At 39.6% G+C, this 105,591-nt stretch overlaps 1 protein-coding gene across 2 annotated transcripts; it reads right to left on the bottom strand.

Moving 5' to 3' along the window:
- Positions 1-16,034: 16,034 nt before the first annotated feature.
- On the bottom strand, positions 16,035-79,406 carry NFATC3 (nuclear factor of activated T cells 3). 2 transcript variants are annotated; one of them, XM_014880778.2, is made up of 11 exons: positions 79,118-79,406; positions 62,876-63,995; positions 54,960-55,122; positions 42,986-43,185; positions 42,168-42,340; positions 41,261-41,401; positions 40,045-40,100; positions 39,280-39,406; positions 36,465-37,511; positions 27,757-27,858; positions 16,035-19,477 (listed from the first exon to the last, which is right to left on the bottom strand). In XM_014880778.2, the coding sequence occupies exons 1-11, from the start codon at positions 79,215-79,217 to the stop codon at positions 19,353-19,355; spliced, it is 3,354 nt and encodes a 1,117-aa protein (XP_014736264.1). In that variant the 5' UTR covers positions 79,218-79,406; the 3' UTR covers positions 16,035-19,352. The 2 variants fall into 2 exon arrangements, with proteins under 2 accessions (XP_014736264.1, XP_014736265.1); XM_014880779.2 differs by lacking the exon at positions 27,757-27,858.
- Between the last annotated feature and the right edge of the window lie 26,185 nt (positions 79,407-105,591).

The raw sequence follows: 105,591 nt of genomic DNA, 5'->3' as shown, positions 1-105,591 counted from the left end.
ACCCAAAATGCTACATTTAAATCAAGATAGAGCCAGTCAGCGTTTTTGTAGTGAAAATGGAGAAAGAGAAGGAAATCATATCGAGATGAGAAGGTCTGTTTCTCTCTAGTCAGACACACCTCATGCCAGATACCATTTCATCATCAAAACCTCCCAAATTAAGTTTCAGCACAATCAGGTGGGACTGGAGGGAAAGATTTTTTTGTTATTTTTAAGCGGGAGTGTCTGCACTAATTTGTTTCCAATATTTGTCTTGGTAAAGTCTACCAATAATCTTACTTTTAAAGTAATTTGAATAGTATAAAGGATTGCACAATGGTAATTAACATTCTCATTGTGCCTTGGAGGAAAATTTGGTAGCTGTGTAGTCCATTTATCACACACAGCCAGCCACGGTCCAGCTGCTTCACGGCTTTGCAGGCTGTTGAAACATTCTCATTTTTCCTCTTATAAAACCCGTATGGAACTTGTGGTTTTCTGCTTCCTTGGCAAGGTGAGGAATGGAGAACCTCAGTCACAGCAGTGATTTGGATGTAAACACTCCCCTACTCGTTGAACACCTTGGTGCCTTAGTTGGCAATGAGCAGAGTTCTGCTTTGGAGAGCAGTCCCACACCACATCACAAACTGCAAACGGGCCCTGCCCTGTGCTCAGTCTGTACCTGCCTATCAGCCACTGATGGTTCATTCCCTGCTTGGCATGAGATGGTGAAAACCAGTTCTAGAAAATGAACTTGGGGCTGTTTCAGGCTGTGTGGTTTGTGTGTGAAACCCATGTGAGACATGGGACCAGTGTATAGTTTTTAGCAGGTGTCTCTCTTTACTCTTTCACCAAAGAAGAACTGAAGTTTGGTAAAGAACTCTGATTTGACTTTTATTGTTGTTAAAGAATGGGTCCTCACACTCGGCAACAAAATTCGATTCTCAAAAAGGAGCTTGTTCTGTGCTTGCACTCAGCAAACTCCTTCACCTGCATTTGTGTTGCCATGTTGTGTAAGTGAGGAACAGAATTTTCCATTGGTTGTGTTTCTTCTCCTGGTTTCACATTTCTGACAGTGCTGGTTTGAGATGATCCATTTAGTCATTTCTGCTCCCATTCGCTTGAGACTGATAGTTTTACCTAGAGATGATTTCTATGTATGCCCATCCATGGGATGTTCCTGCCCAGTTTAGAGAGAAGATAGCTTATTCTTATTATTTTTGTTGGAGATGAGACTGAAGAAACAGCCGTTCTCTATTTCAGTAGTTGCAGCTGTGCATCCAGATCAGGTGTTTCTTCTTGGGATTTCTTTATTTGCAGAGCAGACTTGCCCAAGATGGGCTGTAAATTTGCTTGTTTATGTGAATTAAGGTATTCCCAACAAATATTTTATTAGTGAAATTCAATTCCTCATTTTTTTTAAAGAATAAAAGCTTTTAAAAGCTTTTCAGCACCTTCATTTTTGAAATAGTATTTGTTTTGTTTCAGTCAGTTAAAATGAACTGCTGCTGACGGCTGCCAGCTTAACCTCCTGAGTCCTGTCTTAAGTAGAACTGTATTTGACAAAATCTGTTCTATTTGGAGTCTATTACAAAAAATATCCTCTAAAAGCTGATTGCATCTAAGGAAAACTTGAAATATTCTAAACCAGAAAATTCCTGACCTGCCAAGGTTTGCTTGTAGTCAATTTAAAATGTTACCTTTTTAGATCTACTTCATTTTATAAAGTTTTTTAAAAAGAAAATCCAAACTAAACTAGAGACCTGATTTTTTCCCCCTCTTTTTTCTTTTTATGTAGTCAGGTGAGGGCTACTGTATTATTTAGCTGGATATGCAGCTGAAATGCAAATATTCAAATTAAGATGACAACATGCTAATTCAGATTGCTAATTTCTTTTATTGTTATTATAATCGTTTTACTTTAAATATATGATTGTTTTAAACAGCCATTGTTTGTTGCTTTCTGTGTGCTTGCTGATAATTTATAGTTGAGTTTAAATAAAATGCCTTCCCTTCTGTAAACATTACTAAGGTGCTGCTCTAATTTTGCCGATTTAATGTAGCTGTGTCATTGAGAGAATGTCTTTAGCTGCCAGTAGATGTCCCCTCTCCATCGGGCTTCGCAAGGAAGAGACGAAACAGCAGCTCTGGAGCCGGAGCTCCCTGTCTGCAGCTGCAGCTTCAGTGCCCGGGAATACTCTGCTATCTGTTAGCCTTCAAATCGACGTCATTTTGCTGTCCAGAAAACTGTTGACTTAACTTGGTTTTGCTGTTTTTATATTTTTTCTGTTTTGTTTTGTTTTGTTTTTGTTGTTGTTGTTTTTGTTTGTTTGTTTTTTTATTTTTTTTTTGTTTTTTGGGGTTTTTTGGTTTTTGTTTTTTTTTTTATGTTGTTTTGTTTTGGGTGGGGTTTTTTGTTTTGTTTTGTTTTTTTCCCCAAATTTTGCCTTGTTTTTCTATTCTGAATGTTTTCTACGAGTTCACTGATATTCGATACGGTTGCTTTGAAACGTACAGACTGATTTCAAATTGTGAAAATCACAGTTGCACCTGAATGCCTTTAGTCGAAAAAAAAATTTAAAAACTGCTCTACGAAAAGAAATCCATAAAATGTTTGCTAGAAATCCAGTGCCAATGACTGGACAAAAGGAGCGCTCTAAGTGTCACCCCAATGTAAACTCAGTGTGTTAGACCGAAAACGAAAGGAAAATGCCCCGTGAGTGTCGTGGCTCCCGCTGCCCCTGTGCTTTTTTTGTCGGAGCAGCCCCGGTGCGGGCAGGGCTCCTCCCTGGAGGTGCTGCCGTTCTTTTCTGTCTGCTGGGGCTGCTAAACTGCTGCTGGCAGAGAGCCAGTTTGTTCTTCTTGTTGGTTTTAATCCTCGTCTCTCGGGGCATTTCCTTTGGTTGTGTTAACGCCATAAACTTTGGGAATTCTCCTTGTGGAGGATCCCGTGAGATGCTCAGAGTAGTGTGCAGATCATATAGGAAGAAGGGTAAAAATGGAGAGAGATTTTTAATGTTCAAAATTAGATCTTGAGCTCCAGCACTTTTTACATTTTGGACTGCCTAATTTTTTCAAGAGAATTTGAGAAGGGGGGGCCGTGTGGGGGGTTGCATATCAATAGTTCCACTATTTAGGAAAAGGAACAAACTCTCACCCACAGCCTTTAACCCTCAGACACGGGAGCTGTCTTTGTAAATTTCTGTTGCTTTGAACTCTGGGGACTTTAAACAGGGCCTTCTACTTCTCCTAGACCTTCTAGGACATTCTTCTCTTGTTGAGCAATAAGTGAAAATAAAAACATGTTATATTTCATTTGGGAAAGCAGCTTTTACAATAGACCTAATGAAGGTGCAGTTGTTCTGGTTTATACCAATGTCCTGTACTGGTCCCTACCTTCCAGCTTGGCTGTTACAACATTGTAACTTCTGAGAAGTTTGTGTTGTTGTTGCTATTTGGTTTTAATCATTCCTTGTTATCAGCACTTTATCTTCTGCTTGCTGGAAGTAGAAGAAAAGTTAATGTGCTACTGCCATGGATCACTGTGTGTGTATATCCCCTTCTAAAATAACTTGAGATGTTTGAATTTCATGCCAAGGTAACTTTTAAATTTTGTATTCATGTGCAAAAATATTAAAAATCTTTACTCTGGGTGCGTTTGAAATAATAATACTTGGAAGTATACAGGATCAAAATGAAGGAAATGTTGTTATATTTCTTCTTACTGCTATCCACAAGAATAGGTGAGAGGTGGAAGGAAAAAACAGCATAACTGAGGAGAGGAAAAATGATGTATTTTGGGGAGAAGGAGTCTTACTGGAATTTTCTGTGAGAAGCTCCAAAAAACTGATGGTGGTTTGTTGGAAAAATCTCGGTTATGTACAATAGAATAGCATTAGAATTTCACTGTCTTTGCTGCATTGAATAAAAGCTTTTGAGTTTTAAGAGTAACATCTTTTCCAGCTGTTTTCTGAACAAATTCAGTTTTGGGGATCTCTCTGGGACTGCTTTCAGTAGGGATGGAAGGCACAGAGGGTTCTGCTGTGGTGGAACTGCGTGGTGCAAAGGCTGGCAAGGGACAGGTCCTTCCTCCTCTCTGATCAGGTTAAAGTGAGGAAAGGACACTCTGAGCCTTATCTGGAGTGTAACATTTGTCACTATGACGTAGTCCAAGGAATTCTTAGTTAAACATGCCTTGAAAATGTGGGACTCATTCCCATTAGATTAGGCCTGCCTTTCTTTGGTTTGATGCAATGCAGTCCTTGAGCAATTGTGAACTTTGCTGTGAAAATCCACACAAGCTACACTTGTGGAATAAAAATTGTAGTAATAGCATTAAATTAAAATTTCCCTGAAAAGATCAGGCTTTTTTTTTTTTTTTTTTTTGGTTTTGTGATGGGGTAGGTTGGTTATTTTGTTTTGGTTTTGTTTTTTTGAAAACCAATGCAAAAACTTAGAAGAGCAATCAATTTTGCTTAGTTTTTACTGACAAGAAATCTATGCCTTGGAATATAAACTGTCAGATTGCTTACAATGCTGTGTATTTTGTGTGTGTGGTATTTACCTTTTAAATTGTTCTAAAATGTTTTATCAAAAGTCAGGTACATCATATTCCTGATGGGATGTGGAGCAGAGGTTGGATGATGATCTGCAGGCCATAAGGTGATATATCCTAGAGTTAGAGCTGGAGTAACACTGAAACCCTGGTAGTGCTCACAGCAGTAATTGACCATTTCTCTTGCTGGTGAGGAGGAGAAGGCTTCTAAGGATGGCAGGTTCCATATTTTCAATGGAATTTGGCTTCTGCTTGTCTCTAAAATCAATCTTTTTGATCAGCTAGAAGATACTGGTGACTGATAACAGCATGTTAGTGATTTTATTTAAAGTGACCTTATCTTACCTTGTAAAAAGTAAGCCCCCAGAAAAGAAAGGAATCCAAATTTTCAGGTTATGGAGACTGTTCTGGAGATGATTTGGAGAAGAAGGAAAATTGTAAGGCCTAGACACTGATGATCCATCCCAGAGAGTGTGTTGACAACAGGGGAGACTGTTAAGGCAATATTTTGGGTTTGTGGGTCGTTTGGGTGTTTTTTTCTGTTCTGTTCCCTGGCAGCAGGTTCCACCAGTGGTTTCCTTTCAGATGCACTGCCCCGTGCTGCTGCCGTGTGGGCTCACTGCTGGAGCAGCCTGGACACCTTCCAGGCTGGATATTGCAGCTTCCAGAGGTTTGCAGTGGCTGCTGGGATGGTTTAGGAGATGGGATGGCTTTCGGAGCTGTTTGAACAGGAAAAGCAGGTTGCAGATGTGCTGAGGAGGCAGCATCAGCCCACACTGCCAGCGGGCTGGGATGAGCAGTGGCACAGGACAGCACTGCTGGCAGGCTGCTCTGGGGGTGACTCTGGGAAGCCACAAACATAGAAACCAGTCACAGTGCGTTGTAAATTGAACTAAAGCAGCCCTGAGCTGCTTTAGCAGCAGGTCCAGAAGCACTGGAAGCACAGGCTCAGTGAGTGCAGCTCCATCAGGCAGGAATGCAGCTCCCAGCACAGCTCTGCTCATGTTGCTGGTCTCATGAACTGAAGTCACAACTGATTATAAGTTATAGACTCTAGAGTTTTTTGAGACATTTAGGATAAACCAAAGTGGGGGAAAGGAGCTGGATACAATTGCAATTTGTTCATTGCCTGTCATTGAGCATAAGTGAAGGTTTAGCTTCTAGATGCAGAATAGGAAATGAGATTTGAAATCAGAAGGAAGAGCCAAGGAACAGTTTTTGTTATGCCAGCACCTCAGTTTTCATCCCTTGAAACAAGACTTAGTAAGGGGGAACTTGCAATGTTTGTGTGGATGTCACTGTAAAAAATACATAACTTTGAGGAATAATTATGGAGCTAGTAATGAAGAAGACAAGCCTGGCTCTTGGAGCCCTTGAATTTGTAACTTTGGCATTTGAGTCAGAAATCCTTCAGAAGAGCTATTACAGAATTAGAGTAACTTTTTAATTCAATTTAGCAAGCACATAATCTCCCTTCAGAAATTCTTCTCATTCCTATGTATTGTTGATTTCAGAAATAGTAAGTTTCATATTTGCTTCAGATATAAAATTTGTGGAATATACAGGGAAAAAATGGTTGCTCTTTAACAGACTATGCCACTGAAAATTGAACTCTGCAAACTCTTTGTGTAAGAGGACTTGCATTTTTTCCTGAATGCTCAAAACCACTGCCATCCCCACCCCCACTTGAATGGTTTTCTCTATTGTTCAGTGTACCCAGGAAAAATAAGATTCTGTGGTTTATAATTCATTTTTATTTTTTACCCACATAAACCATAGGGTGTTTTTTTTTAATTTTCGTATTGAAAACACTCTATCATGTGTTCCCCAAATCAACAGTGGAACAGTGAAACCCAAGAGATGAGTGTTTCAGTACCTTTCATTCTGAGTACCTTTGGAAGGTGCAGTGCTTTGCAGATCTCTGTTCAGATGGTGCTGTGAGAGCAGCTGTGCAGAATGGTAACTGCTGTGACAATCCCCTCACTGGGAGGTGCTGAGAGGATCCCAGTCACCCTCTCTTCTCTCCTAAATGGGTTCTGCTGTTGTGCTTTAGGAATTACATAAAGGCACTTCGTGCTTGCTGCCCTCCAATCACTCCAAACCTGATAGATGTTTTTCAGGGATGGCAAACAAAACCTAAGATCTCAACCTCACTTCTCACCAATGGTGAGGTTTGTAAATAACCATCACAAATATGGCAAACAACCCAAATTAGTACCTGTCACTGTAGTGGCTCTGTAGTGCCAAAAGCAGTAAAGCATGGCAGGCTTGTTTTGGGGTTTTTAGATATGAAAATGGCAATTTATAGTAAGGATGACATCATAATACAAGTGTGAAAGGAAAGCTTTTGTCCTGCCTTGTGATGCTCATGAGCAGCTGCTTCCAGAACACCTCTGTGGCATGGCCTAGGCTGTGTTCCACGTTCAAGGGTCTTGCAGTGGTCTGGTTTTTGTGTATTCATTCCCTGCTCAGACCATGCCCTGCTCAGTAGGGCGGGCACTGTGCAAGCTCTGCACTGGGGGTATCTGCTGTGGGGCTCCCCTGAACCTCTCACTGCCTGGCCTGCACACACAGCCTGGTCACAGAGCAACAGCCCAGGTTTGCTCTGATATGCCCCAAGTATAGATTTTGTTTGTGGAATGAGCTCATCTGGTTTTGGTCACATTTGAATACATTTGAAGCATGACGTTAATATTTAGTCTAAAATTATCTTTGTTTTCGACATAGTATCTCAACAGTGAATAAGATCAGCAACTTGTGACTTTTTTTTAATTCACCCCCTCCCCCCCAAAAATTGTTCAGACTTTCACTCTGAGGCACAAAGAAAGTCGGTTTTTTAAAATAATTTTTTGTGAACACAGTAAATGCAGTTCACTTTAGACCAATAATCAAACCACATATACAGGCTTTTGTCTCAACTCTATTAAAGATAATGTTCTCTTGATAATGCTTCATGATGGGAAAGCATTCCTCTCAAAAAATGCCTTTGCATTTATCTTACTGCAGCATTCCCTGAAAGATTGCTAATGCGGAGCTTTATAAATAATCCTTTCTGCACTGCTGTAAAAGTAATTTAATGGACATTTCTGGGAGGACAGGCCGGTGGGAAGGTATTTATGGGAAGTATCAAGGGGTGTCTGACAGAGTGAGGTGGCTGGCTTGGTTTTAGCGGGGCTGTGAGCAGAGGCTGTGCTGTGCGGGGTGAGCACACTGTGTGCTCCTGTCCCAGCCCACCCAGCCTGTTCTGAGAACAGCTCGGCTCTGCAGCCCTGTAAACATTGCTCCAGCTGTGTGAAGCCACTGCAGTGACTGCAGTAGTTGCTGGAAGGCCAGCCAAGGCCAGCCTTAATTATGCTGACAAAAAAGAGAAAATAATTTAAAATGTTCCCAACACAGAGCAAACAACAAAGATTTCCTCTTAACCCTGCTATAGCAGGAACACCTTTTCTCTGAAGGACACGTTTTTTATTTCCAAAATAGCTCTTCTGCCTGAAAGCCTTCACTGAATCATCAGTCCTACCTGGCCGTGCCTTTGAATCCAGCCTCTTTTGTCAGGTTTCTTCTTCCTCACAAAGGAGATTTTTCTGTGCAAAATTCTGCACAACCTTTTAGAAAATGAGTCTATAGAGGGTTGATTTGCTTTGATTCTTCTCACTTAATTTTTTTGAGACACCCAGTGTGGGATACCAGGAATCTGTTCTGTAAGAATTAATGCTGCCTTTCTTAAATACACCTTCATGTGTCCTTTTCTTTAGTTTTGCATCTATTTTGTGGAAACCTCCAGTTGTGCAGTACTGGCTTTCAGGTAGTACCTTTAGTGGCAGGGGCAGATGGAAGACTTCCAGGGCAGTTGTGCATGGCTGGTGTTGGAAGCAATTGTTCTGTGTGGTTTGGATGCTCCTCTACTGCTGTCAAAACAAGAAAGGGACATCAGATTAATTGTTTATATATAAATTATTCATTACTTTTAAATTAATAAAACTAGAAGCCTGTGTTAAAAATTTCTAGAGTTCATCAAGCACCATCTGTTAGCTAAGTGAACGTGATGGGGCATAAATAAGGCATTAGGTGGACCCAAGTATCTTTTCATAACAGCAGAATTTTGGAGCTGGGTAAGAGGACTTTAAATATGAAATAATAGGAACAGAATGGAGTGAGACAACACTCTCTAACCAAGAGCAAGAGGCATTGCTGCCACTGCAGATGTGAGTTGCAGATAAGAAAAGCCCCTGAACAGCTCTGTCCTGCCCTCCCCACGTTTTCTTCCTCTGGGAGTACAGGGAGGGCTGGGGGCTGGGTGTGAGTGCACCACCCAAACCCATCTGATCTTTACTGGGAGCTGGTCCTTCTCTTCTCCCAAGTGGAATCTGATATGGACTCATTAGGTCCATTAAGACCACGAAGGGCAAAGAACCAATGCAGCTTAAAGTTCCTTTGGTTTGGGGCCGACTTTAGATGGTGAATTTTTCTGGGAGTAGGGAGGGAAATTGCTGATAAAACTGTGAACTGTTGAAAGTTTGAGTTCCGGGAAAGATCAGTGAGGACCAGCTCATGATCAATATGTTTGCAAAGACTGGGACTAAAAGGTGCACTTTGTAACCAATAAGACTCTAAAATGCTTTCTATATGTGACCTGAAATGTCAACCAAAACGTATACGGAGTTCTGGGAACTGGAGATCACAGTACTTAACAGAGATTTTATGTTATCTCTGTGAGACATAGTGGAAAATAACTCGGAATTCAAATGATAATTGCTTAAGAAAACATTTACCCTAGTAGCCTGCACAAACCCAGGTAATTTCAAAATACCTAGTTGAAACTCACCTTTATTTCAGCCAGCCATGATATTTCTTAAATCCTGTATTTTTATTATAAATATTAAATACTTGCTGCGTTCCAGCTGAATGGAAGCTGTCTTCTTGGTGACTAACGATTTTTTTTTTGCATTTATTTGAAGTATCTCATGATACAGAGGGACTTAAAATTATAGCACAAATAGTCTGTGATACAGCGATACTGAATTATTAGTACATCCTAAGACATCCTAAGACATCCGTGTATTTTACCAAAGGTTCTTCAGTGCTGTTCTGCCCCGTGTGAGCCTTGCAGCTTTAGTATATTTTCAAAACCTGAATGCCCAGCAGGGAGCCTCCAGTATGGCCAAGAGCTACTAGAGATGATTTGTGCTTCTCTGACACATGTGCTGTAACTCTTCCTGGAGCTGTGCCTTTCGAATGGGGAACCTGCTCAGTTGGTATTTCAATTGAGTGGAAGAAGAAGTCCTGGGTGTCTGGATCACTTGCTAAAATGTCCTGAGGTCTCAGTTTTTACATTCACCATGTGTGAGGATAAGAAATGCCTTGCAGTTCCCCAGATTACTTTAACTAGCATGAGTTGAGTGATTTAGATTGTTAATCTGTGTTTAATCATAATGCTCAGAGCAATCAAGGTAGTTGTTGTTTTGTTTTTAAAGAAAGACATAGGAGTAGAAATAAACAACCAGTCCCTTGTTAGTCTAGTTGCATTTATCCTGTGTGAGAAAGCTCTCTCTTTGTGCAGTCATCAGCTTTAGTCTTTCCCCTTCTGATAACCTTACTAAAGGGTTTAGCCTTTGTGTCTTGCACATTTTTGGTGGGGTGTCTTTAGCTTTTACAGCCATTATTCCCTTTCAAGTCTTCCAGAAGATTTATCCAGGTTTAATCTCACCTGATACCCTCTTTCTTCCAGATCCTACTCTTTTCTGGAGTAGGAGAGTTGGGCCATCCTTTTGGTTACAATAAAGGCTGTTTCCCTTCCATATGTATGGAAATGTTTCCAGCCATGAAGCATCAGTTCCTTTACTAAATTGCTTAGGTGTTTTGCCTCAATGAGGTGTGGAATTCTCTCCCTTCCACAGATGCTGCCCCTTGCTGTTCCACCCAGGCCCGGTGTCAGTCTGTGGTTCCATTCCCTTCCTGCTGGCTCGAGACAGAGACCAGGCACTACCGAGCACCACTCACAGGGAGCAGATTCCCAGCCTTTTCTCCTTCATGGGCTTCCCAGCATTTTCTTGTTCTAGAAGCAAATCTCCCCTGATCTCATCTGTGGTCAGCCCTGGGATGAAGAATTAGCAGTGCTACCAGAAATTCAGGCCTTGCTTTTCAGTCGGATTAATTGTATCTGGGTTAGCTGTCGGGCATTTGTCCCTTCTGGCTGTGAGGCAGCTGTGTCATGAACTGGAGGCAGAAGCTGCAGGGACTTCTCTGGAGCTGGGTACAGGGGACACTGCAGAGGCTGTGACCCTCCTGATGAGCCCTGGCTGGTTCAGTGCAGGCAAAACTGTTTCCCCCAGTGACCTTTCTGCATGTGAGATTTCATCTCCTATTGCTGCTTGCTTATGTTTGTTTTGCCGGAGTCCTACTGAGAGTAAAGTGACTCATAATATACAAACGGAGAGAAATAATTCAAACGGCATGTGATCTTAAACCTCCTTTTCAGCTGCAAATAGAAAGCTGAAGATGGTTTGCCATTAACTTCTTGCTTTAAGCCGAATGTCTGTGCCTTTGGGGAGCTCACAAAGTCTAACCTGGATTCAGGTGTGTGTTTTGTGAGCACTCACACACTTTTTGCCAGAAAAAGAGACCCCAGAGAACCATCCTTTGCCAGCTTTCTTCTTACCCTGACTTTTCCTGGGGGCAATTAGAACTGCATAGGATCTCTACGTGAATTAAATTTTATAACACCCCTGGCCCCATCCCCAAGCTGCAATTTGCCTTCTTAAAAAAAACCAAGTAATCCCCAAAACAAGTCCTTTTGCTGTTAAGCGCAGGATCCTCAGTCACACAGGTATCTATGTGACTGAGAGAGTGCCAGTAACACTGAGTGAAGGTTTGACACTTATTTAAATAAATTTGAGAGCTTGGGGGACATTTCTGAACAACTGAGCTCCTTGAATGTCATTAATGTGGCTTCTTTTTTATTAACTCCACCCCTGAGGCTATTTTATGTTGCATGGAGCCAGTGCTGATTCTGCTTGCTGGGCCCATCTGCAGCACATCTCTACTGCCTGCAAAATGGCCTTCAGTGAAGCCACCTGAGTGTATTTTGAATGGAAGAAACACCAGCTAGCTTGAAAGTTATCTTACAAGCTGAGAGTAAAGACAATATTTAATTGCTTTCTAAATTTTTTCTACTTTGATTATGAACGACTGAGTTGCTGTTTAAATATAATAATATTTAATGTCACTCCAGAATTGTTTAATTTTTAGGTCATGTCCTTCCAACCAAACAGGAAATTTTTTTTTGTCGTAACTGATAGAATTCCATTTTATTCATCTGGTCCAGATGGTGTTTGACCTGTAAAGAGTTCATGTGCTGTTGGAAAAAACATTGAGCTTAGTGTAATATATGAAAATGATACAAATATATGAAAATGATACAAAAGTAATAAAAGCAGAGTCTCTGGGCGGGGGGGAGGGCGTCTGGACAGGAGGGAAGAAATGGCACAGAAAAACGGGACAATAATTTGCATTAGAACATGGCCTGCTTAGCCAGTGATATGTTTAACTGCTGCTTATCTAAAAGATGATTTTTGCAGCTTTACTGCTATCTAAAAAGTATATCTAAGGAGAACTTAGTGAGAGATTTTCCTGCTTTCTGCTATGAAGTAGTTGAGGTCAGCCTTTTGTGGGAGTGGAAGTCTGTAATTGGAGACAGACTGCTCAGTAACCAAAATATTTTCTCTTTTTTCTTTTTCTCCTTTTCTCTGTCTTTTGTATGTTTTGTATTCCTCTTTCTAGCTAAGGAAACCTTAGTCTCCAGTGTCATTTTAGCAGCTGGATTAGTTCCAAAGGGTTTAGGCTGGGGCAAGCAGCATTTGAGTCTCTGAGCGAACTCTGCTGACAGCCACAAAATGTATGGCTGTGCCTCTCCAAGCCACGATGTCATTCAGCCTGGGATTTGGCCAGTGTTAGATTGCTTGTTATCCTCCATTGTTTGTGCAACTTTTCCATTATAACTTCTGTCAGTGGTGAGGTCAGATGGCAATGATGACATTCTTGGCATAGCTTCTTTTTTCATATCCTTAGAAAAAATAATCCCATAGTAGCACTTAATTCAGTTTCAGTATTGCCTTATTTGTCCTATTGGCTTGATGGCTTATACTTCTCCTCCAGCTACTGTGACTACAGCCAGGCAAATGTCACAGGGTGATATTTGCTGTTACTTGAATAAAATTATCCTTGACCTCTCATATTTGCTTTCTGTTGAAGATTTTATGAGCAAATTTTTATTCCTGGTAAGGGAAGAAATGGTGGGAATATGTAAATGCAGAAATGCATGTACTGGCAAAGCAGTGTGTGCTGATCAGTGCAGCTGGAGACAGAAACAACTGCAGCAGGAACTGATCACACAGCACCCACCTGAGCAGGAGCTGCTGTGACAGGCAGGTGTGAGGATTAATGTCCTATGAGCAACCTTTCCACATGGAGACCCTGCCTAGAAAACACACAGGGTAAAGTTGAACCAATGGCAGTTAAACTGGAAATCTGCAGATCTGCTGTCAGCTGCAGCTGTTTCTGACCTTTAAATGTTGTCACACCTTTATTATGATGCAATTCTTAAAACGGCAAACCTTGAAAGTAAACCTTAATTCATTAAATCATAGAAAACCAGTGCTTTGGACAGGCTGTGCAGCAGCTCTGGAGGCACTTGTTCAAATGATGGAAGACTGGAAAAATCTGTTCTTGCATCATACTTAGAGAATTTCCTACTTGAAAACAGTGACATACTGACTGCTAAAAGTTTGTCTTGTCCATTTCCAACACATTGCAAGAACGACTTGGCTGGATACACCAGGGAGTTCCTGGGATATTTACAAATAGATCCTCTTACTGCTGTGAGAAAAAAAATATGATGCATGTAGGACAACCCTCAGCTATTCTGTGCTCTGTGTTTGTTGCAGTGGTGTTGCCACCTTGCAGAGAAGAATCCATCACACCTTTTGTACCAAGCTGAAGTAAATTTAGGAAGGCAGCCCTGACCTTTCATGCCTTGTCCTAAAAAATGCTCTGTGCCAACCCAAATCCTTGATGTTGGTGTTACAGCCAGAACCTCAGGTATGTGGAGAAGTTTGGCTTAGGAACTTCTGTCTTTGATTCCAGAATCTGCAGTCGTTAATGTGTGGAGGTGTTTATTGAGAGATGTTGCAGTTGTTAATATGTAGGGTGGTTATTGGTTTATATAATTGCCTGTTTTCTAGAAAGTCTTTGCCTTCCCAACCTTCAGGATTTTCAGCACTCTGCTTCCTTGTCTTTCCTGCTTTTATTACAAGAAGGACCTTTCTAAATCATCAGTCATTTATCATTCCACTGTCACAAGAACTTGGAGGAGTAGTTGTTCCCTTTTTCCTCCAGCTTACTTCATATGATACCACTGATTATCCAGCACTGCATTCCCAAGCAATATTTTCATATCGAGTCCTCTTTAGGTGCATCACTTTCCTCTGATCAAAAATTAAAGGAAAGAACAAGCACACACTACAAACATTCTTCCAGATCTTGCCAGCAGGTGTCACAGCAATGACAGGAAGGAAGAGAGAAGTATTTTTTTTTTCAGTTCCTTGTAATAAAAAACACCTATGAAATGAAAACTTTATATTTGCAGAAACAACATGTATAGCCTGACTTTTCTAGTGGATCAATCTCTTCAAAAGCAAGACCCATGGAGCATCCATGTCTTTGCAAAGCAAGTATTCTTTTTCTATTTTTTCTGTATCACAGTCTGTTTTTTTTCCTTCTGTTTTCTTTTGTATGCAGCAGATGTTAACAAGGGTAACAGTAGGTTATTGTAAAATAATTTCTTAGAGGATCTTTGCAAATGACAATGCTTTGTGTGTTAAGAATTATTGATTGATAAAAATTATCCTTTTAGCAGGCAGAATAAAGTTCACTGTTAACTTCCTTTACCAGAGAAGCCTGTATGCAAATCTATGCATGAATTTAAATATATGGAAAATCCTTTTTTCTTTTCCATGGCCTTTTACACACCTTAATACTTCACTCACTACAGCAGTGGCTAGTTCCTGAATACTATAATTGTAAATTAACTGAAGCCAAGGGGCAAAGAAAAAAGGTGGGGAGAAAACAGCTCAGTCCTCACCTTATTCAGTGCAGTGGAGCACATGGCGGACTCAGAGCATACAGTGGTATTTTGAGTTAGGCAGGGAGAGAGAGGTTCAGAAACAAGCAGCAGAAGACAGCAAAAGTAACGCTGTGGAACATTGTAAGGAAATAGTGGATACAATATGAGAATTAAAAGGTCTTGACTTCTGCCAGCATTTCCTTGGGGTTTGGGTCCTAAATGAACAAACTTCTGGTTACTCTTCTAAAGGAACTGACTTTAACAGGACACTCCTCTCTGATTACCTGAAATACCAAACCAGTGTTTTGCAGGGTAGAAGTGACGTTTTCACCCCGCCTGGAATAAAGCAACAAGAGCAGTGCGTGTGTCAGTGCCGAGCTTTACCCGCCCTGGCGTGACTGCAGATCCTGTCCTGTCCCACCCATCATCCCGAGCGAAGCAGCGTCCGGCCCATTTGCATCTGTAAGCCTTGAATTGACGGCAAAGGAGACGCAGTCAATGGCTTATTGCTGGTGTCGGTGTGTGCTAATTATACCCTGGCTAATCACCCTACAGAACATGTGAACAGCTTTCAAACTGCCGGGGCTATTTTTACTAAACCTCGGCTATATTTACCGCGCATTCGGTTGGTGGCACTTGAGCATCCCCTTTCTGGTGTATTTATAGCTGAAGTAACGGGCCGGGACACGCGCTCCGAGGGAGGCTGATCCCAGCCCGGCCGGGATCCCTGCGCTCCTGCTCCCGGCCAGGTGAGCATGGGCAGCCAAAGGCCGGAGCTTTGGAAGGGTCCCACAGGTCACTGGGATTCCAGGGGTAAGGAAAGGGCCCAGTAAGAAACTGCAAGGGAGATAAAAACCCGTTCAGTAGTACCAAGATCGCATTGCAAGGCCTAACTTTGCCTTCAGGGACTTCGCTCAGTACTGCTTGATCAGCCAGGATTTGGCAAATAATTTTAAACTTTGTGGGAATTGCACATTTATTTCAGAAACAGTTTAACTACATCTTGCCTATGACAATATCTGGAAATAATTGTTTATGATAAAAACTTGCTTGAATAATTATTTCTGGAAAAATATTTCAAAATAATCTTGTGAATTGAAACAATGGCACTTGCAAATGGGGAAGCAGCAGTATTGTGCAGACTGATACTCTGCCAGCACTGCTGATCACTTCTTAAGCAGCTGGAGGGTCACTGGTGCTGGCTCTAATCTGAGCCCCAAACTCTCTATCAGATTGTTCAAAGTCACCACTCTTCCAGGGGTTATATCCGATGTCCCTCACTTCCTCTGTCCCAGCCTGGCACAGCTGGTTACCACTGCATCACAAACGGGGTTTCTTCCCACTGTGTCTGGTTCTGCATTTTAAATAAATGACAATGCATTTGCATTATTTTTATTTATTTGAACACTATGATTTAAGAGCCTAAATGCAAGTTTTTCCCTTTATTTCTGCAAGTAGCACTGCAATCATAACTTACAAAAATGTTTAAAATACAAAATGTACATGAAATTACAATACAAGGCTCTGTAAACATCTAGAACTTAATCTTTTATTGTCCCACATTTTTAAATATAAAACTTCAATTTGAACGATTTCCAAACCTCAAGGAATGACATCCATTATGAGTATCAAAAATAGAGTTTCAAAGCTTTGTATCAGAACAAAACTGCTTTTTCATTCTTTGGTTTAAAAAGGGTGGCAGTTCCCCTGATAACAGGTAAGTTTTACTACAGAAATTCAGATTGCTAGTTTATGGTAATTTCAGAACTCACCCCTCTCCCCCTGGATTAATATGCTACCCCCTTTATTTTTTTTTCCTAAACATTGATCTTTGACCTCATCATTAAGGCTTTCCTTCAGGATAATCTAAGTTATTAAAAGTTTTTGGAAAAGTACTCAGGGAGAAGACAGGACTTAAGGACAAGGAAGTGGATGCCAACAAAATATTAACAGTTGCCGGGTTCTGTTGTTTAATTAAATTTGCATAGTCCAATAGAGATCGTGTGCTTTTTATACCACTAAAATTATACAAGATTAACAGTCTTTATCTACGTTATCACACAAGCTAAAATAAAATTAAGACCCTTGTATTGAAGCTTTTACAAGGCAAATACAAAACTGCTTTAGTATCCAAAGCTATATTTTTTTTTTAAATTTCATTTTTAAATAGGAAAGCATTTCTATGTCTACAGGCATCAAGGTATTTAAAGGCATCATAAAATTTAGTGCATAGCAACTCCGGATTGTTTGGGCTCCTATATTTTAGGTACAGTGTGAATTCCAGCTACTCGGAGAACTTGCAAGGAGAGTCTGTACCAGCAGGATAAAGGAGCATAAATCCCATACAGTATGAAAAGCTTTTCAGTCAGAATTCTCCTACAAACAATGGTTAATGCAAAAGACCCAATACATGAACGAAACCTGGAACATGCCTTGCCACCAGCACACACTCTGAGACAATTACATGGTTTACAGCATTGTGTGGTTTGGTTTGTTTTGAAGGTGTTAAAAACATAAGTAGATGCATTTCTGAGCATACGAGTTCTTTGTAGGATCTTCAACGTACACAAGTAGAGGACAGAGTAAAGCACCATTGCTGAGGGACAATTACAATATCACACTTTTCAGATTCCAGCCCTGCCAATTATTTCCTGCAAATGTCAAGATTTGCACCACTGAACAGTACATTCACAAAAAGGATGCTTAAGATTCCCAGCAGGTACATAGTGGCCTTGCATTAAGTTGTTTGAAATAATTATGAAACATCAGGTAAGTAGCCTCAGGCTGCACTCTTAACAGGAAGTACATGATAAAACTACAGTTTTACCCATGTAATATATGGTCTTTAAAAGTTCATGATTCAGCTATTACAGAGATGCATTTACAGCTACTGCAATGGTATTGCTTGGGCACTGACTTCCCTCCACGTGTAAGGTTCTGCCTGCAAAAGGCTCAGTGGAAATTTTCCACAACTATTTACCAAAATGCAACATCAGCAGAAGCTGTGTTCACTCTCCCAGGTGTTATAACTCAGCCCTGCTCTCCACTGTCACACCCTTTCATTCATGTGAAGTCTACAAAGGGCAGGTGCTCCCCATGTGCTAAACTGCTACAGTGGCCACACTTGTCTGAACTGGATCCAATGCAAATATACTTTCCAATTTTCCAATTCTTTGTGTTAATTCACTCTTAATTTTCGTTAGATTATCATGGCTCACCCAAATGAGCAACTAGTAGGAACACCTTGGATGCTCTGAGTTGCATGTACTGCTGACCTTCCTTTCCATGACTGGTGTACCCTGTGTGTTCCATGGAGGGAAGCTCTGTAAACGAGGGATTCCTGGGGGAGGGAAATGTGTGTGGCCTTCACAGTGTATAACTGGAAAGGCCAGAGATTTTTACATAATGACCTAAACAGATTGTTTTAAATTCATCAGTTTATGGGGATAAGGGAGACTCATGCTCACAGCACAGAGTTTTGCTGCTGCTGTGATGAATCTTGAGTATTTCTTTGGTAGCTCCTGCTTCACACCTTTAAAATTAAACACGGACACAGCATGCTGCCTAACCACTAATTCACAGTAAATTACTTTTTAGCAAACTGACATTTACAAACAGCCTGAATTTAAGAATTGTAACAACTGTCATCTCCTTAGGACTTCCAAGTGGCATGGTCGGGCATACAGCATATAGAAGATACAGATGTGATCAAATGATTTATTGCATTGAAAACTTGAATGCCACTGAATTGGTGATCTCAAAACCATATTCTGCAGGGTTAATGGGAACATTCAGATCCTCAGCAAACATTAAATTTTCTCCTGTATCTAACATGGCTTTGATGTTGCTGTTCTTTAATCTAAAATGCTACTGCTCAAACCTGATTACAAATGTAACTTTCTAAGAAAAAAGCTATTTCAAGAAGGAGCTTGTGCTAATAAAGATCAGGAAGATTATCCACAAAGTTATAAAAGTTAAATTTTGGAATGTAATTTCTATCCCAACACTTTCATGATGGAATGGTCTTTTTGCAGCCTATCAAGTAACATCTTCAGTTTATAAACAAGTGCAGATCTATATTTGGCTTTGCTTCCTATGAATCTAAGAAAGAAAACACTACAATATTCATATACACAATGGCTTCCGTGGCATTGGCTTCAGATGACAGGTATGATTTGCCACTGGAAGGTCTTATTAAGAAAAAAATTAAACAACAGAAGCTTTAAAGGCTTTCCAAAATGACCAAAAGGTGTTACAAATCATCAGTTACAAACTATACTACCTCTAAGGGCAAGCAGCACACTGAAGATGTGCATTAAATCTTCCATGTTCAGGACTGTGAATATTATAAGAGCAAACTAACATCTCCACACATCTGAAGCACTTAAAATAAAAAAGTATTCTATTTAAATGCAAAAAGCAAAGCTTGTTTGTAACTTTAAAACAGTTAAAATATCTGGTGTAGATTCTGTGTGTCCATTTTAAGAAGTCTCTTTACAGCATCTGAGGAACTATAATTAAAATGCTCTGTCTCTACATCAAAAATGTAACCCACTAAAAGGGCTTTGCAAGGATCCACTGTTCCAGTTCATAAAGGCCACAGAGTTGGAAGCACAGTAAGTCTAAAGAGGAAGAGGATGAAGAAATATTCAGAGAAACTGTGAACTTTTCATGGACGTTGAGTTGTTAGCTTATCCGTTACTGGATTCCATCAGATATTCTCGTCTCCAGAGATCCAGGACACGTACGGGCAGGCTGGCTGGCCACTGTTGTTCCATGTGACACCGAGATCTGGGACATATCTCTTCCTATGATCTCATTCACTATAAAAAAAGAAGAAATATTACAAAGTTTTTATGCTTTCCAAAAGGCAGAACTCATCAGTATAACCATTTAAAAAAGAAATCATTTCAGTGCTAAGCCTTGACGCTGTTACGTAACAGGAGATGAATGAGGAGTCTGGTTCAGCACCAGTTAAGCAAGGGGGTAAAAAGTCCTGTCATAATCCACGCTGGAGACTCCCTAAGCCCCTTGAAGAAAAGAAGCACATGAGTATTCATGACACATAGGTAACTGAAAGGCCAGCACAAGTCAGGTTTATCGAGATTTCCCCAAAGAACTGCTGTTCAAGAGTGTGACAAGCACAACAAATATCTCTAACAACTCCTGGCTCTTTCAGGCTACTTACAGAACTTCCTCAGAACTTGGATTCAGGCTAATAGAATATTCTTTTTAACCACTACATATCTATTAATTGGGCCAGTTTTCTGAATACTTATATTTCTGAAACCACAGTAACTAAATATTACCAGTCAATTTCTCTACAGTGAAGATTTAGGTTGGACTAACATGCAGGCCAGTTTGTGTATCCATGTGTGTCAACTTCAGCAAAGTTTAATCATTGTATTATTTAAAAGTGAGGGACACCTCCTTGAATGTGACAAAAATAACCTAGGTTATTAAGAAATTACAATCTTGGAGTCTTACTCTAAATTCTATGTAATTTATTGCAGGACAATTGAGGTTGGAAGATGATAAAAATTATAATTTTAAAGACTAAGTGTAAAAACAGTGATATAAATGTCTATTTTACAAAAATTGACCTTGGTAATGTTATCAAAGAAAACTGAGTAACATTGTACATGGACGTGAAAAACATCACACTAAATAATGAAAAATTTTACAAAAATATTGGACTATAACCATGATCTATATTATTTCACTGTTAGAGGCAATGAGTCCTGTTGATTCCCATTACTGAATGGGCAGTAGGTTATAATATCTCTTGCTCAGCAAGACTTCGAATGACTGAATTATAGAGGCTTTTCCTTAATCATTAGAATGACTTTGCTTGTACCTTCTATAAACAGGTATTGAATGGATCTTTTTGTTGACTAAGGACCATTTTAATGTTTCGAAGGTTTTGTTCTGCTAACAAGCTGCTTCTATTGAATATCCTATCAGATTTGGAACCCAGGCTTTTGCTACTTTGTTCTCCATCAGGTAACTTTACAGAACAGTGTTGATGCACTTCACCACCTTTCTTAAAGCTTCCTTAATTTTTCATAGCAGGATTTAGTTTCCTACCAACCACTACTGTCTGGTAGAAGCATAACAAAATCAATCTACAGGTGGTGTAAATTGCTCTCTGTGTTTATAACACTGAACAGCCTGAGCATTGCCCTTCATGGCAGCAGGATCATAAGTGGTTCTGAAAGAAAATGTACTAATACTGTGAGTAGGCTGTAGCACAGAAAATCCAACTCTGAAAAGAGGTTGTGTCTATATTCTTTAAAGTCGCTCGAGAAAGTGTTAAAACCACCTCCTGCCACAGGCCTGTGTGCAATGGAGGAGGTGTTTGTTATCCACAGGTCCATCACTGCAATGGTTTTCTCCTCAGCAGTGGAAGGACACTTGTTTTACACATGGTATTGAAGCCAAAGGTTCTAACAGGTCACACACGCTATGGAAAAGCCAATTCCCTCAAGCATTACAAGATTTGCAATTTATCTGGCTTCAAAAAAACCTGTCATTCAATGAATTTAACTGCACTACAATATGAAATTGTGTGACTGCAGGTAGGGCACTTCCTCAAGTATTTTTATTAGGCCAACACAATGCATAAGTAAACAACTGCTAAAAAAACCCACAACCTTTTTTTAAAAAAAAACAAATTATAGATGATCATTCATAAGAACTGTGGTCCACCAGCTTCTGTCAGGGCATTCATAACAGTATTAGCCTGCTTTAAGGAACTCCAACAGCTCTCACCTACTTAACAGTAGCTTTGTGCCAATCGAGTGCCCGAGCTGTTCAGTACTGCTAAAACTTTCATGAGTGCTACAATAAAAACATTAAAAATAATGTTTTGAAGTTCAGTATTTCAAAATTATTAGTTACTTCCCTGAAGTTTTGATGGCTGATTTGTATCTGTACTAGCACCATCAGCACAAACTGGTCTGTCCTGCAATGTTTTGTGGTTCCCACAGGCAGAGGTGTTTAACTGAACAGCACGTAGCCACTGGCACCGCATTCTCCTTAAAACACATTACACTGAAGACAATAGCTGGCCACAGGGCGTTTAACTGGCCAAACTTCTGCAGAAGTCATTATGTAGAATATTAAAGCTACAGGTTAGCTTGTGTTGCTTTGTTCTAAATGATCACTGATTTGTTTATATGAAGTTGTTTTGTAGTTCAGTGGGTTTTTTTTGCAATACTTTTTAGCATGTGGTGAATACAGATTTATCTGGTTTACATGGATTTCCATTAGAGATATCTACTATTTCTTAAGCAAATGTAGGACCATGTCTTCATTCCAACAGAGAATTGTAGTGGAGAAATCTTAACTTGTCCCAGTGACTTTGCAAGAATTGCTAGTTTATAAAACCAACCAGTATTCAAGTGTGCTTTTTTCAAAATAAGTATGTAAATCAATGCTCTGCCAGGGCACCTTGCAGGCCTCAAGAAAAGGCCAAAATGCTTTTCCTGCTGTGTCTGGCCAAAGCGTTTTTCCACAGACTTTGGCCTCCCAACTAAAATCTCTTCCTATTTTTATAATGCCCATTTCAGCTGTCTGGAACTCTGTACCCAACAAATGGGCTGGGAGGGAGGCCCTGCAGACTCCAGAAGACTCTCCATTGATTAGCTGAGGGTAAAAATAAAGGCTTCAAAGAAAGCAGAACTTGCAGAAAGCAGCACCTCAGATCAGTCTCTAATCTTTCATGGCACACATAATAATCATATAATACCAACATTATCAGAACTTGTCTTTCTCATGAGGAATGGTATAAATTAAAGCAGTTTAAAATGTAAGTCATGTAGTCAGTAAGAAGAGATAAAACCCTGCACAAAAATGTACAAGGCTGAAGATGAAATCATGCAGCATTTTCCTTTTTGTATTAAAGACTAAAAGAGAAATCCAAAGGTCAGTATTTGAATGCATGACATGTCACCTTCCTCCAATGAGGGGCAAGCACACAACATGTAGTAGTCTGTGATTAAAACTGAAAACTTAATTCATGCACATAAATACAGGTTTTCTACAATACTGTCTAGCAAAACTCAAATTCTTCAGGTGACAAACTGGGAGACGAACGAATTTCAACAATTCTGAGAAAGGACAAGCTCAGGCTCTATTGCTAATGCTTTACAAATAAAATAAAATTTCTTTACTTTTAATAAACCACTTTGTCCCACCTCTCCTAGTTTTGACTATGGGCTGCAGGGGCTGCTCTATCCTAAAAATATAGCTAGAAATGTTACATACTCCCTTTTGCTTAACCTTAAGAGCCCCATCCCCTTAGCAACTGGACACTGGGAAAGCAGCATGCATGGCTTTGTTAAGCCTCCTTGTCTTGATATCATTTCCTTTCTTCAGCACAAGTTTGCAGGGGAAGGCTGCAGAGCTTGTTTGGGATTCAGCAATACAGATCTCCAGGATGGTTTTCATGTTCTCTGTGCTCTGTCTGCTAGGTTCATGTGTGTTTTGTGGTTCACGCTTTCGCTGCCTCTTTGGAGAGAATCAGACTTAGAAGAACAGTTGTGCAAGTAGAACCTTGACTTTTCAGTCCACTGCCCTCTCCAGTTAAATCCCTGCCTGTTTGGTACCTGTGGTGCCAGGTGTTGACTGCTGATCCCATAGCCTGGATCTCTATTGACTCCTCAAGTCAGGAGAAATCAGAAATGTCTTACACACTAAATCATTAGAAAGGCCTTGCTAATATTTAGTAATCATTTATTACCGACTGATACCTAAAATCATTCTGGATGATCAGTGTCAACTGAGTGGATGATATAAAAAATGTTACAAAGTGTTTTCTGTGCTAACAGTCCAGGTCACTAATCCTGAAATAATGACTGAAGCAGACAAAAAGAGAGAAGGGTGCACAAACTACAATACCAGAATGATAACTGCACTTGGAAAACTTGTCAGATGTGGCACAGATCAAAATGTGATACAGTGGGTTTTTAAAATCTTTTTCTCTTTTTTAATATTGGGCCGTGAAATGGAAATTATTTTAACAACTTTTCTCTGCCTATATAATTGACCTCTTTGGCAGTTTTCCCAAACTTCAGAATTTCAGCTGTTACTTTATGTGCAATAGTTTCACCTTTTCCTCCCTTAGTATTTATCTAGAATGTAAGCTGGCTGGCAAATTTACACTAACAGTTAAAAATAGATTGTGCAGAACAGAAGTTAAGTTGGTGGGGAGAAAATCTGCTACAGACAGATTAGATTGGCCTGGTCAATACTGGTGATACTGTAATATTGCATTGCAAAGCTTTTCCCTCTCTGCTGCCTTGAAGAAGCAGCAACATACTGCATTGACAAAGCACCAGGTATGAGATAGAGGCTCCAGCCTACAAAAATAAAAATCACAAAATATGAAGCAGCATCCTAATATCAATATGGGTAAAACAGAGTAGAAGTAGCTCTTACTTTTGGATCTGCTGTAAAATAAGAGCAACCACTTACTGTGTTTTACTGGGTTCTTCCCATGGTTTTCATTTCCCATTGTGCTGTTTCCAGTCCCTGCTGACTGCACAAGAGGCAGCAGCTGCAGCACCCAGGCTTCCCCTGCCCCTGAGGCCCTGGGCTTTGCCTCTGGCCACTGAAGGCTTGCACTGGACAGCCTGACAGCCAAACTGCTCAGGATGAGCTCTCCACACTTTGCAATTTGCAATCCAGAGTTTAAAGACCTAAAGTTAGGTTGAACAGCTCAGCCATTTGTGCAGTGAGTGACACCCAGAGCTATGGGTGCTGATCTTAGCAGCTGTTCCAGCTTTGACCAACCCCTCCAGAGAAACTCCCACCTACACAAAGTGATCCAAGCTCACTGATTTGAACAGAACAAAGCTCTTGAGTTATGAAGCATGACATCAGCAGGAAAGCTGGTGCTTCTAATAATAAATTCCTGAATGTTTTTGGATAAATTAAAACCCCATCAACTATGAATTTAAAATAACAGGTTATCTTAAGGTGTTTGAAGTTCTAATATCAAAAGCAAAGGCATTATCTTTTTTAATCAAATGCCAAGCAAAAACTAACATGCTTCTGAATTTCTCTGCATTTAATTTTCCCTGTCTGTGTGCTAAAATACAAATATTTTGTACTGGAGCACAAAGGAAAACAGAAGTATATCTAAGTGTATATATTTTATATAACAATATAAGAAAAAGAAATTCCCGAACCTACAGGCCTTTCAGGGAATAATGCAAGTAACCTCTTTTTCCTTGCAGGAAGCCACTAATCTACTTTCTACAGGACAAGCAAATCTCTTTATTGGCAGTTACCAAGCATTTCAGATTTATCTGAGTCAAAAATACTGCCTGGAAACCTCTGTGAAGAACTTCAGAGAAACCAGTTCAGATTACAGACCATTAGGGCTGCAATGGGCAAGAGCAGAGATGTGTGCAAAATACAACAATGCAAAATACAACACCCCAGGGTGTTCCACCACCCTCCAAAATGTGTTTTCCCAGGGAACATTTTCTTATTTTCTGCTGTTCTCTAGACACTCCTAGCATTTATTTACCCTTTTAAGACTACTTTTAACATTACTGAGCAAGTTTTCACAGAACTGTCCATTTTAAATTCAAGACAGCTTTAAATGAGAATAGTTAACACTGTATTGATAAGTGCAGGTTTTATTCTTTCCTTTACTCTAATTCCCATTTTTTCTCTAACTGCCTGGTTTTCTGTAACCACAAGATCTTCCTGTAGAGGTTTCTAGACAGTTTTTGGTTTTCACCCTTCTGAACAGCTGAGCAGCAGCAGTGTCACATTTACTTAGGCTCTACATCAGGTTCTACATTACAGTTGATAATTAACTGTTGTTTACTCTTCCAGAGCTGCTGTCTGACATGTCATCTACTTGAGAATGATTGTCACTGTTCTGAAACCCTTTTACTGACACCTTACCTTGGGACAGGTCCTGCAACATGTCTCTTTTTCAGAGGACTCTGGGCATGAGAATCTCTAGTTCCTCAACTGTCAACATCACTACACAAAACCTTCTAAGACCACTCATCTCACTTTAACTGAATAACTGATTTGTCATCTGTTGGTCACATTTCCCATTTAACTTCATAACTTTTATGTTCTTTTCTGATTTCTGCATGTAGAAGCAGCTTGTAGTCTCTCTCACAGCAGAGTAATTGCACACTTGATATGAACCTTCATAAAAAGTCTGCAGACTGCTTGCAACTATTTGATCCTTTTGACCACCTATTGTATCTTCATAAGCTTGATTGTTTTTTACAGTTTGTCTTCTCGAGTTTGTCACAGCCTGTGATGCTGAAACTGCTACAAAACAAGATTTAACTTTTCCAAGAAGTTTTTGTGCATTCCTTTCAATCCAATAAAGAGATATTTCCTCATGTGGGTTCTCCTCATGTTTTGGTACTCCCTGAAGCAGTCATCTCACTTACCCCTTCTATAAAGGATGACTCAAATATTCCATTAGTTACTTCCTGCCTTTGATCAGATGCTCTCATCTCCTGCAGCACACTACGGTCACAGTTGCTCTCCTCTTCAGCAGTATAATTTAGAAGCCATGCTCTTCCTAATTTAAGCCTAAAAGTTGGCTCTGTAAGAATTCTGTACTGGCAGTGGATACAGTTAACTTGTCTGATTTGACACTGAGCATTCTTCAAGGTACAAAACCATCCTACTTTCCTCTGTAATCCTATCTCTTATATTAATCCCACACTACATTATGCCAAATACATAAAACACTCATTATTTTAATTTTAAAAAATGCCATGTTTCTCGATTGCATTTGTCAAATGCTAACACTTGTGTATAAATGTGTTTCTCTCTGGGTCTGGGTTTCTGTTTGTGTGCCTTTTTTTAAAAGGGACCTGTCAGCGTGCATTTCACAGGCCTAAATTTGGGGGCTGCCACCCTATGTGTTATTTTTCAGTTGGGCACACTGGTGTTTGAGGGTTATTTTATTATTAGCCTGAATATCCATTTTTCAAGAACTGCTGCTCTTCAGCAATTATTCTGAACTGCACAGGATATAGTGCAGAACACTGAAATAATTAAAGTTATAACTTGTATTTTACTAATTGATTTGCTGTTTCAAGACATAGAAATGTCAGCTTGGTGTACAGTTCCTTCTCTGGCTTTGCCACTCCAAACAGGAGCTACTTACCTTACTAATTGTTATTATTTTGATAGGTAAGGAAAGCAGAATTAAGTTTCTTGAAAGCTGGCAAAAGACCAGTGTGGTTTATTTCAGTTTCACAAGCAAACTTAGGATCGGTCTACACAGTAATTGTGTAAAGGTTTTATGAAGAGCTTGGTTATTTTACTGTTACCAAAGCCATTGTACATTAAAGTTATTAACCTTTTAAAATCTATGAAGAAAGTAGAACGTGTTGAAAGTGTTTATAATATATTTGTATACATATATATATAGAAAAAAAAGTCAGTATAGTTCTTCAGCATTTTAAGCATGTTTGTATTAAAGTGAAAACCACTAAAGTCTAAACACAAACAAGACCAATATACCATGCAACAGCTTCTAATATCATTAGTATTCAGAAGAGTCATAGTGCATAATTATCTTGCTTATATGTGAAATAAAGAAGCTGAAATAATAAATCCAGACATTCTTACCCCAATTATAGTGCACATTCAACTCCAAATCTGGTTATGAGCCTGTATTCCTAATAATCTGACTATGGTGCACGCCTCTGTACTCCCTCTATTTAAACTGACATTGCTTCATCTTTTTGAAAAAGGGAAACATTTCAAATTTCTAAGTTAACTGATCTGGCCACTCTTCTACCTTGCCCATATCTGGCTTAAGATTTTCATAGCCTCTTCTGCTGTTTTACTAGATCCTACAGCACTCAGGAAGTTCTGTGGCAGCTCTGTATACTTTGAGTGGAGGTTTTTACTGAATGACTGTACACCTGTGTCACAAATGCTGAATTTCCAACTATTTCAGAATACACAGGTGTCCAGTTATAGCAATACTTCAGTACTACACAGTGCTTTTCACTTGCAGCTCTTAAAACTCTTATAACACTTTCCCCCTTCCTTCGTGCTCCAATTTCAAACATTGAAGCATTTCAGTAAGCAGACTCACCCTCTAGATTTTCCACATAGGAGTTGGACATGAGTGCTGAATGTTGAGTCCATTTCTCTGTTGAACCTGATGGCTGGTATTCCAGGTCAGAGATAAAACTGTCTGTGTCAGAGAAGAAGACAGACATAACTACTGACTGGACTAAACCAAGAAGTTACAGTTCACTCAACCAGGAAGTGATTTTCATTTTTCTTTTAATAGCACTAAATTTAAACACCCCGTTTCATTCACAAACACTGCGTATGTGACATAGGTAACTATTTATAAGTTATCAGAGTGCCTATTAAAAACAGTATCACTTATCTTGTATATTTACTTGCAGAGTTACTTTTCATCTAGCAGCTAGAGCCATAAAGGTAATGATTAATATTTTGGATGTCTGCCTAGCTGTATCATCATGAATTTATACTACTTAAATTTGATTTTAATACTTGTGATTAGAACATTCTTCCTCCAGCTTTTTTCAATTTGCTTTACTTACTGTGGTCAGTACTTATTGTACTTACTTTACTTATTGTGGCCCTTGACAGCAACTCCAGGGTAGGCAGAAGAGTAGTAGTTAGTAAATAAAACTTTTGGTGCCATCTTCCCTGTCCCCCAAGCACAGGGAGCTGAGGCTGCTCTCAGCTGCTGGCTCCCCTTTGCTGTCCCACTGCACAGCCTGCCCCAGGCTCTGCAGCCTCAGTGACAGAACACCACGTGTTATCTCGGCACAGGGGGCTCCCTCAGACCTGGCCCACCTGAGAAACCGTGCAGGTAGTGCAGAGCTGCCTTTCATGGAACTGCTTTTTGTAGAGGAAAAATCAATGTCAAATAGTGTATTCATTATTTTAACCAGCAAGTCTGTGTTTATTCAGTTGTGATTAGTGGCTATGCAGAGCTTACAACAGGGTTGGATTCGGGTTTTTTTCCTGCCCAAGACAGAGTTGCAAGTTTAGTCAACTAGGCTTTAATACAATTAACAAAATTACTCTGGACTCTGGCTAATTTGTGCCTTCTGGATAGAGGCACACACTTGTTTTGCCAGCACGGTTTCTAAGCCCTGCTTAGGGATGACTCCTGGGAGAACAAAGGAATCTACTCTTACTTCCTTCTGAAATTCAAGCAGCTCAAATTACCTCTTTGGGTGACTTCTTATGCTTAATTGTTCAAAGTGTAAAGTTACATGTGTTTAAATGGGAAGTGGAAAGCATTATCTGGGTTTCAATGAAAACGTCCGCTGCCATTGTGAAGGAAAGGAGTACATTAAGGACAAATTCTTGTCAAGTAATAGCAGATAAGACAAGATTATTTTCCCCCATCATTTATGGTAAAAACAACAAGAAAGTGATATTTAAAAAAAAAATCTAATGAATCCAGGGAGATGAGCAGGAAATTGCACCGTGATGAAACAAATTAACTTTACCAACAACCCTCTTTAGAAAGGTGAAGCTTTCAAAAGAGCAGACAACAAACACTGACAAAAAGCCTCCAGAGAGAACAGTGGAGTTCATTAGCTCAAAAAGCAACAGCCTCTGCACCATAAAGACAACACAGCTTATACAGTAAGGATTATATGTCACTCTAGCAGGGAAATACGTTTCTGAGCAATTTTTCTAATTAGTTTTATACTTAGCAAGATCCTGAAGTTTTTATGTGCACTACCAAAGCTGCTGACAGTGGTGAGTGTTTGCTTTTATCAATCCCTGACAAACTGTGCCATGCACAGCACACACAGCATCTCCAGCCAGCACCTTCTGGAACAGAGCATGCACTGCCTTCGGGCACACACTGCTTCTTGCTGGGGAAACGTGGGACATAAAGCAACAGCCTTTTCAACTGTGTGATACAGCACCAAGATTTTGTTCTACACACACACATTAGACAGAACCTGAGGTACCAGAAAAATATACATTAAAAATACCTTTATACTTTGTAATATCCTAAACATTTGAGAAAGCGTTTTACTACCCTAAGCTCTACTAAAATGCATTCTGTAACCAAAGAATATAAAGCCAAAATGAAACTAGGAAGTTGAACCAAAAATCAAAACAGAAAATGACACCTGGTAGATCTGTTTAACTGATCAAAAATTCATACTTTTTTGAACGACCTCATTGTCCTGACTCAGTCTTTAAGTAGAGAAAGGTTAAGAAAAGCTTTAAACCCTCAATTACCAGCACCTGGTTTGGGTCAAAGCAGGAAGTCAACTTAAAATTAGAGTTCTGTTATGGATATAGGCAGAGCTCCTGGAGCCATCCCATTTGGTTTTCAGGATCTCTTCCTACAGAAGTCAATTAATTTCCTGTTTTCGTAGTACTATCTGATTAAAAGTTTAGCCTGTGTGTCCTTTACTGCTGCTGAACTGTAGCAGGATGTGTGGGCTGTGGGATATAACCTAGAAGATGTTTTAACTGGTTTTAGAGAAGTAAATCTCCCAAAATATTCTAGAATGCATGATTTTCTGCAGTGCTGCTTCAGCAAGTAGCAAAGAGTGGAGTTATTTTAATATGCTTCGCAAAAAGATGTTTGATACAAATTGTGCGTTTTAGAGGACAGGTGAGTGACTTGCTCTCCTGACAGAGGTAACAAGGATCAGCAAACCTCAAGGAAAATTATGGACAGACTGCAGCACACATTTCCTGGGATATACACCTTCTGTCAGCTCCAGACAGAACTCTACCAACTGAATTTATGTGAAGAATCTCTGCAATTATGTCACATTGCTTAGTGCAGTATATTTAGCCTGGTTTTGACTCCACATGACCAGCAAGTGTCAACTTTCCCTAACAAAAAAGAAGCTGCCAGGCTCTAATTAACCCTCAGTTGTCTGTGCTGGAGCAGCCAGCTGAGACCAAACCATTCACACGTCAGGCCATGGCTGCTGTGGCAAACTACCACACATGTGGTGGGCTGCCATGCAAGTCACCAATACAAGCCACAGGCCAGGCTTGCTTTTAGTAATTTCAGGTTTAATGCCAACTCCACTAAGCAGTACTACTTTTTTTTTTTTTTTTCAATTAACTGTATGGAATGTTGGACTATAGTTTTCCTGTGCACATTATGTTTATAGCTGTACAGAAAAACTAAATGTGCCTGTAGAATCACAGCACCAGCTCTGCAATTATCTGCTACAGTAACAAATACCCTGCTCATGGCTTGGCTATGCTGTCACACTGCATTTCTGTATCCCGATGAAACCAACTCATTGCAGTCATGTTTCTCTTTTCTCTCACACAAGAGAGCCGAGCCTGACACAGAATTCAGTACAAGCCTTGGCTCTAGAGGACACGTGGGCCATGTGGTGGAAAGTGGTGCTGGAGGGTCTGTGTGGATTTTTTCCAGGGTCACAAGGTGCACTGAGCTCCTTCCAGTTCTGCTGGCAATTGCCAGCAGCCACATCTTGGTGCAGAAGTGCCACCTCCACTGATGGAAGAAGTCTCTAACCTCTTGTAATTCCTGAATGGGAATATTTTTGAAGTGGTGAGGCAGCTGAGTTTACTTTGCATTAGTTATGAGATGTTCTGTAGCTCTCACAGGGAGAGCTGGCCACAGGCACCCGAGGATTTAGCTGACATTTTTACACATTAGAAATCTGTAACTGGTGTTCTCAATGGATGCTTCGCTGTGAGTGAATCCCCTAAAAGATACGGTCAAAGCACCTTTGAACTGCTGACAACCCCTAATGCAAAACATTTCACCTTTGCTCACTGCTCCACCCTTCAGCTTTTAAATTACTGTTTGGTCTGGATCTTTCTTTTGTTCATAACACATTTCTCAAAGTCGATTTCTATTCTCTTTCAATACGTTTTAGGTTCTGCCTTATCACCTTAACATCTCACTGCAGGACTGCTTTTTACTGCTGTCTCATAGTGCATGACCATACAGATTTAATAATCAGAATGCTAAGAAAGAAGGAGTTTGAACACAACTTTACTAAACAGTTTATACTGGAATAGTTTTCAGAATGCCTTTGAGTGCAGGATTGTTCTGGAGTTCCAGGCACAGTGTAGGTTAGAGTCCTTGGCTGTGCTGGGCACACTGCAAGGTGCAATATTTCACTCTGTACTCAGTAGACAATAAAAACACCTTGGATTTGAGATGTACCTCTCAAGTTCGAGCTGCTTTCCTCCACACTACACCAAACTCCAACATTCAGAACTTTCTGTGCTTCTGCAGACCTCCAATGGCAGGACACTGCCTTAATTAACATCGATCTGTTAATGAGCAAGCTTTAAAGTAGACAGAAATACGAAGTATAGTCCTTCTCCAATATTTTCCTATTACTCACCACTTTGATTCTCTAGAAATTAAGCTGAAGCTACAGCAAAAAAAAAGCTGCCTGCAAAGATGTACAAGTCTTCTAGCCAGGATCAGAATATGAGCTTCTGAGCAAGAGAACTTATCAGCTAAAGAGTTATCACAGAACTATTAAAATGAATGAATGCTAATGGCTTAGAGTTCTACATGGAATATAGAGGAGCCTTATTGCTTTATATACACAAAGTGCTTAGGGGATTTCTAGTTATGATTTATAGTAAATGCACACACTGGATTTTCTAATCTCCAGCTTTATGTAATGGAGATGCAATGAGTAACAAAATGTAGGAGGATTAGAAGAAGGTTATCCTGGTTTGCTGAACACAGCCAAACAATACCTTAAAAATGGTTAAATACAGGTGTACATGTTAGAAATCTCATCACTGTAGAAAGCCATGAAATCCAAGGTAAACTTCCACCTAAACTGCAAACCACATGAGATTAAATTTGAGATCAACAGTTTTGGAAGTTTTAAACCTAAAACTTGACAGTGGGAATAGGTAAACCATTACATTAGGAGTATTTTTAAAAACAGAGGGGGTGGAAATTAATTTGGCCTCATCATATAACCAGACTGAGTCTAACTTCGAGTAACTTTTCTTTCAAGTGCAAAAGAAACTTCATTAGCTGGGTGTGCAGCAGAGCCCAGTATGGATGATGGATATGGGAAAGGCCAGAAATGACCAGCTGCCTGTTTCCAGTCGCTTCAGCTGCCTTGTTTACATCTATTTGCAGCCCTAAACATTCCATTGTCTATCCAGGGAAATGTTAACCTGAGGTGCTGGCCAGAGGGCTGACTTGCTGAAAGATGTGAAGGGGAAAAAAGGTACAACACACTGGGGGATAGAAAAAGTAGAGGGGACAAATAGAAGTGCACAAAGCTGCTTTTACTTAGTTCCAGCCCAGATGTTTCTGAGCTTCTGCAGCCTGACTACTGCAAAAACCAAAGCAAAAAAGAGAACTTCTTCAGAATACCTTTGAAGTAGTAGCATACAATAAGTACTTTGAAGATGTGTTATGTTTCAAATATATTTTATAATGTAATTTGAATTTTGTATCTATGTGACTTCATGCCTTTTGATCCCTTGTTACAAGTGAACTAGAAGGTGCTCCCTGTAGGATTCAAGGACTGAAAGAGGGGAAACAAAAACATAAAAGCAAAAAATAAAAGGTGGAGATTAGAAAAGTCTAAGGATATCAACAAGGTCCTCCTGAAAAACAAGACAATGAAGAGTCACCCAAAGTTCAGTATGGGGTGGAAAAAGGAAAGAAGCATCCTTTGAGCAGACACATGGGCAGGATCTGCCTTCCCATCGTGCAACCTGTCTTCAACCACAGTCTGAACAGAGCCCAGGTAAAGGGCAAAGGAATGCAACAGCATTTTAAAAGATTCTCCATCTAGTCACTGGCAAACACCTTGGACTCTGCAGGGAAGCTGCAAATGTGTTACACAGTCCAGGAGATGCTGGGTCAGGACTAATTCAGATGCTCTTGGCTTGAGCACTGATGGATGAAGTAGTTTGCAGTTCTCTGTTATGTATTTGGAAGGGGTTTTAGTGTGTTTTTAAGAAAAGACCTCAATGTTGGCTGAAGAGGCAGTAAGTCACTTCTAGGGCTCTTACTTAAATGAACTTATGTAACTATTATCCACACTGCCACATCTGGAGGTGGGGGTTTCCCAGTTTTGTGGGGTTTTTTTGTTGGGATTTTGTTTTTTATAATTTTAAATCAGATTCTGTCAAGCTACACAGTTATTCTGGAATTAACTTTATCATGGGATAGCACTTCCATACTACACTGAAATTTTGTAAAATATTTCTTGAAATATTTTATTTTCATGGCAAAGAAATAGATACTATTTTAATTTTGAAACAGCGTACATTACTTAAAAGGAGGAAGATAATTTACAGTCTCAGAGTTTTTTGTTTATTTTAAGACTACTGATTTAAATATTTAAGGCCGGTAATCCAGACATGATTTAAAGAATTTTCAACTGGCTTTGCCTTAGTGTTTTATTTTGAGAGGTTTATTTGCCTTAATTGGTAACCCTCAAAAACCTATTTTCCAACTAAGTAGAGCTTTCAGGTTTGATGTATTAGCTCAGAGAACATATTGTATCAACACTCATTTTATGTATGTAATTATGTTTGGATTTTTTTCTGTAATTGTTATAACGTTATTGTAGAATACTCTATTTGCTATTTGTGCCTGGCTCTATTTGTACAGAAACGAAAATTGAATTATACATGAAAAAGACATTTTAGAATTATTTTTTAAACCAGAGTAATACATTAGATAAATTATTGAAAAAACTATTCATGTGTAAACATGAGGGGGTTTTTTTCCCCTTAAAGCTGATTAAGCAGAGGAAGTATTCACTCACACTGAGAGAACTGAGCAGCTTTGCTTCTTGTCACTGTGCCCTTCCAGACTTTTGGAACAGCAGGTTTCATGCTTGACATCTGATTTGTATTTGCACACGGAAATGCAAACAAGGCCCAAACCCACCCCCAGGAAATCACCACACGGCAGCAACATGGAAGGGAAAGGCAGGAATCTGCTCACAAACTCACTGCTGCTGCCAAGGGCAAGTTCAGCATTTAAATCCATGGTCAATTTTCCATATATGAAGTATGTTTAATCAGCAGTTATCAGAACTTCTTTAATTTTCTACAACAATAATTTAAAAAAAGAAGTTAATTACACCGTGGCCATTTGACTCCCACATTCATTGTACTCTAAACCATCAGCAAGTGGCCACGCTTTCAGTGGGGCTCCAACAGCTTCTGGCTGCTGTGATTCCATGGCTTTGTCAGCATAGGAACAAGGGAGTACTTTCAGTGCTAAGCAAAGGGAATAATATTGAAAAGCAACAAATAGCTGTGACATAGAGAAAAAATTTTCTTTATACTGTGCATACTGCCAGGATGGTCATAAGTGCTAAACACTTCTGCTTACTTTGTGAACAGTCTAACTACAGTATTTAGTTATATCTGATTTGTTTGTACATCTTTTTTTTGTGGGTGTGGAGAGAAGAAGGATGAGAGAAAAGCAGATTCTAACCTGACACTTCCTGAAACATTGGATTTCTTTCTTGCTCCTCTATATAGAAGAATAAAATACTGGTTTTTTGCTGCATGCTGTTTCATAAAGCTTTGCTTTTCTCCCCTCAGCAGGTCCTTGACAGAATCAGTCTCTTCCTTCCTTTCTAAATAAACTTAAGTTGATTGATAAACAGTGTTTCTAAAAAGAGAGCTTTGTTTAATTAAGGTGGCCATTGAACTGAAAGCTCAACTAGATTGGTTTCTCTTGTTTTCTTCCTACTATGCCATGTCCTTAAATGCATTTCTGACTAAGTTTTATTACTACTGTCTGGATGTAACAATAGCAAGGCTCCATTTATGCAAGGATCTGGGACTGACACAATACTTAACAGATGGCCTACACTTAAGTCTGTATTCTACTGGTGATGCAATTAAGTAATTACCAGGGATGGTTAAAAAAACCCCAAACCACAACATTTAAGGCTACTTTAGAAAAGAGACACTGGCATGATTCCCTTCATCAAAGCAAACAGATTTTACACAACTTTTAAGGCCAGGCCTTCTGTTCTTCCAGTCTTTTATTAACAAGACATTTCCTTTAAATTGCTTTGCATCTACACCTCAAATAATCTGATGTTTAGGATCTGATATTTTTCTTTTTTCACTTGGTTGGAAAATATTATAACTATTTAATTAATAACTAAATTTAAAAATTGTCCAAATATTTACAATATACTCCTTTATAGTCTGGCTTTTAGCATTATAATGTCCTTGTTCTGCTTATGTTAAACAAGTGAACTTCTGAAAAAGGTAGCCAGAGTGGAGAAAGCAAACAGCCACTGTGAGCAGAGGTGCTGAATGATGACAGGTATCCACAGAATGTCTGTGAGGAGATCAAGACAGTGCCAAAATGCATGTGATAGATTATCAAAACACCAGCCTGCCCTTCAAAACTGGGACAACTCCAAGAAACAAGACTCTAAACTACATCTATGCAACTTAGATATCATATAATGGTTTTCACTGAAACATGTCAATGAGACAATCAGAAAATACTCCAAATTACTTTCTTGAATACAAGGTGTCAATGTGCAAGAGTTGATCCTCAAGCCTTGTTTTAGGCCAAGACCAAAATCTATGGGCAAATCAGACTAAACTGCTTGAATTGGGTAACTACAAATTCACAGCCAATATAATTAGTTTTAAACAAGTTGTTGCTTTGAACACAAAAATATGACTCCATTCTGATGATATAAATTTCCTTCTGTGAAGAGCAGTGTGTTCTAAACAAAACAACCCTCCCACACCCACTTTGTAGTTTATTGTCCATTATGACCCCAGTATTGCAATATTATATCCACTTACCATCATCTAGTGTGATGTCTTGTAGTCCTATGGTTTGAAAATTCAGTTCGCGGTCTTCAGGCTCTGGTTTGATGTGAACAGCTGCCCCCTCGGGCGCAAAGGGAGATGAGTCACACACGGGGTGGGGCCCCAGGGGTGACACCGTGCCCAGGGCTGCCAGCGCGGGGCTGGCGGCCTGCGGCGAGTGCTGCCCCGAGCGGCTCCCGGGCGGCGGCGACGGGGCGGGTCCTGAGCTCGGAGATTGGTAAGGCAGAGGCTGGAGCTGGGGGGAAGAGGGGCCGGACAGCGGCGAGTGGCCCAGAGGGTGGGAAGCGGTCGGGGACGGGGAAGAAGCAGACGCTGGGTTTGGAGAATGGTACGGGACCTGCTGCAGCTGGGGAGAAGCCTGGCCGAGGGAGCGGCTCATGGCAGGGGCGATGGAGCCCTGCCCGGTGCCCGGGCAGTGGTATCCCAGCGAGGGCAGGTGAGCAGATGACTGTCCCGAATGAGCTGCATGTGCCAGCGGGTGTCCTGCTGGACTTGATGCTGACACAGAACCTGGATTTGAAGAATGGAACTGCACTGGTGGTAGAGCTTGGCAGCTGAGATTTATCAAATGAGGTACAGCCGTGTCTTGTGGAAATGAAATCGCATCAAATCCTTGGCTGGAGGCAGAGTTCATAGGAAGACCAGGCTGTCCATTGTACACATCGTTAGACTGCATAGGCTGGTAAGAAGGCCTCACAGGAGGGGCTGATGTTACCTGAAAAGACTGAACCACAGCAGGAGGCAAAACATGACACTCTTCACTTGGGCTGAGGTTTCTACCCTGCATATGTGGCAGGTGTGGCACTGCCGAGGTCACCATGGCCGTGTAGGGTGGCTGAACGGGACACACGAGGCTCCTGGGTGATGTAGACAGCAAATTGTCATGGGGGTGCCCTTGCTCTGGTGAAGGCAGCTGGGTTCGCATCGAGTGCAGGCCCTGGACACTGCCTGCGTGTGGCAGGGCCAAGGACGGAACAGCAGACAGATCCACCTCATCTCTGTGCTCTTGCTTCATTATAACTAGAAAAAGTAAAACAGTTTTACAACTCCAGCCCATCTGTACCCTGTGACAAATACACACCAACTGCTGTTTAACAACCACAATAGCATTGTTAGTGTCATTGCTTCCCTTCTGCTCTGCTTTAACCTTCTTTCTACATCTGCAAAGCCAGAACAACTCTCCCAGAAGGTATCTAGGGACAAGTATCTCCCCTTCCAGCACACCTTCCTATGTAATGTAGGTTTTTAAAGACATTTGCAACCCAGCCAGACAAAGTCCAGCTCATCTAAAGTATTTTCTTGTCACTAGAGGAGGGGAGCTGCTGCTGGGCTCCACTGAAAATCGGCAGATGTGAGTTCAGTATCATGCACTAGGAAATGGTGAAGGAAATTTTAGCAGGCTTCAGGCTTTCCTTCACCTCTGATCACAAGGACAGCTGAACTTTGGCATCACCTACACTAGTTTGAGTAATGCACCGTGTTTTAATTACAGCAGCTCTTTAAGCACATTCCCCAGTCAGTGATGGCAACAACTGTTCTTATAAGAGTTACAAACTGACACACTTTCAGTTACAGGTTTATTTTTTTTAACCTACTGGTAGGCTCACAACAAGATCCTGATCTTAAGTACTAGTAGAAAAATGCTAACGCTTAAATGCTCATTTACTACCTTATAAAATACTAAATATTACTAAATATTACAGTCAAGTGAACTGTAATACTTACAGAGTATTTTAAGTGCTTGTGTAATAACAGCTGCACTTACTATTCAGCTTGCTTCTTATTTAAGTAGTAACTGTCATTATTTCGTTCCACCATTTAAATAATTTAAATGGAGATATTTCAAACAAAAATATAGATGTGTAACTATCTTAGGAGCTGATATTCCTGAAAAACAGTTGACAAATACCACAGAAATCTGATAACACAGTTAATGTGTACTTGGCGTACCAGACACCCCAGTAACACTGCCTAAATTTAAAAAGTAGGTAATTTTAGAGCACAACAAGTGAGCAGAGCTTATTTTAAATTGTGTTAACTAATGGAAGTTGGCTTTGTCAGCGTATACAGAAGTTTTAAGAAGTTTATATTAATATCCTTATCCGACTTTAAAGACTCCTTCAGATATCTGACTTGGAGTGCTCCGAGCAGCACAAAGGGTCCCCACCATCACTGGTACCTCGGGAATTCTGCCTGCTCTGAAATGAAGCAAGGGGCAGCAAGGGAGCAGGCACTGCACATCTGCTCTAAGCTCATCCTCACACCGAGTGGGAGGGCACAGGCTGTTTTACTACATCTGCAGTTAACATGTCCTGGTTTCACTTCTGGCTAAGTTACAAGCTGATTTGTCTCAGTTAGCTGCAATGTGTCCAGAGTGGGGGAAAAAATAATTTGACCTTCCTTCTATCTAAACCTGGTTACTCTTTTGGTATTTGAGAATGGGAAAAAATGCACAAATCTTCTATGATATCACTATCCACTGTGAGGTCATCACCAGGCTTATTTAAAGAGCACCTTCTGAGTTTCATCATCATTCTCAAAGAAAAGTAGAATGCAAAAATTATTGTGTAGAAACTGTAATGAGGAAATAACTGGCTGCAGTCACAGTACTGGAGCTTATTACTCTATATTTCAGCTTTTTAATTAGACAAGCTTTAGTAACTGTTTTACAAACAGTTCAAAGGTAATCCTATATACTTGTCAAAAGGACAAGACTGTCTGAAGAACTTTTGAATGTCCACTTTAAAAAAGAAAATAAAATGCCACTTTTGTATTTTTCATTTGATACCTGGTGTGTAAGTAAAACGTTGAGATTGGCTTTTTTTCCTCTTGCCATTGCAGAGATAAAACTGCACCTGAACTGCAGCTGTGATGGTTTTGTTATGGTATGGAGGAACTTCAAGTATGATGTTTGCCTACAGGAAAGTTGAAATAAAAAAAGTTTTATATATTAAATGCAAATGAAACTATTAACTACAGAAAAACAAACACTTATGGTAAAACTAAAGCACCCTAATATTTTGAAATTGACAAACTTCAGGTTTATGCACATTACATAGTAAAACAGTACTATAAGCAAACTTTGATTTGGAGAATTTTATCTTCTTTTAAACACAAGTGCTCTGAAGATAATGCTTTAATTAAATTGACATATCATTTAAAGGATGCTTTGCTTATCTGCCAGAGCACAAAAAAACCTTCTAGCAGTTAAAGAATTGTATTTTGGATCATGAAGCTTTTAAAAAAATTTGAATGCACTGGAAGTAATTTGTCATGTTAGCAAAATGATCTTAAGTTTCTGCTTTTTGATTTTCGAGTTCTTTTTTCATTGCTTTCACAATAAGCATGCTATTTCCAGTTCCTTCAAAGCATCCTCTTAATGGCTACTTTATAGTGTTAAGACAATTTAGGAGTCTCCAATTGTCTGTCTGAATAAGCCAGTGATCTACTTACTTTAATAAATGAAGTCTAAATTTCAGAACAACAATGAAAATGTCTATTTTCACATTAAAAAAAAAAAAAGCTTTCGCAAGTAAGAAAAATTGTTTCTCACCCCTTGACACTTTTCCCTAATTATTTTCCCTTCTACCTCCCACTGAGGTCGTCCATCTGTTGAGAGAAATTAACAAATAATTCAAGCAAAAAGCATTTTCTTAACACTTTAATAATTAATCTTAAAAATATTTAAATACTTAATATAAAACTGGATTTATTTTCAGTCATAAAGAGGCACAAAATTAAACTGACAGACACACACTCTAAACAAAGCACAGAGATGCTTTAGGAGTTTCAGCACTGCAGCTATTGTGGCTGCACTGTGCAGGATCTGCACTGGACCCCAGCGTGCCCATCCCACACAGGCAGCCTGAGCTGCACAGGAGGCTCTGAGTGCTGGCAGCTACAGAAGGATCCTCCTCGTGCTCCTGAAACGTTTCTGAAGGGTGGTTAAACCGCTGCTGCCACTTGTGCCTATTCAAACAACTGCTGATGCCTTGCAGGCTGAGTCAGCAGCAGAGATAACCCAGGGCACCCCTCCCTGCCCGGCCCCAGGGTCACCGTGCCCTGCCCGAGCCCACAGAGCCCGCGGGTCAAGGTGCAAGGGGGAATCACCTGGGCAGCCTCCCTGTGCTCTGACCTGCCCCAACCCACACCTTGAACAGAGCCCTCGGGTGTTACAGGTAACCAGGGAGCCACTGCAGCAGCTCTGCTTCTTCCAAAGGTGTTCAGCTTGTGTGGCAAAACACACCATTACATAACACATTGTATTTGCTAATAAAAATAACACCACTCTTATTTACGTTTTCCTGAAAGTTCAAATCAAACACTTAAGTCACCAAAATGATAATTTAAGATGTCCAGATTTAATGTTTGTTTTCTAACTAGCACTTATTTTATTAGCTAAGGAGTCAGTTCCTATGCATTGATTAAATTAGATGCAACATGGCATCAGTGCCAAACAGTACATTTAAATTAGATCCCATTTTCACTTTTTCATTTTTATATAATAAGAAGGAGCAAATACACAGTATGATCTGCCAACAGCATCTTTCAAACAGACACATTCCAAGTTAGTTACCCTCTAACTGTCTTCTTGAATCAGAAGTACTACTTCATTAATAACTGTCTACCAGCACACAGATCAGTGCCCAAAGGAACTTTCCAATTACTACTCAAGACTTTTTTATTTTGCTTTTAAACATCCTTATTTCTTAAAATCAAGCTCAGGTACTGAGCGTGGTTTGAAAAAAACCCAGCAAGACAGTATTTACCTTGTCCTTTTTCAAAAAATATAATTTTGGATTCTGGAAGAAAATTGGATCCTGTCACCACCATTTCATGGCCTCCATTTACTGAGCAGCTGTTGATGCTGTACTTCTCAATCTGAGGAAGTTCTTGTGCAGATCGCTGAGCTTTAGAAATATTAAGGGAATAATTATTATTCACAGTTTTAATCATAATGACATTTATTTTATGATTCCAACTTGAAGAATCAGACATGAAAAATAAAATTACCATCTGTTTACATATACAAATCATATTTGTGTATGATTTATCTTTGTTTTTAAAATTATTTTAAACTTACGTAATTACAGAAAAGAAATACCAAGAAGACATGAATGCCAACAGTCTCTACTGTTACAGCAAATTCAATTTTTAGTTTAGTAGTACTGGATTAAAAATTACTTTAGTAGTTTCTAGACAAAATGAATTCTAGGGGAAATTCAAATTAAGGCCATGCCTTGATTCCTCAGTGCCAGTATTTAACAAATCAACTCTCCAGGAGTTCAGCAGTTCACTAGATAATACTGTATAGGGAAAGCCATGGTACAGACTCTTGTCAATGAAATGGTATCAGCTTTCGAATGAATATTTTCACTGAGATGTATCAGCTGCCTCTGCTCATACACAGGCACTACTGAAGCTGCTGTGTGACTACACTGAAGTTAAAGCCCAAACCCTTGTTTTTCCTCTAAACCTTCAAGCTGCCACTTGGCAAGTACCATCTTTACTTAAAGATGGATTAACTTTTGGTAATTGAGCTCTTTACACACAATGCTTTTCGCACAATTGTTATATATAATTCTGGCAATAAATATTGTCAGAATGACACTACTACGGACACATGCAGAAGCCATGAGTATTAAAGATACGTGAAAAAAGTTAGAGCAATCTTACAGCATTCAACAGGTATGGAAGCAGTCTGCAGAGATAACACTTTTCCACTGGGCTGTGGGATGTGAACACGGAACACAAGGCGCACTCTGGTGTTCTTTCTTCCAATATCTGTCTCTCCTTTCCGGAGCTCTATGTCTGAATTGCGCAGTTTCAAAATACCAGCACAATCAATACTGGAGATAGGAGAGGATGGACAGATGGATCACAAGAGAAATGGAAGAAAATCAATCAAACTACTGCTAAAGTTCACTCTGTAAGCCTTCTGTTTGTTCAAGAAGGAAGCTGCTCTATTTTCCCCCGGATTATGGTATTTTAAGGGTTATTTTAAATGTCTGCAATTAGAAGAACGCTTAGTGTGGAAACAGCAGCAAGTACTGGTGAAGCATTTTGTCTTGTAAATGTCCAGCTGCTGCTTTTTCAAACCTTTAAAAGATTACTTGTTATTGCACATTGTTTAAACTCCAAAGTGAGTTATTTAACATAGTAAATGTAATTTACAAGGAGCAAGAGACCAGTATTTAGTTCTGGCTTAGGAGGGACTAGAGAATGTCAAAGTGTACCCATCAAATCCCAGCTGCAATTCCACACAGAGGTCCATTATTCATATGAGACATAACCTCAATCATGTAACACATTTGTATGAGACCTTCCCTGCCCCTCTGCTCCTTTACTTCTGACTGTTCTCACACTGGCTCGCTTTAAGAGATGTTTCTTCATCATGACCCACATTTTACAAGATTTTTCTTTCACCTTTACACAAACGAAGAAAATAAAAACTACACACAGCAACCGAATGGCTAACTCATGGTGTGATGTACCTGGCTGACATGTTATTTTCAGGAAGAAGTGGGATTTCCAGCACTTTGGTGCTGGCAATGATGATCTCCTGGCTGGCAGTGGCCACGGTCTTGCCGGTGATGCGGTGCACCTGGTAGAAGGCGTGGGGCCGCAGGTAGCGATCGTCGGCCGTGCCAATGAACATCTGCAGGTTCACCGGCTTCTCGCTGTAGCCCAGCAGCTGAGGGAAGAGCACCAGGTTAGGGGACTGCCACTGCATCTGTGTGTGCACACTGCAAACACACCACGAGCCCAAAGAGTTAAGAGTCAGTAGTACTTCATCACAAACTTCTACAAACTCTTCAGCAAGCAGAAAACTGAGTACAGGTATCTGTCACCAAACAGAAGGACTGGCAACAATTACTGGGACAAACGAATATCAAAATACCATTATTACTTTTGAATCTCTGAAAGAAAATTTTTCTTTCTACAGAATTTTTAAATCAAAGCTATGCAGTGCTATAGGTCTGTGTCTGGTACTGTTTTTAATTACCAATTACCACTTTTACTAAGATGCACCTAGATCCTAGAAATAAAAAAAAAATTTAGCTTTTCTCCTATGAAATGGAACAGCAACTTTACTAAACTTAAGAAGTTTTTGTGAATGAAAATGTATCAAGTTAGGACTTGATACATTGATTCTGGCGCAATACTGAAACAGTAGACAAAAAAAATTAAACAGAATCTAGAAGAAAAAGCCCATTTTATGATAGTACACGGGTAATATGTTAAGGAACCAAATGTAAACAACAGTAACACCAGTTTCCTTTAACTCCTGTTACTATAAATCTGAAAACCTACAGAATATTTCTCACAAATCCATTTTCCTTCACCTTCCTGCAATCGGCAGATTGATGCAGGCTGCAAGTTACATAATTGCTAAACTGCACTGGAGCAGATTTACGTTTCATTGACTTTGACATCAACTTGTGTTCAAACGGGAGGGAGGGCCAGACAGTCATTCTTTAAACGTGGTTTTGTCATGTCAATATTTTTGTCTCTAGGGAGAGTTATTTGGTCACACAACAATATTATCCAAGCTCTTTACAGAACTAACACTTAAAAACCAAACAAAACATGTCAATTTAACCTACTTAGAAGAGTAATTTAAGCCAGTAGTCAGCGGCACAAAAGCCCAAACCACACCCCCACCCAGCAGTCAGAAGCCCCACTGCTGGTGCATCACTCCTGGCAGGCAGTTTTATGGACCAAATGAACACTTGGTTTCTATATTCAAGTGGCAGCACCGACCAGGCCTATCACCTTTATTACAGCTTTCTCTGTCAAGAATAGAAATTTAGGTTCCAACAGAAGCCTGTAAAGTCTTTGTTTTGTCAAATATGTTATCCCTAGAGTTCTCAATATAGAAAGAGCTAAATCCAGCTAAATAACACCCAAACCAAACTATCCCTTCAGCCACTGAGTGGAAATAGTCTGGATTGTCACAGTTGCTTCCTATGTAAATTAATGTGATTAGCATTTAGAAAGGTTACAGTAAAGAACCTCCTGTGAGAGTCAATGTACTGAGAGTTTCTCTCCCTTCACTGCCAGAAGTCATCTACAAACTACAGGAACATCAGGACCACAAGGAACATTCCTCCTAGTGTTGCAATCACAGTGGAGCATAGGTACTGTTACATTAATTAAATATATACACATGCTCAAGTTCCTTTTTATGCTTGATGGAGGACTCCAGTGTCTTTCCAAAAGTTTTTGGTTTTTTTATTAAATACCAAATGAATATTTGTTTTTTTTATTAGTCTGAAATATTTTAGGAGTTTAAAGAAAATTAGGACATGTATTAGTTTAGCATTACAGCAGCCATCTTGTCACAAGTTCTCAACACTGTAACTCCACCATCCATTTTCCTCAGAGTTAAAATTAAATCTTAATACAATGGAATCCAGCCTAAATGTGACGTTAGTTAAATGTGTTCACTCTAATACTGGGAATTATAAAAATTACAAGCCAGACCTATTCAAAAATTTGACTGACTTCCAAATGCGGTCACTGTGACAAAGCTAATTTCCAATTAAGGCTAATCTTCCCCATGCTGAACAATGGACATGTACACAGCAGTTCTAGAGATACTGGTGATACCAGAGATAAGGAAGGGTGGGGGATACTTGTAAAATGAAGCTGGTCTGTCTACAGTGCATGAAGACCATCTTCTACAGAAGCCTACACAGAGCAGGAGCTCAGTTTAGGAAAGTAAAACATCCCTCATGCCAGCAGTCACACTGGTAGTGCCCAGCAGACTCTGTGGCCATATACACTGGCAAGGTAGCAGAGACTTAAAAATATATATTTGGTATTACAGGCAATTTATTGCTTTTATTCAAGGTTAAGTAAAAAGAGAACCACCCCCCAACCCCTTCCCAAGTAAAGGTATCAATATAACCAATGTGTACAATACCCATGGCAATAAAGCAAGCCAGGGAGTGGGGAAAGAAAGAAAGAATACCCTCCATGTCCTCCAGCCCAGAGTGTAATTCAAGGCCTGACTGAACCAACGGGGCCTCATCAAAGGGAACATCCCAGCCTTAAGCAAGCAGTGGACAGGCTGCAGTGTCCCCGTGCTCCCAAGAGCCACAGCCACAAGCCAGTAAGCTCAACAGGCATGCTAATGAGACAGCCTGATGTGCTAGTGAAACTCAGGCAGCTGGAGAGATTGTGGATAGAAGAAAAACAACTTTTATTAGACAAATCTGTACTTTAGAATTAACCTTTCCTCCTTAAATCTTGTGTAATAAGCGAGCTGGCAACTCCAGGCTGACTTACCATTATTGATGCAATACCTACCTTGTGAATAATGAAAGAGACTTACAACCCCAAATCAAGTTCAAATCAGGAAAAATTACTTATTTAGGCATTTAAAATGTATTCCTTTTTAAATACAGTTTTGCTCTCATTCAAAAAAATATTGATTGTTCTTAATTGCATTGACAGCAAGGTGACACTTTCTTACCATCTTGACTACTTAATGCACAATTCTGTATGTTGAACAGCCCAAACATTTAAAAGAGTAAAAAACCCTCAACGTGCTAATTGTTTTTCAACTAAAATAAGTACTTAATTAACTTGAGAGAAAAAATATTATATTTTGTTGAAATACATAATGAAGCCATAGTACCTTTAGTTCACCTTAGTAAAGAATACACACAATAAGAACACAGTGTCTTTTCACAGATCATAGGTATTTCAATAAACAGCATTTTACAACCTACTGGCAAGTGCTGCAGAATCAGCACCATGAAGATGCATTACGGTAAGGCACCACAGTATCAGTGTGCTCAAGATTCAGTCATGGGTCACTTAGAGAGGAACAGTAACCTGAACTACTGGTTGAACTCTAGGAAGGCTTTCAGGTACACCTTCCAGCCCTTATTCCATTAACGTGCAGTGTTAGAGCTGCTCACCACAAACAAAAGTTTGCTAATTTTACTTTAAAGATATAGCACTTTCCCAGGAGCAGCAAACAGTGTGCTGCAGACAAGCAGTAAGTTACTGCACTGTGTCACTAGTGACCTCTAGAAACCCTCCTCTGTAACAGAATCCTGACACACCACCCACTGCTCTGCTAGGAAACTCAGCCAAGTTGTTTTTGTGTTTCTATATCGTTTCCATAGCAAAGGTCAGTGCCTGCGTAAGTTAAACTAAAGCTGGAAGGCTAAAGACTGAAGGTCACTACAGGATAAGCCACAAGGGCTGCACGCCAAAGCAGCTCCAGCCGTATTACTACAGTGCACACAGGAAACCCCTGCATGGCACTGCGACTTCAGAGCTTTCACCAGGCAACTACAAAGGCAGGCACTTAATGAGAGTTTTAGATCACCAAGAAGTTGTATTTTGTGCAACAAAAACACTCCTATGTTCTTAATGCACACATGGAAAATCCTTTAAAAACATGTCACACTACAGACTATACGGATTCATTTTATCACTGAAGACAGCACTATTTAAACTTGGAATTTTGTGGCAGTGGGGAGAACCTTTCCTTGCTGAGGAAAATAAAAAGGTCACATTAATTAAGATGCATCAACCTGGAAAAAATAAATTAGCATTCTTCCAGATTTCACGCAGATTATATTTGGGGCATAGATAGCTCACAAATCATTGGTTCCGTGCTCTGATCTAAAGAAAACTTCGCAACTTGAAAAGCTTGTGAGAAGACTCTTTTTAGTCTCTAATACTTAAAATTTTTACCTCCTCATCCCACCTCTATTTTTTTTTTAATGAAGAAGGTTCTGTCCACGTTTTCTATTTACTGTTGCAGTCATTCCAATCACACAACAAGACACACAACAAAGCTTTGGAAAAAAATTATCTGACAGGAAATACACACTTCACGGTAACCAGGTACTTACAGACATCATTAGTATACTTGGAAATAGTCTTGGCTTTTGAGCCAAAGTATCCAAAACCCCAAATAGCTAATAGGGTCACTGAATCCAGAAATAATGTCATAATTCCATACACCTATACTTTCAGACTTGGAATTTAAGAGAAAACATGGAACTGGGGGTGTGTGTATGGGTTGCTGGTGATAGGGGAAAGATAATTTCACCAGTTAGGTTTTATGCTCAGCTATCAAGTAATACTAGGATACCAACAATATTCAGATGGTTTCAAAACCTATTTGATAGTATTTTTAAAACATTTTTCCTACAAAACTTTCCAGCATTTATTAGGAAATTGCCAGGCTTAATCAAACTTTCATTGGGGCTTAATAGTAATGTTTTATCTTTTATATGCCTTGTTTTTGCTTGCTAATTGAAGATGATTTCAGTGCTCCTTTGCCTTTGTGCAATTAATTCACTGCTTATGGCATTACTGGATTGATGAAGTAGGCTGATTAGAAAGAAAGCTTTTACATTCAAATAGGCCTCCCTAAAAATAGGGCATAGTCTTGAAATACAAGGCAAGTTTGGCATAAGCAAGTCCCTGAAGTTAACAATCCATCTTCATCAAATGCACCAGTATCGATACAAAAATCCTCAGTTCAAATGTGAAGAACGGGAAAGGAACCTCATCTGTGTAAAGAGCCACAGGCACTTAGCAAGCATTTACTTCAGATGGAGATTTCTAAGGCTTTTCAACACCTTGATATGAAAAGCAGGTTGGAAATAGTGATTTCCCCCTTGATAGATTCACAGCAGCTGGATGGATTTCAGTGACTTCTCTATTCCTTAGAACACCCCCCAGAGTGACACGGTAAGGAGGGCAAAAGAAAAGAATTCAGGCCCGTTGTAGAGGGTGAAAAGAAAGCTGTTCTCTTGAATCAGGTACTTATCCTTTTACTCTGGAAGACTGAGCAAAATATAGTTCACTATGAAACCTAAACAATCCTAAAGGAAAAGTACCTTTACTGCTACAATTTCTTTTAAAAACTTGATTTAAAGAAAAAACCTCTCAGAAGTTTTACCCTCTGAAAAAAGGGAGATACAACCCACAAGCCTGGAATCCTTTGGACAGCGGTATCAGAGAGGCAACAGTGCATGGCTTTGAGCAACTGAACTTTTTTCTACAGATATTTCTCCACAAGAATTTCCCTTTTGAGTGGTGTGCAGTGACTTTCCTAAAGAACTGTGAGGATTGCTGGGTTTAAAAGCTGAAGGGCTCTCTGCCAAGCAAGCAGCACATCTATCAACCATGACTTGGGATGACAAGGATCCAAGGGCATGAAGATGAACCTAATTTAAAACAAAAGACACCAGGACTAACACCAGTGATACAATTTATTGTGAATTTATCGACAGCTGCGTTTTGAAAAACTTGAAGCAAACCATGGGCATGAAATGAAGAAAGTGGAGTTCATGGAAGCTACTTGAAGTCCAACTGACCACAGTCATCCCTTGCAGAGGTGCAGTGAGTGTGGACCTATAATCTCCAATGGACTACTTTAACGAGACTGCAGAAACTGACGGAAGGAAACTCCATTCAGATCTCTCATGCAATATCCCAACCACTGGCTCAGAAAGTCTTAACAGCACATTGGAATTTTTTTTATAATTTCGCTATGATTCTGCAGAGGTTATAATGTTACAAGAAGTTAAATGTCTGATTTTAAAGTTCAGTATGTTGAACCCTTGCTGAAGTGCAGTACTATTTTCTATCACTTGATTATCTGGTGCATCTTTCCATCAAGGAAAAGCATATAAATCAGAAAAGTATCTTCCTTTGTCTTTTGTTAAATAATCTTATAGAGTAGACTGACTTGAAGACTTTAAACTAGTACAGACCTTTGCAATTGTGAAAAAAAAATAGTGACAGATATAAGGAACAAACGGCAATGAACTATTAGAAAGGGGCATAAGTCCAATTAAAAACATTTTAAAGGTCGTCACAAGAACAAACAGATCCCACAAAGAACTAAGGCAAAAGAGTAATGGCAAATATCAGCTCATTATTGGTCATGGTACCATGTGTTTACACGTGTACAGAAATTCTTCAAGGTTTAAAAGTTTGGATTTCTATTTCTAAAATCTCACACTTTTACACACTCACTGCATGCAGACAGGATTGAAAGTGCTTTAAATACTGACTTCAGGAATTTTTTGAGGTGTTTTAGTCCTGTCTCATTTTACACTATGCAAAAAAGGATATAATTTAATAGCTAAAATAGTATTAGGGTAACACACAGTGCAGAATTGCCAGTCCCATTTAACCAGCCATCAAACCATCCATCTGCACTTGGCTCTACCACACTCTTGTAAAAAAAGGTGCTATTTCTGAAATACCAACCAACTCCAGATGCTAATTATGCTATGGAGAGTTTTTGGACAAGCACTGCTGGGATAGGAAAGGTTATTCTCACATAATCTGTGGAAAAAAAAATTTAGTAAACCTAGGATACAAAAAGCAGATGACTGTTTTTATTGGTTTTCACCAATTACTGTATTTTCTAGAGTGAGCAGATGCACCACATTTGCTATCTGTTTCTGAGATTCTGAAGCAGAAGATTCCTAAATCAAACTGTTCTTGAAAGATACATAGTTTTAGATCTCATCCAAAGGTCGATTTTTTTTGCCAGGACAGCCCATTACACAGTTCACACAGGCTGAGATGTACCTTCTGCCTTTTAAATTTATTGGCAGGTTGCTGTTACCAATCAACAGTAGGCAACTAGAGCTGGCATACAGCCTGCCTTCTGGTGATGGACAACCAGGAAAAAATTCAAGACAAAAATGAAAATTAGAGAGGGAAAGGCAGGAAGAATGGGAAGGGTTGCAAAACACAGAAAAAGTGTGCTGTTTATTGGACATAGAGAAAGGGGAGAATTCCAGTATTATACCTGATATTCAAGTAGTTACATGCTTTGGCCACAGAGAACAGCTGGGAAAAGGTGACAGCCACAGAATTACAGGCCAGGAAACATACACTCATTTAGACAACCGTTTGTTCATTTATTTTTATCAGATCATCTGACATTGCCTGGATAGACCCTCTCTTGTTGGTTGCAGTTTCTTCCATCAGGACTCAAGCAGAGTTTGACAGGCTTTTGAGAACACATTCCTGTCTCAGAACTTTCAAAGCAGTTCAAAGTGAGTTTACTTTTGCTCAATTAGTTTACTTCTTTCTTCCACTGCAGAGCTTGTCATGACTTCAAGCTCTGCAATCACTTTAAACAGAACTGACACTGAGTCCTTCTTTTACAGGTCTCCATGAAACCTCACACAGAAGACAACTCTCTGCTTGAGTAGTGAGTAGCAGTGTGTAGCTATTTAATGAAACTGGCTTTTATTTAAAATCGCTTTGATTTTTAACCACACATCAGCTGCAGAGCTGCTGAGTTGTCCATATGGATTACATGATGCATCCCCTCCTCTGTTACTGTGAATCAGGAAATTTTGCTTGTGGCAGAGGAACAGAATGACTATCCTTAAACCCTTTGCAGTATAAGAAAAAGACACTTCTGGTCCAGGCAAATTCTGAACAGCTACCACCACTCCAAATCTACCTTGCATACACAGGGTGTAAGTGGATTCTGTACAGTGTCTGTTGCAGAACCAACTGCTCCATCACAGTTCATACCTACAGTGCCTCCAACAGTGGCCAATGCCCCAGGACAGGCACTCCTCACACACAGAATGGTGCTAAGGAGTAGCTGTGAGCCCACAGTCCCTGAGCACATCACTCTGTATTGTTCCAAGATGGGCCAGCATGGACATCACCTTCTTCCCTAGCAACAGGACAAAAGATAAAAGGAAATACTACTTCTTGTGCACAACACAGCCTTTATAATTTACTACCAGAAGATGTCATTAGATTTAAAATACTTGAGCTCAGAAAATAGCAGAAAATTACATAAGTAGCAGGAACACAATATATAAAACAAGTTTTCTTTTTAAAATAAGCAAAGTTCATTTTAGATCAGAAAACTAAGATACTCAAGTAAAAAAACCCAAACTATCCCAGAGAGATTCTTATCAGGTGCCCACCTGCTCTAAAAGGCTTTTCTGTTTTTGATCCTAAGCATTATCCAAGTGAGGTCTCATGAAGAACTCTACCATTTCAGATAGAAGTAAAAGCTCATTTTAGCAAATTGTAAGTGCTAACATTGTTTTATGTACAATTGGACCCATGGGAAGGGTGGAAATTCAAGCAATGATGACTGTTCATTTAGAGTTGGATAAAATGTGACAGCTACTTGTTTAAAAGGCTCCATGGGTGGGTGAATTGCAGACTAACCTATGAATTAGAATGGTAAAAATAGGGAATGCTCAGAGGCTGTCTCCCGGCAATGCACTACAAAATTTCCACATCATTTAGATGACAAAAGCTCAACATGCCACCTTTCTCCTTTCAAACCATTTTGCTATATTATTTATTCCTTCCCTGTGAAAACTGTCAGCATTATCATGTGGATTTCCTACAAAGGTAAAAGAAATTGTACCAGATGAAAAGGATTAGCTGGAACTACTCCCAAGAAAGCAGAGCTTAAAATGAAAGGTATCTGCTACTTAGAACGTCTGCATTAAAAAAAGCTAAAAACAAGGGAACATCATTATAGAATTAGCTTTCTTAAAGTTAAGAGATATACAAAGCAAAGCATGATGCTCCACTTATTTAATTTCCTCCCATTTGGAAATAAGCTGATTAAATGTACTCACAACAGATGATGCCAAATTTGTCAGAAGCTTAGTGTCCTAGCAACAGGTGTGGTACAGTATTAGTAATAGATTAATGACATGCACTAATACATTAAAGGCTTGAAGCCATGTACTATCTTAAAAGTCTTTATTTTAAATAATACATGAAATGCACATGCAGAACAACAGAGGCTTCACAGTTTGGAAATTAAATACTCCAGCTTTCTATAAAGCAATGTTCAAAAGCAAAACAAGTTGTGTAAGAAACAAAAGCACAGAGGCCTTCAGGCACTCAAAGATGTGGCAGTTGGACTTGACAACCACTGCAGGTCTATTCCAATTAAAAGATTCTATTCTACTTACCCAGCTCCTTTCTCATCTCTGACACTAGTAAACATACAGTTATTTTACACAGGAAAATGCTGAGTACTTCACTGCCATGACCATACACATGAGGTGACTGCTCTAAAGCTAAGAGCAGCAAAAAGAAAAGTCAGAAAGAAGTAGTAATGCATATTGTGACATGGATTTCTGGAATAAGCTTCCAGAAGTACTGGAAAACATTTCAGTATGAAAGTAAAGTAATATTTGCCTGCTTACAGATATTTACTATTACCTTTTTCAAACTTGGTCCTTCCTATGCTGCTTTTCCCAGCAGTAAGTAAAAGTAAATACAAATCAATGCTTTGTTTCATAACAACTTCCTATCTCCTCTCAAACACAGCAATTAATTTCCAATCTAGCTGGAAGAGACCAAACTGCAAAGCTGAATATTAATTTGCATTCATTTTAATTTAGAGAGGCATAGTACAATGCATGTGTTGAAGTATGAGAATGTCAGGCATAAATGCCATCCTCATTTTTAAGACAGCATTCTCATATAGCAAGGTGTTTCACAATTTCAATGCAAATAAATAGCTTTTAAAATCATTGGTGTAAGTCACCTACTACAGATCTGTTTCTTCCAACCTGCATTACTGCAGTTAGAAGCATCCAGTACTGCAGCTTAGAAGCATCTAGCTCTATAGGTGAAAGAAAGCCTACATATTTGTCAAATCTTACAAATATCAGCATAAATTCCCTTAATGCAAATATTAGTGCAAAACATAAGCACTCAGAGAAAAAATTACACTATATTGAATGCAGTTCAGGAAAGATTTTATCAGCTAAAATCTCTCAGGTTTCTGGCCTCATTAATGACGTGTTACATTCCACTGCAAGCACCTTGGCATGTGGAAGTTGTGTCTACTTGTCCTCCACTGACTAAAGCAACACAATACTCCACATGAAGGAACGTGTCTTGCCAGCTTTCCCATTCCAGCCTAGCCCAGGCATCCTCAGCTTTCTCTAGTTTGCAGCATACATTCCCTAAGAAGCACCTGACCCTTGCCTCTACTGTGATAAGAAACCTTGTAGGTCTGACAAAAGGAGAGAGTTGCAGCTGCTTAGGCCGCAGTATTGTCAGAAGAAAAACACCCGATCAACTTTGCAGGGAACATGGAAGCTGGATGTAGAGCTCAGCTCAAGAATAGAAATGGAAAACCAGGGAAAGACATTCAAGAAAGAAGATGGGATGCAGATAACCAACTCGTTTTAGAGGGAGAGAAAGGAACAATACAAAGTCTCTAAGAGGAAAAAAGATGTAATGAAAAAGTTCAAGGTAAGTTAACAGAGAAGAAACAGTTTGATAAACAGCCCAAAGAATATGATTAGGAGTCAGGTTGATGGAAGAAATTCATCAGATGAAGAGCCTGGAAAACAGAGGTTAGACAAATTAAGACCAGCAGCTCATCCAAGACACTTAAATTCTGCCAGTGTATCTTCATCTATATAGATTAAACATAAGGATGTAAATACAGAGTGTGACAAAATTCACTTGCCAAAGAGGAGGAATAAGCTATAAGGAGGAAAAGTGATAACATGTTTATACTACAGTAAGAGTAGGAAAAAGAATGGGGACTGCTTATGCCAATTCTATCAGCACTTTGCATCTGGTCTCCAATAGTAATAAGTTACTTTCAAGTACTGGAAGAGGATAAATATATAAAGTATATTTTTAATGTATAGACTGTAGCAAAAGATTTAAGACTGAAACAGTGACTGTAATTTTATTGGAAAATAACATGAAATATCCTGGATTTGGAGGAAAAGACAAAACCTACTGTAACCTTCATGTAATCAGATTTTTCTCCCCTCTTTGTTTCAAAAAGATTTTGTAACTGTTGTCTGATTTGACTTAAAAACAAGACATTCAATTTTGTCTTAACCTGGTTTGGAACTAAGATAAAGACCATTCAACAATACTGAGGTAAGTAAAGAGACACTGCTTTCACCTAAGGATGTGGCAAACATAAACCAAAGCATCTTAAGAAGCCCCCCAGTTTCTCAGCACCATTTGCCCCATGTTCAGTGAATGCGGGTTCCCTTCTAAGCTGTGTGAGTCAGCTGACACCATGGATATTAAAGGAGATATTAGTGACTATCCCTAACCAACCCAGAAGTCTTCCCAGCACAGAGCAAGATATTTGTGTACACACTTGAACACTCCAAGCCAGAGAGAAGTACATCACATCTCATGCACACAGTTATTCCAACAAGACCAAACCCACATATCCTTCTCTTCAAAGAGAATACAATGTCAAAGCCAAGTCTAATTTACCAGGAACTTACACCCATTTCTGAGCTTAACAATAATTGGTTTTATTGGTCAGTGTTTTCAAAGCAGTTATCATTACATTTAAGGGAGAAAATCTTGCCCAGGAAAGGCTGTAAGCCTCACAAAAGGTAACAATTCACAGCATTGTAAATACCAATAACTGTAGTTAAAAAATTACTTTCTATTCAAGAAAGCCAGACTTCCTACCTTTACTACAGGGTGTCCTCCAGTAGATGCTTTTACTGCTCCTCTGCTTCCTTCTGTTTCATAGTGAGCTCTGTGATGAGTTTTAGGCTGGACTTCAATTTTCAGTTCACACTGCCCATAATGGCTTGGTAAAGGCCAGTCAAGAGGTGGCAATGAAGATGTGCTGCAATCAAAATAAGGACACTGCTTACATGAACTGTGCCATCTGGCCACAGCACAAAGCCTTCACTGTAAAATACAGACAGTGATGTCACTTCCCTAACAAATGACAACCAAATAAGAATAACTATCAGCCTAAAATTGTTATGTGAAAATTCCACAGTTTTGCTGGTACATTAAAATCTTCAACTACAATGGAATTTCTTATTTCCAACACCTGAGCAAAAGAAAGGTATTCTATGACCCCCAGCCACACACTACCAGTGCTACTCCATAATGCCCTTAAATTCACTTTTTAACCTTAAGTATATCAGCAAGAAAATTCAAATGTGGTTGAGGGAACAGTCTAAACTCAACCTGCCAGTCGTTAAGTTTTAACTCTGCATTATTTTCCAGCTTACTGTTTTTGCTTTCCTTTGGCAAGCACTGCATTTTGTTAACTATTGTTAAAATGAACACTGTGTGATCACCCAAAGTTTTAAAGACTACGTGTTCTATATAAGCATAAAGACTTACTGCAACAAAGACACCCGAAGGTGTGTTCAGCTTGTCCACCGACACACCCTCACACACAGTAGCAAAGTCACTCCAGGGAAGAACAAAATACAGTAATAGAAATAACATGAAAGAACTTCAAACTGATGTTTGCATACCTACCCTTTTACCTGCATAGATTTATAGACTTAAGATTCTAATAAGATGAACAGTCAGATTCAAGCCAGTAATTATCTGGTATAGTAAATTAAATTATGAACATTTAAAAGTGAACATTTATAGCATTGTTTATCAAACGAAAACATTTGCAATAGAAATAACCTTCTTTTAAAATAGTTTTAAAATAAATTTTAAAATAAATATCTTACTCTGACCAACAAGGAAAGCAAATTAGGTTTTAAAGTGATGGACAAATACAGGTTTGCATCATCTGGGAAAGCTCAGTTTCATTTCTTTCCACTTTACAGGAAGTTTGGTAAAACCCCACCACCAATCAATGCAAATATACACAAACATGAATAGTCACAGATCCATGACAGATAAATGTTTCCTTTTGGGGAGTTTAGCTAAGACATGTAAAAACATATCCACAGTTGGGAAAGAAGAAAAATGTTTGGAAAAAAAGAAAGAAATCTCTGTCTTTAGGAAGTATCTGGAAGGACTTGGGCTCAGCCTGCAGCACCACAGATCTACCTTTTACCACAGAAAGTCTGTCATTAAGAAAGGGAAAGAGGGAGAAGAACACAGCACGGCTTGCTGGCCTCCTCTGAGGAGAACAACCTCCAAGCTGCTGGTCTGCTGTTTCATGGACACCTGTGCTGTGCACTTCAGGAGAGAGCTGGCATTAAAACATAAACCTTCTCTCCTGAAGCACCTTTTTGGGAGCAATGAGAGGAAGAATGTGAATATTTCCCTTTCTTCTCGCTGAAAGGCAGAAACAAATCATCTCCAGAAGCATTCAATGCACAGCAGAGAGGCTTCTTCCCCCCCCATAAGGAGGTCTGATGACTGCTCCTCCCACAGCAACAGCATTTACTGGGTAGGAAATTATGGTGATGCCAACAGTAAAGGAGGGAAGTGTCAGGAATGCAGTATAAGCCCAGTCCTTTCAGGTACTCACCACAGGCCAAGATGTACTCCCTAAATGCTACTACTGACTACCAACTACATCTTGCCATTCACTATTATAGCTACTGAGGGAGAAGGATTCAAGTCTTCAGTCTGGAAACGAAAGAAAAACATCAGGATTAGAAGATACTAAAAAGGGGTAAAAAGAAGTGTTGCATGTGAGAATTTTTTAATACTGTTTCCGAAAATCTTTCTATCCCCCACATAACCAAATTTCTGTGTCAAAATAGTTGGTATACACTGAATAGATACAGTATCTGAGAGAACCCTGTTAATGCACCACAGGCTATACACCAACTATTGGGAAGTATTACCGAAAGTTACATGATAAATTCAGTCAAGAAAAAAGTATTTGTTGCTCATGACCACTCTCCATACAGTGTCTCAGAGACATTTACTCCTCCTGCAATTAACTAACAAATAACGTGGCACAAGTTGTACCAGACGCAAATTATCATGTGAAAAAATATTTGGCATACTAGAACAAACACGGAGACAAAATAACCAAGTCTCAAGATTCTGTCATTCTTTGAAAATAAGTAGAAAATAACACGAGAGAGCAAGGAAATGAATGCAGTGTGCACGTGCAGATGCCTAAAACGTTAAAAGATTGCAAAGCTTCCAAAACACAGATTCCCCAGTAAATGACACAGCTTTTGAGGCTGTACTGCATCAAACAGATGTTTTCTAGATGTAGCTGGTCTGACAGTTACAGCTGCTTCCCCTTTTGATGTCGGATATCCAAACTGTTGTTTCTCTCTGAACATTTTTCTTGCTGTCTCTATCTCTGAACTTCTCAGCAGAAGTGGATTCTTTAAAGGTTTTAGAATACTCTGTCATGCACCATTCTGCCCTGTAGGGGTATCAGTTTTACGGTTTTTTGCTTCCATGTCATCCTTAGACATTTTTGAGACAAATACTATACAGATATACATTGAACTGAATCAGTGATGCAGCTTTGGTTCATTTTGAAATGTAAATTTTTAAATCCTATTAATTTACCCAGCTGTCTGTATACCTTCAAGCAGAACTAAGGGGTGGGAAGCAGAATGGAACTTCCTAACCAGCACTGTCACCTTCTTAAAGTCACATGAATCCCCAAAATTGCACATTAAATAACTTTAAAAGCCCAACAGAATACAGTCTACAAACTCTCGGCATTTTGTTGTTTCTTTTTATTCTATATAGAATCTAATATCAAATGAGAAAACCAAGTCAGCCTTACGGGTGCAAGAAGTAACAAATTTGTATGTTTTGAATACTTTTTGATATGAAGCAATGCTATTTTGTACCAGATGCTGAATATGGGAAAGGTCTGAAGTTGCATTTATATTTCTGTATGAAAATGTTCCTACCTCTCTGTGGCCACTAATTCTAGTAGCAATTTTTCAAAGACACCCCCCACAGTACCTCCAGATAGTTGTGAAAGTTCTTGTTTCCTTCATTGGTCAAGATTCCCAGATCTCCCAGAGAGATACTTTTATTAAATTTTCAGCTGCAGCAGAAATATTTTTCCACTTACAGCTCCTCCCAACATTTCGAAAGGGAAAAAGACATACAATGGCTATTCCACATTTTTTCCTCTTCCCATTTTGCAGAGATGAACCCACGGTGTATTCTGTGACAAGCCAATGTTGCAAGACAGCAACCCCCTGAGAATCTCAAATCATAACTATGATCCAATATTATGGTTTTCAAGAACTTTTGTAGAGCCAAAATACTCCTGTGGCTGCTCTTCACTGCCTAGAACAAAGCCATATTCTCCCTGGTGGAAAAATCCTGAAATTAAGAAGTTTTGGGGCCATTCCAGCTGCCACAGTGGCCTATCAATAGACTTTATTAATACTACTTACATTCAAAGTACCGCAATTCTGCTCCTAGCAGAGCCACACTCACAAGTGGTGTCAGAGTACTGTGAACTGCACATAGAAATCTCTGTTCCATCATCCCAGAACAAAGCACAGAGATGAATAACAGGTACAGCACAAAGATCCTGTATTAAACACTACCTGAATTTCCCTGGATTTATTAATGGTGTGTAAACATGACAGTGATAGCCTCGCTTATTAAAAACCTAAAAGGTTCAAAGTTCCTTTGCTTGTCTCACTTAAGAGAGTCCTTATCTTCAAAGTCAGCAATTTGCAAACATTTTCATTTAAAAGTTTTGCTACTAGAATAGCTGGTGTTATTTCTATTTATCAGAATAAGGTGATAAATACTTGGCAGACTAACCTTGTCTATAGAAATCTTTCAATGTGAGTGGAGTTCTGAAGATAAAGACTGAAGGCCCAATATAGTTATGGTAAAAATAGGACATAATTCTGTTACTCTCTATTCTTTAGACTTCCAAGAGAAGGATTCAGACAAGAGAAATAGCTTTCCCAAATATTCCATTATCTACCACTTTATTTAAACTAATTTATTCCTGAACAAATTAATTACATTGTCAGCCATCCTGGTTTTCAGCAGTAAAATACTCTCAAGTTGCCAAGACATATTCACCATTGAAAAGATTTCTGAGCTGTAAATACATCTGTCAAAGCCTGTTTCTTCGTCACCACTGGAACCAAGAAAATATTTGATGTCCCATCACCTCTCAGTGTCATAGATTAAATTCATGACACAATAATCTGAAGACCAACACCAATATATGTGTAATTTTTAAATCTATGTGTAAGTTGCTATGAATTCCATGAGGGAAGTAAAACAAACTATGGTTTATTTCAAGACTTTTGACCATTGATGAATATTGCCTGGTTGAAGCAAAACAAGAGTGCCATTTATTGCCATCAAATATTGTGGGGCTAAAGAAAGAAAGAAAAAGTGAACGACTCATTAGGTTTACTACCCCACAAAGTGCCCGACTGCTTGAGACACAAATTAGATTCTCAAGATCCACTTTACCAAACCTAAAGTTTACTGTTCCACTAATCAATCATGTTAAAATTTTAAGTTTAAAGCAAAAGATAAATCATGGCAGTTCTGTTAGTTTTGCTTTTAGGCTTGGTTTCATTGCATCATCAGTGACCATTCTTCTAACAAACAGCCTCATGTTCCCTGCACCAGTGCTGGCCATGTCTGTGATGGTCCTTAACTCCATAAGACCATAACCAAGGTTATCACCAGCAAGGCTGCTGATCTTTTATGAATTGTACTTGTAAAGTGAAGTCCACATCAAAGGTATTCTACTATATCACCTTCTCATTACAGACTTCTATGTTATCTCTTGACTGTTTTTATTCTTCTTGTTCAAGTAAAAAAGTATTGTAGAACAGATTCTCTGGTTTTTTTTGCACTTTCTAGAACTGTTACAACTTAAACTCCAACAGTAAATGTGCAAGAAAGTAATAAAATGAGTGCATTTGTGGAATGTTGGGGTAAAATGCAAATGGAGAGGTTGGATGTACTATCATTGCATTAAGACCCCAAAAACAAAGGGGTTTTTAGATGGAGGGGAAGGAAAACATGAGATATAGATAAAACTATGTCTTATCCATCACCCTGTGGGGAGGCTGGGGGTGAAAGAAACAGGTATCTTAAATAGTAACAAGAGTAACCATTAATAAATAAAATTACCAAGTTCATTGCTGAATACTCTGTAAAATGACCAACTGAATCTGCCATCATACCTGGTGAATGACATCATCAACAGACACCTCCTGTACTATTCCCTCTGCAGAAGCTGCTCCCCAGTTCTTTCATTTGCAGGTAGGAATTGCAGTGGTCCTGGCCAGGCCCTTGCCTACACTTATCTTTGACAAGGGAGCAGAAATGGGACTCAGGGTATGGAATACACAGACATTTTTCACATGCCATGACTGGCAGATTATGGGTTTCTGTGAGCAAATAACAAGCTGTCATCTAACAAAACAGTTTAGGTGGCACGTGAAATATGACTAATATGTTTAAAAGCATCTTATACATTTTTAGATTTTGTTCAGCATTGCATACTTACTGAAAACAGAAGAATGAAGGAAAACATGGTCAGGGCTTGACAGATTAAGTAGATAACAGATTTACAAAACTTTAGAGAGCATTCAAAGCAGACGGTGCTACCTACACATTTCACACCACAGAACATGTGAGACAAGTTACCCTCCCCTTCTACCAGGGGTCAGTTATTGCAGGTGGGTATGCACCTCATCTGTTTGGAATCAGTATTCTTCCTTACTTCATGCACTACTTTGTGCTTGACAATACAATGAAGACATTAAAAAGTCTACTTTTACTGTATCTTGTAATTTATACTACAACTAATCCAATTGTACACACAATATGGAATAAATGCACAAATAGTGACTATATAATTCTTTATGAGAACTAATATGCTCACTTTTGGTCACCATCATCAACTATTAAGAAACAGTGGATCTTCCTGCATTTCAGTTTCATTCACAAAATTAGTTACTCTGGTTTACAAGAATGAAGATTACAAAATATTTTATGGCAGAATGGAATTTTTTACCTACTGAAGATGCACCCTGCCATAGCCCCTTGTGGAACAGCCTACAAGTGCTAAGTAATTCAACATTGCACTGAGGATACAGCTTCCAGTGCAGCCATTTCCACTAATTCAATAGTCACCTGACATTTTTGGCAGCAAAAGTACCCAGCTTAATAGATTTATGTAGTTTCCTTGTGTATAGGTGTAGTCTTCATTGTCTTCTGTCTGTTTGCCCATCTTATATTTATAGAAATTCTTCAGTTCCAGCTTCTAAATAAAGTCTGACATTTAAAAAAATATTTTTACTTTTTAATGAAAACACTATAATTTCTTTTTATTCAGTTGTACTCAGTTCTGTGCAGTACAAGAGCAAACAGGCATGAGCTGTGTTTTAAACCACTTTGTTCATCCCACAGAAGAACCACAGATCCACATCCCATGCCTGTATGTTCATGACCTCTAACCCTACAGTAGTGCTCACCTTTTATGAACAATGTTAGCCTGAAAACTAACAAAAATGACAAGTTGGGATTGCTTAGTATCCTACATAAATATAATACAATCCCAAAATACACAATTAAGTTAAAACAGTCATCATTGTTTTAGTTTGAATGAAAAGATTCTAGCAACAGATTGAACACCTATTACTGACAGATGGCAATGGAATTAAAAAAACCCCAGACTTGAGGACAGTTAACTTATCTGTTAACACAGTAGTTTCAGACCTGGTAGAACAGATTTTTCCAGTCAGCAGTTTTGTGTCTTTACTGTTACATTTTACATCCATATACAGTCAGGTGGAAGAACATTTAAGGAGAAGAAAAAAAAAAGCACTTCAATTTACTAAAATCAGTACAATTCTGTGGAGAGAAATTAAAATCTGTGGTTATGAAATCAGGCAAAAATACAACCAAATGGTTGAATAAGTATTGTTTAAATATATTTAGCTCTTAGCAAAGCCAAGCTAGGTGACAACTTCTGAACAATTTATACAAGCTCTATAACTTGAAGGATCACAGAACTGATCCATCTAAAAAGTAACAGACTGGAAAGGAGGGAGACTTTTTCCCTCAATTGAACCAGTTCCCTCTTCTGAGTCTCCACAAATCAACCTGCTAGTACATGACAGGACTGCAAAAGGAAAAGACTTATTTAATTCTATCATGGATGGTGGAAATAGCTTGGAACTACAGTCCAGACATCCATTCTTGCTGGATGATTTTCAACAGGGCATACAAATTTTTTTTCTTTATTCTATTTCTAGAATTATGAGCCCAAAGAAGCAAATAGACACAAAAGCAAATAAACTCCCCAACTCTTTTGTGAGCTCCCAGTTTTATAAAATCATGTAAGTCAGGTTTCCCTGGCTGTATTAAAATGTCAAGTGCTCAGATTAGATAGAACTGCAAAGCATGTACAAAATCCACAGACAATTCAGCTGGCTCTGTGCATATACACAAACTTTACTTAAATAACACTAATCCTATTTACAATGCATCTACTGTATTTTTAAAAGATGAAGGGTATTTGGTATCTCAACTTGTTTTTTCATAATTATAACATCTATCTGCTTTCAAAAATTTTTCTTTAAGTCGTCTTAATGCATCACTGAAATACAAAGACATTTTTATGTCTATTTAAGATGCACAGGAGGGGATAAAACAGGAAGGAGTTACTTTTAATCACTTACCGGAATATAGGAGTGTGACCAGGCTTCGGTTTGTTCCAAGTAAAGTGCGAAGGAACAGAAAGAAATTGGTCTCCAGGCAAGTCTTTTTTCAAAGTATGCTGAGATCCAGAGCAATCATCTACTGCAGTTTCAACAGATGATGGCAAGTTACCTTGCTCTTCAGGACAGATATCTATTTTTCCAGATAAAGTGGCAGTCTGATCCTCTGAGGTCTTCCTGGTTTTTAGAGGAATATCAGTCTCTGTACAACACTGAAACGGTGAAAGGCCAGAGTTAAGGCCTTGTACATTATGAATGGAAGTGTTTAGCCACGTGTCTTCTGTTACACTTCCTCTGGGAGAATGGCCAGGTGATGGAGTTGGAGAATGGTGAGGAGACAGAGAACCAGCATAGCAAATCTCAGCACTGGAGTGTCGGCGTTTCCCACAGGGGGATGTAGGTCTTGATGAGGGCCTTGATGTTGGTCTAGGGCTCAGCCAATTTTCATCTGTAATACTAGTTCTAGGAGAATGACAGGGAGACTGTCTAGGTGACAAGGCATGCCCAAATCCATAAGGCTGCTGCCACGATTCATCACTGGGACCTCTTGGAGAACCACCAGGTGATGCCAAGGGAGAGCCAAGGGTAAATCGAGCAGCTGCTTCATTTAGCTCTGAGTCTACATCATCATAAACATGGGAAATGGATTCACAAGAGGAAGCATCTGAAAACCAACTCCTGGACGAAATGCTGCTGGCAGGGCTCGGACTAAGGGATGATTCCCTATACGATGGCTCAAGAGGAAGATAGAGATGGTCCCGGGAAGGCCTTTCCATATATTCATTTTCTGTGCCATTTGTGTGTAATTCATCTTCGTTGGCCTCAATCCCCTGGTGACAGTTGGGTGAAATCGATGTGATTTGAATGCTGGGGCACTCGAAGGGTTTGGGTCCACCTAGTGGACTGTACTTGGATTCTGGTACCTCACAAGTGCCTTCATAGTTCTTGTGACTCTGAAATCTTGTAGGAGAGGAATGAGACTGCAGTCCATGGCGAGGAATACAAATTGGCTGATTGACAGAGGATGATGGCTGGTCTACATTAAAGATGTATATGGATGCACAGTCATCTGACTCAAGATCTGAAAACAAAATTTAAAAAGATAAAAAAAGAAGTAAGAGTCAGAATGCAATACTTGGATAAATGCCATAAACAAAATCCTTTGCTTCCCAGATATGGACTGTTAACAACATCCTAGACATTTCCCATTACACTAGTTACACAAAATAAAGCCAGTTCTTAATTTTATATTTTCCCCAGTCTATTTTACAACTAAATATGACTACAGTATGGTTTTCTATTATAAATCCTGTTTACAATCAGATTTCACAATTTATACACATCTTCAATCATTGAAAATATAACACAAACAGAAAAGTAGGAAGGAAGGATCTAAGCTTGAACACTCAATTCAAACTTCATCTACATTGTAACAGTATTCCACTTTTAATTAAACATTTTTAATTAAAAAATCATTAGAAGTTCATCATTTTGACATAAATAGGACTAGGGTACTTTCTGCAAGCCCAGTCCATACTTACAAGCACGAGAAGATCACGTATATAATACTGATCTACTTTGACTATAGAAAGCATCTTACAGCGACTCAAACTTGAATGAAGATTATGAACTACTAAAACCTTTCAACCAAAGGAAGCCTAACAAGGAATGTTATTAGAGATACTATGAAGAATTCTATTCCTAAGATATATTTTTTGTAGGGTAGAAAACTCTCAAGTGTCTATGCTAAAGAGCATTTCTCTATGCAGTCGCACGAAGTTTGAGCACAAGTTGTTCAGCAAAATAAGGCAAAACAAAATATTCTCAGATCTCACTAACTTATCCAAAACACAGGAAATATTCCAAAGAAAAACAAGCAATTGAGAGGGAGTACAAGTCCCGTTAAGAAAATCAGCAACTTTGTCTCACAGAACCGAAGTAGATTTTCTTGCCTCATTTCTCAATATTGAATTAACTACCAATATGAGACATTTGTCTGAAATCAAAGTAGAAAACACAACTTTTTTTCATATTTTGTATCCACTGTGATTCTACTCTTGTTTCTTTCCACTTGTAAATAGCGTCTTCACTCTTTAATTTTCCATAAATCCAGGCTAGATGACATTAATTGCATCTTTAGTATTAGCTCTTTTTAAAAAATTATTTTTATCCTGAGTACCCAGCAGACTATTAATATTTGTTTTAAAATAAATGTAGTTTCTCTCAACATCAGTTAAAATATCCAGACAGGAAGCTATGTATTTTAGACCTTTTCATGATGAAAAAATTAGTTTGTTAATGAAGTCAGTCTGTTATCAGCTTAAAATTAACTAAAACAGAAACAAACCATCAGCTTCTCAGAGACAGGGAAGCATTTTCAAATTAAGAGAAAGCATTTTGTTACCAAGGAATGGACTACATTCCTCAGACTTCATAAAAAAAACAAAAAAAGAAAAGGCTGAAGGTTCATTAACAGGGAACAATTCTATAAGAAATATATTAAAGGAGGTATACATTCCATTTAAGGAGTATGATAGTAATATCATAAACACTGTATGATTTTATATATATTATGGTTATGTATGACAGTTATCTGTATTATATATCATTAGCTACTATTATATGTGTTAAGAGCACAGAAAATCAGCACAAGTTGATTTCTAAGTATGCACACACTGAGGATCAGGATTCTCAGGAAGGACTATTGCATGTACTACACACAATTAACACAAGCTCACTATGTTGAGCACTCCCAAAACTGCATTTCCCTGTCCTTTCACTAGGGTAACAAACATTTTTTTCACTATTAATCAAAGCATAGATCAAGGGAAGAAAAAGGCAATCCTAATAAGGGCTATTATCCAGCTTATCAAAACTTAGAAATAAAACAGTTATAGCTACAGAACTTTTTAAATGTAATAACAATGTTTTAGAAAAACAGCAGTTGGAAGTCTCCAAGCCCTGTGTATAACCATTTACTGTCCCTAATGGTTTTAGGGAACAGTAGCAGCACACTGTTTGCACTAAATCTCTCACCACTGCAAAGAGCCTTATTCCTCTTGCACCAATAATCAAGAAATCTTAAAATATTTAAGACAATTTCTCTACTTTCAGTGCACAGAGATTTACAAAAAGCTGACGTTCATTCAGAATTTAATTTTCACAAGACTGAGGTGGAGAGATCAGACGAGCACGGAATTACCAAGAGCAGCTGGGAAGAACAGGGGAAGAGATGGAGCAGACAAGAGACAGAACTTTCCTGACTCAGGCTTCTTTGGTTCTCTCCTGAGTTTGGCACTGTGATGTCCTGTTACCCCTCCCCAGCTGCACACACAAAAAACAGGAAGCTAGAAACCTAATGAATATCCAATCCCAAAAGCATGCTTAACAGTGTGAACACAACACAGTTTGAAGTCTAAATCACCCAAATAATTTTCAGACACAACTGATAAACATGTAGATTTCTTTCAGTTTGCACACACAACTCCCCCTTACAGTTCATGTGTTAAAATAACTTGTTAGCTGCTCACAAAAAAGGACAACACTAAGACCTTCACAAATCGTGTCATTAATTCTACCAGGTTATTTACCAAGAATTATTTTTGTCCTAATAAAGACTGCAGAGAATCTAGTCTAGAAAAGCCCTCCAACCTATCTTAAGGAATTAGTAAACATACAAACAAATACAACTTGGGGGAAAAAAAGAATGAAAAAAACTTAGGTGATAACCTTTAAAAGAGAAAGCAGTGAAAATAGCACAAACAAATCCAACACAGGGCTTCAAGAAGCAGAGGGTAAACAAACAAAGGGAAGTCTCACAATAAATAAGTGTAAGGAAAAAAGAGTTATGGAGAAACCCAAGAGAAAAAAAATGGTGTTATGGAAATCTGGTTACTTAGTAGAACTGTTATATTCAAACAATCCTATTGGGGGAGGAAAGACAATAAAGAAGTTGGCCAAGCCAGGAGACCTCCACTGACCATAAAATACACGAAAGCACTCAAGACACAGAAACTAGGGCAGACTATGAAGGTAGAGCACAAAAACTGCCACAAGCACATGAGGGCAAGAAGCTAGACAAGACAGACAGCAAAATACACAGACCAAGAGAAATAGTGCCATTCACATCAAAAACCCTTCATGCCACTGAAAAGGCAGGTGTGCTAAATGCTTTTGCTTTAGTAAGGACAACAGTTAATAAACTGTTAATAAATATAACAGCAATACAGAGTAAAGAAAAGTGGACTAAATAAAAGGTTAAATATTACTGAAGAATTATGGGCCGATAAGTTCAACTTCAGTTTTAGAAGTAGTATTAATAGTTTATTTGTTCCAGAAAGCATTTTAAAGGAGACAAAGAAACAGAACAAGTCACTGTTTCCTAAGAACAAACCACGTCAAACGAATTTTCTTTTACAATCAAAGGAGATCTTCTGGACAAATGGCATAGAAAGAAACGTAGCTTTGTCTTTACTTACTAAGATTTTTAACACTGCCAAGCACCGAGAAGCCATGAGCCTTCAGAAATTTACTGAAGCCTTCTTCCCCACCCTGCTGAGATCAGGTTCACTACTGAGGGATCACAAAAATGAGCAGATGCTCTATATTCACAGTGTATCAGCTAAATAAAGCTGCAGACTTTCACTGCAATCTTACATCAGGCGTCTGTGTCATCCACTGTCAATGAGAACCAGAAGGTTGCTCATTTTAAATGTACATTTGCTACTGTCTGGAAACAGCCTCGTGTACAGAAGCTCCTGTTCAGTATTAAAACAATGCTGGCTCATCCCTTACTAAGCTGCTAACCACACTTCAACATAAGCTGTCTAACTGGGGAATATAATTAAATAATATCCAGAACAACTGCTCCTAAAGTACATTTTGCTTGCTACTTGCTGTATACATCAGAATGCACATTTAGGAGTAGCAATGCTTGCCCACCAGTTGTTCACTCCCCAGTGATGTACTGGCACATGCACATGTGCAGCTGTGCACTCAGCCAGATTTCTCTAGAGAAGGAAGGTCAATTACTATCAAATGTCTGAACACAAGCCTTGTGCCAGAATTACCCAAGCTGTTTTATTATTCTAAGTTTACAAGCCCATAAACAAACATTTTTAGACAATAGGAGTTGTTATAAGGTAAGAAGAAAGTGCAACATGACCTAGGTCTTATAAAACTACTACTGTGAAAACAGGATCAGTAATCAAGTCCTTTAAATAGCATGAGGAAAGACCTGAACATTGACACAGACATCATGTGTGTTCTCAGGCAAGTCTGTCTCACTTACAGGCTTTAAAAAGAATGACCAACTCTTCTGTTTTCCATTTCTGTTATGACAGTTACCATTATCTCTTTCTGAATACAATGGTTACAAAAATATTTGTAAAACAGGATAAAAAGCATATGTGGCTGTTTTTATATTTCATTATTCTTCAGATTTGCACAAGTTTATATATTTCTTTGGATTAAAGACAAGTTTTAATCTTCACAGGGAACACAAAATAGCCAATAATCACAAGTTTTTCTTTTGAGCACTTCAAAACACGATTGATCAGAGTTCTTCTTGGTACACTATTGCACTAAAGCTTTATAATTGGATATTTAACTCCAGTTTTCCATTACAAGCTATCGGTTCTCCAGAAACACTTCCTACAGGCTTAAACAACAACTTAAAAAACCCCACAACCCCAAACTGAAACATAGCAATGTATTCGTTTATAAGGAGTACAACTGACTAGCAAACCAAATATGGTACTGAAAAGGAATAAATTGTGAAAAAAAATTAAGGTAGCAGGGTGGAGTAGGGGGAAACATCCTTCTAGACCAAAGTTAGCAATGTGTGGGGCAGTACTGCAAGTTTAAGTTTTCAGAAAAAGGATGATTTTACAACACTCATTTTTAAGAAGCAGTTCACTCTCTTCGATGGTTTTGTGCTGTTTCATGGTCATATCAGATTATGCAAAAAAGGATAAAAATAGGTTTTTACTTTTGTCAATCATGTATGCCAGAGGCTGTTTTGTCATGCCCATGACAATTTCACTCATTTTCTTTTGCTAAGCAAGAATACTGGAAATGTAGAAGAAAAATAATCTTCTCAACAATGGGAGCTCATCAATGAGTCTTTTCCAAATTGTAGTATGGAAAGGAACTCATTATACTTGGTAGAAATATGGAAGAATAAAGAAGCTGCACTAGTTTAAGCAGTTTAAGCAGGAGAATAATCCAGCATATCAAATGTTTACAACTGACGCTGACTAAAATAAGAACATACTGGCTCTTGGGGTGTAACTACACTAAGGTTTTTTCAGCAGCAACCACCCTCCCACACACCTTCACACACAAAGGGGGAGGGGAAATGAGAAGAGAGGTTCTTTTAACACAGATGATTTTGGCAATCATATTTACAGTGCACTAACACCTGTATATACACAACTGACAGAATGGCAAGCTTTAGGACATGGGGGGAAACAAGCAACCAGTACAAGAACTGCAGGTGTTCACTGGTGCTCGCTATCAAATAAAAACGTAACATGCAACTAAATAAACTCTTAGGCCACAGCCTGAGACACATTTAAACCAGAACTGTTGTCTTAGTGTGCATCCAGCTTCACACTGAAGTAATTACATTAAATTTCAAATAGGGAAAGAACAGCTTTGAGACAGATTGATAAAATGGTATGTACAAGGCAGGTAAAGAATTCAACTTGTAACTGTAAGATTCAACAAGAATTAGTCATTTTAAGTTCAGTTAGAAAACAGAAAATAACAACCGGAAGTGCTAAACAGTGTTTCTACCTGTGCCTTCTCCAGCTCTCCTGCTATTTCTGATTGATATGAAGCATGTCTTTAAATGGTAACTTTATAAAGCCTTTGGTTCAGTATTTAAGGATGATTCATTTAAAAAATGGTTTAAAAAAAGTCTGCTTCTTGCTTTAAAAGCCTCCAAGCTTTCTGGGCTCCTCTTTGGTTCCATTTTTTCATCTGTGGCTGTATCATTCAAGAAGACATGATATTTCACTGCCTAATAACCTTGTAGACAAAACAGAAGCTGCTGCACTGCAGTTTGACGAAGCTTCATTTGTCATTCACTGTCAGTTCAAAAGCCATCTTAACATGACCCAGTAGTTCAGAGATCCTAGTGTACAGCCTTTTGGAAACAGCACAGTACATGGGCACAGCAGGCACTGTCACACGAATATGAGCAGCCTTTGGACACTGCTGTTCTGAAGATGAACTATCTTATTCTATACAATCAGGGGTTAGAGTCTGCAAAAGGACTGCAGCCCTGCAACCCCAGAGCATTTCAGATGTGTAGATGTGGGATCTGAGAAGCCTGACCACTCCAATCTGGTGTGCTGTGCCTGACTCACCGAAAGTAGACTGAGTATAAAGGTAAGATTAGGCAAATACCGAGTGAAGGGAACAAGGGAATTAATCATGTGCTGTAATTGCCACATGTAATTGGCCTAGATTCTTGGTATCGTGGGCCAATCTACCACGCACAACTCTTCCTTTGTGGGGGCAAAACCAACAGACTCCATAAAAAGGCTCTCCAGTTATTCAAACAGCATGAACTGAAATCCTCACCTAATTCACACAACTTCTACACGGATGCCTTTACCACCAACTTCTGACACGACCTCGCTCACAGCAACCTGCTGCTCTATACAGACACTGCCGGTTCACTGCTCCAGCCCCAAAGCAAGCACTGAGCAGAAGGCAAATTTCCAAGATCAGAAGCTGTTAAGTAGGGCCATATCAAAGAAAACAGATACAAGTGTGCAAGAAAATGTGTATTTTAGCTACAGGAGAGTGACACAGACCAGAGTCTTTGTGAAACCTGGCAGAAAAGGAGAGCAGTAAGCCAAGGCAAGATGTCCAAGTGGGGAGCAATTATACACTGGGGGGGAGACTGAAATGGAGGCATCTCCTTTCTGATTATCAAACAGAGCATGGCACAGAGATTGAGAACTGGTATTGATAATATCTGAACAAACTCGTTTGGGAACTCTTCACACCTCGGCCAAATTACACTGTACTTCTGCAGCTGGCCTGCATGACAGAGGGCAAACCATTCCACAGCAGGCAGTCCTACTTCAAACCATTAATTCTTACAGCTTTTCACCAATATTTTATAATGCAGCTTAAATATGGACTTCAGGCACATTAAACTCAAAGGCTGTGAACATCAAAGAACTATAATGAGCCACACTGACAATCTGAAACTGCCTTGTTTTCCCATCTGCTCACATGAATGCAGAATCAGAAACACCTTGAATTCACTTTGCTAGCTTGATACAATAGAAGGCAGAAACACAAATCAGCCAAATAAAAAAGAGGAGGCTCAAACTGAGCACAAATACAATTTTTTTTCAGCAATATTCAGAATGACACCCCAAAATACAGAGATGGTAATATTAGGATGCCTCATGACTGTGCCACGTGTAACTTTGCATCTCTTCTAGAGTCCTAAATAGCTTGTGTTTATTCCAGCAGGAGTGGAGGTGTCACCACATACATACACATCAGCCTAACTAACCTCCTGCCCCCAACACAAAAAGTTTGGCAATTTGAAGGACAGCAGCATTGCTCTCAAAAGACCAAACTTTACAAATTGCACTGATGAAATATATAGACTTACATAATTTAAAGAAGCTATGCAAAATACAAAATGTTGAGAGATTTTCTTAGCATTTCCTTATGGTCTTGTTGTTTGAGTACAGTTATCCCAAATTACTGAAATCTCATCTTCACGTCCTTGACTTAGGGAACGACTTCTAGAAAGCATCTAAAGATACACGAGTAGCTACACATCACTGCAGATATTATTATAGGCCATTATGCAGCCATCAAAGCAATGAATCATTGTCACTAACAGTTAATAAATGCAACATTACTGAATTAGCAGTTTGTCATTCTGTTACACTTTCATTTTGGCTATGAAGATACAGAGGGCTACTCTGTAAAACAGCTTTAGTTAAAACATGACAGTTTCTGCCCTGGCCCAACTATAATCAGTCACGATTTCATTCCCTCTCTAGCACAGAGCAAATACTGCTTCTCTGAAAGTACGTGTAAGTCATCCTTCCATTTTTACAAAACCATTAAAAAAATTAAAATATGGGATTAAAAAGCCATTTCTCACAGCATTTGTTTCCAAAAAAGCAACATTAGCAGCCACTCAATCAAGAATAATCTATTTAACCCTCTCCACCAACCTGCTAAGAAAATCCCAAAAAATACCAGAAATATTCAACTCCATTCAAGAATGTTTTCTATATTAAAAATATTTCTCATTTTTACAAGTGATGTCTAATCTTCAAAGCGCAGCCCGAGATGCCATTTTCAAGCATGTAATTCCTATTAATTGAAATAATATATTACATTTCCAGTACTAATAAATTAGCTGTAAGTACTTGCTCATGTTTTTACCTATAAACATCCTTCATGCAAGCTCAAATGATGGTTTTGTTTCTGCATTTAAAAAACCCATCAAAATCACCACGTAACACCAAATCAAACCACAGAGAGTTCTATTTTCATGACTTTACTGCTGAAAGATCATGGGTTTGCAGTCAGATCCTCAGAAAGTTCATTCTTCTCTCCTTCCACCAGACCTGCAGTGCTTCAGAATCAAATTTATCTTCCTTGAATGACTTTGAACAGTTCTACGACTTTTTAATGTTCCCTTTTGCCAGTACTTCACAAGAACACTCACAGATGGGTGTCCTAAAGGTAGAAGAGAATGCTGGCTTCTTCATAAGCTTGCTCCTGCCTTGCAGTTTGACTTAGCCTTACTGATCATTTCACTCATCTTAAATTCCTCTGTCATTTGAACCCACATGGCATGCCTGGACAAATGCAAGGACTTGGATGTTGTTTTACTGGCTGGGCTCACTGCCAAGTCTGCTCCACGTACTTCCCTGGCCCACTAGGGCAGCTTGAGGCAACAACTCCCGTATTTACGTTATTGCTGTGAACAGCCAAACTGCTGCTTACTATTGACCCAGGCCCCATCTACTCACATTTATTCTCTCACTCACAGCAACATTACTGAGCTGGCTACACTTCAGGTGGCATCTGACAAACTGCTTCCAGTTGGACAACACAGACCAAAGGAATGGGACTGTCATGTTTTAAGCAGAGGGCTACTTCTTACTTTGATAAAGAGCAAGTTTATTTCTAATTTTGAGAAATATGTAAGACAAAAGCACTAGCCCAAATGCTTTTGTACCCTCACCATCTCCCACATCCCAAATCTCAGGATTTGTTTTCATTTACACTCTGTCCACAATTCAGTTGGGAGGAAAGGGGACAGAGTGATGTGCAACTATGAATTAATGAACAAAGTAAGTGACATTTTGTCAAACTGGGGGCCTTTTTCAAATCTCTGCAATACATAGTGACTCACTACCTAGTGACTCCCTATGCATTTTGTAATGATCAAAGAAACATATTGCCAAACCAGAAAAAGTATTAAATTAAATTAGCTGCAACTACAACTGCTTTTCAACACCACACAAAAGATTTTGGCATTTTTTTCTGAACAGTCTCATCCTGGTCAAGCTTCATTCAAATAGGCAAGATTTCATTTATCCAGAACACTGTGAAAAATCAAAACATACTCAAACATGTCAGCTTGCCAGGATTACCATCTTAATCTCTTAATTGCCAGGCAATTCTTGACTCCACTGATACCACTTTAGTACTCATTCTCCTTTAGTTCTTCCTCAGTATTTCTCTAAGCTATCTTGAAGTCACAAGACCCTCTGTTTTTGGTCAGATGCAGCTGTTTGGTTTTCCCTCCTCCCCCCTATCAGCAGATTATATAACCACAGCCTATATGACTGATTTGCATTGTGTCCCTGTGTGTCAATCTTTTACATGCAGATACCAGCATCCACTAGCTTGTAAAATAAAGTGATAGCAGCTCAATTTCCTGCAAGTGGTGGTTTATCACAGTATATTTAATACTCAGTTATCTAACAAATAAACAAATATTTCTGTTAGAAAGCGTCATTTATATATAAGAGAGGAAAAAAAATAAATGGATTCAAGTAACTTTTCTATTCATTCCTTTGTTAAAGTTGCACCAGCTGATCCTATTCTTAACCCACACGAGCACTCTTTTGTATAGCAAATGTTAACAGACCAGCAGACAGCTGTATTTATATGGATGGCTCATATTATACATATTAACCACAGTTACCATCTTGTGCAAAGACTTTCTCTCCTACCCATTTATATACACAACCAAATCTAAACAGAATCAAAATATTTTTAAAAATAATAAAACTTCAAGTGAACCATACAGTTGTGCAAGGTAGCCTGGTAAAAAGACTTCAAAAGATGTCTCACAAGCTCCTCTTACTCAGCTAAGGAAAGCAAACTTTGCAACAGTTCTGGACCAACTCTTTTGAACACAAAAACAAACTTCACCAAGAGCACTCCTCAATCAACTCACACCTCAAGTTCACAGCTACTGCCAGCATCCAGCCCTTATTTTCCACTCAACCTAATTATAAGACTAGTCTCTCTTTTCTATCACAACTTGACTTTCTTAAGATTATTTACCTTAATCATGACCTTGAGGAAAAGAACAAAAAGTTCAACCACGCTACAAAGTCTTGTCAACAGCTTCGGCTGTCTTCTACTGAACCAACAATCCCTGACAGCAATACCAGCCATGAACACACATTTGGGAAGGGTAAAAGGATCCTTTACATATTAATGATGAAAGCAAAGCTACAAAGACCAGCATTGCGGTGGTGTTTCAGTACAAATCAGTTGTTTTAAGACTTCCACGACATACCTAAGTGAAATAACACACACATAGTGCCAGTTTTCACTACAAGAGAACTCTGCCTAGCTGAGGGAAAATCCAGCACCCATCATCACTTCGGAGCACTTGGTATGTGGGGAGGAGACAACTGCAGAGCAGCCCAAGCAGCTCGTGGAAGCCTCACAGAGAAAGGTCTGACACAAAAACCTTCAAAAGAAAAGATCAGGTATTACTCTGCCAGTCACTATAGCAAAATGTGTACTTCAGTCATGGTATCCAGTAACCTAGCAGCTCTAAGCTAAAGGGAAAAAAATCTCAGAGGAGAACAGGAGCAGAAGTTTGCAAATCAATGAAAGAGCCGAATCCAGACATAGTGTCCTAGGCTGTAGCTCACAAAGATGTTTTGAACTATCACTAAATTCATCACAGAACTGGGATTTTTTTTATACTTTCCAGAAGAAAAATAAGAGATATTGTAAGATTAATTTGTAACAGGAATACTAAACAGTATTACCTCACCAAATGTTAAGTCACAGGAAATATGAAGAGCTTGTTTCATGGTTTCCAAGAAAATAAAATAAATACTATGAACCTGAAGTCCAAGGAGGGTAGTCTGATCAGTTCTTTTAAAACCCTCATATTGTGGGAAAGCAAATAAACAAAATTAACCAGGGAAGATTACTTACAAGGAAATATTAATTTCTCCTTCTCTACTTCAAAACCCAAGAACAAAAGGTGGAAGTTGGGGTGAAACTCACATATTACTGTTGCACTGGGTAACAAAACATTAGCCCCTCTTTAGCTCTTAGAATACTTAATCAGAAATAACAGGATCATTTCAGACAGGATGCTGAGTAGCAGCATCAATAACTCATCTGTAATTCATCTTCTGAAAAAAAACACTCTAATTTTAAGTTAGTCCTGATTTCACATACCAGTAAGAAATAGTTTTGCATGACACAGAGATCCCAAGATCCCGAATTCCCAGTTTAGTACAATATACTCCAAGTACAGTTTTTACCTTGTAAAAAATGATCCTTTAAAAGAGAAGATGAATCCCCAAATTAAAACTTCAGAAAATATCACAGGAACTCGTATTTGCTTCTGTTTTAAGAAGTCTGGCATTTAAAAAGCATAACGTGTCCTCAGCAGTGTGGAAAACTCAATGCAGTTTAATTGCTTAATAAATTCTAGACAAATTTCCCAAAATTATACTGAATAGTATTGCAAAATTGGTGGTGGTGAAGGGAATCGGGGCATCATTACAAAAGCATTCAAGCTAATTCAATTACTCAAGTGTCACATATTACATGCCAGAGGTCTCTTCATCAAGAAGACCAAACCAGGTGGCACATCAAACACTGTCACTGGCAGTTGCATGCCAGTCTCTTTTAGCAGACTGTGGAGGACCTGAACACACTGTAATGCACATGCTGACTTAGACATTTCAAATGCAGCTGATAAACGTGGCATGATGCAATCGGATGCTACTGCAGCTACCCAAAATTTTGCAACAAAGAGCACACTAAAGAGATTTGGTTCACTTCAGAGTGATCTACAGCATTACCTTTGGGCACTGGAGGCTTGAATTGCTTGGCCATAAAAAGATGAAGCTCATTAGTACCTAGAACTGTACCAAATACTTTTAGTGCCTAACACTACAAAACCAAAGTGACAATTGCTTTGTTCTTTGGGAAAAGGACACTGAACAATCAGAGAAACAGAAGGCAAGAGTTTACAGAAGGTGTTCAATACCTAACATCCACTTGAAAGCAGCTGAAGCGCTTTTGAGAATCTTTAATTTAGCCATTACCTGAGGAAGTTTTTACCTCCACTCAAAAACGACCAGAAATGGGCTACCCCTTTAATTTCAATCCAAGGATGCTGCAAAGATTGTAATATTACACCAGGGATTTCAAGCATCTTCACACCATCTTTCATGCATTCTCCTCTGCAGCAAGAATTACAACTTTCAGATCAAGCAAATAAGCACTAATGCAGAACAGAGGTCTCAAGTCCTGCCACTTAGCACAAAATTATGAATGTTAGTCCTGCAATCACTGAAATTGCTCTATGTAATAACTAAAGATCCCAGCTGATTTAATTTCTCTTACTGTTCGTTTAATATCATAAAAAAGGTAATCTACTGCCTGGCACTAGCACTTTCTTAGTAGTTCAGATATCAAAAGTATTTAAAAGAAATGAAAGAAAAACTCACTTTTCCTTGCTTTTGATTACAAATACAGTTAAATACAGACATGTAACTGTATATACTTATATGTCTACATCTATAAAAGAATAAAATCCTCACAACGCTAGAGTAGTCTCAGTATAAAAGACACAATTAACATACATTTCCATGCTACTTGCACAATAACTTAGTATCAGACACTTCTTTCATCAGACACTTTCATCTCAAACTTCTAGAGACAAAGCATGAAGGATCGGAATGTGTTTTAAGGTGTTCTCCGTGATCATGGAAAACATCATAATTTTAGTATTATTTATTTCAAATTAAGCAACTTTCCCTGTGACCTGCATGTTTTATTATTAGCATACATTTGAAAAAAAAATACCTTTATGCTTAGTTTGCAGCACAATGGACACCACCATTGAAGGAAGTGATACGGGATTATGAAACAGATGCTTCAAGGAGCTCTAAGAACTTTTTTTTTATTCATCTAATGAATTTAGAAGAGAGGCAAAGGAAAAATAGATTTCCAATATGGGACCTCTCATATGAATTCTAGTTCTTCATATGTGCAAAATACATGGGCAGAATTAACAGATGAGCTCTGGCAATACTTTAACAGAATACATGAAGGCAGAGTCCTAGTCTAACCCTTTTCCCCTGAAGGCCACATCTGTGCACAGCAGGCGAGATCATCTCCAGAATTCTACAAAATAGCAAAATTATTGAGTTTCAGATGGAGGATTTCTTACTGAGAGCTACAGCAAACAAACTAGTTCATGGTCCAAATACCACATTTTAAAATTTGACAAAAGAATAGTTTTGACTTATCAAGCATGGAAAATTCTCTGTATTCAGACTAACATCTGAAACTGCTTCTAACAGAATGCTACCCAAATACAAATATCATAACAGTGAGTTGATACCACACTGGTATTTCCAGTTTGCTGAAAAACTTGTTCTCTCATTCTCATCTATCATCGACAAAGGAACATAGTTTAGACAGCCAGTTTTATGTCAAAATAACAGAAATGGGGGTGTCAAAATTATTTTTGTTATTTGCTCACATGTTTTCCATTGTTTTCAGACGGTACTGTAATGCATTTATCTCTTGCAGAATTCAGGTCCCCTTCACAAAACATACCATCTGCTATTGCACTGAGATGGAAAACAAGAAAGTCTTCCCTTATCTGAATGAATGTGAAAGTTAAATCTGAGCATCGAAAAAGTTATGGATTTTCTAAGAAGTTAATCCTGAGTGCTTGCACACAGACTGTATCAAACAAATTTTTTTCTAATTAACTTAGGCAGACAACCGAGTCAGAGAACTAAACAACATGGCTGCATCATTTAGCCTGGATACAGTCGTGTTTCAGAGCTATCTTATCATCTAACACTAAGACATAAGACAGCCCATTACCAATTAAAACTTATTTCAAGTAGGTTAGAAAAGAAAGCACGCAGCCATCAAACTCTGGTACAGCTAAACAAGGCACAGCTGGTCCTTATTGATTCTTCACACCACAATTCACAGTGAGCACTTTGTTTTCTGCAGTTTCAAGAAATACGGGCATTTTAAAACAGGATTTTCAAAACAGGAATTTTATAAAACAAAGTAAAATGGAAGCACTCTGGGATATATGCGTACATCTGTACACACGGACCCCAAGAGCCACCACATCTCGACACGCGATGTTCGCCCATCCACACGTACACAAAGTCTGCAGAACACACTGGAGTAACTGGGATGTTCTATGTACGGGGAACACTTCGGTTCAAACTTTTCATCGCAAGTGCCCGAACACCGCTCTGGTCCGGCCCCGTTAACACTTTGCTGCTCTCTGCTCTGTCTCTCACCGGCCCCATCGCGCTCCCCGGGCTCGGGGGGCGTGGGGCCACCAGATCCAACCCGGGGCCTTTTCCCCGCCGGAGCCACCGCGCCCGGGGCGGCTCCTCCCGCACGAGGCGAGCTCTTGCGTTTCTTTTCCCAAAGAAAGTTGTTACGGCGAGGAGAGGCCCGGCCGATCGCCCCTGAGCCCCCGCGTCCCGCGGGAGGAACGGGAGCGGCGCCGGGAAGCGGCCGCGGCCTGAGGGACGGACGGACGGCGCCGCTCCCCCCGAGCTGCCGCCTCCCGCAGCGGCGGGGCCGGCGCAGCCCCCGCTGCCCTCCCCGCCTCGTTCGGAGAAAAACAGGAACCCGACCGACCCTCCCGGCCCCGGGGCGCACCTGCGGGCCCCAGCGGCGGCCCGGGGCCGGGCTGCCCGTCCTCGCCGAAGATCAGCCTGAAGTCGAACTCGTCGGTGGCGCCGCAGTTTGCCGTAGTCATGGGTTTGGCCGGCGAGGCGCAACGAGACCCCGTCGCCCCTCAGGGCCGCGCCGGGTCCGGCCGGGCTGCGCTCGCCCCTCAGGGCCGCCGCATAACACCGGGCGGCGGAGGGGCCGGAGGGGGGGCGGCGGCGCGAGCGGCGGCTGCGGCCCCAGCGCAAGCTCCGGTGCCCGGGCGCTTCTGTCACTCGGGGGGGGCGGGCGCCTACTCCGGGCTGAGCCTGGACCCGCCCCCGCGCCGCGCCCCGGGCAGCGCCCCCCGCCCCGGCCCGCCCCGCCGGGCCCTCCCACCGTCCGTCCGTCCGTCCCTCCCGCGGTGACGTCACGGCACCGACAGCGCCCCGTCACCTCCGACCGCGCCACCGAGGAACTGAGAGAGACACCGCCTCGCCCCGGGCCGCGGGGCCTGCCGGGAGTTGTAGTCGGCGGTCGGCGTCCAATCAGACGCAGCCAGCGGCTCGCGGGGGGCGGGGCCGCTCGCGGGGCGCGGTGCCACGTGTCGGCCCCGCCGCCGCCGAGCAGCGCCCGCCCCGCTCCGTGCGGAGCCCGAGCCCGAGCCCGAGCCCAGTCCGAGCCCGAGCCCCAGCCCGAGCCCGAGCCCAGCCCGAGCCCAGCCCGCTCCGGGAGCCCTCCTGCGAAGCGCAGACGGCCCCGCGCCAGAGCAAAGGGGCAGAATTCCCTTTTGGCGTGCGCAGCGTTACTTTCTAAAACACCGCATGTAAATAGATGGTGCTCTTGGCACCAACTAATGACTCGAATAATTAGGTAGGATGGCGTAAGCTCAGGAATGTCGCTTGGGTAACAAATGCTGGCTCCAAGACTCAAAGCTGTTAGCTCCTTGCCTTCCGGCTCAGTGGGAACAGTGGCAATCAAGCAAATAGAACCACAGAATATTGAGCTGGAAGGATCCCCCAGCTCCTGGGCCTGCACGGGACACCCCCAATCCCACCATGTGCCTGAGAACCTGCCCAAGCACTCCTTGAGCTCTGGCAGGTTTGGTGCTGTGAGCGCTTCCTTCGGGAGCCTGTTGCAGTGCCCAGCCACCCTGGCTTGCACTGTGACACTTCCTCATGCGCTTCACTTTCTGGTCACCACAGCTGCTGCACCGAGGTTCTGGAACTCTGGGGAATTCTCCTCCGAAACCAATTCCATAAAGAATTTTAAAGCATGGAATAGTGTCTTCCCAGTCTTGCATTTTGTGAGATCTGCATCTAGAAGTTTTTAACTATAAGGAAACTAATTAAAATATTCCTTAGCAATGTGTGTCATCAATGAAGGGAGCCCAGTAGTCAGCAGGAACTTCAGGATGCTCTGCCTGCATGATAATATACCATAATCTATAGTTTTGCCTTGCACTAAGGTGGAAAGACAAAAAGAAGGGCAAAATAAAATATAGAATTTAAGTTGTTCTTACAGCATGAGCTGTTCCCTGCAGGAGATGGCAGCATAGAAACTGTAACTGTCCTGATGTGTCTGGAATTTGCACTCTAAAAAATCATAGAGCAACTTGAGGTGAGCTTAATACTTGAGTCCTGTGTCCAGTTCTGGGTCCCTCAATTCAAGAAAGACATTGAGGTGCTGGAGCATGTGCAGAGAATGGCAACAGAACAGGTGAAGGGTCTGGAGCACAGGTCCTGTGAGGAGTGGCTGAGGGAGCTGCGGGTGTTTAGCCTGGAGAGCAGCAGGCTCAGGGGAGACTTTATCCCTTTTCCACAACTCCCAGAAAGGAGGGTGTAGCCAGGTGGGGGTTTCAGCAACAGGATGAGAGGACAAGGTCTCCAGCTATGGCAGGAGAGGTTCAGATTGGACATCAGGAAGAATTTCTTCACAGAAAGGGTTGTCAGATATTGGAAGGGGCTGCTCAGGGAGATGGAAGAGTCACTATTCCTGGAGGTGTCCAAAGAATGACTGGACATGGTGCTCAGTGCTCTGGTCAGGATGACAAGGTGGTGATCAGTCAAAGGTTGGACTCAATCATCTTGGAGGTCTTTTCCAACCTAAATGATTCTGTGATTCTATTCTATGGTTCTGACTTAATGAAATAGTCACTGTGTGCTGTAGAATTAGTAAAATATTACATATAATTTAATAATAATCTATTTTAGATTTTAGGTTTGTGCTGAAACTTGGGCATTGATGGGATTTAAACTACTACTCACAAATAGTCAACTTTGCCTATAGACAGTTATGTAATATTCACAGTTTAATTTGTCATGGGATATGAAACATATTAACCAGAATTATCATTGCTATCTCTAAGGTTTCATTACTCAGTTGAAAAATCAGCTGAACTAGTCAGTGTGTTGTGACTCCATGGCCATCTGGAGATTAATATTGTTTGATTCTAAAATAATTCCAATCGTTTCTACGCACAGTGTCTTTCCATGTTTGTTGCTGTTTAGACAGATCCAAACAGGCATGTCATAATCCCAGGCATGCATTTGTACCTGGATGTGCTCGTTAGAGCATATGAAAGAAGGTGAGGAAAGAAGGTTCACGTGAAGAGGAATTAGCTACAGTGAATAATCCTCAGTCCAGAGGCTCTTAACAGAGTGCAGTGACTTCTCTGCGAATTCTCTCTCTGTGCACTTCTGAGGAAGGTAATCAGTAATCTGTGCTGAAGAAGGGAAGCCTAAATGAAAAGCTACTTTGTGACATTACGATTCTAGTGGAAACAGAATGCATAATATTAAAAAATACTTTGCAGAACTTGGGACAGCAGGAGTTTGCCCAAGTTTGCCCAAAATGGGAAGTTGCTTCTAGTGCAAAAGCAGCCATATGTTTTTTACTTATCTTGTAAAGCACTGTCCTTGCCATTATCACTTCCCACACACCACTAGCTATTTCTTTACTGAAAATACATGAGCAGCTACAGCTACAGTTCTTACAACATTTAAACCAAAGATTCATGCTCTTCACGTTAGGGTTGACAATTCCCTCTCCTGAAGAAAGACTGAACCTTTATAAGGAGCTCACACCCAGTTGGCCTGTAGCCTCTTTTTATCTCTAAATCCAAGGTCACGTAGCAAGACAAGCTGGAAAAGTATGTGTAATTGGATTAACTGTGGTTAAGAAAAACCCTCATACATTCTTGAATGAAAACAGATCTACGATGAACGAGTCAGTAAAATACACTATACATAAAATGACTTTTAACAGCTAATTTTTGTCTGAAAGCGTTTGGGTAATCTTGCTTTTCAAAGCAGCTGAATTAGACTTTGTCTTATTGTTAAATAATTATTGTGTCAGATTACAGCAAATGGAGCAACCACAGCAGTTTCCTGTTCTGTTATACCAGTAGATTATTCATTATGCATGTCCCTGGTGAAAAATACAATCAAACTTGTTCTCTTCATAAGGGGGATTTGAACACAAGTATTTGATCCATGTTCTTTGATAAGATGTTCAGAGTATATTTCTAGTGAATATGCTAAATTAAAGATTTTCATATTAATGACTTGTTCATTTTCCTTAACTATAAAATTAATCTTGTCTCCTCTTTTTTTTGTCTCCACTATTCATTCAGAAAGCTATGATATAAGCAGGACATTAGGTATTGCTTTTAGTCTTACCTACTGCTGTCAACTGAAAAAGAAAATGGCCTATATTCCTAAAATAAACAGAGTAATTGGTTATAACATGGTCACCTAGCTAACAAGGCAAGAATTTAGAGAATATGTAAAAGGTGGTATTGTAAGTTATTTACAGTAAACTTTATAAAGCTTTTTACTTCAAAAGCAGATATCTGTCTTTGACTTCAGTACTTCCATTGCAAATATCATCCTCCTATCTTGTCTTCACCATAGCTTTCATTTTGCTGACTCTGTTGTACTGCACCAAAAAGCACATCCTTTCTGCGTTTGCAACTGTAAAGAGAAATACACCTTCAAACCTCTTCTACACAGCTAAAGAGTAATTGGGGTGTGACTAGGAGTGAGTTGGTAAAACAACTGACATGAGTGAGCTCACATCAATTTCCAGGGAATTATGTCAACCTCTGTGCTTGAGGTCCAGGGCATGGATGGCTGATTTGGCTTTTGTTGGCTACTGAAAAATGAAACGGTGGCAGTAACAAGGGCAACTTTATTTCACTTGTGGTTTTGTGAGGAGAAGCTTCTTTTATTTATTCATTTATTTAATATGCATAGGTGGTTTCTGTCCTTGTTGCTTCTAGGCTGTGTTATTGCATCCAGATGGGGATACACCTTGATCTGGTCAGGAGCTGGAGTTATTGCATGTGACTTGAGAAGGAAGGAACGTGCTTCCTGTGGTATTTGAATCCTTTCCAAACTGCGGCTATTTTTTAGGCGTGTTGTGACTTTCGGCTCCAAAAACCTGAGGGCTACATTGTGCTGTGTTTTATTTTCCACACATCATCCGATGCTGGATAGCCAGGAATTCTGGATCTGCAGCCACATCCCAGATCTGTATTTGTGTTGGAGTAATAGGGATTCCTCCCCCCTTCCTATGGGCAGCAAATCAAAGCCAGCTGTGCAATTGTAGCCAGAATAGGCTTTGGAAGACGCATGGTCAGGCATTCGTTCTGCATGATTCAATCAACCAAACAGCCTCGAATTAGGAATATAACACAGAAGGTTGCATTTCATGTGCTTGATCTCATTCCCATTTGTGGTTGAATCTGGACCTGTTTAAAAGCCACACACACCAGCGTGGCATAGAAAGGGCAGATGAGAAAGCACAGAGAAAGAGTCCTGGATTGAGCAGATAGTGTTCCTTGGCTGCAGCAATGGTTATGCCTTTTACAGCTGCTATTGAAGAAAGCATGAGTACAACAAGGGGCATTTTTTGATCAATGGGTATACTTAATACTCTTAAACTCATTTGCAAATGGCATACAAACAAAATTATCACAGCCTTCATGTCTCTTACAGCTAACAAGGCACGTCCATTGTTTAAGCAAGCAGAATGGTGTTCTGCAGGAGAAAGATAATATTTCAGTATTGAGCCTGTGTTGAAGAAGGTTAAATTCAGCAGTCATATAGGAAAGAGGCTTGCATTCTGCACACAAGGTCATAGGTTATTTATATTTAATATGTGACATCTGGCATTTTAAATAATTTCCTTGGCTAATTACCAGTGCCTGGGTGAAATATGAAACTTCTGCCATTGGGGAATTAAAAGCAAAACAAAAACAAAAGTAGATTGCATAGCATTGGAAAGTTTCCTAGCAAAATTAGGAGTTTTGCTAATTCAGGCATTAGAATACACAGTAGCAAAACATAGAGTACAAGACAGTAATTTGACTGAACTTTGATAAATTTTCAGTGAAAATCTACAGTCATCCTTTTAAGTTTTCCAATGTCATGATGTAGTCACACCACTCCTATCTAGATCTTGAGCTTGGTGTTTGATCAATGGGGCATTTGTAATAGCAAGATTACAAAGTTAAAAAAAAAAGGATTGCCTACATGGTGTGTGTTGACAAAAACATACCCACATAAAAACTTAATGAGATCACAGTCTCATGTAACTGTTTTACAGTTTTCCCCAAGAAATTTCATCACTCTCCTAAACCTACTGGAGTCATATTAAATGCATTTTAATATATTTCTCTTCAATATACTTTTACATTAAACAATCATTGCTTTGCTTTATTGTTTGTTTAACATGCCACGTAAAGCAGACATTACTTCATAAAGTTTGCTGCTGCTTTATATTTCTCGAGTTTTACAGACCAGGTTGCAATCCTCCCATTTGGAGGTTACCATCACACATGTTGAAAAGACTAGAGGGTCTAGAAATCTGGCACTGAACTGCATGGCTCTCCTCACAGACTTTATCTTCATAGTATTTTGCTCTCAGGTCATCGAGTGAAAGCAAAGTAAAACGATCAGCTACATTATTACTGATACCAGTATATAAGGACACTCCCAGCACAAGTACTTGTTTCTGAAATGATTGCTTTTACAGATACCTTAGAGTCTTATTACAAAGCCTAAAGTGGTTTGTGAGTGAAATCAGATGACAACCGAGATTGCTACCAGAACAAGAACAAACTCCTTTAATGCACAGTGATGTTTGCGTAAGATAAATATTTGTGGAAACTCAAATGAGGTTTCATAAAAGCTCTTAGCCTTGAAAAAGAAACTAAGATGGCATTTTACTTACTTTCCCATATTTTAAATTTCATTTTCAACTGTTCACTAGCCAGCAGACTGTCCTCTTGTACAGTACTGGGATCTAGAAAATACGGGCTCTGTTCCAAGCTTCCCCTTTCGTGCAGTCTAATTTTCAGACTTCAGAGGGGCACAAGTAACTTGCTATTTATATAGGCACAAACCATTGCCTTAGTTTCTCTCTAAGGTGAGGGTAATATGACTTCTGTTCCTCTTTTCACTTAGATTGCAAATGCATCTGTGTAAGGACTCTCAAGTCTGAAATATTTCTTATACACTCCATTTGAACATTTAAGCAGCCTGGCCAGATGATTTGGGCTGGTATTTCTCTTTGTACTGGACAAGGAGAAGCATCACACAACTGTTGTAGCAAAATGGAACCTGAGTCTCTGAGCCTTTAGCTATTGTATCCAAGGATCTATAAAAACTATGGTCCTTCTGTGGAGTGGTTCTGTTTTGTTCAAGTGTAATGCACATGCAGTTGAAGGTGCAATGTTTTTTTCTGTATTTCATATATGCACTTGAAATAATTTGATCAGCTTAGGTATCATCACAATCTCATGTGCTTAAGTCATCCCTCCTTATATAATCTAAGAAATGATACACAGACTTTGCTTATCCATAAATTGATGTTTCTTCATCAGCATTTTAATTATCTTCAGGGGTAGAAAAAGAGTATTTCTCCTCATTACAGCTTTGCACCATAATTCAGAAGAACTAGAATAGATGTATTACTAAACTTTTCTTGATGTGCCTATTCCCAGGTTTCCATAGGAAGCCTAATGGGCTCACTCTGGAGCGAGCAGGACTGTCAGCCTTGTGCAAACCACTCTCGTGTCCTTGACTCGGATCAGGCTAAGCCAACATGAAACAATAGGTTCCAGTGGTGCGGAAAACTTTAAAGGCTCCCTGGCAGTTTGGATCTGGGACTTCCACCTTTCCTCTGTGGATCCCTTGTGCAGTCCTTAGAGCACATAGGCTCACACCCCTTGCTTAGCCTGTGCCTAATGAGCTTTCTGACTCAATGTCTTAATTTGGACACAACAGGTTTCAGCTGAGAGGTGAATGTGAACACGACTGCCGTACCACAGCTGTTGCAGGTGCTTATGTGTCTTTTTTGCTGTAATCCACCCCAGTCTAAAGTCAAACAGGCCGGCCAGGTGGTTTACGTTTATTTTTGCCTTTGCATTGGAGTAGAGGCGGTGGTTTTCATTAGCTGCTCTTGCCTCTCCATTTTTTAGTTGATTGAGTTTCCGCCTGGCTTGATGTCCAGATTGCAGCATGTAAGAGGGTTGATTCTTCTTTGACAGAGCAAGGGCTGGGAGCTTTAACGATTCAATTTGGTCACAGAATCAATCCTCATTACAGTCAGTCATCTGATATGCTGCCTGGTCCTGATCCTTATCATTCTATTCCTAACCCCTTCCCAAGAATAGGCTTAGCTGCATCCTCTAGCTCCTTATATATTGGCAGAGTGGATTGGGATAAAGGTGCTGCTGTTTATTAAAAATTTATGGAAAGTAGAAGAGACAAAACACAGAAAGGAATAACTGATTAAATACTATCTCAATATTTTTCCTAGCTGGAGAATGAGCTATTCAATTAATAAAGTGATCCCAGTCAGCTCTGGAAGAATATTACTCAGTAAAGGTTCACCCATTAAAATTAATTTAGTTTTGCTGTATTTGCAGTTCCTATATATTTATTCATCAGATATGTGTAAAAAGAATGGTTTGGCTGGTAATTTATATTGAACAAAACAACAGAGTTTAAATGAATGCTCGCATAAAATGGATTTTTAACATGTATTCAAACTAGAACTCTTATTGCAAGGGTTCAATCATGTCACTTAATCATTGAGCAAAAACAAATCATGTGATCAGTCCTTTTGCTTTCATTATCAAAAAGGCCACAGATGCCTGAATATGCACAAATCATCTGTCTACAAATACAAAATAAAATGTTTGACCTGCTGCTTAGTCCTTTGGAGACCAGGGTCTGGTGCTCCCATATGTTAAGAAGAAATGCCACCAATAAGTACAAGTATTATCCAATTAAGAAAACCAGTAAGCGAAAAGGCTAAACTTGTTAAATTCAACATAATGATATTAATCGACTGGTAAATAATTCTGTGAGGACTCTACCAAATTTAAATATATTACCTTCCCATTAAAAAATGGAATTTGTCTAAAACAATTCTATAATCCATGGCATTAAGAGTGATTCATGTTAAAATACAGAATACATCCATTCTAAAACATGATACATACTTTGGAGTGCTCAAAATATTTTTTCTCGTGTATTTCATTGCATAATGTTTTTTTGAGGTATTATAATTGTTTGACTTTGACAGACTCAAAATATGATTACCTCTACAAAATGTCATGTGCCTTTATCATTTAAAATGTTGGCTAGTTAACATTTAAAGCGTTCAAGGCTGCACTGCCTCCTGGGAAAAACAATTAACTATTCAGTTTTATTTTTATTCAGTCTGACTTTTTTTAGAAAGCATTTTTTGACACTGAGGTTCACAATCTGTTGATTAATTAGAAAGCAGACAACAATTGCAAAATGTAGCATTAGAAAATTGCAAGCGTTCAGACTACTCTCTAATTTTGTCATTTATTTCTGGTTTCTGTGATTGTTAGGCTAAAATACCACAATAGTAGTTACACCCAGGTAGTAACATCTGAGAGGCAAAAAATATAAGATAATGGAAACTGGTCACCTCCATGATGATGTGAAAAATACAGACAGGGAGGTGCTAGTAAGTAGTTTTATGGCAATTTTTTCTTTAACTTAATAAACCTTTTTGTTGAACTAAATATACTTAGATAAGAAAAAGCCTCTGGAATCTGCTACTTAGCTTTCCATTTGAATTAAAACATACACATCTCCAGTTTTGCAAAACTAAAAAAAAAGAAGAAACAATCAATCAGCCATGGAGTGGTTTCAGCCGGGCAGGGACTCAGCAGGACTGCATGTACCCACAATCACTATAATGCATGACTTTTTTAGCATGTAGTAGCATTAAGCTGTCCTGAAGGCTCAGCAAAAAAATGCTGAAGAGAACAACAGCTGCCCTTCTTGGTGCTCTCCTGCAGCAGACTCTAATCCTCTGGGTTTATACAGTTGTTCAAGAAACATTAAAAGGAAAAGCCTTCTAAAGCACCAGAGGCACCAAATGGGACATTGCTTGCTCCAAGTTTTATCTGTATTAAGAAAAAGTTGTATTTTATGCTTTAATATTTTTAACAGTAGCACCTTCCAAAACCAGTCAATGTATTAAAGATCCATATCACAGAATGCAGTTTTGTATTTATTATCACAAAGGGAGGGGTGTGTCTGCTACAGTATGACCATAAACTGAAAATGAATCTTTTCCAGTCAAGACAGTACATGAAAGTTATTCGTCTAAGCAGCTTCCAAAGTTGTAAACCCAGTTCAACTGGCTACCAGGCTCTGACTGTGCTTGGCTCAAAACAATTGGTACAGACCAGTGAATTAGACAAAAGATCAAACTAAAAATAGTTTCAACATTAGTATTTATATATCTTCAGAGTATTAAAAATAGTCTTACTGGATTTCTTGGACTTTTTCTCATTGGGGATTCCCTAACAAATAATATTGAGGCTGTAATAAAATTGATGGTAAGAGTTTAAAATTAAGCTTTAAAATTAGTGTAGAAAACATTTGTAAGCCAAGAAATGTTAGAGCAGAACTTGAAAGAAATCCAAACTTTTCAAGGCATAGAACTGCACATAGGATATCCAAGCAATGTTAACTCTTTCCTACATTAGTCCTTCAGTTGGAAAATCAATTTGATCTACTTTTTAATATGCTTTTAATCTGAGATTACAATCTCTTCTTACAGTAAATGATGTCAAGCTTTTGGTATTAATGTATTTCTGGTGTCAATAACTTTGCGAAATATCTAAAACTCTTCTGTTAATTAATGGTAACGTCAGTTGTCTGTGTGAGGCTTCATGTTAGGAAATAGTAGCTATATGTGGTTTATATTGCTAAGGGAATCACAAATAAGAGGTCCTAAAAGGAAAGGAATGGTTGCCAGTAAACTGTACAAGACCAAAGGTTAAGTAACTCTCAGAACATGGGGTTATGGGTTGAAGTAGTTAAAGGGAAAATATCCCAGAAATACATTTCAGAAAATAAACTAATTAACCCATAATATCACCAGAATGACAGGTATTTAAACAAAGGAGAAAGGGTGGATATAATTCCTTTTTTGGGAAATCTACTTCAATATTTATAACTTAACCGGCCCAAATATGACTCAAAATTAAAAATTAAATTAGAATTATGTAGGATTTAAATTCCTTTGTGCTTAATATCCTTGCATTTCTAAGTAATGGCTCAATTGCTCAAGAAAAACAGTATTCTGGAAGGAAAGGTTTTATACTTTTTCTGCTTCCATTCAGGGTGTATTTCTCTAACACCTTAAGCCAACCTAATTTACAGTTGCCCTAGCCTGGCCCTCCACCCTGGCCTGGCTGCTGGGTGATTTGTGCTGATGTGAGCACTGCACACTAAGGCAGCTCAGGGACCTCCGCCAGTGAAAGGCTCGTGCTCCAAAGAAAACAACTTTTTGTCTCGGTTCCCTGAACTGGCTCATTATCCAGTAGCGTGAGTGGCACAAGGGAGGGAGCTCAGCCAGCTCAGCTTCAGCCTCGTTGGACAGGAGCTCCTGGAGAAGCCCGGGGACCCTCAGGTTCCGTGGTTAGCCACCCTCGGGGAGCCCCAGCGCCCGCAGGCTAAAGAGTCACACGAACTATAATTAGCTTTAGGCAGGTAGTGAATTAAACAGATGAAACTTCACCAAACCCGATACTTCCAACATGGGAACAGTAACATCTTTCAGCAGAAAAGTCACGAATGGCCCAGCATGATTTGTTATAAGCGGTTTGGTAGAACCAGCACAGGAAAGGTGCAGTGGGATCGCTGCTCCAGCTGGACGTTTCCCTGTGTGCAAAGGGGGGCTCCACACACTTTCTTCCCTATGACCCCCTTGTATGAGAACTGCCCAAACTCACTAAACCGGATGGAAATGTCTCACTCACTTTTGCTGTGTTAATTTTCTGCCTGGGGCAGAACAAGGTGGGAATGGAGTAATTTTCTTTTGGAAGCAGGTTTTTCAGCTCACCTCAGCTCAGCCTGTGGCTGTTCCCTCTCGGGCTGGGGACTCATGTCCTGGTGGGTGCTCGGGGAAGGGGTGACCTCCCCCAGCTCGCTCAGTGACACTCCCTTGCAGTCACAATTTAAATAAGCCACACTACCCACACAGCTTGAACTGCAGATCTTTCTCTGGGAAAATCAGGATGGAACCTGCATCTCAGTCATAACTTTATCACCTTAGTTTTCTTCGCCAACAGCCCACCTGCCTATGCCTCAGAGCCAATCCTCTGAGGTATTCGATGGGTGTGTACCAGAGTTCTCTCATTATGCGCCAATTTCGCAATGAGGCCACAACAAACATGTTAAAGACAGGGCTTTGCATGTAACCTTTTCCTGTTCCTCTATTGTTGTCTCCTTCTCCATAAAATTAAAACAAAAAGAGCAATTTGTATCAACTGAACACATCTAGTTTCAAAATTAAGGTATTGATAAGGATGAATCTGTTGTTTCAACAGAAATTGTTAATTGCTTGCCTTGTGCCACAAACTGCAGAGATGGGGGCAGAAAAAAAAAAGGCTTTTAAACCACAGGCTATCTGAAGGTTTGATCAAAGAACAGTATATGGAGAATGAATGCAGGGCAGCAAAGGCATAATCACAGGTTTCTGACCTACAAGACTTGCAGGAAAAGCCAGCCCAAGTCAGGTACAGTACAGAAATCACTGGAATTGGTTCAATTTGACTGAATGCCAGAGCACACTCTAATCCAGGGAACAGAGCCAGACCTGACCCCATTTGCAGGACCTTTGTAGCTGTTTGAAACATGTATCTTTACTGTGCCAGATAACAAACCAAAGATGATATTAGTCTAGCAATTAAAGAATAATTAGCAGAAGAAGCAATGCTTTGATCCATACCAGTTACTTAGACTGCCATTAATGCCAACTGGGATGTATTAAGTACAGATTTTTCTCTAACAATGTTTTAATCCATTTGAACAAATAAATTAATTTAGGCTACATGATAAGTTATAACACCTAAGTCTCAAAACCTCCTCCCTTAGAATCAGCAACCTAGCCATTAAGGTAAATTGAAGTTACAACTACAAGTATTAGGAAATAAATTTAATATTTGCATCTGTTTGTACTCCGAGGCTTATGAGAATATGGCGTTAGGCAATGCCAGTGTAATGGTTTGCTCCTTCCCTCTGTGCCCTGCAAGCATGCCATCTGCTCAGCTGCCTCAGCAGAACCATCTGTGAGACCACCCTGTGAGCCAGACCAAGGGAACTGACCCAGCTGCGGGCTGTGTTTGGGGGGAGAAGGGAGGATTGCCCAGGTCGGCTGAGTTCCCCCCGATCTGATGCACAGAAAGCCCCACACAGAGCTGTGTCAGCACGGCCACGCGGGGACGGTGCAGCGGCTGCAGCAGGAACACACAGCAAGGATGTCTAAAGTTAGTTCTGCTGCCAAGGGCTGCGTGTCATGAGACAAAACCACAGCAGCAGCCCCGGTCACTGGCCATGCCCACGGCAGGCAGCAGCCCCAGAGAAACGCTCCAGCTCTGAGTCACATCCATGTGCCCCAGGAGCAGTAAAAGCCCCTGTGAAGGAGCATATGAACGGTGAACAGATGGTACCTCAGGGATAAAGGCTGTGAATACATTGCTGCACGGTGACTTTAGAAGAAAAGCTGTGATGAGGCTGATCGGCAGTGAAACTTGGAGAAAGTGAATCTGAACAGTAAATAATGAGGCTTATTGCAAGTGATAAATACAGGGCTATTGAATTGTTTGCTATGGAATTTCCTCATGTTAACCTTTGTTTTAAAGATATTTTGCATTCAGTAAAGAGAAGGATAATCACTTTAAAGCATCATTGTCAGAAAAATGTATATGAGATAGTAAATCGGGAAAAACAGGCTAAAGTTACTTCAAATATGAGAGAAGCTTTAAAACACTTAGACAACAATTCATCAATTTCCCCCCTCCCCACAATTCACAGCAGTAACTCTGAAAACAAACAATTTGTCCGCTAGGGATGATTGTTGTTCTAAGCCAAGGCCCTGATGAATGTAATTTTTAGTCTCAGATATAAGGAAAGCTACAAAAGGTTAAAAAATGTGGGTACAGTTTAGATAAACATCTAAGAGTTTGGAAATTCATCTGAATGCTTTCTGTCAGAAAAAAATGTGCCATAAGTCTTGTGAGAAAAAGGCTTATTTGTGATGTTGGCACTTTTATTTCTGTTCTCAGCTGGAATATGATGAGAGTAGGCAACCTCACACATTGTGTTTTGTCTTCAGGAGTTGTGGGGAAAAAGTTCAGTTCTAAAAATAGAAGATTATGGTGAGACTTTTATCCTACGTAAACTCCCTTTGCCTCTTGTTACTAAAAGAGACAATGGGATAGCAATGTAAAATTTTGCTTAGCACTGAAAAGTTGCATGCAGTTGAAAAGAGAATTGTTTTCATTTTACAAGATTAAAAAGCCCTCATATATTCAACTTGAAAGACAACTTCTGTTCTGATTTTTAGTTACATGGCACAAAATCAAAAATGCCTCTCAGTTGACTTGAATTGTATTTCTGACACCCACCAAGTTCTTATGGCAGTGCCTAGAGATGAAGCTTCACCATACACAGCACTAGGACTGGATCTTAGCAACAAATGGAGTAAGTAGTCTACCATCAATAAGTTACCTCCAAAAACTATGTTTCATTTCCAAAATGCCTTAGAAATTTGTAATTTCAAGTCAGTTGGATGTAGCCTCTAATATTAGTGATGAAAATGAAACTTGAAAATTTAAATTACTTAGACTTGTTGAAATTTTTCTACCAAGGGTTTTATGTGACAATTACACATATGTGCAGGCAAGGGCCATGGTGTACATGTAAATTTTGAGTGCTCTGTCTCACCAGGGCCAGCTGAAGAAATCATATCTCTTCCATAATGGCAATTCTCCCTTTTGATAGATCAAGGAGTTTTTTATCCTGATACTAATGGGTTTGGTTTATATTTCCTCTTAGAGCTCTGCTGGGAAGCCTTTAATGTTTCTAATGTCACAGACATCCACATCAACAAAGGTAATGAATATCTACAGGACACGGTCTGATAAATGCTGCTTTTGTCAGCATTTGTCTCCTTGTTCCTTCCTTTTCTTTCTGCCTTGTTGCCCTCAAAAAACTGTTCGGAGGGGGTGGCAGTGATGTGGAGAATACAGGTTTTAACCTGCAAAAGTTCCCTGATCCACCAATCAGACTTGCACTATTAGGACCAAGGAGATATCTACTTTAAAAGGGTCACACACAGCCGCCCATGGTCTCTCCTTCTCCCCCTGGATAAGGTTGCAATTTCACACCACTTTTGTATGAACAAGCTTGTTGTTACTGACTCTCACAGTTTATTGGAAAATTAAAAATTAAAATATGCAGACTATTTTATAACCCCACATGAATGTACAAACTTCCAAGATTCAGTGTGTTTGCTCTCCCCAAACCAGATACACAATATAGGTATTTGTACGTAAAAGTTCACAGACAGAATTTTAAAGGCTCTATAACACACCAAAAAGAGCTGTTAAGCAGCTGCTCATTCCCCACTTTTATGAATAGAGGGCTGAGTTATTACTCTATATAATAGAGTACTTGTTTTTCCATGAGGTAGGAGGTAATCCCTAACACTCAGTCTGTTTACAGGTCAGATCTGCCTCCCCAGTGATACTCCCAGAGCCTGGTATATTTTCTAAAGGGCAGTGGGACTAAACTAAGTACCTTTCACATACTGACCAGGGTATATGCTCCCTATTTAGAACCTCTATAAAGAGATTCCAAAGAATATGCTTTTGTTTTAGGGAACAGAGGCACATTTTTGTTTTGCTCCTCCCCTCCTAAATCTTTTCCTTCAGAAATGACTCCTGCTAATCCTTCATGCTTGTGTTTTTTTAATCTATAGACAAAAAACTGGAGCCAGAAGTCAGAAGAAAACTCAAATACATAAATCCTTTTAAAAGAGCTTCTATCTTATCTAGGCTTATATAGATGTGGTAGGAACGTGGAGACTGGAGCCAACTGTATTATTTTTGCCAATCTGCCTTCAAGTGTGAATAATGGTCCCAAAAGTTTATATGCTTTCCTAGATATATGTTACATGGCTCACAGATAGCTGTGTAGTTTGTCTGTTACCTATCCCAGCAGCTGTGAGAAATACCTGGATTCCTCAGGAAGACCTATTGTTCAAGATGTCATCATCTTATTCATTTAGAAAATAATAAATTCTCAGGAGCAGCATCAAAGAGTAGTGAAAAAAGGTTAGCGTGGATCCTGGGACAACTTTTTTTCAATTCTCTCCCCTGGACCTTTCCCTTGTCTTTTTCCATCCCTTATGCTCTCTGGGACCAGTTCAGTACAGAGGATTGCTCTGCAAACCTTGGCTTCATTCACAGCCAAGTAAAGCAAAGGATCAGACTCATCTGCCTGTCTAGAGCAATCAGAACTTCAAGTTTATCATTCAGAAATCATGCAGGCCATAAGCTGAACATTTATTTGGCCTCTGTATCACAAGGGACTTTGAGAATGGAGTTTCCATCTCCCCTGCCTGAGAAGGAGCATTACTGAATTTGAGGACATGGTCAGAGTTATGCAGCTGGTCTGTATTAAGAGATGAGCTCCTTCACATCACCTATAGCTGCCAGTCCTCTCAGATCTGCCAGTCTGGCTACACATGGAGCCACTCCCTAACCTGATTCTGTCAAAATAATATGTTTTTTGTGGCAAATTATTAGACAACCATAGGAAAGGAATGAAAGAAAAATGTTCCTTTTTGTTGGTCCCTGTTACTCCTGGGACTGGACAAGGTTCTCTGTGACAGTTGGTTACTGTGCCTCTTGATAGAAAGTGAATGAATACCATGATTTAGAAGAAAAGAGTGAAATCTCACTAGGAAACCTTAGGAATATCACAGGAATAGCAACTGTATAGCAGTTTCTTTAAAGAGAGGAACTGATGGCCATTTGGAAAAAATTTATATTTAATGATCTGCAAGGTTTAGCCTCTGGCAGCTCTATTTTAAAAATAATCTCTTGCAATTAAAACCAGTTAACTCAAAAACTGCTGCAAGATGAAATATATTTGTTCTCTTGTACACACTTTAAATTGGCACAATTTTTCTTTTGCTGCAGACTAACTTCCCTCCATATATTAAATGTTGCTATCTGCATACATAGAGAAGAGGCACAGCATCTGTTACTCAGTCAAGAAACAAGTCTGAGTGCCTTACTGCCAGGAAAGACAACTCACTTTGTACAAGAATGCTATTTGTCTGTTAGACATACAAGAATCCACTTAGCTTCCATTTCAGCTCATTTGTAGTTGCCAATATCTACCCTTTAAATACTTCCAGCTGCCACTTCTGTGTTGAAAAGGTATCTGTTTTCATCTTTCATTTAGGACTGAGACATTGTCCAAAGCATCTGGCAATGTGGGGCCCTGGGTAGCCCAGGAACTACATAACCTGATTCAAAGGCATCCCAGAGGGGAATAAAGGAGGTTCCTGAGTGGTTCTTCTGGCAGCAGTGGCCATTTGTTATCAAAAAATTCCACCTAACAAACCCACTTTCTCTTGCAGACCCTGCATCAGTTCCCCAGTGAAGTTGGCCAGATAGTTACACACACAGTTACACTTGCAGAACTGAGAGTGTGATGCAGGGGCCGGAGGAGATTTCCACTGTGCTTTTCTAGAATGGGCTTCACAAGTCACACTTGCAAAACTGACTTGACCACAGTGCATCCAAATCATAGACAGAGGAATTCAGCCTACACAGACACTAACCCAAACCTCTCCCATAGCACTAATTCCCCAGGCAAACATTTACAAGTAGACTGTGGATTCAATAATGATTTCAAAATATTTGTTTTCAGGAAACAATAGTGGGAGGATAAAGGAGGTAGAACAAGATATTTAATTTCAGATTCTACACTTGAATGCCTTGTTTATCAGCTGCCATAATCCCTATTGAGAACTAGCAAGAAGTAATAAAATGTCTAGGGCTTAAAAGATACAGTCTTCCCTAACATCACCATCTAGGCTCAGAAATGCAGATTTGCATCACAAACTTGCATTGCTGCCATATGAATCAAAATCAGTGGCTAGACCACCTGAACTACAACTATTTTAACCATTCAGTAACTCCCCAATGTGTCTGATAGTATATGGACACCGTAGGCATTTTTAGAGCTACAGCTCATGAAAGCACAGCCAGCCTGGCTGTAGAGCAGCTGTTGCTAGCAAAACTCTTGCAGCACAGATTTCATTGCAGGGGTGCATGATGTTCTACAAAACTGAATAAATACTTGAGAAGTTTAGCCAGATCAGAGATCTGTTTCAGTCTAGGTCTTCTGCCAGTAGCCAGTCATTTTAACTGGTATTTTTAACAATACAACTTCAATTACATGGAAATAACATTTGTCTTAACTGCTCACAGAAATCACAGAACTTATGAAGCAAACTGCTTCCCAATGTATCATATCCTTGTTCAGGAGGGCTCTTTTGCCATGTTTTTCATCATCTGTAGGGATAATTTAATGCAAAAAAGCTGCAAGTCTCATTTGACTAATATGAACTGCTGGGAGGTATTTCTCTGGGCCTGAAGCTAATGAGGCTTTGGCTGTACTGACCTTTTCTAGGTGACTAATACTGGCCAACAGTCCCCATTTTCCCTCTTTAGGCACTCTCCATTGCCACATACCCTTTCTCACTGAGGAGCCATCCCTGCTGTTGTGCCACCACTAAGACTAGTGTGGCCCCAGAGTGAATCAAATCAAGGAACTGATTCAGCTGAAAAATAAAAGCAACCACAAGCAAGCATCTGTGTTGGCAAAAGGGAGGAGGTAAGAAGCAAAAAAGGCTGCAATAAGAAGCAGAAGGCAAGGATTTGATACCTTGGTTCGAACCACAATCTATTATGTGAGCCTTGATAACATATAGTGTGTCTATTCTAACAGAGGATCTGGAACTGTAAAGGGATGAAATTACTGCTGAGTGTGAAAGAGTTCAGAATAGATGTCAAGTCAGCCTTCATAGTCCTTTGTCTTAGCTGTATCTCCACTTTTCAAGAAAGAGAGAGTTTTGAATTCAATGCTACAGGAGTTTATTCAGTAGGTTTGAGTGTCTCTGGGAAATGTGTGTTGTTTCAAGAATAATTAGTCCAAGAATATAATGGCAACAAAGTTCAAATACAGTGTCCTTCCAATACACCTTGAGACTCAGGGACAGGTAGCAAATTCTTTAATTGATGGTCATTCAATACCCCTTTTTGGCATTCTTCAGTTCACCTCCCATCTCAGTTAAATATAATACATCCCACAAAAAAATCTCATGCAGTCCCCATGAATTATTGCATATCAGTTCCTTCTTCTTAAGTGCACAATTAAAAAATTTCAAACACAAAAGAGCTTGGAGCAAAATTCCTTGGCTAAATAGCTTTTAAGTTTGTGAGAACTTAGATCCAAAGTATGTTACTGCAATCCATCTAATTCAGCTAGCATTTCATCCTTTATAAGTAATTCAGTCTAAAGCTTTATGCTCAACTAGTGAAAACTTGAAAAAATGCTGATTTCAAACAATTCCCTGTCAACAATCATATATAAGAAAGTACATCAATACTTCTCATGTATGTAATGGGTAGATCTGAATTCAGGACATCATCCAGGATCTCGGAGTCATATCTAAATTACCAATAAAAGCACTCATGGAGATGGCAAATAATTTCCCCCGAAATCATGTTACCCCAGTTCCAGACTCCTGACTATTTTAACTTTCTGCTCACCAGTTCATCCACAACACATTCTTTAAGCTGCTTTGTATGCTTTTCTTTCTTTGTCTTGATGATACCATGAGTCCCTCAGCTTCCTCCTCCTTCACCACATCCATCCTTGTCACAGAGCACAAAAAGTGCAAAAATATGTAGTCCAGCTTCTCCTCTACTCTTGTGAAAAATGGGTCAGTCAGCTTTGTGCTCCTCCCTACCTTTCACCCTTTGTAGTTATATCCTGTCTGCTCTATTGTTCAGCTTCGTTCTTTTAGATGGTAAATTCTCCACAGCAGACACTCCACGTACTCTTAGCACATGGACTATTTTGGATTTTCCTATCATCTACAGGATAAAACTATATTCCACACAGACCTGAACTTTTTCCTCATATCAACCCAATGAATTACTAATGTTTTTGAGTCAGAAAAGTAATGTCAGAGTCTATTTTTAGACACTGTGTTAAGTTTCACTCACTTTTGATAATCTACATTTTCCTTTTATGGAGCTATGTTTTGTTTATGGCTCAGAAATTGTGCATGAGATCTCACATGATGACCTTTAAAATAAACCAAGTTTAACATCTTGATATCCACAGTGGCGTGGGAGTCTAAAGATGTGGTTGCAGATACCTGTTTCTCGTTAGAAGGAAGCTAATGACAGATCATGCCACTTCCTCACTTATCAAGGAAGATCCTCTTGATTTGAGTTTTTTGTTAAACTACAGCAGTTCACCATGCACTGGGGGTGTATTTCTGTTATACAGATTCAAGTTGTTGACAGAGCTCACTACTGTACATTGTTCATTAATTGATTAATTCACAGAAATGAACAGAATAATACCTATACAAAGATTATGAACTTGTCTGTGCAGTATTGAGTAGTCAATAAATGTGAAGTATACTGGACAGAAATTTTCCAGACAGTTCCCAGTTCAATCACAAGGAAACATAACAGAAAAGTGCATCTGTTGGTCTGTATCTTCTGATGGCATTAATTTCTCTGCTAATTTGCATAGAAGTGCCAAAGACTGAAAATTATTACATTCTTTTAGGAGATCAGCTGCATTACAGACAGTAACTGAACAAACTCCACAGACGCCCCTATCACTGCCCTGAGTCCTGATCTGGAGATACTGTACTTGAAAAGACTAGGAAGTATTTTAATTGCCCTTTTCTTTTTCTGCCACTGATGTTTGTGCTGAGGTTGTCAACAGGATGTTTCGTACACACATGCTCTTGAAGATCCCAGCTGCAGTGTGAGTAAGGAAAACCAACACTGGCAGCAGTTGGATGCTGCCAAGTGAGCCCTACAAACCTCAAGGAAGAAGCTGTAAAATGCTCTCTACTACAGAAACAATCTTTGCAGACCAAAGACTGGAAAACAATCGACATATATTTTTGTCACCCCAGCTAAAACCCTTCTTGAATGGAAGTCAATACCTGCACAATACTGTTTAGGTGTAACAGCTGCACCACAAATTCAATTTAGTTCACCCAGGGATGCAAGAAAGGCTTGCAAGAAAGGATTAACAAGGTGACTATTTATGTTCAGCTAAAAAGACTGGTCAGCTTGACATGCCTACTCTAAATACTGAAGTGGAAGAAAATAAAGGTGTTTACAAAAGCTAAGTTTAGCTTAATTAACTTAGGCTAAGAAAACAACTGAGCAGGAGCTATCCTGAATTACCATTTGAAAACTTTCTTCCTGACCCACATAGACTTAAGTGAGGAGTATCATCAATATGCTAAGATTAGCTTTTGTCAATATCCCAAAATTTGTTAAAAAGTTGCAGACAGCTTCTTTAAGGGCTGAATTGTATTTAGTGAAAATCAAGTTAAGTCACAGTCCTAGAACAGCCAATAAAAATTCCTAATTCAAGAAGGAATACAATTAGCTGCTCACTGTGAGTCTGCACTGTCAGTACAGTGACATGGGGGTTCTAAAGCACAGGGGAAGTGAGAGGGGTGAACTGTGTGGGTGAAAAGTTCTCTCCAAGTAGGTGATCTGGTGAATTCACAGGCTGGGCTGAGAGGAAAACAGTACACAATAGCAGTCAGGCAGTGATAGGTGAAGATGCAAGATGTTTTCTAACAGGATGAGGTTAGCTCTTCCTTTCATGAAAATATATCAACCTTTTCTGTAAAATCTCTTCTTCATCTAAATTGATTTTAATGGAGAGGTATGAAGAAAATAAAGTGTGGGTGGATCAAATCTGTTTGTCTTTAGTGTGTTTCTCTACAAAGTTAAACGGAAACTCTTCCCTCCATCCTATTATGAACTGTATTTGTTCCTGTGACATACGACATCACTTCAATAAACATTGTGTTCTACATTTTGCCTCTAACAAAGAATGGAGAATCTTACTACAGACGTGTACTAAAAATGAACACAATTAAAAGGGGAAAATGTTTAATCTGTGGGTAAATGCTGTATCAGTACTAATGCACAGAAAGACAGCAATGACCAATCTTTTTTTTTTTTCCTCTCACTATCCCTTCACCCAGCATCACTGCCATTATGGGATATGCACTCTCAGGTCATACTGCACAGTCATGCATGTTACCAACACCAGCGAGCAAACTACCACTGATTTTACAATCTACATGGCAACACTTGGCATGCTGATAAAAGTTAATGGGAGAGAAGGTAATTCATTAAATCCCTATTAATTCAGCATTCACAATGCAGTATTTCTGTAGCCTACAAGCTATAAACTTTCTAAGAACTACAATTGTTTTCCATGTTGAGCCACAGTAAAATATGAAAGCTGTTATTAGCTGTAATAAGAGAATGTCACAGAGCAGCATGACATAATTACCATGCTACTGATGTGACAGGTAGGCATCATGCTCTAACTGTACAGCTATTTAGCACCTGAATCCTGCAGTCCCAGTACTGCACCTCTCTGAAATCCTACCATTCTGATGTCCTTGTGAACACTCCAGCTTCCACTCCTTTCCACCTACAGATCTGAATACACAATGTTAAATTAACTTCTAAAAAAAAACCCCAACCCTTACAAACACCCCTTTTGTATGCCATACAGGGGAAATAAATGCACACTTCTCTTCGAGTGAAACTGCCCCATATTGTTTTTAACACCCTTCAGATCTCATGGGTTTTGTGGCTCGTATAGGTGCCTCTACCCACACATGTTTACTCGTGTTCTGTCTGGTGCCCAGGATTTGGGTCTCTTTCATCACAAAAGAAAACAATGGTTTCAGCTTTTAAATTTTTTGTTGCCTGGGATTTAATGAGTATGTAGCTAGAATGGATACACAGCTGGCCAGAAAGTTTGCTTTCAATTTTATAGCGATTCAGAGAGCTAATGAAACAGTAACTACCACAAAGAAAAAAAAAACAAAACAAAGTATTTGCTACCTGAAAACTGCAGTAGTCCATTTTTTAAAGTAAATAAGCATACACTGAACCAAACCAGGTAAATCACTGAGAAGCCTCACAATGAAGTTCAGTTACAGCCTTATTTTTTTTTTACTCAAAAAGAATATTTTCGAACACTCAAGATTAGAAAAGGTAAAAATGTACTAGCTTTAGTTAACTATCTTCATAACGCTCACTTCTCTTTGACCACAATGAGGGAAACCACTTTATCAGTTTCTGTGGAAGAAAAAGAAGAAGAAGAAGAAGAAGAGGGCCCATGAGCAGGTGCTGACAATCCATGCTAACACCTGTGCACAGGCAGTGGCAAGTGCACAGGCATGCATGGCAACCTAGCACTGCTTAGAGAAGTTTGCAAATCAACAAAAAAAAAAAAAGTATTAGAAAAAGGACTGTGTTTATACAGCTTTAAATCAGCTAAAAAGTAGGTTGAAGATCTGTATTCAAATCCAGTTCTGCCAGCTCTATGCAACAGAATACTAATCAAAAAATGCATGTTCACAACTATACATAGATTATATCCATTGGTTCCAATCACCAAGCAATAATTTTTAAAGGCAGCTGAACAGGAACACAATGTCATACTGAAGCATTAACAAACGTATGGAGTTTATCAAGGAAAATTAAGTTAAAATGAGTAAAGTATCAGATTTGTTCTACAGTGCTCTCTCTCTGTAAACTCTCACAAGAGGATATCTTGAAGACAATTATTTTCTAAAAACAGAAAACAGAGACTCCCCACCATACCAGGGTAAGGGAAAAGTATTTATTTGTTTAACTGATAGATGTTTAACAGCAGATTCACATTAGCTCCTGGAACACAGTTTCATTTGGGAGCTAAGTGAACACCACAAGTGAGGCATATTTTAAGCCTCCTCTCACAAAGCCCACTGAGGTTAGAGCTCCTTGGAACACGGGTGACTGAACCAGACTCCCCCTGGAGCTCAGCAGTTCTTCTCCTTAACTGACCTAGGCAACTGTTTTTTAACAATACACGATGCGTGCTCTCTTCAGCACAGGCTTGCTTTCCATGTTTAGCTTTTAATGTTTTTCATCAGCTTTGTCATCAGCACCTCTGACTCAAAGCCTCAAACATCAGCCTCCTGCACTGTGGCACAGATGGAACCGAAGCCTTACAGGCCATCTCATCACTCCTTCACTCGGAGTCCAAATACAAGCAGGTTCCTGTTTCAAAAGGCAATAGCTCTCATTATGTTGAGCTCCTAGGTTTGATTAAAGAACGGCAGTAAAATGCTTTTGTGAATGAAGACTCTTTCCAGCTAACACCTGTCTGGGACCTCTCACAATCTTGCCAGTTGACGTGTTTGAAAAGCACGTTCTTCTGCATGTCATAACGGGTAAATGAAAACCAAACCAAAACAAAAACCATCCAACCTCCCCCTCCTTCCCCAGCAACCCGAGGCATGCTTATTCTTTGGAGAGCAGCTGAGCTGCCATGTGGTTCACTTGCCAGTTTCTGAAACTGCAGTGCTGGGGAACTCTAGGATTTTGATATTCAAACTCTGTATTTGTACCGCCAACATTTAACCTCACATTCCAGGGCGGGGTTGGGCTCAGAGCCCGGGACATTCCAAAAAGCATTCCAGCCAGCAAGGCCCTGGAGGTAGACCCACAGTGAGTGCATCCACACTAAAGGCTGGTAAAAATATCTCTGCATTCCCATTCACATTTCTAGTAAGCAGAATACAAGGAGGACAAGTTACAGTTCTCCCCATACCCATGGACCACACTTTGGCAGGTATCATTACAAATACTCTCTGCACATCACTACCAAGTAGAAAAATACAACTGCTTTTTTGTTGGCTGATGGTACCCCTGGGACAAAAAGACCCTCCAGTTGCTTCACAGAGTTCCATAGGATTAATAGTGAAACATTTTCACTAAGTAAATACTTAAAATAGAGCACAGCTTTCATCAGTATTGACCAAGTATCATATTCACACGACATTAAAATTTAAAAAACAAAACAAAAGTGAAGCTAAATATCCTCCAACCCAGCTGTGGTCTCAATTGCCACCCTATGCAAGAATGCTGAAGTGCAATGGCCGGATTGGTAAATACTGCAGAAGTCAGCGTATTTTTCTGAAAACAATAAAAAAACCTGCCACCTTCTGTTTCCTGACGGCATAGCAGGGAAGCGAAGGACGCCAGAAACTCATACAGAGTAACCAGTTCCTCTTTAAAAGCAATGCCAATGTAACGATTTCTAGGAGGAAAGCACAGGTCACTGAAGTAATTACTTTACCACCAATGCTGAGAAGGGAACACCTATGATAAATACAATTTTCCTATCTGCAGAACTGGTTAGGATAAATTGAATGATCAAAGTAGGGTAAGTTATTATACTTAGTTGTCACAGAGTTACAAGGAATGAATGTAACAAGAAGTCATTAAATCACAACATTCTGACAAGTACATATACATATATATATATAAAACATATAAATATATATGTGTGCAACTTCTCTTTGGTTCTTCCTGAAACTGATCAAAGGTGTCATATGTTACACTTTCTAGCCATTTGCCAGAATCACAGCCCTTCTATATTTAGCATTAAAAGCTCATTCCAACAGAGTGACTCCTCACTCTCATTTTCACAGGCTCCGTTTGGCCTATCCATAACTGCAGCACAGACAACCCCATTAATGTGTACAACCGGGGCAGAGAGCTAAGAGGAGTAAGGGTAACATTGGCAACCATGTAATAATTTCAGGAAGGATTAGAAAACAGAAGCATCCCCCCCCACCAACACTTAGCACCCATGAGATTTAATACACACACTTTGCAGCCTAGTGTTAACATAGAATTTGTTTCACTCATAGCAAACTATGCAGCCAGTTTTATCCAACTCTGTCCACCAAGCAAGCCAAGGCACATATTCTGTAACATGAGTAGTAAAGCACCTCCAGGCTGGTCCTCATACAACCTGTTAAGGTATCTATCTTCAACTACAGTTACATGTGAATTTTTGACAGCATCCTGCAGAAGTCTGCTCAGCTGTTGACATGAACCCAAGTTCACACCTTCTCAAGCAGCACTGGAACAGCCACCTCCCACCACAAACCTGTGCTCTGATTGCATGGAGTCACTGGCTGGAAGGAAGCAATATGAAAAGGCTGCACAGGCTGGACCTCACTAAGGAGGCACAAGGATGCACATTCACATCACATGACAAAATACTAGAAATAAAAACCTTCAGGGTACAGTTACTGTTATGAAGGCTTTGGCTCCTAAATTAGATGATCCTATCTCACTTCTATAAGAAGTTCAAGTCAGCACTGGCACACTTTGTCCTGAGTCATTTTTGGGGGGATTTTTACGAGTCAAAAGAGAAATAACATGATCCTCATGACCCACTGTAACTTCTACTGATCCACAGTAATTGCTGCCATACAAGTCCACACTGTGCTTAGGCACCAACACCTGTATTACCCAAAGATTCAATTTTCCTTCTAGACAGACAATGATTAGGAGACTAAGCCAGATCCTTCTGTGTGGCAGGACAAGAGGCAATGGGCACAAATTGAAATACAGGATATTCCATGTAAAAGAAGGAAAAAAACTCCACTTTTGCTTACCTTAAGGGTGCTCAAACACTGGAATGGATTGCCAAGAAAGGCTGTGGAGTCTCAGTCCTTGGAGATGTGCAAAACCCAGTTACACACAGTCATGGGAAACCTGCCTTGGTTCACCCTGATGTCCAAACCCTGAGCTCAAAATCTTCAGAGGTCCTTCCCATACTCAAACATTCCATGATTCTATTACATTAGACCTTGCAAACCACACTGGTAGCAGGACCTAAAAATTACTTTTTCTTTATTATTATGGCTCCAAACAGTTTTGACAAAAGTAAGATATTCAGATAGAACTTATAATTGGA

Source organism: Sturnus vulgaris, chromosome 12 (assembly GCF_052056855.1).
Source record: "Sturnus vulgaris isolate bStuVul1 chromosome 12, bStuVul1.hap1, whole genome shotgun sequence".
Taxonomy (NCBI): domain Eukaryota; kingdom Metazoa; phylum Chordata; class Aves; order Passeriformes; family Sturnidae; genus Sturnus; species Sturnus vulgaris.
This window is presented reverse-complemented; position numbering and strand designations above follow the sequence as displayed.

What these genes read in the sequence shown, in the direction of transcription:
- NFATC3 (XM_014880778.2), bottom strand. Translation starts at nt 79,217, where the DNA reads ATGACTACGGCAAACTGCGGCGCCACCGACGAGTTCGACTTCAGGCTG. An exon ending in TTCCATACCTGTTGAATGCT is followed by an intron (nt 41,402 to 42,167) that starts GTAAGATTGCTC and finishes ATATTTCTAAAG; the next exon opens with CTCAGCGATCTGCACAAGAA. An exon ending in ATTTTTTGAAAAAGGACAAG is followed by an intron (nt 40,101 to 41,260) that starts GTAAATACTGTC and finishes TTCTCTCAACAG; the next exon opens with ATGGACGACCTCAGTGGGAG.